The 144,179-nt window shown below is 36.7% G+C and overlaps 2 protein-coding genes, 2 long non-coding RNA genes and 3 pseudogenes across 5 annotated transcripts; 4 read left to right on the top strand and 3 right to left on the bottom strand.

The window, feature by feature from the left end:
- Nucleotides 1–38,065: 38,065 nt before the first annotated feature.
- On the top strand, nt 38,066–39,897 carry LOC147481554 (uncharacterized). 2 transcript variants are annotated; one of them, XR_015206785.1, is made up of 3 exons: nt 38,066–38,134; nt 38,279–39,128; nt 39,499–39,897. It is a non-coding gene; the product is annotated as an uncharacterized LOC147481554 (long non-coding RNA). The 2 variants fall into 2 exon arrangements; XR_015206784.1 differs by having other exon boundaries at nt 39,223–39,897.
- Nucleotides 39,898–44,616: 4,719 nt separating this feature from the next.
- Nucleotides 44,617–44,987, bottom strand: LOC147481553 (large ribosomal subunit protein eL38z/eL38y pseudogene; annotated as a pseudogene).
- A 3,958-nt stretch (nt 44,988–48,945) lies between these two features.
- On the top strand, nt 48,946–50,301 carry LOC147481552 (uncharacterized). The gene is made up of 2 exons (XR_015206230.1): nt 48,946–48,994; nt 49,977–50,301. It is a non-coding gene; the product is annotated as an uncharacterized LOC147481552 (long non-coding RNA).
- A 6,643-nt stretch (nt 50,302–56,944) lies between these two features.
- Nucleotides 56,945–66,587, bottom strand: LOC147481551 (protein FAR1-RELATED SEQUENCE 6-like). Its single transcript, XM_086578973.1, has 3 exons — nt 66,473–66,587; nt 58,246–59,320; nt 56,945–58,010 (listed from the first exon to the last, which is right to left on the bottom strand). Exons 1-3 carry the CDS (start codon nt 66,585–66,587, stop codon nt 56,945–56,947), a joined length of 2,256 nt encoding a protein of 751 aa, XP_086435099.1.
- Nucleotides 66,588–68,882: 2,295 nt separating this feature from the next.
- Nucleotides 68,883–80,137, top strand: LOC147481550 (gamma-interferon-responsive lysosomal thiol protein-like). Its single transcript, XM_086578972.1, has 7 exons — nt 68,883–69,349; nt 69,448–69,510; nt 70,028–70,094; nt 70,303–70,314; nt 70,497–70,750; nt 70,836–70,899; nt 79,202–80,137. Exons 1-7 carry the CDS (start codon nt 69,137–69,139, stop codon nt 79,315–79,317), a joined length of 789 nt encoding a protein of 262 aa, XP_086435098.1. The 5' UTR covers nt 68,883–69,136; the 3' UTR covers nt 79,318–80,137.
- A 21,070-nt stretch (nt 80,138–101,207) lies between these two features.
- On the top strand, nt 101,208–101,301 carry LOC147481549 (small nucleolar RNA R71; annotated as a pseudogene).
- Nucleotides 101,302–127,428: 26,127 nt separating this feature from the next.
- LOC147481548 (uncharacterized) lies at nt 127,429–128,426 on the bottom strand (annotated as a pseudogene).
- Between the last annotated feature and the right edge of the window lie 15,753 nt (nt 128,427–144,179).

Here is a 144,179-nt window from a genome sequence, read left to right as displayed (position 1 = left end):
TGTCTCGGGCAAGAGCGCGCCCTACGCTCAACTCACTGGACATTGTCTCAGGCAAGAGCGCTCCCCGCGCCCTTATTAGGATAATTCCAAGCGCGCCCGTTCCCTTTTCTGAATAAGCCCGATTTCACAGGTTAGTTCACACTTTTGTTTATTCACGTTATTTAGTGTTTCTATCTTCTTGAATACACTGAGATTGCGTATACATGACGCTATTCATACGCATAGAAAGGACGCATTCAGGTACTCCTTCTTACACTCTTCGCCTCTTCTGTCAGAGGAGTTTTAATACTAGTATAATCAGGCTTGTTTTTTGTAAACTCAATACCACACACCTATCTAGAATTTCACACACTACACTTGTATCAATGGCTAAAGAACAAGAGACTCCTCTCTCTGATTTTTATAAAGCACTAAACGATGGCCCTAAGTTGTGCATCATTCTTGCAGACCTAGTGGGGGATTTTCGAATTCCCCCGAATATATTTAACTTGTTACCGATTTTCCATGGTTTAGACCACAAGAAGCTTTATCAACACATGCGTAGGATAGAACAAGTTCTCACTACATTCCATCATCCTAGCGTAAGTCCGGATCAAGTTAAACTTAGGGTGTTTCCATTCACCCTAGCTGATAAGGTGGCGTCTTGGTTAACTACCCAAACGCCAAACTCTGTAGACTCATGGACTAATCTTGTTCAATTGTTCATGGAACAGTTTTACCCACCTCTGAAGACAGATGAAATGTTTCAAAAGATTCATTTCTTCCGCTAGAATCCTTATGAATCCTTTTCAGAGGCCTGGAATCATTTCACTGATCTTCTCATTGAATGCCCGCATCATAATCTTGCAAAAGACACGCTTGTTCGTGCCTTCTTCAAGGGGCTTTTACATCGTCATAAGGAGGTTCTAGATATCATTACTGGGGGTAGTTTTCTTAGTATAGGAGCATTAGAGGCTTATAAATTCTTAGAAGATCAATCTAAGAGGAACAACAATTGGAGAGGTAACGACTCTTCCCGCTCCACTCCTACTTTTGAGGTTAAACATGATCCTGAGCTTAAAACTCTTATCGATGCCCTCACTAAAAAGGTAGATGTCCTCTCTGTTCAACAACAACCCATTCCAGTCATGAACATTAACTCTACTCGTTGTAATGTCTGTTTTAGTCTTGAGCATTCCGACTTCTATTGTCCTCTTGTTTATGCACAACTACCACCACAACCATCAAACTTCAACCAGTTAACTCAACCTCAAGGACAAGGAAAGTTAATTAAGTGACCAGAATAGAGGTTTAGTGCCCATGACCCAGAACTATTAACATCAAGACATGAACGCTCAACAAGCCTTCATTCCAGTTCAACCATCTACAAACAAAGTACTAGTGACCTTGTTGGAAAAACAAAATCAAATTATGCAACAAAACTGATAAGAGCCCAAAATTGTAGTTTTAACCCTGTAACAGTCATACTTTTAGACCAATTATGTGAGTAATAATTAAGAGTTAATACTTATTACGTGTTTTTATGCGTTTCAGGCTTCAAAGTCAATTATGTGCAGAAATATGCCACTTTGATGAGATAAATGAGCAATGGTTGGTTGCTAAGGAGTTCGGTGATTAAAGGCCAAGATTCAAGAAGATAAAGCCTCTGTAAAGCCCGGTCAAAAGATGAAAAGTCAAAGTCAACGCGGGCAGAAACAACACTCAAAATCAGCAGAACTTCCAAAGGTTGTATCTTTGGACTCAGACCTCGGAATTGGGCCTACCTTATGTCAAAACGATCGGCTCGGAAAGAACTTTCCAATGGTCTAAGCCTTGACCCAATCAGAGGAGAAGAAATGGACGAAAAGTCTGTTGAAGACAACTGCAGCTGAAGAGGCCTTTTTGGACTGAAAGAATTGGGTTTTGGGCCTGATTCTCTGGCCCAAAACATGGCTCCAAGCCCATGCACGATTTTTGGATATGAAAACATATAAAAAAAAAAAGCTTAGCTCTTTGTTAATGGTAGCTAGTTAGACCTAAAACTATATATAATTCTAGATCTAGTTTTCAGTAGATTAATTAAGTTTAAGTTCCATTTTCAATTCTTGTTTTAGATTAAGTCTTTGAATCATTGTTCTTGATTGATTAGATAAATAAAATAGTTATTTTGTCAATTTCAATTTTTGTCATTTCAATTTATAGATCTAGTTTTAATTCTTGTTGATTATCATTTCGTAGTTTAAGTAGATTGAAACATTGTTAATTAAATTAGTTAAGTTAGAATTTTAATATGATGTGTAGTTATAATTCAATGGAAAATGATGGGTTGATGACTCAAGGCTAAAACCTCCATTAGAGGGGTTGATGAAGCTTTGATGAAAACTTAGTGGTATAGTGTAGAAGCGTTGTAGAATCTATTCCACTCTAGAAGGTCGTGATTCGCCATGAGAATGGGTGGACGACCTCACATGCTAGTTAGTATTTGGTAGAAATTCCATGAACACTAGGGATTAGAACTCGAAATTCTTGTCGTAAGAACGTAAGAATTGAGATACAAGAATCTATGCTAGGTTATTAAGTTGGATTCGAGGTGGATTCAATTCCCCTCTAATCCTTTATCTAGATTAAAAAACAATCATATTTCCATAGCATTCGTAGTTTAAATTCAACATAATCAATTTCATATTGTATCGTAGTATAACACCCTTCGTAAAGCTCTCATTGGACTTAAGACCGATTAGTTAACTACGAAAGCATTCCATGCTAGAGAACTAGGAGTGGAACGAATTTGTTACTCCACTCTATTTCGATAGAATTGAGAGTAGAAAACTTGATAAATATAAAAACGTTAAAGTTTTAGTTTACTTACGTTTTGAGTTTCATCGTTCATTTCGTAGGCAAACTATCATTTTTATCATTTATCAAAAACTCCAACTTGATGATATCCCTATTTATCTGAACATAACGGAATATATTTAACTTGTCCAACAAAACTCCAAAATGATGCAACAAACGATGCAAATGATGCAGTCTTTGTGCTCAAAGGTTATTGACATGTCTCCTAACCAAACTAATAACCAAACACTCAGAATAAACAGTATTCAATGTAATGGTAATATAACCCAAGGGGACCTACAAGCAGTTACTAGCCTTCGTTTAGGGAGAGTAGTTGATAACAAAGTGACTATGCCTGCAGATTGCTCGCAAACATATGCTGAAAATGAAACCATATCGAATATTGTCATAGAAACTGAAGACCCTACAACTGTAGAAGTTCCAGTATGGACACCCAGATGGAAAACGGCTAAAGATAAAGCAAAGACTAATAATACTTTTGACCCTTATGCTAAATATAGAGATAAACCACCGTATCCCCATACACTAATTGTGTCTAAAAAGGATGAGAATTTTGATGAGATTATTGAAGTGTTTAAAAATCTGACTATAAACCTACATTTTCTAGATGCTATAAAAAGTCTACCTGGACACGCTAAGTTTCTAAAAGAGTTGTGCACCAGGAAGAGGAAAACCAACATATCCAATGAAACCTTCTTAACTGAACAATATCCCTCTTTATCTGAACATAACGGAATGACTAAGTACAAGGACCCTGGTCGTCCTACTGTACAATGCACCTTGGGAGATTACTTCATAACAACTGCTCTATTAGACCTGGGGGCGAGTGTTAACTTACTCCTTTTTATTTATATAAACAACTAGGTCTAACAAAACTTCAACCAACCAAAATGACCACTACACCAAAATGGTCAACTTGTAACAAACCAAAATTTTCATTTCTAACGGATATATTTGTTACTAATGTTGTAATGGATATAAACGTTATTAATCAAGTTTTTCGTTACTTAAATTAAATTTATTCTTTAAATTATTTTATAAAACATTTTCTGGTATCACCTAACATTAATATTCGTTAGAAAACAGTGAGAGTACATCGAATTGGTCGCATCATTATTTTACTCGTCGAATGTCCCTAGTTTGATACTGGGAAACCACACTAGTTATTTGCCTAAAAAAAACCAAAAAAATAAGAATTATATGAAAAATAAAATTGACTGGCCTTCGATCGTCCGATACTTCGATCAAAACTGCTTGTCTCTCTTAGTCTCTCACGCCTCTTTCAAACATGGGTTTCTCAATCTTTGGCCACAATTATTTCTTTTCCAAATCAAAACCTTCGCAATCTTTACCTTTTTTCGTTGCCCATGAAATTTCCCCCTTTCTATACACCTTGCGTTTTGCTTCACTTCAGCAAAGCAACCCAAAAAACTCAACTTTTCCCTTTATGCTGAAGCCGCCCAACTGAACCCTAGATTTGGGTGAATACACACTCATCCCATCTTCTTCTCACCAAAGCCTCTTCTCATGAGATCGATTTATTTTTATTTCTTTTGGTGGGGTGGTGCATTCATTCGGAGGTAGAATAAGATATGTTGTTGTGAATGCACTCTCAAAGGTAACTTTATTCTTCACTGGGTTTTCACTTAATTTTGAATGATTCATCTCATTTATTTGGTTTTATGTTTACAATTGGGTGTTTCTTCTTTGCCATATAAGAGAACTCTGTCAAGTTGGTTCAGAATCTCTTCTCAAGATGCCCAGTAGCAATTCGTTACTTGTTATCTATTTTCATTAGCTATTGTTGGATTTGAGATATAAATGTTAAGAAAAATGGTTTCTTTGGGGTTTTCAGTTCTAAGTGAATTGATGTTGATCTAGTTACTAAGAAATAGGCTCTTGGGTTTAGCCTATACATATGGAGAAAAGAAAGTAGAACAGGTAGTTCTTTCTAATTCAGGAAAATAGTTGAGTTTTGCTTCTTGGCTCACTGGGATTCTTTTGTCATAGTTAGTTATGTATACTTATATAGTGCTAGTTAGCAAGTTTGAGCTTTCTAGGTTTGTCATTTAATAACTATTTTGCGTATTCGACTATATAGAATATGCTTAAGAAATTTAATGTAAGCATGTATATCTTGCCTTGTCATTCATATGTTTCAGGTTGCACAATTACTTTGTCATAGTCTTGTACCTTGTTCTAATTGTCATCAGCTCTTAAATCTTGCTATCACAAGTATTCTTGTAGTGGGAATGTTATACTGACTATTGCAACCTAATTCTATTTCTTCTCATACTTTGTTATTAGGAACTGATTGAAGTTAGTAATGGTTGGTCTTATTTTTAGTGTTTTTAATTTTGTTATGCAGGAGAAAGTTATGTGTTTGGGGGCAGTTCTACCATCCTATCTGATGATGTTGGTTTAAGGCCGGACTGCGTAGAATTTGCAAGAACATTTGAGTTTGTCTAACTGACTTGTGTGATTTCCATGTTTTTCTTTTCTTTTAATTCCTTTTTCTTTTTGCTTGTTCACGTATTTGTGGGTGAGTTTGTATAATCACGAATGAGTGTGCATCTGTATTGCAAGCAAAGGGACTTGGAATCCATCTCGTACCAAGAAAGCTTTCATGGTGCATTTTCTTCGGCAAATGCAGCAGTGAGTCGGATAGAGCAAGAGCTTGATTGCCTTAAGGAAATGTAAGCACTGTATGTGTTATTTGAAGTATTTTTTCTATGTTTCTCTCATATGATTTGATCTTATTACACACCTAGCATTTGAAATGCGATGTGCTTTTTGGACGAAATAATGCTTGATGATCTGTGTTGGGTTCTTGTTACTAATAAGTAGATGCAGTGATGAAGTTGAGCAGCCTTGTTTTGGACTATATAAAGTTGTGTCACTACAATTTACATTTAATACTCTTAAGCTATAGATTATCACAACTACTTTGTTTGTTTATGCCAATTTTCTTAATCATTTACCTAGATCTTAGAAATTATTGGTCCATAAGACTATTGATACAACAACAACAATACTGTTTCTGAGAGTCTCTTCCGGTAGTCTCAAGTGATTAAGAGGTGATTCTACCAGCCCGTTGTTGTCTCTATTGTAGTACATAGTAGATTATGTTAATAAAGAGATGGCCTTCTCATGTAAAAGCATAATGACTGTAAAAAAAGACGTTCTTTTTTTTTTCATTGTGGTTATAGTTAGATAACGTACCTCAGTTTGACTTGTAAACGTTCAGATTGTCTGGAGTTTTGGGTATTCTTGCATTGGTTTAACTATAGAACGTAGTGATAATATTTAGGATCGTTAAATGAGAGGTTTATGTTTCTATGCACCCCTAATCTACTTCAGTGATCTTACAAAATAAAGTAAGAAAAACCCAGATCTAGTCTTAGTGTCTACCAAAGTCCAGAAACCAACCTTGTTTACCTAATTACAAAGCACCTTATTTCAAATCTTTGAGCTTGCTTTGTAAACTAACACATTGTGGATGTCACTAGATACCAGACCACTACACTATTAGAGGAAAAACTTGTCACCTCGCCCTGTCAGACCTTATATTGCATACCCATTGACACAGACTTGAAAGCTGTAAATTTGGACTTGCTTCTTAAACACCTTAAAATAGTTGTTATTGACCTTCTATGATGTTAAATGAGTTACCTATGTTACGCATTTCCAGCCATGGAAATTACCCTTAAGATCTATAGTACTATATCGAACTACTCAAGGGTGGCAAAATTTGACCCTCTTAAGCATGACTTCTTTGTCTTCTTGTTGGGGTTGTTGATATTCTGTCACTTAGTTATTCTCTATTTTCTATTCGTTTTTCCACATCTCAATCTTGTAACAATACTTCTTTCCATTATAGACTCTGAGCAGGTTGAAGTTCATTAGTAATCTGATCTTATCTAATTATTTTGGCATTTATACCTTATTTTAGGTACACCATACCTTTGCAACCTCTGGATCTGATAGTGCTTTCAATTTTTGGGATAAGGATAGTAAGCAAAAACTTAAGGTCTGCTGTCTTTCTTTTTCGCTTGCTTGATTGTTTTATTTTTCATGCTTGCTTAGCCTTATCCCTCTTCCTTGTTTTTGCATATGTTTTACTGGATTCTTTTATTTGTTTTCTAATCTTAAGAAAAACATAAAACAGATCTCTACTTAAAGTGAGGTGGATTTGTAAGTAGATTCTAGTAATACTTAAAGTGATAGAAATATTTGCTTAAAATGATTATGTTCTGGATTTGATTCACAAAAGATAGAGACATGGCTTGCATAATGAATCTATGTGATCTTTTAGGGAGGGTGAATCAAGTATAACAGATTTGGTTATGTGTAGGTTAAGCTTACTAAGAAATCAAACAAGGGGATTTATTTTTCACAATACAAGTTTACACATCCGGATTTCGGTTGTCAATTTCTTGGGTGAATGAGTTTAATTAATTGCTTGCTTGTATTCTTATTTGTTAGCAATCAACTGATTATTTTGTGATGGATAGAAACTTCTTTTGCACGTAGGAATTTGAATGCAGACATAGATGTTCTCAAAGTAATATGAGAGGTACACTTGATATTGTGACATTGTTGCATAATACACTTTGAGATTGTCAGAGAAACGGAGCTGTCCACATCCTAATGCCTTCATTGAGGTAATATGCACGTTACTTATTTTGCGGTATTAAATTGCATTTTAGGCTTCAAGTTTTTGGGGTCTCTTCTTTTATGTGGGAAGTATGAGATTAAGGTGACATTGTTTTGGTAAAAACAGGTATACACATCCAACAATGTAAGGGTGAAGATGGTGGTGCTACTTCTGACTGGTACTCGGCGTATTCTTAATGGTTGAGTTGGTAGTCGTGTCAACTTGTTAGTGTTTGTCAATTTTTGTTATGTTGTCTTACAATTATTGTTGTAACTTTAGATGGATACGATCAGGTCAATTCATTTTTACAAGTGTTTGGTCTGTAAATTGGGATTTGGATTAGTGGCTTTAATTCTATAATGTTAACTGAGTTTTTTTTTTTTTTTTTTTATTCACTTGTTGCTTGAATTGTAATGGAATATAATATTTTTGTATGTAGGGTGGAAACCTTTTGGCGCCATAAATTTTTTTTTTGTACTGGACTATTTTTTAGTAACGGTTATATCCGTTACGCTAAATGTTAGTAATGAAAGGGCCCCAAGCTTCACTAACACTTGTATCCGTTAGAAATGAAATATTTGTGTGGACAATCAACAATTGACTATCTGTTACAAAATAAATACCAACGCATATATCCGTTAATAAATTAATATAAGTAACAAATATATCCGTTACTAAATTTTGCCTAAATTACTGTAACACCCCAAAGGTAACGGATATAAACGTTAGTAAAAATATAAGTTCAGTTAGCCGATCATTCTATTAAGTATCCTAAGGGTGTAGTTGAAAATGTTCTCGTTAAAGTTCAGGATTTTTACTATTCAGCCAACTTTGTTATTCTCAACACAAAAGTTGCTCATGATTCCATTCCCATCATCTTAGGGCGTCCTTTCTTGGCAACCGCCAACCGGCAATGCCCATATCAATTGTCGGGATGGCTCAATGACTCTTTCTTTTGGAAATCTTTCTGTGGAAGTTAACATGTTTAGAGAAAAGCAGGGACAACTAGGTTTTCCTGTAGAAGGAGAAGTGAAGTCCATTGAGAGTTTTGTATCTCACATTAGTGCGGCTAACGCTTTCATCCCCACACTAGTAGATACCCCTCTTATGGAAGAAGACAAATATCACAATTTATACTCCCTAGACGTAGATAACATTGAGGAAGATTTTCTTCGCCTCTTTTGCAACCCTTCTTTGCTACCTCGCGAGTCCCCTCCTATTGATATCCATTCATCCCTTGACGCCATGACGGAAGAAGAATTTTCCACCCTCTATCCCAGTGATTCTTCTGACCCACCTATTAAGGAATGTCTTACATATCTCAAGGCCTCTGATGATATAGAACTATGAACACTAGTTGAGCACCATTCACCCACCTTACATCCTCATATCACTCATTTACCTTTCATCACCAATATTCCCCACCTTCCACCTTTTCAAAGGAACCTTGAGTTTGCACTAAACCTTCTTGTTTCTCCTGTGCTTCATGACTTTCGAAGCCCATCTGGTGAAGAAGTAATACCCAAGGACAAGCCACCTGACACTTTTTCATTTTTTCCATTCCTTCCTTCTCAGACTTACCCACATCCCACGTATCTTCCACAACCATCCATTTTCTCACGTTCATTCACTTGGCATCCCTTTCGTAGGAGGAAAAAAAAGAAACTGTCTGCTCGATTAGGTTCTAGATCCATCAAAATTCACTCCCATTCCACTAAGCCACGTCATAGAAAATCTAGGTGCTTAATTCTGTTTGATGGGGCATTCCGTGTTAAATATTTATGGAAAGATCCCCAATTATTTAGATTATTGATATATAGTAAACTGTATGTATATATATAGTAAACTGTAAGTCTAGGGAATCTGACTTTAAAAGACCCATATAATTTTTGTAACATACCACCTTTCTGGAGTATAGGCTAAACAAAAATTTTCAAACATAAAAAGAGTTTTCCAATTTTGTTTGGGGGTGGCATATTTTGGTATTTCATTTCAAAACGTTTTGCCACCATTTGTCTGTCATGTTTACTCCAATTTAGTTAGTACGTAACAGTTTAATTGTGCTTTATGTTATCATATCATCTTTACAATATTTCTGTTACAGGTACTGCCAATTTTTGCCACGTTTCTATGGGAAATTATTTTCTTATCTCTTTACACTTTGAGGACAAAGCGTTCGATTGTTTGAGGGTGAGATAGAAATATTTGCAAAAATTAGGCACTTTTAGGATGTAAATTATGCACTTTTCTTTATAAAATATTTTAAAAATCATAAATATTGTGTATACTAGACTGATAAGAGCCCAAAACTGTAGTTTTAACCCTTTAACAGTTATACTTTTGGACCAATTATGTGAGTAATAATTAAGAGTTAACACTGATTATGTGTTTTTATGCATTTCAGGCTTCAAAGTCCATTATGTGCAGAAATGTGCCACTTTAGTGAGATAAAGGAGAAAAGGTCGGTTACTAAGGAGTTCTATGATTAAAGGCCAAGATTCAAGAAGATAAAGTCTTCCTAAAGCCCGGTCAAAAGCTGAAAAGTCGGCACGGGCTGAAATAGCACACAAGTCAGCAGAACTTCCGAAAGCCGTATCTTTGGACTCAGACCTCGGAATTGGGCCTACCTTATGTCAAAACGACTGGCTCGGAAAGAGCTTTCCAATGGTCTAAGCCTTGACCCAATCAGAAGAGCAGAAGTGGACAAAAATTCTGTGGAAGCCAACTGCAGCTGAAGAGGCCTTTTGAATTTGAAAGATTGGGTTTGGGCCCGATTCTGCGGCCCAAAACATGGCTCCAAGCCCATGCACGATTTTTGGATCTGAAAGTATAAAAACAAAAGTTTAGCTCTTTGTTAATGGTAGCTAGTTAGACCTAAAATATTATAGATAATTCTAGATCTGTTTTCATTAATTAAATTAAGCTTTAGTTCCATTTTCAATTCTTGTTTTAGATTAAGTCTTTGAATCATTGTTCTTGATTGATTAGATAAATAAAATAGTTGCTTTCTCAATTTCAAATTGTGTTATTTCAATTTATAGATCTGATTTTAATTCTTGTTGATTATCATTCCGTAGTTTAAATAGATTGAACCATTGTTAGTTAATTTAGTTAAGTTAGAATTTTAATATGATGTGTAGTTATAATGAAATGGGAAATGATAGTTTGATGACTCAAGGCTAAAACCTCCATTAGAGGGGTTGATGAATCCTTGATGAAAACTTAGTGGTATAGTGTAGAAACATTGTAGAATCTATTCCAATCTAGAAGGTCGTGATTCGCCATGAGAATGAGTGGACGACCTCACATGCTAGTTAGTACTCGGTAGAAATGCCATGAACACTAGGGATTAGAACTCGAATTTCTTGCCGTAAGAACGTAAGAATCGAGATACAAGAATCTATGTTAGGCTATTAAGTTGGATTCGAGGTGGATTCAATTCCCCTCTAATCCTTTATCTAGATTCAAGCACAATCATATTTCCATAGCATTCGTAGTTAAATTCAAGTAATCAAATTCAGTAAGTATCGTAGTATATCACCTTCGTAAAGCTCTCATTGACTTAAGACCGACTAATTAGATTAGAAAACATTCCATGCTAGAGCACTAGGAGTGGAACGAACTTCCTACTCCACTATATCTCATAAACTTGAGAGTAGAGAAACTTTGATAAATATAAGCATCATAAGATTAGTTTAGTTTACTTACATTTTGAGTTCATGGTTCATTTCGTGAATAGACTAACAATTTTACTTTTATCAAATGGCGCCGCTGCCATCTTAGTTGCACTTTAGCATTGTTTTCATAGTAGAATTAGTCATTGTTAAGTCCCATTAAACCCACCCACCCTTGTTTGATTCATACTGTGGTTATTCGTTTCAGCGTTGAAAAAATTCCGGAAAAAATTACATGGAGCGATGATCGCTTATAAAGAGCGCTGCGCCTCTATAGTCTGGACTTTGAGCGTGACCCGCCCCCTTACCAAGCGCGACCAGCGCGCGTCTTGGACTAGGAGCGACCGCGTCTCTCCGAAGCGCACTGCATACTCTAAGCAAAATTTTTGCGGATTTCTACAGGTTTGTTTGAACCCGATTTTTAAGTTTTTTAGGTGTTCTAACTTGTTATTTACACCGAACACGCCGTAAACAAGATGCTATTCATAAGCAAAGCAAGGACGCTTTCAGGTATTCCTTTCTTCCATACCTCGCATCTCCAGTTAGAGGTTCATACTAATATATCAAGATTGTTTGGGTTGTTTTCGTGTTTAGACTTAGACTTGCATGAGATTAAGGTCTGGTCGGAGAAAAACACCGAACGTAAATAACCATCAACAAACAAACATATCAAGTATACCAATCATAATACCTCTAACTACTATTCCACCAACCATACCTGACATAATGGTTGAAGAAAGAGAGACTCCTCTCTCCGACTTCTACAAAGCTTTGAGCGATAGCCCTAAATCTTGCATCATTCTAGTAGGACCGAGGGGGGGATTTTGAATCCCCCCAAACATATTTAATTTGTTACCCGTTTTCCATGGTTTAGGCCATGAAAAACCTTACCAACACATGCGCAGGATTGAACAAGTCCTTACAACATTCCATCATCCTACGGTTGGTGCGGAACAAATTAAACCGAGGGTATTTCCCTTCACCTTAGCCGATAAAGGCGGCGTCTTGGTTAGCTGCCCAAAGCCTAACTCTGTGGACTTCGTGGGCTAAACTTGTTGACTATTTATGGAACATTTTTACCCCCCCTAAAGACGGATGAAATGCTTTCCAAGATTCATTTCTTCCCACGGAACCCTCATGAATCATTTTTCGAGGCTTGGAATCGTTTCACCGACCGCTAATAGAGTGTCCACACCATAACCTAGCAAAGACACGTTAGTTTCGTGCCTTTTTCAAAGGACTTCAACATCACCATAAAGAAGTCCTTGACATAATGAATGGGGGTAGTTTCCTAAGTAAAGGAGCCTCGAGGAGGCTTATAAATTTTTAGAAGAACAAACTAATAACAATAACAATTGGGGAGTGATGATATCCCCCTTTCCGCTAGTTCTTCTTCAACAGTTAAGGCCGCCGGTATGTTTGAGATGAAACCCGACCCAGAACTTAAAAATTTAATCGAATCTCTAACTAAAAAAGTAGAGGCTATTTCTATTCAACAAAAGCCTATTCCCATCATGAATGTCAACTCCAACCCATGTAATTTCTATTTGAGTCCTGAGCACCCTGACTCCTATTGTCCTCTCGCCTATGAACAACAACAATTAGAGCAAGATAATGTTTGCTCCATTAATAACTATCCTATTCCTAATGCCCCATGGAGACAACATCCCAACTTTAGTTGGCTTAAACAATCAACAAGTTACAACTCCGTGGTTTAATAACCAAAATGTTAGGCAAACAAACAACTATAATCAAGCTCCACCTAGGCAAGGGCGGGGACAAGGTCGGGGAAATTATAATAATTATAACAACCAAAGCTAAACCACGACAAGGTGTAGCACAAGGTCGAATAATTATAATAATTATAATACCAATAGAGGTATCATTCGGTTAACAATAGTAACTATCAAAACCCACCCATAAATAATCAACGTGAGATAGTTCCGTCGCACCACCGTGACTACTACTACACCTACACAACCGACCGTATCGACGCCTTTATACAGGTTACCCAACAACTTTTCCAATCAATGACTCAATCAAACCAACAGATATTACAATCCATAAATCGGGGGCATACAACTGCGGTTAGCCCAAGAGAAAGCCCAACCAAAAGGCGTGTTTCGGGACAAAGCGATACCAAACCCTAAAACAACACAACACGACCTTTGAGGTAAACGGTAATACTAGTACGGAAACGACAATAGTAGGTGACCTAAATGCCATCACCACTCTCCGCCTCGGAAAAGTGGTTGATAACAAAGTAACTATGCCTATAGTTACCCCGTGATCCTCCTACACCGGATATCGAACTAGATCTTGAAATAGAAACCGAAGAACCTACCACCGTAGAGGTACCGTTTAAACCACAACCTAAGAAGCGAGAAAGCCAAGGTTACACATCAAAGTCGAGCCATACGCTAAATATAGAGCGAAACCACCATTCCCTCAAAAATTAGCCATGCTAACGGGGATACCAACTTCGAGGAGATTAGGAACGTTTTCAAAAATCTAACGATAAACCTTCTTTTCTCGAAGCTATAAAAAGCTACCTAATCACGCTTAAGTTTCTTAAAGAGTTGTGCACTACTAGGCGTAAGACCAACATACCTAAAGACGCTTTTTAACGAACAATTCCCAACTTTATCCGAAAATAATGAAATTGTTAAGTACAAGGACCCCGGTCGCCCTATCTTTGAAAATACACCTTAGGAGATTCCCACACGACGACCGCTTTATTAGACACGGGGAAAGTGTTAACTTACTCCCGTGATTACTTGTATAAACAAATAGGTCTATGAGGAAATGCAACCTACAAAAAATAACGTTTGCAATTAGCGGACAGTTTATTAAGTATCCTAAAGGGTGTAGTGGAAAACATGCTTGTTAAGGTTCAGATTTCTACTATCCCGCGGATTTTGTTATCCTCGATACTGAAGTCCCTAATGACTCAGACCGATCATCTTAGGGCCCCTTTTTTTAGCAACCGCCAACGACTTATTAATTGCCGCGATGGTAAGATGTCCTTATCTTTTGGCCATCTCACGGTTGAGGTAAATGTTTTAAAATGATGAAACAGTTACCAGATTCGTCTATAGATGGGGAGGTTAGCATGATCGAGAGCTTAGCTCAAGATTATTTTAACAACACGTTTCCTGAAAACAATATGTACAAATTCCTTTCTTTTGGAAAGTCAGATTTTGTAAATGACTCCTATTTAGAGGAAGTCAACACCATCCTTGAGTCCACACCAATTGTAGACACTTCGGTTGCTCCACATATTGAGTATGAAGACTTGCTACCTAAGCAAGTATTCATTATGCAAAATGAGGACCCCGACGAAACATCTATTGATTTTCCTCCCACCCCAGTGCTTAAACCCCTTCCCCCAGAGTTAAAATATATACAACTTGATCCGGATGGTAATCATCCGGTAATTATATCTTCTCTGTTATCTAAGGATGAAGAGACACGTTTAATCCGGGTGATTAGGGAACATCGGTTTGCGATTGGTTGGTCCCTAGCTGACATTAAGGGAATTGACCCTAATGTTTGCACTCATCGTATCCATTTGGAGGATAATGCGAAGACTTCTCGCGAACCTCAGCGTCGCTTGAACCCTGCCATGAAGGAGGTGGTTAGGGAAGAAGTCTTACGATTACTCGATGCGGGTATCATATACCCCATCTCTGATAGCGAATGGGTAAGCCCCATTCATGTAGTTCCTAAAAAATCAGGAGTTACCATGGTTCGTAACGGAAAAGGTGACTATGTTGTCACACAAGGTCCTATGAAATGGAGGATCTGTATTGATTACAGACGTTTAAATGCTATGACACGAAAGGATCACTTTCCTTTACCCTTTATAGATCAAATGCTCGAACGCCTAGCTGGTCATACTTTTTATTATTTTCTGGATGGCTACTCAGGCTATTTTCAGATTATTATTGATATTGATGACCAAGAAAAGACTACCTTTACATGTCCCTTTGGAACGTATGCCTATAAACGAATGCCTTTTGGCCTTTGTAATGCTCTGGAACCTTCGGTGCGGTGTATGCTTCATATATTTAGTGACATGGTAGAGCTTTATGGAAGTTTTCATGGATGATTTTTCTATCTATGGAGACTCCTTCACGATTGTTTGTCTAACCTGTCTAAGGTTTTGACAAGGTGTGAAAAAAGAGCCTCGTTTTAAACTGGGGAAAAGTGTCATTTCATGGTGAAAAAGGGCATAGTACTAGGTCACATTGTATCTAGTGATGGCATCGAAGTAGATAAGGCCAAACTAGATAAGATAGCGAATTCTACCTAAAACCACGGTTGTCCGTGATATTAGAGCCTTTCTAGGCCATGCAGGTTTTATAGGCGATTTATTAAAAACTTCTCGAAAATAGCTAGGCCTTTAACTAATCTGCTTTTGAAAGATGCAATCTTTGATTTTAATTTTAATCGTAAGCGGGCTTTTAAAACTTTAAAAGCAGCCTAACCTCTGCACCAATTATCTGACCTCCGATTGGTCTAAACCTTCGAACTCATGTGTGATGCTAGTGATTATGCGGTTAGTGCGATCTTGGGACAAAACTAGATAATAAGTCCACTGCCATTTATTATGCTAGTAAAACATTAAACGATGCTCAACGAAATTATTCAACTACAGAAAAAGAATTCTTAGCCGTCATTTATGCTTTAGATAAGTTTAGGTCCTTATTTGGTTGGTTCTAAAACTTTAGTTTACACGGACCATGCAGACTTTAAGTACCTTCTTGCAAAGAAGGATGCTAAGCGGAGATTAATCCGATGGAACCTTCTCCTGCAAGAGTTCACATTAGAAATAAATGACAAAAGAGGGGTTGAAAACGTAGTTGCCGACCACTTATCTAGACTCACAAACGACGATCAGACTGATTCTGAGTCCATACCGGACTCTTTTCGATGAGCATCGTATGCCATTTTTTTTCAGCACCATGGTATCTTTGACATTGTAAATTATCTAGCGGCTGATGTTATGCCTTATAATTGGTCAAGAAATGAGCGTAAGAAGTTTTTGGCGAGTTAAGTTATACTCTTTGGGATGAGCCCTACCTTTTTAAGTATTGTGCGGATTAGATTATTCGTCGTTGTATTCCCCAGTGGGAATACAATGAAGTTCTATCGTTCTGCCATGACAAAGAGTGTGGTGGCCATTTTAGTGGGATGAAAACAGCCGCTAAAGTTCTTCAATGTGGATTTTATTGGCCTACCCTTTTTAAGGATGCCCAAGTGCATTGCAAGACGTGTATTCGTTGCCAACAACTTGGGCGAATCACGAAGCGTAATATGATGCCATTAAATCCAATCTTGATAGTTGAAATTTTTGATGTTTGGGGCATTGATTTCATGGGTCCTTTCTCGGTTTCCCACGGTTTCATTTATATTCTAGTTGCCGTGGACTACGTGTCAAAATAGATAGAGGCCTTAGCTTGCCGTAGCAATGACCATAAGACCGTTGTATTTTTTATTAAAGAATATATTTTCTGTCGGTTTGGCATTCCTAAAGCCATCATTAGTGATGGTGGAACACATTTTGCAAAATGAGTTGTTACATCCCTAGTGAAAAAGTATGGAGTTACACACAAAGTAGCAACTCCTTATCATCCACAAACTAGCGGACAAGTAGAAGTTTCTAATAGGAAATCAAAAAGATTTTAGAAACAACTGTAAAACCCCGATAGGGAAAGATCGGTCAAAGCGTCTATGGGATGCCTTATGGGCGATAGAACTGCTTTCAAAACTCCTATAGGTATGTCTCCCTTTAGACTTGTATTTGGGAAACCATGTCATTTGCCCGTTGAATTAGAGTACCGTGCTCGTGGGCTATAAAAGCTTTAACTTCAATATTGATGAGGCGGTGTCAAACGCGAAGTTGCAATTGAATGAGCTTGAAGAAATCCGTGAGCGATTAAATGCGATCTCGCGAAGGATTATAAAGCTAACATGAAAGCGTGTTCATGATAAGCATATCTTGGCGCAAAGAGTTTGTGGTTGGTCAAAAGGTTTTGCTTTACAACTCCCATCTACATGTTTTCCCAGGCAAACTAAAAACCCGTTGGTCTGGCCCTTTTCTAGTTACTGAAGTCACCCCTTACGGGGCAATCACCTTGGTAAATCCAAATGACAACAGTACCTTTCAAGTTAATGGTCAACGGTTAAAATATTTTCACGAACTTCTGTCCCCTGATGTAGAGGAAGTCCTTTTATATACTGATAAATCCAAATGTCTATGAGGACTGACCATTGTCATTTGGTGTACTTACTTTCATTTCCATATACTGATAAGTACACCATTCAGGTAACCGGGCCCTCCCTATGGAGTGTGTGGCTGTAAGTACGGATCCTAAGTCCCAGTTCACATAATTCACGTTTTCCACTTTTGCATGTTTTCTCGGTTTTTGAGTCATGTTCCTCTATGGAGTGAATTATGTATTTATTATTTTTCTTGTTTCTTATAATAAACAAATAAAATTAAAATTAAAATTCTTAAAATCATAGAAATAGCAATCCAACAAGTCTTGGGAATCTGACTTTAAACGACCCACGTTGTAAACAAATTTTGTGTTTAAAAATTTGTTTGGGGGTGGGCAGTCGATCTTTCCATCAAGATTGCTCGAACTTTCCATTGGTTTTGTTTAGGCCCATTAGTTCAATTGGGTTGACGTAATCTAAACTTAGATTTCTTTCGTTCGCATAACTTACGTCATACACGCACTTCGAGGCGTTCTTCCACCCTCTTATACGTCACCCATGGTTGGAATTGAGTGTTTTATGGATCATTGTATTGGAAATTCTCTACTGATCATTTCCATAACTCATTCGCCAAAATCGGGCCAGTAACGAAGCGGCAAATTGAGTTTGAAATTGCGCAAAAAATCGGAAAATTTCGCAATTCAAACTGGGCTTGGGCGCAAACCGCACGCACGTTGCGCGTCTCCTTCCTTCCCAACCCACACGCACAGTGTTTCCACTTCAACCCCAAACCGCCGGTTACAAGTTTGGAAACAAAAAAAAATAATAATAATAATTATAGAGAGAGGGAAGAAAACCTAACTACACCTACAACAAGGAAATCAAATCCACCTTAAATCTTCTCTAAACAATCATCACCACCAACCCAACTTGAAAAACACCCACCAATTACGGTTTCCACCACCACCACCACCACCAACGCCCGTTTTAGTAGTTTTCTTCAAACTCGCCTCCCCACGGTCTACAAACCATTAGTAGTCTAAGAAATTTCAATGGCGCTACGACGTAGAATTTTGCGGGAAAAGCGTTTGCTTCCGAAGCGATTTAAGCGCCATTTTATGGCGGAGATGTTCAAGAGACATTGAACAATTTGTGGTACTCACCGAGGAGTTCTATCACTATGATTTGGTAGAACAGTTTTATAAAAAGCGAGAATTGGAAGGGGATAGGATTTTCATAAAGTTAGGAGGGCGGAGAGAAGAAGTAACGCGGCGGTTGTTAGGCTGTTAGGAATTACGGCTTGAAAGCAACCTAGTAGCGACAATTCGGGAACCCCAGTATACTGGAGTTCCTGCTTTGATGAAGGATACTGTCGTGGAGGGTGAATACAATCCGACATCCCATTGCGTCCGCCAGACCACCCTGAGAACCAATCAACTGGCTGTAGCTCGGTGGATTGGTAGGAACATCCTTGGGAAAGACAAAGTCAGTGATATCGGCCTGCAATGTCTGCATGTTCTCTGGATTTTGCAAACAAAGAAGTATAATTTCTGCATCCTTGATTTAATGTTTAATGTGATTCGAGGAGTGGGGAAGAGTTTAGCTCCTCTTCCCGTATTGATCACTAAGATCATGCTCTCTCTTTTAGAGCATGTCAAGATCTGCTCCTATTAAGATCAAATTGCATTCTAATGCAAGTATCTATCTGGATTGTATCTAAGAGACTTGGCGTTGTCGAAGAAAAAATGGATGAGTCGGAGGATGAAAGGGAAGATATGACATGGATAGATGAAGATGCATTAGAGAAGTGTAATTCTAATGTAGAACGATGCAAGTGTTGCAAACCGCCTTGCGGTGCGTTTATGGTATTTGTGGAGATATCCGAAATAGATAGATAGTAGTTCAAAAGAAGCAAGGGAACCTTGAGGAGGAGATTTGAAATGCTTTCGAAGGGGTTACGGACGATATCTTGTATAACATGGAGACTATCCACCAAAGAACAACAAAACCCAAGATGCGATTTTTCGATGCGAGATGGAAGCCCCAATGCTTGTTCGAATAGAGATGCTACGACGATGCCACCCGTGGAGGACTCTGTTTCAGCCGAGTCCGACAGAGGGCATGAGCGTCGTCGCCGAAGGACAGATGGTTCAAGCCATTCTCCATCCCAGAGCCAATCTCCATCTCAAGGTCCATCATCATCACAAAACTAGGTGTTCATCCCAGTTGGAGTTCGCTGTTATTTCATATTTCGTTTTATTAGAAGGATTTTAATTCAGTAGTTAAATTTAAATAGTAATGTGTTTATTTAATGTTGTTTGGATTTATATTTTATTTTGTTTTTAATATAATTGGTTATTTTCGAGTACTACTTGTTTTATCATTTATCCCACCTTCCCGACTTGTTTGGGGGTGGAAATATTTAGACCGAGCATAAGTCGTTATATGATCATATATATGTTACGTTGTCTTGGAGGAAAGGTTGATAATTTGGCCGATATCGGCATATCTATGACTTGTGTGGTGGTAGCATGAAATCTAGGAGAGTTTAGAAGTTACTATTCTAAATCCAAGTATGAAAGATACCGGGATTTTTAGGAAATCATGAAAATGGCTTGTTTCGTTTTCGGTTTTGGGAATTTTCCTATTTCCGGAAATTGCCTTCAAACAAATAGGGAACTTCCCGATTCGTTTTGGAAGCTCATAACCTATTTAAACTCCCTTCTTTCTACACTAACAAACCACAATACATTCCACCATTATCGCATCATCCACTCCAAGTTTTACTTTCTTTTTTCATCTAAACTCCGGTTGGGGTTTACGAAGCGCTGCATTTGTCGAGGCCGCTGCGCTTTTTGAACTTTTTTTGAAGAATTTTTGTGTCGAGCGACCCCCCTCCTCAGCTACTGGACCTAGAAGCGACCGCCCCATACCAAAAGCGACCACCGCCGTAATCTGCTATGTCGCATTTACACAAAAGCGTGGTATTGGCTCGTTTTCGTGAATCGCGGAAATTTCCAATTTTCAGAAGGTCATTCCAGGATTTTTGTGGAACTGTTCAAAGAGTTATTGTGATGACATCTCCTATAGTCATACCTGAACAGTCTTTCGAAGATGTGTTGGGCAACGAGACCTATGGACACCGGTTCCGACCACGGGATCCTGCCCGATTAGGATGGCGTCATCTCATCGGTAAGTGATGGCGAGTCATATTCACCACAACTTACTCGCTTATTTCTATGACCACGTTAAATTCTATTGTAATCGGGATGGAGATCAAGAATTCTCCGTCGTGAGTCGATGACACGACACATGAATTCAATAAAAATTTGGTCGCTTTAGTTTTAGGAATACCAATACGATCCCTGTTCACACATGGGCATATATGGTGATAATGCATATCTTTATGATTATACATATTTCCATGATTATTATGGGGAGGGGGTATTTGAGTAATGGACCGGGCGATATAGCATTGCCCTTGGTAGCTTTTTCCTTAAACGTAGGCACCACCATGTTATTTATCCCGATGAATATTTTGGGGAATGGCGGTTCACTACGAAAAGCGATGCTTGCTGGTGACATTTTCCTCGCTTTAGCTGAGGGACGTCGCCACTATGACATTCCCCGAGTTTTGGTCACTAGTCTTAAGAGAGCCCAAACCATGAGGCATAAGTATCTTCTTATGCCTGTGTTGGTAAGCATCATCATCGTAGTTGTTTTACGTATTACGTGCACAATTCACAGATTGGAAAAGGGTTGAAGTCATGAGACCCACCAATAGGGTGGTTCGCTCATTGCGAATAATGACTTGGATGGGATGGCAGGTGCAGCCTCATTTGGTCGCCCCGTACATTCTATCAGACATAATAACACTTAACAGGTTAGCATTAGTAGATGATAAATGGCGGCAAGCTTGGCAAGTTATAATGGATGGCAGGATCGCGAAGGAACCTCATATCTTTAATGAGGAGGAGGATGCTTAAGCGGGAGATAAGGTAAGTTTTTAGTTTTTTTTAGTGTCTGCTTATGTCCCAAGCAATTTCATTTTTGTTAACCCCATAATGGGTGGAACTCGTATAGAGTTGCTTCAGTTTATTTCCTATAGTAGTACGTTCTAACTTTGTTTTGCAGATGTTCCTGAATTTCACACGTTTCAATGGTATTTTTCCTACCCTCTTTATTTACAATACTTTGAGGACAAAGCATGATTCTTGTTTGGGGGCATAGAAACACGTGTAATTGAGGCATCTGTTAGGATATAAATATGTATAATATGCATTTGTTTTCTAGTTAAAACATTTAAATATATATATATATATATATATATATATATATATATATATATATATATATATATATATATATATATATATATATAATAAATAAGTTATGCTATACACTTAGGAATATTGGTATTGTTTTCTTTCTCCATGCTCTTAACAATCTAGAAGTCTCACGTAGCTTTTGCATCAGAATAATTGCTAGAACTTAGGTTAATATATAGGTAATAATCTTTGCATCTATCTATAAATATATTACATAAGTATCTATGATTGTTAGCAGTAAGTTTCTGAAATCTAGGCTAGAGTACTTATTCTACAAATCCTGTGAGAATATAGCCTAAAAGCCTTATATGAGTGAAACATTTGAGAAATGACACAAGGAAGAAGTAAAATCCGGATAGAGATATCACACGTCCACTTGCTTGATCACTATGCCATATCCTAAGCGAGAATTTAGGCCCTCTTTGGATCGATATAGCCAGAAATTCAAACCTATGAATTATTTTCCGCTAGTCGCCCCTCTGAGCCTTTCTTTAGCCTTCCATAAACCACAATTCCTTTACCCTGTTACAAAAACAAAAACAAAATAGAAAAAATAAATCAACCTACCCAATTTAGAATAAGTCTGAGAATAGAATGAGTGAAGAAAGAAGAAGAGAAAAACCTGTGTAAACAAAAATTAGTTAGTTGCTTCAGAAAAGAAGTTTCCATCCAAGGAAAAGAAAAAAATATATATATATAGAAATAAATAAAAACTCCAAAAATAGAATAAAAGGGAGTCAAAAGCCAAAGAAAAGAAAAAGAAAAATATGGCTAAGGATGAAAACAAAGTATAGAAGCAAAATAAAATAACAAGGTTTTCTCTAAGTTACATAATATGAAGACTCTATTATCTCAGACTTGTCCTTTTGAATATCCATTTCCTTTCTTCTTAAACCATCTCCTAATCCCATGACACCTAATAAAGACCTCTAGCTCAATTAGGAATAGGTTAGTGTGATAGTAAGTGGCAGATGTGTTTGATCGACCGGCTTCCTTGTTGTCATTGAGATTGTAAGGTAAAGTGTGTGTCCACTTGCACAATGGAGTAAGCTTAAACTTGAGTGGAAAAATCAGAGTGGTTTTATCTTGACATTTATGTGAGGACCTACTTAAGGGCTTATTCGAAGTTTTCAAAACTTAACACCGCTAGGCATTTCATAGTATTACTCATAGTATATATATTTGTATCATAGATGATTGATTATTATGCATATATTAGCTTAGGTTTTTGACTTGGTTATTCTTATTCATTTGCTAGTGAGATGTATAGATAGTTGGGACATGAATGAGGAAACAATAGTTTTATTTCTTAGTCGTTGTAGTATAGTTGAAGTTTGTGAGTACCTTCTCTGGAAAACTCTCACGAGGCTATAACTCATCCACTAGGGAATTCCTAGTGGTTTAAGGCCTTATTGCATAAGGTCAATGCAATCGCACTCAGCGAAACGAGAGTAGATAGAACTCCATTTTTGGTCACTTTTTTTAATTTCTCATCTTTGCTTGAGGACAAGCAAAATGCTGTTTGAGGGTGGTTTGATAAGAGCCCAAAACTGTAGTTTTAACCCTTTAACAGTTATACTTTTGGACCAATTATGTGAGTAATAATTAAGAGTTAACACTGATTACGTGTTTTTATGCATTTCAGGCTTCAAAGTCCATTATGTGCAGAAATGTGGCACTTTAGTGAGATGAAGGAGAAAAGGTCGATTACTAAGGAGTTCCGTGATTAAAGGCCAATATTCAAGAAGATAAAGCCTTCCTAAAGCCCGGTCAAAAGCTGAAAAGTCGACCGCGAGGTGAAACAAAGACACAAGTCGTGAGAACTTCCGAAAAGTCGTATCTTTGGACTCGGACCTCGAATTGGGCCTACCTTATGTCAAAACGACCGCTCGGAAAAAGAGCTTTCCAATGGTCTAAGCTTTGACCCAATCAGAGGAGCAGAAGTGGACGAAAAGTCTGTGGAAGCCAACTGCAGCTGAAGAGGCCTTTTGATTTGAAAAGAATTGGGTTTTGGGCACGATTCTCGGCCCAAAACATGGCTCCAAGCCCATGCACGATTTTTGGATCTGAAAGTATAAAACAAAAGTTTAGCTCTTTGTTAATGGTAGCTAGTTAGACCTAAAATATTATAGATAATTCTAGATCTGTTTTCATTAATTAAATTAAGCTTTAGTTCCATTTTCAATTCTTGTTTTTAGATTAAGTCTTTGAATCATTGTTCTTGATTGATTAGATAAATAAAATAGTTGCTTTCTCAATTTGAATTGTGTTATTTCAATTTATAGATATGATTTTAATTCTTGTTGATTATCATTCCGTAGTTTAGTTTAATTGAACCATTGAAGTTAATTTAGTTTGTTAGAATTTTAATATGATTTAGTTTAATGAAATGGGAAATGATGGTTGAATAGGCTAAAACCTCCATTGGGGTTATGAAAACCTTGATGAAAACTTAGTGGTATAGTGTAGAAACAAATAGAATCTATTGAAGTTTGATTGACTCAATGGGTGGAAAACCTCACATTAGTTAGGGGAAATGCCATGAACATAGGGAAACTCGAATTTCTTGAAAACTAAGTGGATACAAGAATCTATGTTAGGCTATTAAGTTGGAAACTTTATCTATATTCAAGAATCATATTTCCATAGCATTAGAAGGTTAAATTCAAGTAATCAAATTCAGTAAGTATCGTGAGTATATCACCTTGTTAAAAGCTCTCATTGACTTAAGACCGACTAATTAGATTAGAAAACATTCCATGCTAGAGCACTAGGAGTTGGTTAACTTCCTACTCCACTATATCTCATAGACTTGAGAGTAGAAACTTTGATAATGGATTAGTTTAGTTTACTTACGTTTTGAGTTCATCGTTCATCCATGACTATTCAATTTTATATTAGTCTAGTGATAAATTGTTCCCTTCTCCATGATAATATTAGTCTTGAAATTAGGATTTAATTTTTGAAACTTAGATTAATATATAGGTAATAGTCATTGCATTTTTTCACGAACATCTTGCATGCATGAGCATCTTTGATTGTACTTGGCAGTATTTTTATGAGACCTAGGTTAGAGTACTAAATACATATCCTATGAGCATCTAGCCTAAAAGCTTCATAAGAGTGAAATATCTGAGTGATGACACAAGGGAGAAGTAAATTCGAGTAGAGAAATCACACATCCACTTGCTTGATCACCATACCATATCCTAAGCGAGAATTTAGGCCCTCTTTGGATCGATATAGCCATAAATTCACACATATATGAAATTTATTAATTATCCGCTAGTCGCCCTACTGAGCCTTTTATTAGCCTTTTCACAAACCAAAAAAATTTACCCAATAAAACAAAATAAAAAATAAAATAAAATCAGCCTACCTATCTAGATAAGTCTGAGAAATAAGATGAGTGAAGAAAAGAGAAGAGAAAAACCTGTGTAAACAAAATTAGTTAGTTGCTTCAGAAAAGAAAAAGAAAAGAAGTTTTCATCCAAAGAAAAGAAAAAAAAAAGAAAAGAAAAATAAAAATAAAAAAATAAAAACTCCAAAAATAGAATAAAATGAGCCAAAAAGCCAAAATAAAAAGGCTAATAATGGAAACAAAGTGTAGAAGCAAAATAACAAGGTTGTCTCTAGTTACATAATATGAAAACCCTATTTTCTTAGACTTATCTTTTTAAAAATCCATTTTCTTCCTTCTTTAACCAACACCTATGCCCTATATCACCTAATAAAGACCTCTAGCTCAATTAGGAAAAGGTTGGTGTGATAGTAAGTGGTAGATGTGTTTGATCGACCTCGACTTCACTACAAGAAAAATGACTTTTGGCCACAGGTACAAATGAGCGTTAGCCACGGTCATAGGTTGTTGCATAATGCCCACTGGCTTTAGCCGTGGCTAAAACTTTTGACAGGTGTGGCCAAAATTCTGTGCGGTTTAAGTTTAATTGGGTTTTTGGCCACGGTCATGTTTCTATCTCTATTAACCGTTGATGAAGACCTGTGTTTTTCTTATCCGTTGATCTAATGCAAAATTAGATGGAGCATGAAATGAAACGGCCCAAAAATTCTCCCTAATGTAAACCGCTACAAATACTCTCTGGTTTATCGAAAAATAAAAAAACAAAAACAAAACAAATACTCTCTCTGTCTTTGTTTTCTTCCCCTCTCCTCTCTCACGGCAGTGACGCAAACACGCCACTCCCCTCCCTCTCAGGTAACCCTTTCTCTATTTTTTTTTTCTTCTTCTGCTAATCTCACTTCGAACATCCCTAAATCATTATCTTTTCGAGAAAAACTTCATCTTTAATCACTAGGTAATTGTTCTTCGTTTTTCCCCTCATGTCTCTCTATCCCCTCACAATTCTTGCTTTTTAAGAGTTAGTGTTTTCCAATTTCGATGAGAAAGTAGTGTTTGCAAGGTTTGTTTTGTTAAAATTTAGTTTAAATGAAAAAATATCACTCATGGTTTATGATATTTGTTGTGAACAGGTCCGGATTATTGTTTTTTTTCATTTACATCAGGTGAGTTTTTCTCCCATCTCTGGTTTGGTGTTAACTTGAAATGGGTTTTTTCTAGAAAAGTTGAAATTTGTTTTGTTTTACTTCTCTTGGTTATAGATACTGTTAGTACTGTTTCTATCACCAAATGAGGTTGTGTTATTGTTATATGTTAGTCCTGATTCTAAGTTAAAATGGGTTTGTGTTGGTCGTTTGAGTTTTTTAGGTATAACTAAGTTCAATAAAATCACATTTGTTTGGTATATGACTTACTAGATGATAGATATTTGCTACTTGTTGACGTGATGTACTTGCATTATGTTCTCTATTTATTATATTTGTCTGCCGAAGGTGCAGTTCAGAATGTTAATTGCAGTAAGTTGTAGTGTTGATTAGCTAAGTATTGGGCATTTTTATGGAATTCAAATCAATGTTTTGTAAGGTCAAATATACCCATTTGTTATTTATTTTAGAAGAAATAATTTAATATATTTAATAATTTATTATATTGTAAGTGAGAGTGTCTCACATACAAATTCATCATGATTCTAAGCACCTTAAGAATCCATTTGTCGATACCAAGATTAGTAACTTGGATGCTATTATTGTTATTGATACTTCTTCTAAACCAAAGCCTAATGTTCGTGGTAGTCTCAAGAAGTAATTGTTTTAATATTGAGTCTGTTGTTGAAGTGTGTGGTAGTTGGTAGAAGTGAGTAGGAGAACCCTTCCTTGCTTCTTTTTATTTTTATGCTCCTACTCTATATTATACTGAATGCAAGTTAAGATATTGCTACTGGGTTAACTAAAATACGCTGCTAATATGGGCGGTAATTATATTTCTTCTAGATAACATCCTACTTGGTTGCATATGATATCATCTTTGTTGTTGTTGTTCTTTATCTAGTTTCAATTTATTTTTTTAACTGAGAATGTAGTTTGTTTTTTTCGTGTGCATGCCTCAATCAATCCATTTTTTTGTGTGCTTCCAATTTATTTGAATTTATGGGTGCAACTAGGATAGATTGATTGATGGATGTAGTACTTGTGCTATTTTAGTCTCTACCAACGTGGAGTTCGTTATTTACTTATGTGGTGGTCTATTATGTGTATGGTTTACTTGCCATCGTATTTTCAGCTCTAACTATTTTTTATTTATTCGTATTGCAAGAACTACAGTATGGAGGGGTTTAGGGTGATAGATAAAAGTTGGATTGATCTACCAAAAGAGGACGATCGTTTTATTCATAGTGTTAATCAATTTGTACAATTTGCAAGGGATAAATGTCACCACAAGGATGTGATCCCATGTCCATGTGATAACTGTAGAAATAGGGGTCGAGCACTAACCCATGAGGTGGTCACATTGCATTGTTACCAAAAGGGCTTCTACAAACAGTATACATTTTGGAAAATGCATGGAGAAATAAGTCAGCCACCAAGTGTGGCATTTGAAAGGGGTGGAAGGTCAAATTCCACTAATTTTGAGGTGGGAGGGGACTTCCCCTTTTTTGAGGAGAATGTTGCATTCAGTACCGTTGTAGAAGAACTTGACGGTGATAACTTGGATGCTGTTATTGAACAATGTTCAACAGATGGTGCTCAAGGAATAGTTGAGGAAGATCCTATAGTTGAGGAAGAGCCTGACACAATTGAGTTCGATAATTTTCGTGAGGCTTTGAGTCCCTTATATCCTGATTGTGAGGACTTCACAGTTTTGAAATTTGTTGTCAAGTTGTTTCGGTTAAAGGTTACACATGGGTAGACAGACAAGAGTTTTACGGTACTTCTCGAATTACTTCGTGTGGCTTTTCCACGTGACAACAAGACTCCAGAGAATACTTATAGGGCAGAAAAATTAATAAAAGAGTTGGGCCTTAAATGTGAGAAAATTGATGCTTGCCCGAATGATTGCATGCTATTTTAGAGAGATGATGATTGGAGGGATACTTGTACTACGTGTGGAGCGTCGAGGTACAAATATGCTGATATCGAACAAAGGAAGAAACATATTAGGATTCCAGCAAAGATACTCCGATACTTTCCAATTACGGCGAGGTTAAAGAGGTTGTATACTGTACCATGGGTGGCAAAGGAGATGTGTTGGCACTTGGAAAATCGATTGAAAGGTGGAGAAATGGGGCATCCAGTTGACTCATCTAATTGGAAATTAATTGATCGAAAGTATAAAGACTTTTCAGCTGAAGCTCGTAATGTTCGATTAGGACTAGCGACAGATGGTTTCAATCCTTTTGGAACTTGTGGCACATTATACAGCTCTTGGCCTGTAATGTGTGTTGCCTATAACCTTCCTCCGTGGCTTTGCATGAAACCCAAATTTACCATGCTCTCTTTACTCATCGAAGGGCCACGACAACCAGGAAAGGATATTGACATATATTTGACCTCTTGTTTCGTGAATTGCAATCTTTGTGGAATACCGGGTGATCGTGGAAGGACGCAATGCAAATAGAGGCAAGATGTTCAATATGCGTTCATTTTTGTTATGGACTATCCATGACTTTCCTGCGTTAGGTAACATATCTGGTTGTAGAACCCATGGCAAATATGCTTGTCCCATTTGTGGTCCAAATACCTCCTCATTGAGACTCCAACATAGCCAAAAATTTGCTTACATGGATAGTAGACGATTCTTGCCCTCGACGGATGCTAGTAGGATGGACACTAGACCAAGCACCTTTAACAAGACTGAAGAGCTTAGAGAACAGCCTTTGAGATTGACCGGACTGCAAGTTGAACAAATGACACAGAATCTAAAAGTGCAATGGGGTAAGGGCAAAGAGAAGGAAAAGGGGAATGGAAAAAGGAAAAAAAAAAAGGGAAGGGCAGTAGAAAACAAAAAGAGGACAACGGGGATGGGACATGTTTTTTCAAACAGTCGATATTATTTAGGCTTCCATATTGGGCAGAGCTTCTTATCAACTTGGACGTTATGCACATTGAAAAAAATGTTTGTGAACTCCTGATTGCTATGATGTTGAACACTAAAGGAAAAACAAAAGATAACGCCAATGCACGCAAAGATTTGCAACTTCTTGGGATTAAAAGGATGTATTGGTTGAGTGATCAAAATGGTAAGAAGGTTATGAAGCCTGGGGTGTTTTGGCTTCGAGCGGAGGAGAAAAAGTTGTTCCTTACGAGCTTAAGAGATCTCAAAGTACTGTTGGGTTTAGTAGTAACTGGAAGAATATTGTCAAATTAATGCGAAAAGATTTGAGTGGAATGAAGTCTCATGATTATCACATTTTGATGCAACATTTGCTTCCAATGCTGATCCAACATGCATATCGAGATAGGAAGGAAGTCCGACATGTGATCTTGAGTATTTGCACATTTTTTTCATGCGTTATGTTCGAGGAGACTTGATGTTGACACTTTACATGCACTTGAGAGGGGTATGGTCAGGACTTTATGTGAGCTTGAAAAAATTTGTCCTCCATCGGTATTTGTAATAATGATGCATCTACCTATTCACTTAGCGTATGAGGCTCGTATGTGTGGACCAGTATTCTATCGTTGGATGTATTTGTTTGAGAGGTAATTCTAACTAATAAGATTGTTTACTTAGCTTCATGGTTGGTTTGTGTTAAGTTATTCTGTTATAAAATTCTTAATTTTGTGAAGGATGATGAAGGTCTACAAGGATTATGTTACAAACAAGGCATGTCCTGAAGGTTGTATCGCAGAGCGATACTTGAAAGAGGAAACCATGAACTATTGCACTGGTTACAAAGGAGGGAATAGTCTTCTCCAGAAGCTTGAGCGAAAGTCTAGTGGTGAAGAAGTAATACCATCAGATGTGTTTGATAGTGAATTTGATGGGGCTGATGAAGTTGGCCCAGTTGGTTTGGGTCATACTTATCATTTGGTAGGTGTTGAATATGAGCAAGCACGCAATTGGGTACTAAAAAGCCATCCAAGATATGATTGGTGGTACACGTATGTATTTCTAAATTTTAAAAGTTGAAATTATAACATCTATATACTTAAACAGACTATTGCTTTAACTAATACATATATTTTTAAACGTAATATCTTATTTAGGGAGTACACCGCAGATTTGGAAGCTCGTAGGCAGTGTGCAGGGAGGAAGGCAGGCCAATATAGGGTGTCCATGGACGACGAGTTCATTCCTTGGTTGAGAAGACAACATGAGTTTGAAGACATAGAGGAAGATTCTTTCAAAAATATATAGTGGCGGGATTGAGATGCGCTGCCATGGCATAAGAAGTATTGTGTCAATGGTTTCCTCTTTATTACAAAAGACTATCCGGACAATAAGAGGAACCAAAATAGTGGTGTTTGTTTGAGTGTCCAACTACATTCGGGCTATACGCGAAGGATAAGAACCCAAGTAGAAGATGTTGCAGAATATTACGGTGTTCTTAATAATATCATTCAGATTGAAGTATCGAGATGGGTACCAACTGTTTTGTTCAAGTGTGAATGGGTTAAACTTAGACATGGTGTGAAGCTAGATGTGGAAGCGAACCTTAAATTGGTAAATTTGTCAAATCAAATTAGTTCGGATAATATGAGTGACGAACCATTCATTCTTGCAGATAAAGCTTCTCAGGTTTTCTACTCTAAAGATCCAAAAGATCCCGACTGGCATGTGGTTTTGGAAGTCCCAAGAAAGGTGTATTGTGATCAAGATGAAACATGTTTTCTATCTGATGACCCAATTGAAGTTGATCCTTCTTATGCGGAGCTTAGTAACCTTGAACCATCCACAGATGATCTGATTTTTAACGATCCAAACGATATGTTTGTGGTTATTGAAGACACTAGGAGGAAGAAAAGACAAAAAAGGAATTAGTTCACTTTAACTAAATGCTTATCTGCATTAACTATGTTTGAATTTTGAATCTATGTTTAAAATTTGAATACCTGTGTTTGAATTTTGAATACCTGTGTTTGATTTTTCAGGTTACATAATTATAAATGGATATCATGTTTTCTGATTTGTTTTGGTAGATTAAATGTTATGCAATATCTATGTTTTGATACATCATGTTTTAGATACTTGAAAAATGCATGTTTTGAATATTAAGAGTTTATGGGACTTGTTACAATATGTACAGTAGCCTTCATGGGAACTCCATCTCAAAACAACTTGAACTTGTCCGAAAGTGACTCAGAGGACGACATGGAGCAGACTAATTATGGTAAGAATTTTGAATTTTGTCTAGTTATGTGTTTTACTGGTTACCCCGCACCACCCTTGCTCCAGCTATCCTAGCCTCTGCATTGCATCATTTATTGCTGCAGGAGATAAAACTTTAGGTGGTTATACCTAGGTCGCTACTTAGGTCTCTACTTATGCCCGTACGTACTACCCAGGTGGTTATACCTATAGCGACTAACTGCCTTACACAACAGATACAGCTGATCCACGTTAGAGCGAGTGGCAGATCGAACAGACCCTTATTATTTCTAGTCATAGCCCCCCAACAGTGAGTTGTCATTGATCCACCAGTAGCACAACGAGCAGTTCCAGGAGCTGCAGTCGGTTCAAACATAAGAAGATGAAGCGGCAATTTGAGATCCTTTATATCTTCATCCGCTTTTTTCTCCATAGTCTTTCATTCCTCTTACCCAACTATGAACCGGGCTTTTCTTTGCATCAGCTAGCCCCTTTCACTAGCACCACAAATGGCGGGGAAGTTTCTTCGATTTATTAGCCATTTATCAAAAGAGAAGAAGCGAAATGTCTTCCACGAATAAAAGGAAGTCGCTTCGGGTGATATAGATATATAGAAATAGATTGGCAGATCCGGCCGGATCGATTCTGTGTCTCATTATCGTTTAGACATTTCAGAAAGGCTATGTGGCTTCACACTCATTTAGTTATTGCTTTTTGAAGGATTTCTTGTTTACCGTATATGAATGCATGTGGAATTAGATTACTGTACTGGTTCTTAGATTGTAATTCATTTTTTCTTTGATCTTAATATTTTCTTTAGTTATTATAGGAATTGCATCTGAACTTTAATGTATACTAATTGACAAGTTTACTATGTACTTACAGATAGGACTCCATCTACTCCAGAATCATCCAATGCTCCTAAGGAGACTAGAGGTAAGGCAAAAGGAATGTCAGATACGCCAAATACGAAGAAAAAAGTTTGGTTAACATTGAACCATCTTGAACAACCATGTCACCCTTTAGCAGAGGTAAGTAGGTTTTCCTCTGAATGTGGTGTACTTGTACGGCGTGACATCCGGATATGTTATGATACTTTTCCAACCGCATTGAAACATACATTAGTAGATGTCTTTGAAACATTGGAAACCAGCTTTTGGTTTGTGGGACGTCCTAGCATCAATACGATATACACTAAAAAAGTCATGGGTGAGGCATGGAGGCGTCATAAGAGCACCTTGTATAAAAACTTAGTCAAGGGAAAATCTCCTGCTGTTGTTAAACAAGGTCCAGCTCCAGAAGGTGTCAATCTTGAAAATTGGCGGGTTTTTGTTGATATCTGCAACACTGAAAAATTCTAGGTTATCTACTCATTAGTTTATTAGTTGTGAATCTTATATGTATACTATCTTATATATTGTTTTGTATATAGGCTGCTAGTGAAAGGAACACTATAAACCGGTCAAAACAAACAACTCCTGCTTGTGTTGGGACGACACCCACCCAAATTATTCGACAGCAGATTGCTAAGGAAGAGAACAAGCCAGTCCATATGGTTGCTAGGCCTGAATCTTATATCCGGATACACAAGAGGAAAGCTCCATGCATAGAACCAGTTGAGTGGGAGGTAAGTGTCATTTTCCTGGTGGGAGGGATTGTTGGTAGTAAGTTATTTAAGTTGTATCAAGGTTTGATTGCAGTCTTGAGCTTTAGTGTAATACTTTACTTGGTAAGACTGTATTATGGTTTCACTCCTGTTGTGTTGAATAGGAGAAGATTAATAAGGACATGTCTACAAATTCAGGGTCTCCAATGACAATCATCGACGATGCCGTGACAAGGGTATACAAATTAGGATGTCAGTAATGTATTAAATGTTTGTGCTATATTGTAGGTAAAATGAAATGTGTTTGGATACAGGTGGTTGGCAAAGATAGCAGGGGCCGATGTCGAGCTTTGGGTCCAGGGGTTAACAAAACAGCAATGAAGAGCATGGAGCCTATTTTGGATCAAAACTATCACTTGGCAGAAGAAAACTCCAAGCTATGGAAGGAGACTCAAACAAACCAAATGAATTTTGCTATGCAATTAGAAGAGATTAGGTCAACGATGTTGAGGCAACAAGAACCATCCACGACCAACTCTTTTGGAACTCCAATAGTATACCTCGCTCCAGTAATGCAACCTCGGTATGCGATTGTCTCTTTTAATGCTTTACTTAAGCCTTTGTAAGTTGTTTGATCTTTTTATATCCAACACCTTTGTTTTTCAGCCAGAAACCTCAAAGATTGGCAAAGAAGTTAACTTATTTGGTGGTTGGCCTCTTGACATTGTGGCAACTGGATGTGTTAAAGAAGTTAACCCCACCTACAAGTTCCATGAAAGGTGCTTGGGAGAGAGATCTTACTTAGTTTACGTTGATGAAGTACATGCACAAGATGCTGCTCTACCATACCTTCATGATGCATGGTGTAAGAATCTAGGAGAGAGTTGCCCAGGAAATGTTATATGGCCCAAGTAATGTGTTGAGTTTCTGTCATCTACATCGCGGTCTTGAATAAGTTTACTATCCTTTTTTAGTTTATGATACATGCCTATGGGCATGTTTGACTATGTTATCTCTTTTGCTATTTTGAAACACGTTTCTATGTTTATGTCCAAGCTACTACCAAACTGGTATCATTTTTTTTTTATTCAATGTAATACTTGTCTTATTTTGCTAATATCAATGTATTGAATGTTTGCTTTCTCTGTTTTTGCTAACCCATTTTTAACTCCGCCAATGCAAGTAAACTTTACGTTTGCATTTGCATTGCTGGTCCCAAGCCCGGAAAAAGGAAGAGGGAGAAGTGGTGTATAATATGTTTCTCTTTGTATTTAATTTTGTTTATTTTTCTCTGGGCTGCAGGGAAGAGCTACCAAGAGGTACAAGGGCAACCAATATCACTGTTATCCCTTCGCTAATGGCAGGTCCATTTATCACTCCTAATGTCCCTAGTAGCATCTGCCTAGACATGTCATTGATCACAGGTCTGCATTCCAATCCAGTAGACTTGTGTGCTCATATATGATTTCCTTTTTGCAGTTTAACTCTATCAAATGCACAAATACAAATATCTAACAAATGATATACTTGGGAATCTTTTTCTTATTATTGTATATGGTTACTTGATGTTTCTTGCTGCTAGTTATCTATCAACTGGAAGTGAACTTTTTCTTGAGATTCTTGGTCCTGGTATTGTTGGTGGTCTTTATCTTCCTATGCTTTGTGCTCTTCCTGATGCTCTGCTTATTCTTGGTCAGTGTCTCACTTTTCATTTTGACTTGCTCATTTTTTTAAATTGTAGTAGGTAAGAATGAAAGTACTAGTGTGATTTTACATTGTAGCAGAAATTTGAAAACTTGGATTAGTCTGATGGTTGGTTGTTTAAGGTGGGGATTTGATCGATTTCACAACGATTTATTGATGTCAATTGAGAAATATCATTGATCTCTGTTATTGATGCAAAAGGGATAATGTTTTAAGCAATGGAAAGTGTAGTTCTTTAGAGTCGATTGGTGAATTGTTGTGTCTCGGGCTCTCGACTAGGTTGGATTAAAGTATTAGAAAATCACTATACTATAATATATATGATGATGTTGACTCTCTTTGTGTTTTGTCCCATGTTTTCATCCCATCCTTGATTATATGAAAATTTTCAATCTTGAATAAGCGGTCGTTTCCTTTCACATCAAGTAACATTATTGCTAATATGCAATCTGTTGCTTGCAAGCTTTGAGCAGTTTTAGACAAACATATTGTGATGAGGTGGGCTCTTCTAAAAGCCCAAAGCAAACACATTCAAGCTAACTATACTCTATCTTCCCATTGAGGTCCTTAGCTTATCAAGTATCTCATATTTCTTATCTTATTATGTGAGGGACTTACATACATATTGCTAAAAATATTTCTCCTAATGTTCTTGTTCTTTTGTCTAGTATCCGAATTTGTCTGGGAGTAAAGAAACTACTCAAAGTCAGGTCTTGGTTGAAATGGGATTGCTATTTGGATCTCTTGTCATGCTTTTGACATTATTATGGGGATCGTGTGTTCTTAATTGGGAAGACCGATATCGAAAATTCAAGAGTAATAGATTCACAAGATACTAAAAACTTCGGTTTAACAGGGTAACCTTCTTTGTATTATTATCTTCAGTTGTATGCTCCGACATGATATCATCAACAGAACATTCTATTGCTATCGCATTCAAGGTCAATAATGAGGAGTTTACATTGTTGTAAAGCTTAGAAAACATTACACTCATAACTTCAACACCTTTATATAGATGGCATTAACAATATGCTTTAAAACTTGAGAGTCAACCAAAAGAGTACTAGTTTCTCACATTTTTCAATCTAGGAGAGACCTTAGTTCAAACATTCTTTGTACAGGCACTTCATTTTTTAATCTGTAAATGCATGGATCTACTAATGTATATTTGAAGATTTGCTCATTAATGCTATAGTTGTGATTGGTATATAAATTGTTGAATGGTGAATTCGAAAGGACCATCATGTGTAAAGGTGTCCGTTTATAGTATTTTAGATTTATATCCAATTACCCAATGACTGAATTATTTTAAACACCCTTTATTATCAGACCTTTATAAGAACTTCGGCATAGGCTTTGAAAATTTTGACAACGGCTAATTCAAATATGCTTCAATACACACAGGATCTGGTATTGGTGTTGGTATACGAACCAGTTATGCTGCAAGAATCATGGTTATATCTGTGATTCCATTTATTATCGTTCAGTTACCACAAATTCTTCATACCTCCTTTGGAAGATGCTTAGCAGTCTTGATTGCCCTCATTGTTTCTGTTGCTTTACTTGTCTCTTACTGTCTTTATCAGGTACTGATTTCATTAGATATTATTCAAACTGTATGTGTTGTTCTTCCTTTATTCTAGATTGTGATATTATAAAATTATAGCTATCTTAGAAAAGAAAAGAAAAATGTTCATTGGCAAATTGTATGGGCTAGCTTTTTGGGGAATTGTAGTCAGCTAATGATAATTTAACTACAGAGAAGATGAGACAGTGTTTGTCAGTGTCTTAGTTCTGGCAATTTCTTTTTTCTATTATTTCTTTAATTAAATTAGAGTTACAATACATTCTTTTTGCATTTAGATTGTAGAGCTAGAATACCTCATTCGAATTTTTGCGGTTTAGTCCTATTTCTTAAAGCATTTCTCCCAAATTACTATTTGGGACAGTGCATTTCCTTTGCATTCTTTTAGTACTCTGGCATCTTTGCCAAGGAGCATAACCTCAGAGCTTATGGAACACACTAACAATATATTGACACAATGTTTTGCAAGACATTTAGATAGTAAAGAATGTAATAACTTTCTAAAAGCACTATATTTTAATCATCTATTTTCTTTGTTATAAAGAAAGGTTCAAGCAGAGTTCTGATAATTAATGTTCATAGGATTATTGATTATGTATCGTAGTTTGCCCTTGCGAGATTCTTGAATCTCACCGCTTACTTCTGAGCCCATTTTTTCATTAACTTTTATTTTTAACAGCTATACTTATTTAACTCCCCAATCTACTTGTTTTATCCGGGCATTATCTGTTGGACCTAATGAGGGCAACTCGATGCCAACTATCTTGGACCACAGTCTCGGTTTTTGTGTTTTAAGACTGAACTTGTTAAAGCCTTTTGTGAGGTAGGTCTCATGTTTTGTTATGAAATTAAGTAATGTTCTACTAGTGAATATTTTATTCATTTACTAATTTTAGCGTGCTTTGATGTGCACAAGGCTGAAGCAATAGAGAGGTCAAATGGTAAATCTAAACTGGGTGAATCACCTCCAACCACCGATTCTTCTAGTAATGTTGATCGTATGAGTCTTTGAGGCAACTGGTGTAGCTTTGAATTCTAAGGTAAAAGGAAGATGATATCTTTCACTTTCACATTGAATTGTGTAGATGGTGGCGATAGTGTGTTATGTCAAAGATATTTATAGTGTACATCCGGTGTTTAACATCATAGCCCGGAATAGAGAAATCCTTGTTGACTATAAGTTGCAAATAGTTTTTTCACATATGCTTATCCTTTCTTGTTTTGTGGGCTACAGTCTCTACAACTTTTACGGTGGTATGTTCTCGAGAATATTCTAAATTCACCAAGGGTAACATAAAATATGTAGGATAGGAAGACCTTAATTTTCCATAAACTGGAGGGAGGGGTTGTTCTTATTAGCTTTTTTCATTAATTTCTCAGTGTGAGACAAAGACTTAAATGTATTTCAAGTGCAAGTTTCTAGGTTCTTGTATTTTAGCATAAAATTTTGTTCTATTTCAATATTTAGTCAAGCTATGAACAAATAGATTCAGACTTGGAAGGTGGAGTTGTTCTAGTCAATTCTTGCACCCTCTATGACATGCATGCATATTTCATCTATTTATTTATGTATTTATTTTCCTACCCTTTGCATGCTTTGTGTTTCGTGGAGTATTACGTGAGTGGAGTGCATTTCAGTTGCAAATCAGATGGTAACATAGAATTTCAAGAATTTTGATTCCAAATTGGAGATCCAAAACTAGATCCCATCCATATTTCCCTTGCGTTTTATCTTTCAACTAAAGCTATTATGGGTACTTGATGCAGATGGCCCGCTAGGATCAGTATGTAACAAAGCGCTGCATGATTTTCAGCATGTGAAGTCAACATTTACAAACACTCCGCCACATAAAGTGAGTTACTACTAAAGTACAAGATAGTCCATTTGTGCTTATCCCTTGAAAGGGATGAACTATATTTGATTTTTATTTTGATTTTTGACTTTTTGAATGGCTCCCATTATCTGTTTTGCCCTAATTTTTCAACGTGGAATGTAGAGAGAGGTCAGTCGGCTGCACCCTTCTACCTTAGGGGATCTTAAAGGGGTAAGTTTACATTTTCTCAGGTTGAAATTTACCTTTGTTGGGTCCAACTTATGGAGATTTATAGCTGCTGATATTGGCGACTATTGTCGTTCAGGGTTAATGGCCTGCTCGCTTTCTCACATTACTCTTATATGCAGCTTCAAGATTTCATATCATACTTAAAGCAGAGGGTCCATGTGGGCAAGACTATTGTTTATTCTTCCCTATTCTCATGATACTTGCTCTATGCTGGCCATTACTCCTCATCCATTAGAGTGCCTTATTGCTTTAGTTTTGCCGAAGGAAACAAGTTTCAAATGGGTATAAAAGTCTTAACATATGGTAGTTTATCATCAGTTCTTACTAGAGAATGCTTAATCTTTGTAGAACTTAGCTTGGTTACAAAAATGACCTATTTGTGGCACTAAAATACGAAAACTGTACTTTGGAAAATGAAGGTCAAAACTTCACCCCAAGTGTATAGCGAAATCCTATTAGTAACCTGCAATGTAAAGTAGTGTTTTATTGTATCAAATGACTTGTTATTACTTGATTACAAAAATACAACAATGGCCCTTTTCCAGTCTGTAAATGTGTTGTTAACTGTTAGTTTCGGTTTTTATGTGATAATTATTTAAAATACTAGCATTGTTGAGCTGATTTTGTTGCTTGCATAATATGTACATTTGTTCACTGAGAATACTTTCCATTGTAGGCTTTGTTTTCTTTTTTGTTAAGCACAAAGCAACATTGTGTTCATTAACATGGAATGTCGAGAGAGGTCTGTCTGCTGCTCCCTTCTACCTCAGGGTATCTTAAAAGGGTAAGTTTTCATTTTCTCAGGTTGAAATTTAACTTTGTTGGGTCCAACTTATTGAGATTTATAGCTACTGATATTGGCAACTATTGTCGTTCAGGGGACCCTTCACTGGTTTTCACTTAGGTGTCTGCTCAGCACAGATATGTTTGACCTCAAGTTCATCCAATATAAGCACTTGATGCTCTTTTACCATTTTTTGTCCAATGCACTTGGAATTACATAAGTTAGTTTCGTGTCGGGGACTTCACTCTTAATTCACGTGACATCCTAATATTTATGTTATGGCATGAAGCTGCCTTAGTACACTAATGAGATATCCATCGTCAGGATTCTCTTTTGATCTCATTGTTATTTTGTTTGCCTCTCTTACCAGGTTCTTGTTGGTAGCTACTTCTCGGTGGCAAGAGCTCTTGTGGGTCTATTGAAACTTGGTACGATGAGCATGTTTGGGACACTTCTTGTCATATGGGGCCTTGTCAAGGAAGGGCTTCTTGGGAAACATGTGAATACAGATCCTACAAAAGCATGTTGATTGCGCTAGTATGTGCTTTCACTTGTATAAAGTATGATGTCAATAAAATTGTTAAAAGTAGTCCGGCTCGACTCTTGGCGAAACCCCTGCAAAGATTCTTGTGGGTTTGATTGAAATGATAGAATTTTGTATGACCTGCAGGTGTGATGCGAATTGCATGAATTTAGTATGGCATCAGAATCAATTTTTTTTATCCAATTCAATACATTTGCCACGGCCATAAACCGTGGCTAACCATAAGATACAGTCCAATAAAAGACATTTGCCACGGCCTAGACCTGTGGCCAAATTATAGATTCATTCCATAAAAGGCAGGGGCACGGGGGTCGTGTGAGCATTAGCCATGGTTTAATGCTGTGGCAAAAGGGAAAATTCACCACGGCCCATGTAACGGATTATAACCGTGGCATAAAATGAAGCTTTACCCACGGTCTTTAGCTGTGGCAAAAGGTCTTTAGCCACGGTCTATGACTGTGGCAAATGCTCAGTATTCTTGTAGTGCTTTCTTAGATTGTCATTGAGATTATAAGAAAACGTGTGCCCACTATACACTGGAGTTAACAAACTTGAGTGGAAAAATCAGAGTGTTATGTGTTTTGACACATTTCTTGTGAGAACCTAATTAGGCACCCTACCCAAAAGTTTTAGAAACGGACTTGCCATTGCATTTCATATCATAGTTCATTGTATAGTTATTTATCTTAAGTTGATTTGATTATTATGTATGTATTAGTTTAAGTTTTTGAATGATCATTCTTGTTTAAATACTAAGTGAGATGTATAGATTCTAAGATAAAACTAGGGAACAATTACTTTTATTTCTTAGTCGTTGTAATATAAATGAAGTTTGTGAGTACCTTCTCTAGAAAACTCTCACGAGGCTATAACTCGTCCACTAGAGAATTCTTAGTGGTTTAAGGCCTTATTGAATATGGTCAATGCAGTCGCACTCAGCAAAATGAGACTAGTTAAAAATACATTTTTAGCCCCTTATTTTAATTTCACATATTTGCTTGAGGACAAGCAAAATGCTATTTGGGGATGGTTTGATAAGAGCCCAAAACTGTAGTTTAAACCCTTTAATAGTATTTATATCTAGCCAATTATGTTATTAATAATATAGGTTTATCACTAATTATGTGCTTTTGAGTATTTCAGGCTTCGGAGTTGAATAAATGTAAATTCGTTACTAATTAGGTGCTAAAAGGAGCTAAAGTGATTGCTATGAAAGTTCTATGAAGAAAGCCCAAGTTTCATAGAGAAAAAGCCCTTAAAAAGCCCAAGTCAAAGCTGTTAAGTGAAGTGAAAGTCAAACCGGATTAGAAAGCGGAAGAAAAGTCAACGGAACTTCAAAAGGTCATATCTTTGGGCTCAGACCTCGGATTTGGACCCATTTTATATCAAAATGATCGGCTCAGAAAGCTCTTTCTAATGGTCTAGATGTTGACTCGATTAAAGTAGTATAATTTGGTGAAAACTCTTACTACAGTAACACAACCAGAATTGGAAGTCTTGGATTCAACAAATTGGGTTTTGGACTTGATTTATGGGTCCATAATCTAGCCTAAAAGCCCATGCACAAAATTGTAAACCTAACCCTCTCCTATATAAAGAGGGTTAAGGCAAAACAAAACTTGGCTACCCCTCTTCCATTAGTTTAGTTTTAAATTAGGGTTCTCTCTCTCTCCCTTGTTAGTTTTAGTTTATGAGTTTAGTTTGTAGCCTCCATTAGAATCTTTTAATAAAAGCCTTAATATTCAATTCAATAATTACTTCTTCTTTATATTATGTCTTCCTTTCATTATTTTAGTTTAATTAATCTAATGATATTAGGCGAATCCCCCCATTAGATGGAGTGACTATGAAACCTAGGGGTGGTAATGGATCGTGTTGGGTCAGTTTCGTGTCGTGTCATACTCAGGTCACGTGTTAGGAGAGCAAACCCAAACCCGACCCAATTACTAATCGTGTCAAGTTTGTCAAACCTAAACCCAACCCGTATATGTAACGGGTTATCCAACGGGTGACTCGCTAAGCCAACGGGTCAATTTTGGATCAATTTCGGATCGGATTAACAGATAACCCGTTATTTTTTTTTTTTTTTTTTGGATAAAGAATATTTATTAGTATAAATAATAAAATAACTTGCAAAAGTGCGCAAGGTTGTTGAAACATATCTGCTGAACGCCTGAACCAAACAAGTAAATCAAGGTAAGGGATTTGAGGAATAAACTAAGTAAACAGAAAAAGAAAAGATGAATTACAAGTAAATCAAAGTAAGGGGTTTGAGGAATTTAGATAGTAGCTTAAGGAGAATTTGGGTTGAATTCTTGAATGTGACTTTGATAGCTTCATTGTTCTCTTTTTAGAATTGAGACTAGGGTAAGGGTTTAATGTTAATGTGATCATATTTTTATTGAATGAATCTATAATATTCTATATGCTGGATTGCCAGCTGATCCCACTCAATCCAGCTGATCCTTCTCTTTTTAGTATTTTCTTTTAGGTAATTGGGATGATGAGATTTAATAAAATACGAAAACATATATGTTTAAGGACTTAAAACAGGTCATACGGGTCACGGGTTGATGACCCGACCTATTGGACCCGGAAACTAATCGGGTATACTAATGGGTTACCCGGGTTAACATGTGTGACCCTAACCCAACCCATTTATTTGACGGGTTTGGCGGGTCAACCCTTAAATGACCCAAAAACTTTTTTTCCCAACCTAAACACTACAAGAAAAAAAGCTTTATATCATTATTAAAAATAGTGACAAAAAGTCTTTTGTCACTATTTTTTTTTTCCAAAATCGTGACAGAGTGAGAGTCATTTATTTTTTTCTCAAAACCGTCACAAATATTTGTTATAGACTAGCATCTCTCAGCCATTAAAAAAGGTAACAACTGCTCAAAAACCGTCACAAAAAAACATATCTTTTGTGACAGTTTTGGCAAAACCGTGATAAATGTTATAATTTTTTTCAAAAAAAAAATTGTATATATTTGAAAACGGACATTTCACATTGAATTGGACCTGCAACAAATATACACCTGAAATATAATCCATTAAAATTCAAATAACATTCATAAATGCTAACTCCATTGAACATTCCAATAGCAAAAATAAACATAAGACTTAGGTAATAAATAAATAAGTACTTAATAATATACAAATGAATGGATTAGGAAAGAATTGTGACTAAGTCACATTCACGTCAAATACTCGTGATTAGTCTTCATCATAGTTCGAAAGACATTCTTAGAGGCACCGAACAAACTAAGAGCTTTGACATCTATCCGAGGTAGAAGACTTCTTGTTGGCCAGATAGTTTCTTGATATGTAAAAGTTAAAACTATAAGAAATAAAAAATAAAAACTAATGAACTAAAGGATCAAAACAAGGCTTGGGCAGCTACCACACTACAATACTAGGTCATCTTCATTGAATACCTAGCGACCATTGTTGATCCCACCAAATCTTAAAGATACTAAAGATAAAGTGAATGACAAAAAAATTCATTTACCTGACTTTAATGATTATTCAAGTAAAGATAATTGCAAAACAAATAAAATCCATATAACAATTGCTTCTAATCTTTAGTGAATAAGAAAATCGGGTTGTACAAAGTAAGATATCAACATTTGTAAAAGTTGGACAAAGGGGGATCCTAAATTAACCATAGAACAAAGATGAAACCTTGTCAAGGACCAAACACGGTGTGCAACAATAGCCCACAGTGTACCATCACAACTACCATCTACAAAAGGTGTTTCTAGAAGTCACATTCCAATTTAAATTAGATACAAGATTGGGCACTTTTTTGTGAGCGGCGGAGTTTTTGAATTATCTACACAGTCTTTACCCAAATCTAAAGTCAATCAAGAGATGTTGTAACTTTTGTTAACATTTCTAAAAAAATAGTGTTTGATTAACTTTTGATTGCTAATTCTGTGTTGTGGCAAACACAAATATATTTTGGAGAGGGAAGATAGAGCCACTCCCTTATTTACAGTCCTATAGAGTGACTCGACTCCACAAATAAGCTTCTTCGATGGTTAAATTTCGATCCGCAGTTCTCCAACTCTTTTGAAAAGGTTAGAAATATTCAAATGGGCTGATTATTGTTGAATGATCTTCATGGTAAGGAGATCATCTCAACCGAAAATCAGCCCCTCATTCAAGTTATAGGAGAGGCTCTATCCCTCCCCATATACTATAGAAACATTTTTATTTTATGTTGCGACATCCGCTTTAATCCTTGACTCTCCTCTACTAAAATATTAGTCGCTTTCTAGGGACACTAATTTAACTGCATAGATACCCAGTCAGAAGATGTTTCTAGAAGTCACATCCCTATTCAAGTCAGATACAAGAATGAGCTCTTAGTCGTGAGTGCGAGTTCCTGAATCAACTCCAAAGATGAGGAGTATGGTAATGGTCAAAAAATTCTTATGAGGATTCCGTAGATGTTGTGCAAATGAAGCTAAGATAGGCAGCATGTAATAGTTTGATTAAATGCATGTCTTAAAAGTTAAGACAATTACAATATGCACTACTTTCTAATACTCATATGTCAGGATTAGCACCAAATACGTTCATTAGCCATGTCATAAGTCCACTAGAGAGGAAAAAAAAGGCAAATATAAACTAGCACTAACAGAAATAGAGAAGAGTGCAAAAAAATTACCAGTCCTTGCAAGCTTCAATTCATACTGAATCATGAGATCATTAGGCATCTCGCATTTGCAATACCTTCAAATTAAATAAAAAAGAACATAAACTACAATCCAGTAAAAGCACAAACACCAAAATCTATTCATAGCATAAGAATTCTAAACTCACATTGCAACTCGATCAGGAGTAAATCATGACTGGTTTATAGGATTTAGCCTTCTTTGATAATTTAACTAACTTTTTTTTAACCAGTCAACATAATATCCATATATCTGAGAATTTAAAGAAATTAGCCCAACGGTGTTTTCCATTCCGATCTCTGCTGTCTAGAATTCAAAATTAAAACTTAAGTCATAACTCATTAACAATTCAACAAAGTGAACACAGGTGCAACATAACGATCCCGTCACGGCATCCATCTCCTTCCACTCCTTCAAAGGTCTTGCACACTCAAACCTGGTGGGAGAGACTGCTTCAGCTTATCGGCCTTCTCAGAATCAAACACACAAAGTGTGTACAGATACTTGGAGCAACGAACCTTAAACTTGATGACATCCTTGCTCTTCTTTATCTTAGCAAAACGAGCATCCTTCCTTCTTGCAGTGAGAAGGAAATCCTTAATCTCGTGAATTTGCTTCGGCATTTCTCTTGTTGATCTAATCCGGTCCATTCCTTGTCTCCAAGCTTGCATAATGCTAACCTACTAAATTGACCATAAACTGCCATAGCAACAAAATCCCGATTAGATGATGGGTTTGCTGACAAAGCAACCCTTTCCAGGCAATGGACACCAAAAATCTCATCTTCCTCAGCTTCAAGTGTTTTCAAAGAAGGAAGATGGATCTTATTATCCACAGACAAGAATGGGTTAAAAAGACAAACATCATAATTCTGAGAAACTGTTACCAACCATCCATATGTAGAACCAGCGCAATATTTGTTGTTAGGCAGTTGTATTTGGAAATTGCAAACTCTTTTATCACTGAGGCTGTACAAACTGCGAGTCCTGGCATCACGGTTGAGTTGAGTAGTAAGCATGAGAAAGGGAACTTGGCATCGATAGGTAACGTCCAGTTTCTTCAATATAAATCGATCGCCATAGCTTAGAAGATGTAACTAACTATTATAAGATAATTGTGAATTTCCTAACAAAATTAGATGAGAACCCATGCCTTGGTCGATTAAAGGGGATATTGTCGTCTGAGAGGTAGAATAGGTGTGAACACGTAAAAATCATACGCAAAATTCGTCTGTTCCCGAAAGAAAAATTGAATATAACTCAAAATACGAAAACTTTTTAGTTCAAAATCGAAGAGAGAGATGAGAAGGAAGAACCAATGAACATTGATTAAGGACTTTGACACAGTTATTGGAAATCTAACAACCGAAGTTAAGAGAGAGAAAGAAAGTCGTGGGAGATCGAGCGTTTTTTTTTTGGTAAAGGCATGTACTTGGAAGTGTTTCTAGAGGTGTTGGAAGGATGGGGAAACCGAGCCCTAGGTTTCTAACTACTTTTACTTAGTGGGCTCTTGTAGTTTTTTTTTTTTGGGTAACTTGGGCTCTTGCAGTTGGGGGAGCGAAAAATACTTGGGTATTCAGGACTGTCACATAAAGTCTGGGAATATATAACTGTTTTTGAAGACCAGTCACAAATTATACTCCACAACCTAGAAAAAACCATTTGTCACACTTCTGGATATGATAATCACAAATAGTTCTCCACACATATACACTTTTTTTAAAAAAAAAAACCATTTGTGATCGTTTAAAAAATGCACATCACTAAAAACTTCTTAAAACAGTCACAAAAACCCTTTTCTGCCATTTGTGACCGTTTTGAATAGAACAATCACAAATAATATTTTAAAACAGTCACAAAAAGCCTTTTTTATACTAGTGAAACCAGCTAATTTCGTGTCGGATTTGTATCGGGTTAGCGGGTCGTGTACAAAAGTGCCACCCTTAATGAAACCTAATGAGGAATAGATTTCTTAGTATAATTATTTCATTGTGTATGTATTTCAATGAGGTTAGTTTATTGTATGACTTCCAAAATAAGCATATAATAAATTAAATTAGGGATTGTTGTAATTAAGTCGAGAGACTTGGTTGTAATAATCCTATATGCTAGTTATAATGACTATAGAGATGTAGGTTGTTGCTACACTAGTACAAAAAAGGATTTTTGTAACTGTTTTAAAATGTTATTTGTGACAGTCACAAATAGTATAAAAAGGTTTAAGTGACGTTTCTAAAAGAGTTTTAGTCACTCCTGTATTCTAAACTGTAACAAGTATTCTTTTTCCACTTGTTGTATATGCGAACAACTTATATGTGATGTGACGTTTTGAAGGGAAACAGTTACATAAGCCTTGATTTTTATGTTACTGTTTAAGAAGCCTTCACTAACTACCCGATCTTTTACCAAAAAAAAAACTAACTACCCAATATATCTTTTTTGGTGCCGCCACGACTCCACTTCTTTTAAACAAGAGAAAAAAGAAAAAAAGAAAAAAGAAAACAGGAAAAAAAGAAAAGAACCCCACGTTTATTGTTCTCCCACTTCAAAAATTGGATATCATCTCTCTCTCCGGCCTCTATCTCACGGCTATCTTACGGTTGGGTCTTTGAAATTGTTTTGGTGAATCATACTTAAATTGGTTTTAAATGCCACTGTTGGTTCTCGTCAGGGCTTCAAGTTTCAGTTGTAATTGAATTCCATTCTGGTTGGGTAAATGGGGCGACTCCCAGTGTTGATTAATTTGTATTATTGTGGTTGGGGATTTGAAAATCCGAGTTGATGAACTCGATTGTGGTTGGGGTGGTTTCTGTGTTAAATGAACTTGATTTTGCTCACGCGGCAACCCATCTCTTCCCTTTCCCTTAATTGTGGTTGGGCAAGCAAATTTCAGCTTTAGGTTGTGGCGGCTTCTTAGTTGTTAACAAATTTCATTTTCCTATGCATATTTTCTCGCCCCTTAATTTCCTATTTTATTTTATTTTTATATTTAAGGTAACCTTGAACGTGTCAAAAGAAAAGTTGATGATTTTTTAGTTATATGTTTATTTTTCTTCGGGTTTTTTTTACTCTACAGAACGAATCTGGAAGGAGGGATCAAACCAGATACATGCACACTCTACTTAACTCGAGCAAGGTAGATGATATGGTTTTCAAATAGTTTGTTTCCTTCTACTCTGAAGTTCTGTTTTTTTTTTAAGTTGTAACTGAAATATATGCTTTATTCCTGGTATTATCTGGTTTGTGCTTAAATGATAAAAGTCTGAAGTTTGTACTGATTTAGGAGGTTCCCCAGCAACCCAAAACTGGCATAGCAACTTCATGGTTTTTTTTCTTTTAAACTTTTATGTACACGTACTTAATCAATGTGATTATGTGAAAATGCACAACCATCAGAGTTGCACTTTGATAGCCTTTGTGAACCTAAACTTACTTGTAGTCCATTTGCATAACAACCTTTCATAGGGACACTTCCATGACCAGATGTTATAAATCTTCACATGAATTAATCCAAGGTATGGGTTTGCCTTGATTTCTATTTCTATAAAAGGGCAAAATATTCAGAACTCTTAATTCAAATTCAATCTCTTGCAGTCTTTTGACATTGAACTATCATTGTTCCAAATATGGATGTTGAGACGAAAAAAAGTTTGGTGCCTAGAGCCTACCCATCCCTGTTGAAGGGAATTCATACATCTCTTTAATAGCAGGTATCCATTCATTTCCTTGATCCTTTATGTATGTAAGATATACTACATCTTCCTACTTGCTTATATGTAGGTCAATCCGTCAATCTATTGGACTATATACTCATTAAATATTAGGAATGTTTACATGTAAACTGCCTATTATGAGGTTTTCTTGATTAGAGAGTTTCTTGTTATTTAGCACTAGTAAGCTATTTGGAATGGATGTGAAGCTCATGACGGAACTTTATGGATGTAGAAAGAATCAGACCTCATGCGGGTTACTTTGTAATATATCCTTTGATCCTAGGTCACTTTGCAATCCTTTGATCTTGGCTTGAGAAGTAATGATTGTTAATCTTGGGGTGCAGAGTAGCATAGAGATGATGTTCTTGAATATATAGTATTGATGTCGATATCTCCATAGATTTGTCTAGTTAGCTTTTTCAGTTTTTTGGAACTACAGACATACACGATTACACACACAAACAGCCACACACACACACACACACACACACATACATGACACACACACACACACACACACAAACAACCACACATACATGAACACGACAAACAATGCCCTTTAAAGCTACAACAGTCCTTATATGTTTATTGGAAGAACTAATGCCTTTACTTCAGTTGAACACTTTAATTAGTAGATGTTTTATTTGGACCGTCACTCACCTGAATAGGTGCATCGGACTTCCTGTGTTGTTTGCAGTCTCTATATTAAGAGCATTGTTACATTCTCAACTGCATTTGTTTAATGTCATATTCAATATGCCACATAACACAAAAGAAGTTATGATTGTATAGTGTAGTAGCTGTATTATTGCGTTGGTTTAATTTGCTTAAGGAAATTAGTTATCAAAGTAAATGATTATGTTTTTTTTTTAAGAAGAAGAAGAAGAACAACAATTATTATTGTACTTTTAGTGACTATCTGAAGGTATATTTTCCTTAAACTTCTCTTAGTCGTTTAAATTACTTTTTGTTTAGTCTATAAGTTGAAACTTGCACTTGTTATATTTTTAAGCTTGCAGTTTCTTCAAACCTTGATGGAATTTGCATCTGTTATATGACTTGTATCAAATACCGGGGCTTCTAAGTTTAACCAAGTACTCAACTGGTCACCTCACATTACATTTAATATAACTTGAGTTTTAAATGATCTATATAAAACTATACTTCCAATTCTGTGATCAGGACAGAATGTGTGTCATGTAAGACAATGCTATATGTTCTGCTTTGAATGCATTTAGAGGCATATTATAAATTTGAGAATGCATTCTTGCTTTGGAAATTGTAAATTGTTACATATCTATTTAAATTTGTACTACTGGTCCTTAGTCGTTTCTTAATTCAGGGAACACCTTCAATTCCAGTGTTAGATATATCCTAGTTCCTATTCTATTATATTCGTTTTTCCTACTGCAAGGTGCTGAAGTCTTGTTTGCTATATCCACATTGGCATAACAATTTTTTTGCTGGGTAACATATTGGTATTCTTACAACCTCTTCAAGAGCTTATAATTTCTTTAGATTCTTCTACCACGATTCAAGGTACTGCCATGTACTTTCCACAAATGGAAGCTTATCCAAATTAAACATGTTGTAACTTCGCAATTATATTTATTTGAATCTCCGTGACTTTAATCATGTTTCTTGGCTGGTGGTGAATTAAAGAAGTCATGAGTAATAGGCTTCTCTTAGTTGTGGGGCTTTTGACTAAGTTGCAATGCGTCTTTCTGTTGAAGACTCGTGATTATTTTTTGAAGTAGAAGCATAAGATGATCCTTTGATTACTAGCAGGGTGCTCAACGTTCCAGATTTGTATGTGTTCATTTGGTGAAGTAGAGCCCAAGCCTTGTTTTATTATTATATATTATATTGTTTTAAACATTAACGATCTTGTTTTATCTCTCTTTTAGATCGTTCTGATTGGGCATGAAAGTACTTGAAGCGAAGACAACCAGTATGTGAAAACCTTTCTTACTTACAAAAAAGTGGTTTGACTTAGGATCAACAAGTCTGAGTTTGACAGAGTGACTAGGCACCATAAAGCAAGCGTGACGGGATCTTAACAGATAAGAGCTGCCCAAGAATCTTTTTCGCAAGAAGACGTACACATCCTCTAGTGTAGATTAAGTTTGAATTGAGTTCAGTTTAGTAGAACTGTCTTTCAGGCTACATTCAAGACTATTCACAAGTGTCTATGTGAATGTAAATCTATGTATGTATATTTATTAGCTTAAATCTTGTATATGTTTTTGCTTGTGGATTCAGATATTTGTATGGAATTATTTATTGGAATAAATTTGTTTGGAATGGAATGTGTTCTCTTACTTGGAGTATGTGAAGTTACACTAGGTGAAGCTACCTGGATGTTTGTTTGGAATATATTCACTATTTTTTTATTGTTTTTTTTAAAATTATTTATCACCGTTTTAATCAAAATGGCATGATTAGTTGTCTTTTTTGTGACGGTTACAAGATGATTACATTACTATTTCGTCAAAACCGTCACAAATGATATAATTTTTTGTGACGCTTTTTAAGTATTTGTTACTATTTTATATGGTGGATATAGACTTGTCTAGAGGAAATATTTGTGACGGTTTTGGAAAAAAAAATGACCCCACTCCGTTACGGTTTTGGAAAAAAAAACAGTGACAAAAGACTTTTTATCACTATTTTTAACAGTGATATAAAGCCTTTTTTCTTGTAGTGCTAGGGATGATAAAGGTTGAGGCTTTAGGTTGAATCGTTGCGTGAAAACCTAAATATGATCTCTTTTCAATGAATAATTCGATTCTTACATGAAACTAGTTATTAGGTGGATTGATTACTTTTCTTTATAACTTTCTCTTCCATCAAAACCCTATTTTTATTAGTTTAGTTAATTTAGATTTATTTGAATCTATAGTATAATCGTAGAATAGAAATCTCTCAACATAATATTACTCTCACCATTGTTTCTTTGTGTTTGATTAGTTGAAATCCACAAGTCTTGGTAGTTTAGGAATGGAACGAATCCTGACTCTTTATATTACTTCATTATTATTTGAGAGTAGGAATATTAATCTAAGCACTTGTTTATGTGATTGATTATTTGTGTTTACGCATAGATAGTTAATTTACACATAAATTTGTAAATATCACTCATCTAGCTCCAAAGACATATGGATTGCCATTAGTGAAAAATGCTGAGATATGTTAGGATATTTTGAGAAATATCACGAAATTTACTAGTTTTATAAAATAGCTTTTAAGAAAAAATCTCAACCAAACATGTTTATTTAAAAATTGTTTTTAGAATAAATATTTTTTTAGAAAAATACTTTTTGAGAAAAACCAACTTTTTGAAAAAATGAGATCCAAACACCCACTTAAGTTTTCATATTTAGGGTTTAATCTCCCTCACCAAAAAATCGTTACATAAAACCTCCCCGTATGCGAACAAACTAACAAAACACCTCTCTTTTCTAAAACAAAATAAACTGACAAAAATACCCCCAAAAAACTATCCCAACACCATCATAAACAACCCTAGCATCTCTTTCCTCTTTTTCACATTTGAATTTTTTCCCCACACCATAAACCCTTGTCTCTCTTTACTCCTCTCTCTATTTCTTGTAAAACAAAATTGATAAAATGGTCGAAAGTAGAAAAAGGAAGCAATGTTCAACTTCTAACAAAGAAAGAAAGAAGAAGAAGGTTGGTAGTGAAGCAAAGTCGATAAAAGTCACAGATCTAATAAATTTTCATAGTACTTTTACTCTGCATTCTTAAAATTTTCTATGTATTCTTAAATTTTCATAGTACTTTTACTCTATAATCTTAACGTTTCATAGTATTTCTACTCTGCATTCTTAAATTTGCGTAGTAATATATTTATGCATTTTTAAATTTGCATAGATGATTTTCGTTATTAATTGATTTTCTTTCATTATAACATAATGTAAACAAGAAGAAGTTGTACAAGACATTTAGATCTTCTGCAGTAGCTCTGCTAGGTCTTGTGCAAGATTTTAAGGAAACTCTTAGAGATGACCATATTGCGAAGCTGAAAAAAACACCATTTGAAAAGTTGTTTATGGTGTTTCACGATGGTACAATAACGAAGACAATGTTAGAGAAGCACAGCCACTGCATAATCAAAGTCTTACAGGCCTACTCGAAGAAAAGGCGAAAATTCAAATTCGGAAAAAATAAGTGGGTGGAGCAGACTCCATAAGATGTAGCGGTTACTTTTGGCCTTCCAGTGCAGGGAAAGATAGTGGCATTCCAGTCGAGAACACTTAGGCAGAATGCTATTGAAGCCTCACCGTTTATGCATAGATACTGGAAAAAGGAAGCCAAAATAACAACTGTGGTTATATTAGCTACATTGAAAAAAATTGTCAACAAAGAAGCTAATGAATCTGTTGAAGACGTTGCTAGACTAATAGTTATATACATGGTTATGACCATGTTTGTCAATAGCGGAGCAAGTGGAATTGGATGGTCATTTCCAACACATGTGGAGTCTTTTGATGTGATGTGGAGGGTTGCATGGGCCACATCTATCCACAAAGAGTTGATGACCAAAGTTCATAAATGGGATAGTAAATCTCCATTTGCTATATCAGGATGTGTTATTCAGCTCTAAGTAAGTTATTTCACTTTCGGTATAAATGATTGGCCATCCCGATTATTAAAGATTGTTTGATCCATAGCAGTTTTACTCTAAAATCTTAGATTTTCATAGTCGTTTTACTCAACAATTAAAATCTTAAATTTTACTCTGCAATCTTAAATTTTCATAGTAAGTTTATTCTGCAATCTTAGATTTGCATAGCAGTTTTACTCTACAATATTAGATTTGCATAGTAGTTATACTCTGCAATATTAAATTTTACTCTGCAATCTTACATTTTCATAGTAGTTTTACTCTGCAATCTTAGATTTGCATAGCAGTTTTACTGTGCAATCTTACATTTTCATTATAGTTTTACTTTGTAATCTTCAATTTTACTCTGCAATCTTAAATTTTCATAGTAGTTTTACTATGCAATCTTAAATTTGCATGTGATGTGCAATATTTTCTATGTGAGCATGTTGCTATATATGAGCCTGTAAATGCGCACTCCTTCCCAAGAATAGCAAGGTGGTCCATGGAAAAACTGAATGAGAAGATGACTAAGGATTTTGAGCTGGAAAATGTTGAAACGGGGAGCATGATGATAAATTTGAAACTAAGCGAGGAAGAAACAAGATTAATAAGCCATGTTTTCTGCTCCAAGTGAACTGGATTGCTTGAGAAAAGAGAATGAAGACTGGAAAAAAGAGAATGGTCAGTTGAAGGCTGAAAACACTCACTTGAAAAAACTGCTAAAGATCAAGCAGTTGGATGTGGAGAAGGACATAGGTGAGGCTGAAAATAAAGAACAAGCAAAGTTAGACGGAGAGGAGGAAAGTGGAGATTCTGAGTCAAATGAAGAGGAGGAAAGTAGAGAGGCATATAAGGAGGAGGAGAAAGGAGAGACAAGTGAAGTGAATGAGAAAGGATAGGCAGGTGAAGAGGGAGAGTTCAAGTTAGATGAAGTGGATTAGAAAGGAGAGGCAAATGAAGAGGAAGAGTCCAAGTCAGATGGAGCGGAGGAGGAGGAGAAGAAAGAGTCCGATGGAGAGGAGGAGGAAAAAAAAGAATCAGATGGAGAGGAGGAGAAAGGAGATGCAGACGGAGAGGAAGAGAACAAGTTGGATGGAGAGGAGGAAAGCGAAGAGACAAAATTAGATGGAGAGGAGGAAAGCGGAGACACAAAATCAGATGAAAAGGAGGAGGAAAAAGGTGAGGGAGAACCTAACTCGATGTTTAAGAAAGTTAAGGAAAGGGAGAGGATGAAGAAAACATCAACGATATATGAGTTCGGAGATATTAAGAAGCAAAAAAGGAAGACTCAAGTTACTGAACCGGTGATTGATGCAGATGATTTCGAGACTCCACCACCACGTGCGGGAAAACCTATGTCAAAACCACATTCAAACAAGTTGTGGAGGCTACTTGATAAAGAGAAGATGTCGTTGGTGGAAAGATTCTTCAAAAAAGCAAACCAGAAGTAAAATTTATTTTTCCACAGTATATGTAAGTTTTTCTATTTTTTTATCATCTATGTAGTTGCACTAAAATTTTTGATCGTGTATGTTGCAGTACAATTGCGTGGATGGACATCCAAACACATTTGAAAATACAGGGGGAACAATTGAACCACATGATATTGAACTTCTTCATCAGTGATAAGGTAAATCTTTTGATTACTCAAATCTTTTGAAATGAAAAAACTTGCAATTTACTTATTTTTCTTACTGTTTATGGTAGATTATTGATTGGTACGTGTTCTTCCACCTCCCCAAGGAAGTGGTGAAGCTAATTGGATGTTCCCCACCAAAGTGTCTATATTTCTCATCATTTGCAGGGGTAAGCATCTTCCATATAATTTAATTACTGAAGTTGAATGTGTAGTCTGTGGTTAGTCTGCATTCTTATATTTGCATAGTAGTTTTAGTCTTGAAGTTGAATATGTAGTTTGTGGTTAGTTTGCATTCTTATATTTGCAGACTAAATTCACAAAATCTCTAAAGATGTAGTCTGTGGTTACTTTGCATTCTTATATTTGCATAGTAGTTTTAGTCTTGAAATTGAATGTGTAGTCTGTGGTTAGTCTGCATTCTTATATTTGCAGACTAAATTCACAAAATCTCTGAAGATGTAGTTTGTGGTTACTCTGCATTCTTATATTTGTATAGTAGTTTTAGTCTTGAAGTTGAATGTGTAGTTTGTGGTTATTCTACATTCTTATATTTGCAGACTAAATTCACAAAATCTCTGAAGATGTAGTCTATGGTTACTCTGCATTCTTATATTTGCATAGTAGTTTTAGTCTGCATTTTTAAGTTCGCATAGTAATACAACTTTTTGGCAAACACTTGAGTTTTTATATTGAAGTCAGTTACAATTATAACACATAATACTCTTACTATGCAAATTTCAGAGTGCATAGTAAAAAGTGTAAAGTGTTAAAACATTATTGTTTAGTGATGGATTCTTATTTATTGTATGGCTTTAAGAGATCAACAGAAACAAGGCATGAGGGTCTATGTCAGAGATGTCCTAAAACAGTTGGACAGCAAGGTCGCCCATATGTTTTTCATCATAAATAGTCCCAAGTTGAGAAAGTACAAAAACGGTCATCACTGGACTTTGCTTCATGTTGATACTCTGAATTGGGAATGGACGCACTATGACTCTTTAAGGCAAAAAAACTACAATAATAGGAAATACATTCCGTTAGAAGATGCTGAAGTTTTGGTAAGTGCTATGTAAATTTAAGTTTACATAGGTCAGTTACTATGTAAATATAGATTTGCATATATATTTACATTTACATAGTTTTGGTAATTTTTTGTTCAATTTAATGCAACAAGAGAGGGTGGTGGAATTTATTAGATGTAGGCATCAGGAGCTAATGTTGCCAGATGTGGATTTGATGAAAGATATCAAAGTTGGAGCATGCCCACAACAAGGAGCATCGTAAGAACTTAACTTCCTGAACTTAAATGTCTTTTTAATCTCTTATCTCTTATTTGAAACTTCTTTTTTGCCATTTTCAGTTCAGATTGTGGATTATTCGCCATTCTGTTCGTGAATGCTATAATATATGGAAAAGCTATGCAAGATATAACAGTAGAAGACGCGAGACAATTGAGGGTTGACCTGACATATAAGATTGTATCAAGCCAACAAGAAAAATGGGGTCCAAAAGAAGAATGCAAGAAATGAAGAGCTGATTTTCCGTATTTCTAGTTGATTATCTTGTGTTTATTTGTGGTAAAACATTGGAACCATTCTAACTCGAGAGTGTTCGATTATGATGTACTATCACTGCTAATGTGTTGGAGTTGTTTAGTATTCATGTTCTGCATATTCAGTCTTTGCTGGATTATACTTTTTTGTATGGTTACTTTGCTAAAATATTTTATTATGATGGATGAAATGTTTATAGCTTTTTTGGAAATATTATGTGTGCAGAGTCCCTTTCTCTGTCAGGTTAAGCACCAATATAATTATCTATATTTGTGAATCCAAAGTTACTTGAAAAATGAAAATCACTCTTTGTCCTAATAACATACTTCATTATGGTAGTTATTAAGAAGCTATTTATTGTCATCACAAACACATAATCTCTAAACACTTGATCACCATTTCATCCTCTATCCCTAAATTGGATAGCAAAGCTAGCTCAAGCATCTACTAAATTAGATAGCAAAGCTTTAGTGACTATGTAAATATAGATTTACATGTATAATGACTATGTAAAAATACATTTACAGATATTCTGTCAAGTGTCAGGCTAATTTCATTTCCAAAAGGTACTATGTAAATTTAAGTTTTCATAGCTTTAGTGACTATGCAAATATAGTTTTACATATATATGACTATGTAAAAATACATTTACATATATTTGGTCAGGTGTCCGGAACTTTTCAATCCCAAAAGTTACTATATATATTTAAGTTTGCATAGGTCAAGTTACTATGTAAATATATATTTACATATATAATGACTATGTAAAAATACATTTACATATATTCTGTCAGGTGTCAGGCTAATTTCATTCCCAAAAGTTACTATGTAAAACTATCTTTACACAGTAATATAAAACCTCTTTTGAAAATCTCCAACTAAAAAACGTAACATATAAAATCCAACATCAAACTATAAAATCCAACATCAGAAAAAAAAAAAAAAAAAAAAACCAAGTTCATCGACATCTTGTTTTTCATATACGAGCAACATCAAAGAATAGATGAAAAAATGCAAATTCATTGACATCTTGCTTTTATATAAGAGCGACCATCAAAGAATAGATAATTGAACCGGTGCAGAGCATGTTGTATGAGTGGAGCCCACTCTTGGGTTGTGGTGGCCATAGCAAGGGCCCTTGTTCTTCTTCCTACCACTTGTAGCACCCGTGCTGTGCTTCCGTTTCTTGTTTGGTCTCCCCATCTTCTTTTTCAGATCCGGAGGTAGTAAATCAGGCACACTTGCTATCTTAGCAGGCATTTTATTGTTCTCCACAGGTACTATAGCTCTTGAATAACTATCGCGGAATATCTGAGAATAGAAGAAGTTATCACAGTAGGTATACACATTCAATCCATCAGCCAAAATGGAGCGCATTGCGTGCGCACAAGGGAATCCTTCGATTCTCCACCAATTACAATAGCAGTGACTTCTATTCAAGTCATCCAAGTGAGTATGAGTAGCACGCACCTCAAAAATACCCTCCCTTAACTTGAGAACCACCCAACTTCTCCCCACCTCGATCCTCTCAGCCAATAAAGTTTCCATAGATGGACATAAGACAGTAGTCCAACTCCTAGCTAACTCCCGCCGATCAGACATCATTTTCATAATTTTCCCACGGAACTTGTCCACCATTGCAGTGATAGGCAAGTGGCGTTCTAGTAGGATCCAAGAGTTGAAGCTTTCTGCAATATTGGAGCACATATCGCCATATTTATTTCCTTGAAAATAAGCATTACACCAATGCTCATAACCTATGGTGGACAAAAATGTTTTCACTTGATTGCCACAAACATCTCGAAAATCAGCCATCACTTTCGCAAACTCATGGTGCGTCCCAACATAGGCAAGGTCTGAAAAGAGATCTAGGGTATGCAAGCGGAAGCAATGGTTGATGGGCATAGCTAAATTAATGTTATTTTTAAGGTGCCACAAACAATAACCATGATGGGAATCAGGAAAAACGCGAGAGACACCCACGAGTAGACCATGGTTTCTATCAGATATAAAAGTTAGCCTACGATCTTTGGAGACCACCAACTTAAGTTGCTCCAAGAACCAATCCCAATTGTCATCAGTTTCAGAAAGTACAACTGCTATAGCTACTGGAAAAATACTTGGAACACAAATAAACATCAATTACTGATTTGATTTTGCGTACCATACTCATTATGAAAACTTAACTCTTATATGTAAAAATAAATTTTCATAGGCTAAATTAGTATGTAAATATTAAAATGCATAGGCTAAACTACTATGTGAACGTAAATTTTCATAGTTTATGTTAGTTCACACGCTTGTTCAGTTTTACAAACTACTATGTGAAAAGTCACAAACTTAAAAAGACATACCCCCCATTTGCATTTTTGGCAGTAGCTGACAAGACACACCCCTTGTATTTTGTTTTCACGAAAGTTCCATCCAAACAAAGCATAGGACGACATACATTAAAGCCGTGAATACAAGCACCAAATGCAACAAATAATCTCTTGAACTTTCCTGTTGTTGATTCCTTTTCTAAAACAACATGACTCCCTGGATTGGTTTCTTTCAACTTTCCAACATACCAATGTAATTGATGATAAGATAAAGCATGCTCCCCATGTATCTCCTTCAATGCAAGATCTATGCCGGTATGCGCAAAGTAATAATTCAAGTTCACATCATATACCCTTAGAAAATGGTCAATGATTTCACCTGGCTTAATCAAAGGCTTGTCTCTCACCATATCTAAAACAATACTCTTTACAAGTTTACTATTCACTGGGGGATTGTTAACGTCAGTGAATCCAGCTCCACATGTGTGTTTTGCTTCCATTGTCTTTATTTCAAAGAACTTCGGCATCTTGTATTTCTTGGATGTGTGAACTCTCCATAGACACCCAATTTTAGTCTTCAAATAACACTCAACCGTGACTCTATCAGGATCATTCTTCTTAATAAGAACTCTGTAATGATTAACAAGACAACGACGTAAAAGCTCAACACGAAAATTAGCAGCACCACCAGGAAATCTTTGTCCCACACCAGTCAAAATAGGCAAAGAACCGACATTAACATATTTTTCATCATATATAGCAGAAGACATAGAAGAACTAGAAGTACAAGAAGAAGCCTGAATAGAGACTTTGGAACTAGAACCAACGTCACATAAAGCAAAAAATCCTCTTGACGATGTTGTTATCAAGAATGTATCAAAACCTTTAACCAAATTGAGGAAAACAAGGGATTGAAGCTCCGAGTCAGTATCTATCACAGTATGCTTTGAATCCCTCACAAAAAACAATTCTATAGACAATGGAGTAAGGTCTGGCCACTTTTCAGAAATCGTACGCTTCAAATCAGCAATTATACCGTTAGTCCCGACACAGACACTCATAATTTGCGTCTCGTACATAATAGCAAAAAGAGCAGTCCCATCCATGTCTGCATTTGCAAAAAAAAAAAAAAAAAGTAATAAATCATAATCATTGTTCTAGCAAACAAATTGATGAACATATGCAAATGTATTTTTACATAGTCAATATCACCAACGAAACAATATTTTCAGCAATTTAACTTTTAAAATTTCATGGTCAAAATCAAAATTGCAAGGAAGATTGAAAAGAGGTGAATCTCTTTAGCATCGAACCTTCTTTCATCAATTGAGAAACAAAGGAGGTCAAATTGTGTTATCCAAGCAGATGGATCCGCGTTCTTCTTGGTCGAAATTACGATGAATCTGTAAAAAGGGTAATAAAATAAAATAGGAAATAAAAATCGAATTGGATTTGCCCTGTTATTGGAAAACAGAGAGGTTATGTGGTATGGGCCGATAAATAGGGATGTTATGTGGTATGGGCCGATAGGAAGGGATTTATACTCAACCGGATTAAAACCAAGGGGTTGAGCCCCATTTCTTGGTTGTACTTGGCTCATTCAAATGGGAAAATGTCCAAAACATATGTGTTGTCTCATTCTTCATTCAAAAAACTCTACCATGAGGTTAACTTCATAAGCAATATCAAAAGGCAGTTATAGGGTGACGCCTTCTAACCAATAGTGTGCATTTTCAATCAAGTAAAAAGGTGAAGGTTGCTATTATTTTCTTTTCGGATTATGAAAGATTGAACTTCTCAAACTGATAGAACCCATACAACTTATTAACTGTAGTTTGTTAAATCAAACTTGAAATGAGTCCCGTACGTAGCATTCACAATGCATAAAATACCACAATGTCGGTTCAAAAATATTATACGATCTTATTTACTGAGATCAACAAGTATGCAATTAAAGATAAAATTATTTGGACCCCTATTCCAAATGGAGTGTTTACCTCAAAGTCCGCTTAAAATGCCTTGAGAGTCCCTAGAAAAACAGTTAGAAGGATCATTCTAGAGTGGGGAAAGTATGTTGTTCCTAAGCACTCATTTAATTTACAACATGGAAGCTATTGTTAGGCAACCATCCCACTCAGGATAGCTTGATCCAAAGAAAGGTATTGCTCTTGTTGCCTGTGTAATAATTCCGGAGAAAATTAATTCAAAGCACCTATTCTTTGAATCCCAGTACAGGAAATCTATTTGGGTAAGTGCCAAACAAAAAAGTAGGTGTCACTGTACAAGACAAACATAGAATGGATGAAACTGATGAGCATGAGTAGTAAGAATAGCACTGAAGTCATAGTACAAAATTTCATGTCAAAGCAATTTATCGGGAAGATAGATTTCCGATATTTATGGTAAATATCATGTGTCAAAGGTCGGCATAATGAGGTGTAGAAAAACCGGAATCATGGTAAATATACATAAATATCGCAATATACCAGAAAATATCATTGGTAAAGAGAGGTCGACTAATTAGTGGCAAAGTATGCTATGATTATTCGACAAATTCACATAGTTTCGTTCCGCATACCTATAGGATTCAAATAGGTTTCTCTGTGTGTGGAAGAAAGAATCCATTATGCTTATTTATTTTTCAAGACTATTACTGAAAACCACACTACACATTCACATTGGCAAGCTGTCACACCCCAAATTTCCAGAAAATTAAAAATAGGGAATTATCCACACCCTATTCCATCTTATGAAAATCCAGGATTAAACAAAACCCTAATAACCCATTATCAACCACGATATTAAAATATGAGATCAAATTAAAACCAAACGAACAACTCTTAATGTACAAATTCAAGAATTTACTAAACCACTCTATTACATCTATTTCAAATCAAGACTTTATACTTCATAAAACTTATACCAGTAAGACTCCAAGAGCGAATCCCAATCAAGCATCTTCATCTGCTGCATTCCACAATCTATGTTCCTAAGAACACACCCACGTTGCAAAACAAAGCAAACATGGGTCAGCAAATTGAATTTGCTGGTATGAGTAAGACTAAAAATATAAAATAGTTTCATACTTTAATTATTCAAACAACACTTTATATGTACCCATAACTTAACCATTCTCAGTTTGGAAGACAGGTAGTTCCGTCATTTCAACCGGCATAGTTTCTTCCTAAGCAAGTCATCCATTATATTAACTCATTATAATAACTTAGTAATTGAATTAAATCTTACCAATATCTACTGCTGTCTAAGGGTAGGACAGCGTCCCTGCACAAAATATCATTAAGTCCTACCTTCCTGCAAAACAAAGTTAGGTTTCACAAACCTAAACATTTAATTCGTACATCTACTCCTCTCACCATAACCATGAGAATATACAATCTGACATAATATATCACCCCACCGTATCAATTATATCACGTTAACAATATTTACATCCCTTCGTAAGAAATCCTATGTATCATATCATAATACATAACCAATCATATCCAATAACTCGCTTATACATAAAGCCAATATTTTTCTTTAAAACCACTCGTCTATTTATGAGAAAGAGAAGAATCACAACCAGAGAGTACATTCATCCCTCGTGAGTATCAACTCACACAAACCACATAAACATTTCTCATAAGAAATCATATACATCATAATATATAAATATTTATATGCAATAACTCCATCACACGTAAAATCAATATTTTACTTTGCTTATTAATTATCTCGTTGACTCCTTTATTAAAAGACACAGCTCAACCTTTAGTTCCTACTCCACGATTTGCACTACACACATTTGCCAAATTACACATATCCGTGTGCCTTACTCACACCGAGTACTACTACAAGACATATGTCCCAAGTGGGGATATCGCCTCCAGAAAATATATTTTCATCTTGTAAACTCGTAACTTGTGAGTCACAGCCATCTCTGGGCTTCCCATACACACAATCACAAAGCCTCTTTTGGGCATAACAAAATATCAGGTCATTCATGGCACATTCAATGAATATCTTGGGTCATTCCCGCCACATTCAAGAAATACCCATCATAACACTAACATGTCATTCATGGCACATTCAATGAATACCTTGGGTCATTCCCGCCACATTCATGGAATACCCACCTACATTCCCGTACATTCAAGGAATACAGCCAACCCGCAAGGCGAATACCTTAGTTCCTCTCTAAGGCGGCTTTTCACATGACATCATTAGTCATAAACATTTCATTTCTTTTCATTAAAGAGGCGTGGAGAGATCTAAAGATGTGGGCGACACATTAAATTTTCACCAGACACTTTTACACCGGATTTTAACACTCAAGAGTTCTCAGTTATTATAATATTTTCATTACAAAACAAACATCGTCTCAAACAATAATTCATTACTAAAGATTTCAAACACAAAACTAATCAACTCACCTCATTATCAATTATATAAATCTTAGATATCAAAAAGTTCAATCAGAAATAACGCATTAGTTAAATGTCTCGGGAATACATTTTAAATAACCACAATCACGTACACAATTAAATACTAACATTGTACACATATAATTATCATAATAACTAATATATAATATAGTATAGTGTAATGGCTGCACTTTTGCTCAAAGCTGCCTACGTATCCAAATCTTTCAAGATTGGAATCAATCCTTCGTAGTTCTTATCAGCCACATTGTCAAAGCTATAACTTTTCCTATATTCATCCAAATGACATGTAACTTAATTATTTAGAAACTAGGGTATGTAGACATACTTTTTTATGTAGAACTCGAAGTCCCACCCTCAGGCTATCTAGAAGAAAACTTAGGTCAAAAACGGTAAAAATCCTAATTTCAGCAAATTGGATTTCTGATGGACCATCTTCCGAATGGAACAACTCTTTCCACAGGTATCCAAATACATCGAGGCTTTTTGTGTTGAAAAGCTGACACATAGAACTTACTTTTTTATGTTTTACAAAAATATTTAATCTCATTCTAAGTATACGAAAACTAGGTTAGAATACAGTGCACAGAAACTGATTTCTGACGCACTATTTTCTGCCAGTAAACTTCCAAACATCATATCTACCTCCACAGACCTCGGAATATGACGAGGCCAATTGAGATAGAAAGAAGACTTATAAAACTCACCTTTTCATATTTTACAAAAACTCTAACTCTCCCCCTAGCTCTATGCAATTTGTGATCAAACCCTATGTAGAAAACTGTTTTCTGACGAATAGAATTTCTGACGCATATAATTGTCAAGGTCATATCTTTTCCGTCACTCATCCAAATTAAGTGAGGCTCACTGCGTCGAATAAATGACTATCTAAGGTTTCATTAGGTTTTTCTTTCGTACAAATCTACAAAGTATAGTGTCCTATATACTTCCTACAATGCAACACATCCAGAATATGTGCACAAACAGTTATCATATATTGAAGTCAGTTTTCATAATCTTAAATACGAGTATGAACTCGGGTCAAAGTATGAGGTTTTACCTCTATAAGTCTAGATTCTAATGGTTTTGGAATCAACACAAAAGAGTAAATATTTTATTTTATATGATTTTATTACTGCAGACTGCTCAGTTTCAGTTCCATTTTCTGCGTCAGACTTCAACTTAAATTTCAGTATGCAAAACGACTAGATATGAAATTTTACAAAACACGAAAGTTGTAGATATGAGTGTCTAGAGTAGACAGGCGTTGGATTCATATCAAAAAGATCAAAAACGAATTTTCTATGCTTAAAGTACTAAGAACAGTTCTGAAATTCTGAAAATCAAAACCCTATAATATGAATCCAATGACTTCACATCATTCAAAACAGTTGCAGGCCTATATAATAATACCAATCAATCAATAAACACATGGTTTACTCACTACCATATACAAGTACTCCTGAACACAACAACACCTATATATCAAAGATAAACTTTTGGTGCCAGTAACTCAATATATCGAAAGTCTCTGATTAAACAAATAATTTCGATCTCAAAGTTCTATCATTATAGAGAATTAAATACGCAACTAATCTAAATCATAGTAATAAATCAATTATATGAAAAATAAGGTTTAGACTACTCACCCGAAATTGAATTTGCAAAATAATACCCATATATGCTTTCTTTTCTCCAATCCCTTTTCTTCTTCTTCCCTTTCTCTTTATTTCTTTCATTCAAAAATATTATTTTTAATGGAGACTAGGGTTTTATTTTTGAATAATGAGATTTTTACAGAAGAAATTTGCATGTATTGTTTATTCAATGTTTTAAGTCTGTTTAAGTTAACCTATGGGCCTCAAATGGGTCTAAAAACACCCAAGGTCCATACCTATATGAATAGGTACATTTTAACAATGTATTGAAGCCCAAAAATGATTCTAAAATACCTACACAAGTTCTAACGAACAATTCATGTCAAAACAATTTTGAAAAATCAACAACAACCAAACAAATTCTAGAACAATCTAGACTTCATAATATAATAGTTATTTTCAATTCAAATAATGTAATTTATGTTGTTTAAAAAGTTAGGGTTGTTATACAAACTTTATGAATTCTGATCGCACATACATCTAATCATTTTTACTTTGCAAATACAGGATTGCAGAGAACGGGAAGAGAGAAATGCACAAGAATCTCAGCTACACACAAAACCAAACTATTATGGTAGATACTCTCTGTGTTCCTCCCTTGACATTCCACTAGAAGAAGCTCCCAACTTCCTTCTTTTTTCAGTGGTTGAATAGCCCAACTCACAAGACAATCTGGATTGCATTAAATCTAGCAGCCGTGATCGCAAGTGCTTGTTCATGTCTGTCATGTCCTTAGCCATGCCTGTAGCCCAAACTCGCTTTTCCACACTTGTATCCACCTTCATTTGTAATGCCTCAGGTGTGGGTTCTTGCTGTCCAATAGTTGCAGAAAACCAAAGTACATGTTACTTACTATTTTACCAGCTTTTGGATGGTAAATTAATGTACCTCAAAAGAAACAATATATACCAATTTATTTCCTGATAACTTTATCATGTTACTAAACATTCAAAAATAATGTGTATTTATGTACTTTTGCACTGAGAAATTTGTTTAAAGAACTAAAAAGTTTATATGGTGCCTTGTGCATATAGGTAGAATATACGTAAGCAACAAAGTAGGAACTAAAGATGGGAAGAGACAGAGGACCTCTAAATCCATAATTTGCTTATTCATTGTGTTATGGCTTCGAAACCCACTCTTGATGTGATCATCTTCAATTGAACAATATGTTGGTAGACGTGCAATAAATCCCCCAGAGGAACTTTCTGGCTGGGGATACTTGTTTAGCGTAGAAAAACGGGGATGATAAGAACCCTTTTTATGCTTCTCCATTATTGGAAGGAGCAGTGACTGCGGGATTACCAGTATATTTGTTATGCACTTTGCCATGTGTAAGTTAAAACCACATTGCTATTATGTTATTTGATTAAAACATTTAAAGAAAAGAAATTGCTTCATTTTAAACAAGAAGTTAAGCAATCTAGGATCCAGATTACCTTTGCTATGGTTGAAAGTTCGAATAGCCACCCAACTCTTCACATCCCAAAGGCAAGCAATGCCGTCTTCCGAAGCAGAAATGAGAAACAGTCCACTTATGTCGACAGATAAAGCCTATTCTGTAACACCTATAAAGCCAAATGAGTTTTTTTAATTGCAATGTTCACCTGCATAGTTTGCTGATAAAACCTAAAAACAATTTCGTGTTAAACTAGTAACATAAAGTTTTTAGCAATGTCTTAATCATTAAATTAAGTAGCTGCTACTTAGAGTCTTAGACTACATACTATAAGAGGCCATAAGTCTGAGATGTAGAACCTTTTAACTGAACTACAGCAGATTTTAAGATGGAGGCACTTCAAATAGAAAATTTTGTCAAGAAACCATACTATCTGCCAATCTATCAAGCCTGTGTCATTGAAACCTCGTTACAATTTCTAATTCATATATTGTGATTCCTAGCAAAAGACCTATGAATTCCTCTTATAGTAAAAAAGTAAAAGACCTAGCAAAAGACCTATGAAACCTCGTTACCACCACCTTAGCTTTTTTAATTAATTTCAAAACCGATGCTCTCTTACAGAAGTCTTTCAATATTAGATCAATCGAATGGTTAGCACATCCTGACCAAAACAAGTTGTACCTTGTATCTTACTAAGATTAACATTTATTCGCAAAAGAAAATGAAGAAAATATAAATCATAATTGTAATTAACATACCAGGAAGCTTAGCTAACTGTTCTCCTACTTTCTTGTAGTTAGGTCCATTGTCCATAACAATTTGGACAACATTTTCTTTGCCGACCCAATTTACAACAGACTTCGTGTGATCCATGATCGATATGTGGTATTTATAGTCTTTTAAAACATTCACGGAACGTACATAACAGCACTGGCCATCACAATACACAAGAAAGTTCATGAGAGACTTCCTTGTTGCACCCGTCCACCCATCACACATGACAATCACCCCATACGTCGCCCATTTTCATCTCAAGGCCTCAATGTATTTCTCAACTTCCAGATAGATAATATCTAGTTCCTTATGAAATAAGTCATAAATGGAGGGAGGCTTTACTCCTAGGCCCGCTCTACAAGCTGCGTCAATCATAGGCTGAGTGTATGGGTTGGCAATAGCTTGGTGCGGGTTTATTGCAGTATAATGGATTAATTTTCCAAAAAATGTTCTGAACTGATCACCCAATGCCCTCGACTCATCTTTAAACGATTGTTTAATAGACGGTTGCTTTGTATCTTCTCTTCGAATGAGGTCAACATTGATGGTTGCAATATCTGGCTGCTTACCAACACGCATGCTACTGGATCTTCTAAAGAGAGACCCCATTTTCCCCATTTTCCCTTTCCCTTTCTTTTTAGAACATGACCCTTCACCTACCTCCATTCGTAAACTCCCACCTCGGTGCAACTGGTTTTCATTGTGGTGGCTTGCAAGTGACTCTCTCCTAGCTTGCTCAAGATAATCTAGATCATAACCCTGATGTTGGGTCTCAGACTCATCATCAGAATCACTTAGGGGTGGCAGTTTTGTACACAACCCGCTAACCCAACATGAATCCGACACGAAATTAGCGGGTTTGGGTTGGGCAAAAAAAGCTTTTGGGTCATTTAAGGGTTGACCCGCTGAACCCGTCAAATAAATGGGTTGGGTTAGGGTCACATATGTTAACCCAAATAACCCGTTGGTAGACCCGATTAGTTATCAGGTCTAATGGGTCGGGTCATCAACCCGTGACATGTTAACCTGTTTTAAGATAAGTGAATTATTTTTTAAAATCTCACTATCCCAACAACCTAAAATAAATGACTAAAAAGAGAAGGATTAGCCGTCATATTGATTCATTCGATAAATGCATGTTTCGCTATTCAATTTTTATTGATATGTAATTGAATTATGAATGGTTTTTGAGAATTAATATATCCGAATATATTATATATGTTTTTTTTATAAATAAAATCGTAAAATACTAAATATTTTGCATACAGGTTGTCTGTACGTGAATCCGATCCGAAACTGATCTAAAATCTCATCTATCATCCCAACTATCTAAAATAAACGACTAAAAGAAAAAATATTAGCTGTCATATTGATTCATTTGATACGTTATGAAAGGGTAAGACTGTCATTTAACTGGTAAAATTTAGACGCTTCTCTCTTGATTTAGCACATTGTCCCTAATGTTATCAACAAATTATGAAACTGCCATCTAACTATTTTAATTTACAAAACAGCTCCTATACTTTACTTAAATTACAGAATAGTACATTCCTATATTTTACGATAAATTATATCCCTATATTTTGTCTAAATTACAAATAAACCCCTATACTATAAACTTATTATTTTTTTATTTTTACAATGAATACCAAATAAAGATGTAACGGCGCATCGGCCGTTGTGCCGGAATGCTAGTAGTCTCTTAATGGGCATGATATGTTGTCATTATGTAGGTTTTGTGTTGTCTTGATGTAGAAGGTCAAGGACCCACTCTTATAGTTTCTTGTTTCTGTAAAGCACGCATTGTGCATCAATTGTGACATTGAAGTATTGAACAATTGTCCGGAAAAAAAAATGTGACATTGAAGTTTTGAACTGATCTATATGTTAAAGTGCCTTCACACGCAATTTCAAATTATTGATCGTGACCTGTCCTGGACGGGCACCATGACAATTTTTTGAAAACTAAATAGCTAGAAATGATAAACAGTGTATATGATTTCTAATATAATGTACAATAGATACAGATGTACTTATATACTAAATAACTTAGATAATACATAGTAGTAACTAATTTAATTTAATTTAGCATTACCTACAAGAAATGGATGTCAACATAAAAAATCTCCATTTACTTGATCGTTTGATGTCAAAAAAAAAACATATATTAACTTTTTGTACCACTTTGGCAGATAACCACATAGGCAATAACAATTTTCTTACGAATTCATATTTACCAATCGGATTTCTAAAAAGTTAAGTAGGGAAAGAAAAGCCCATCCGTATTCAGTTAAATTGATGGCAATATATCAACAATATATCAATCGGATTTTTAAAAAGCTTCTCATAGAAAAATTGATGGCAATATATCAACATTAAAACATATGATGAGACAACTAAACGCTAGTAGTTTTCTACATCTTTTTAAAAACAGAAAAAAATAAAAATAAAATAAAATTGTTGATTTCCAATTTGCAAAGCACCACTGTCAGATGGGATCACTAGGCAGTTACAAGTCTATATAAACGGAACTGCACCACAAACAAACGAAACAAGTAAAAGCATCCACTCCCAAATGGCTTCTCCTTCATTTATGTTTTTCTTGGTGATTACCCTAGGTACTATAGGGTCTATAGTCTGTGACATTGATGCTGCTCCTACAGTTGTTGCTCGATCCTAAGGCTAGTGAGGTTCCTAATGTTAAACTTTCAGTCTATTATGAAACACTATCTCCCTCTTCCTCCTGGTTTATCTACTTCCAACCATCGTTTATCTTTGAAAACGGTCTCATTGATATAATTGATCTCCACCTTGTCCCTTCCGGCAATGCCACTACCCGAAACGACGCCATCGTCTGCGAGGTACCGCCATTTCTCTTTTGCTGTTGTTTAATTTCCCCCCAAAACATATTGCTAATCTAGCATGCATTCTCTAATTTCTTTTTTACTTTTATTTGTAGCATGGCGAGGACGACTGTTTCTTGAACACTGTTGAAGCATGTGCCATCTATCTACTGCCTTTGGTAAAAAATTCGACTTTGCTTATAATTTATAAATTTGTCCTGCATCCCCATGAATTCTTATTTTGGTGCTAGCTGTTAAAAGGCCGGCCTCAAGCATTGGTAACTGGTTTCTGGATAGCCACCTCAACTCCTCAAGTAATTCCAAAATCTAAAGCAAGCCAAGTGGATTGTTAGGAAATCAAGGATGACACTTGGTCTTGATAAAAAAAAAGGATGACACCTGGTGAAATATACCCACGTTCCTGATCTTTATGGCCTCCACACCCTATATTATTCATATTTCGTATAATATTTTCGCATGTGTATTTTAAAACTCTTAATTCTGTTGTCCAATTGGTTTGGGGCACAATCAGAAGCTACAAAATTAGATTTGTTCGTTGCAAACTGTATTTTGGTGGCAACGTGGCTTTTTATTTAGTATACTTGCTGGGAACGTTGGGATTGGGAGCAAACTTTAAAAAAAAAATTATAACGCATAACTCATAAATGATCATGTAATCTACTTGTTATTATGCAGGATAAGCACTATCCATTTCTTTCTTGTGTTGGGGAATATGTAAAGCATGGAAGCTACAATAATGAGTAGATTGTTTGTTTTGAGAAAACTGGTATGGATGAAACATTGATTGCAGACTGCGTCAAGAGTGGAGTGGGACATCGGGTTAATACTTGATAGTTGATACATCACTCTTCTATTAAAAACCAATTAACTAATTTTGTTTCTTCACTCAGCAGCTCTCAGCAGCTCTCTGTTTGACATATAAACTGTTTTTTTTTTCTTAATAATTACAGCTATTAAAAAAGGTAATCGTTGGCACTTTCCATTTTGTGTTGGCGGATCCAAATTTTTTTTTTTTTCCATTTTGTGTTGGGTGAACTCCAAAAAAAAAAATTTATTACAAATTTACTATTGATCTAAAAAATATATTTTCCAGTCATTGCGGTCAGAGAAGATGAGTTGTTTTCGGTCCAAGAGTTTTAACTAGTTGATGGAGAAGAAGATGGTTTTTCCAGTTTAACTTGTTTTTTTAGTTTTGTTAAGAAATCGGTTTTGGGTGTAGGCTGTATTGGATTCTTGGTAGTGCCCAACACAATTGCAGACTCCAAATTGAGCCAGGGTCTGCCCAACACAAATGGGTCCGTCAATAACAGGACCCATAAAAAAACACGCAGAGAAACAGCAGAGCTTACACCACCTCTTCAGTTTGTTCCGTGGGTACTAGTCGATGGCAAACCCTTGGTCAGGTTAGTTTTTGTTCTTCCGATTCTTTTCTAAATCTTTCATTTCTGATTCTTCTGATTCATATAATTTTTATTTTTTGTAGCATTACACTGATTATGGTGCGTACGTTTGCAAAGCTTACAAAGGCTCGGACGTGCCTTCTGAGTGTATGAAATGAATATTGCTAAGAAAAGTGTTTTAGTTTGGAATCCCTATCGTTTTTATTTCGCGTTGGAGATAGAAAACAAAATATTCAAATGTCAAAACATTACAGTAGATATGTTTCATGATAGATTTGAATCATAATAATCACAATTCGTCTTACATTACAGTAGATATGTTTTTCATATATTTGAATCAAAATAGTCACAATTCATCGTCTTACTTAAACCAATTGTTTGTAACCACTGCATCTTATAATTTGTCCTTTTTTTTTGGCTTAAAATGTAGTTACGAATTACTTCGCCAAATGCCTAAATTTCTAATTTATTTTCGGAAACTAAGATTTAGTCCACACTCCATAGTTAAGTTGGACTTTATGACACTGTTGAGAAAATGTTATGTGGTGTCTTTACCCATTTGACACTTCGATTATAGAGTTTAATCATATGCTATGCTGGGATTAATTAATCCAATCCACCTAACTAAGTGAGCAATTTCATGAAATTTACAATTAACCAAACAAGTTTTCATGAGAAAAAAAAATAGTTTAATGTTGGATGCACTCAAGATTAAGACCTATGTGCAATGTGTAATTTTTGTCGCTATCTATAATACAAAAAGCAGCTCAATTTTTAAGCAAAGTTATAAGAGATTAATACAAAACAGCTCAGTTTTTAAGCTCATATTTCTATAATACAAAACAGCTCGGTTTTTAAGCAAAATTATAAGAGCTTAAGTGTTGGTCCTAATTTCATCGGGATTTGTGCTAAAAATACTTTAAGAGTCCTATTTAGTACTACATACTAAAAACAACCAAAGCAGTCCTTCCACAGTCATTCCAGATTGAAACTCTTCCTACCCAGAAAGGAAAGCTAAATTAAATCCAAACCAAAGCAGTCCTTCCGGATTGAAACTCTTCCTACCCAAAAAGAAAAGCTAAATTAAACCCAACAAAAAAAAAACTTTTACGAGTAAACATTTTATTTCCTTCTCTAAATATTCGACTAGCTTACAAAGAAATTTGATTCGATCGATTTCTTATGAAAAAAAAAAACCTTGATATCCTTTGGACCTTGGCTTCCGCAAATAAACACATGTAATTTGATATATTAACAAAAATGTTTGATCTTGGCCTGAGCTAGGAGTGTAAAAAAAAAAACCGTTGACCCATCATCCGGTAGGGTACTCGGTCTTCACCCGCCACCCAAACCCGCACCGACCCGAAAACAGACCTGCCCCACCCCGTTACCGTTTCTACGTGGTCAGACTATGGGTGTAGGTTCTATACTCAAACCCGACCAATCAAGCCACCCGACCCGCACCGTGTCAAAAGCCGTTGACCCAACCCTGTTGACCCGCACAATTTTAAGACTCTAACTCTAATATTTTTGTATTTTGTTTATATTTTCTTTTAACTTTTGTAGAAATTTGGGAGATATGATTACAAACTTATGAGTTCAACATCAATTTCAAATATTCAAGTTTGAACATTGGGCAAATATCAAAAGTTCAAATTCAACTTTCGAATTTTTTAAAAGACGAATCATTCATCTTTGTATTAATTTCGAATTTTTTTAGTTTATATTTTATTATTTTATACTATAGATTCTTGCTCCCATCTTCATTTTATCATACTATGAAAAATAATCAATTTACAAATGGTAAATCACGAGAAAGAAGTTTCAAATTTACAGATATGGTTTTGGGTTCAAGTTCAAGTTTTTTTTATTTTTGTTTATTTTTTATTGATTGATTCAATTTTTTTTCTCTATGTTGTGAATTGGAAATATATTACTTGCATAATTAGAAAGTTTTTTTTGGATGAAATTGGGTTAAAATGATAATTTCTACCCGACCCAGATGACCCGCCCAAAACCCACCGTGTAAGCTGACCCAACAGGCCGGGTGATGGTACTAAGACATGACACTTCAACCCGCCCCGCCCCGCCCTGTCGGGGACCACTGGATTTGTATTCCCTAGACCCGCCCCGACCCGACCCATCACTATTTGACCTGCGGTTGACCCGATCCGCCCCGTATTACACCCCTAACCTAAGCCCATGGTAGCTTTTCCCATAACATGTTTTCCCATCAATTCAAATACCATGATAGCTCCCAATATTAGGGAGACTATTCCAATGATTTCTAATAGGGTAAGAACTGTTTCGCTTATTTGCATGTTTAAGGCTATATTGCCACAAACAACAGGTTTTATTGGAGATACCCTTTCAACCAATTGACTGATTTCAGTATCGTGGTATGTTTGTGACTGATTTTTAATTATCAATGTTAGATAATTATTTGGGTTTTATATTTTTTTAGGTACTAATTCGATGAGACTATAGATGTGTGTGATCAATAGCTACCGAAGCTATCTTAGCTTCGGTTATGCTCTGGTTGAAAGGTTTTAACCATAAAAATTTGGGATTATTCAAGCTGAATAATCCAACACACAGACAATTAGGCCACTGCCTATAACTTGATCCAATAGTCCAGCACTGTACTTTATATCATTATATGGATGGATTCCATAGCTATAAGGTGAAACTACCACTTCCATGACAACTTCCTCTCCCCTCTTAATTTGCAATTTTTATTCATATATTTTAAACTCTTCCTCTTTCCCCCCTTAATTTTCACCATATCTTAAGAGAAATTGGGTGCTTCAAAAAATACACTTGGTGAATTTAGTCAGCTCATTGTGACATGCAGTACTTGGTTAGCTTAATGTTGGGTGCTTTAGTACTAGATTATTGAATATATAATGAGCGATATATAGTGGCGTACGTTGGTCCTTTATACCATTGGTGCATCATACTAGATCACCCTTTAACCGTTATCATCTGCTCTACTCCAAGGACTCTTTGCATGTATATATGTTTGTTCATTTCCTTTTCAACCGTAGAAACGACTACTAAAATCATTCTATTAGATGATCTATACCTCATAATTAAGATTAGTATACTTTATTGTACTTTAAACAATTTACTTATCTTTTTAAGTAAAGTAGGAATGCAATAACATGTTTTTTGCTATTTTAATTCAAAAAAATGGTAGGATTGATAGACACTTAGAAAATTTCTATGGTACATTACAAATGTACATCCATCAGAATTGTGGGACAAAATTTTTAAAAGTAAAAATTTGGCTTTAGTTACTAGAAGCATTTGTAGCAGATTGCTTGACCATATGGCTAGAGTAGCATAGCCACGGGTTAAATTCTAGCTAGTATATCTAATAAGATAGGGGTTTTTTGGGCACTACAAGACAAAATAACAAACAAAGGACGGTCCAGATCATTTTGAGCACCATCCAAAGGTTTGATGTGTGCCGATCATCATCGAGATACATGTTGACTGCCAATTTGTCATCCAATTTTCAACTTTAAAACACGAGCCGCCAAACCGGTAATAAACGACAGTTTCACAAATAGTTAACAGTTCGAATCTCTACAACATCGTTTTATACATTTTTTTTTTCTTTATTTGCAAAGCTGCTGATAAAAACAAACAAACAAATATTGCAGTTATGGTGATTGGAACCAGGGTGTCAAAAGCCAGCTGATTGACTAGTGCATTAGGGTGCTAATAGCTGGCAGTACACAAACCATATTTATTTAGTCTTCGAATTGTTGAGGAATGCATGACCACGCATGAGCGTAACTCTGCAACCAGCCACAACTATTTTCTCTCATTTTAATGTGTATAATCGTAAGCGCCTATGCCATAGTACCTTTAATACATGGGTAACAATTGTTTCTTTCCATGATCATGCATCTTCGATGAGATGCGTGCATTGAGTAAATAATTTCATTGTTAAATTGCTGCACCGACGGAATTGGATCCCACTTTCTACCATTTCTTCCATAATATCGGTCAAAACATGCACATATGTGCTATTTAATAGAAACAATATATATCATTGATGTAAACAAATAAATAAATTTTATGCATAGGAGGCGTTTTGGATTGCATAGCATTTCAAGTTAAACGCCTTCACACTCCCGCTTCATGTTTTGGTGGCCACGGTTTTTACCCATTGGTTGAAAATCTTACACATTAGTCCATATATCATGCAACTCCAATCTAAAGATGGGCTTAATTTGCAATAAGACACGATTTATCACTTACGGTGCTTCATTGTGTGACTAAAGTCGTTCAAGCACTTTGATTAAAGAGAAAGCTCGAAATCTAGTACTCATCTAAAGAATATCTTTGGCTCCTCAAATACGGAGTTGCCTCTCAAACTATCACGACGACAATTCCCCATTTGACTAGTTTATGTCATGACAATTAATAAGTCGCTGGGCTAGTCAGTGAAGTATGTTGGCATTAATTTCATAATACCGATTTTTAGTCATAGATAATTAACTCTATATGGCAATGTCAAGATGTATTTCTTCAAAAATAATATCTGCAAAATATTCTACCACAAATATCGTATACACAAAAGTTCCTGTTAGGAATATACAACTTAATTGTACTTACTCTTTACCAATTACCAAACTATACAAACTTTTTGTCTTGTACGTGCCTTGTACTTCTTAGTTGAATTCGAGCCTAGTGTAGATACACTATATCCTTAAGACAAATTTTCCCCCTCACGGTACTTGAAGGTTGATGGGAAACTGTCTTCCAAGATAGAACGGATTTCCTTCTATAGAAAGCTAGCACTTCAATTCTATAGAATCAGCGAACACAACATAGTATTTGACTAAGAACAGGGGGAGAAGAGAAAGATCGAACTAAATGCGATCGGTGTATCTTTCTCTCCAAATTCATCCACTATTTATAGGTGAGTGGTGCCTCTTCGAAACAACACAGTGACTCTTGGAAAAAAGTAAGCAACTCTTTGAAAAGTCACATGTTTCGAAAAGACACACCATTTCGACATAAATCACTGTTTCGAACCAGTGCCTATTTCGAAAGGTCACACCTTTTCGACATGATGCACTGTTTCGAACCAGTGCACCATTTCGAAAAGGTTTTTCTCACTTTACGTACTGTTTCAAGATAAACCCATTTCATCTCAAGTGGCGTAACTTGGGAGACAAATTACTCATTCATATCTCAATGAATTTGTGCAAATCCATTTTCTAACAGTTCCATCCGCTCTAAGGACATCAATCAATACCAATGAGAAAAAATGAGTGAGACATTAATCACGATGATTTATAGTAAAATTATTAAAACTAAGAGTAGTCTTATTAACGCCCCGTACGTAATCTTTCTTTGTTCTTAAGGCGGCGACACAATAAATGTTTCCTATAACAAACAAAACATTCATGGATAATGTGTTGGATTCGTATGTGTTTTCCTTTATTTCAAATGTCCCTAGCTATTTCAAAACTTGAGTCTATTTCTTGATGGTTGTTTAACTCCATCTTCTCTTCAATATATTTGTCTACAATAGTGTTTGGGCTGTTGAGTTTATGCTCTTAATTCAAGGCTCTCTCCCCTTATTTGTTCCTCATTTTAATATGTGTTGAGTTAATCAAGTTGTAAGTGGTATGTGTAATGAGTTGGTTTGTCAATGCGTAGGATTGTCAAGCCCACTTGAGTGTGCGATGGCATGGTTATGAACTATAAAACTAATGGAAATGAGTAGTGCATGTAGCATACCCCTATCCTAAAAGCGTAAAACATTGATCCATTGCTACCATGGAGATGGTCGCCAGGGGTGGTGTTTATTAAATGCACTGTGTCTTGAGTGCCATCTGGCACGAGCATTAACTAGTACCTTAACACTACATAGACCAAAAGGCTATTAGGAGAGTTTGCGTCTCAACTCAAGAAAACAAAACCATAGGCGCTCTTACCAATTTGAGTACCAACTAATCCAAATATTGTTATATTCGATTTTTTTTTTAAGTGGGAATTTTATTGATACTGATAACTAATTTTACAAAAAAATATAGGACAAGTGTGCAATAAGCTGCGTCGCAAATTCTTTCTGAATAGCAAATCCTATAATTTTAAAAACAAACTCATTAGAACCAGCTGTCATGTTCATAACTTTATGAAGTCTTTGAACTTTTTTTTTTCATAATCCAAATATTGTTGTCTTCGAACTTTTTTTTTTTTTTTTTTTTTCCGATAGGAAACTTTTATTAATACTTAAACTTTGACTAGTAGTTCTACATTGTCATGCACCCAACGAGGTGGAGGGCAAATCCTAGCATACTTGTTGGCCCATTTAGCTACCTGATTTGCATCTTTATTACAATCTCTACACTACACCATAACAGAATATTTGCAACACACACCTATTTTGCTTTGTAACGGTTATTTACCATTAGTAAGTTGTCTACACTATATTAGCGTTGAGAATGTTGTAAAGTGTTACTGTAATTCGGGTGAATTTCATGAATTAATTTATAATACCTAAAAATTTGACCAAACCGTGTAAGAAGTGTTACAAATGAAAATTTGACGAAAGAGGAAAACCAAAAGAAATCACACTTTATTATTTCGGTCGAAATATAAAACATATCCTTACTTTCTCTCATCTCTCTCTCACTGCTGCTACACTCTCCAATTTCCTCTCTCTCTCTCTCTTTCACTGCTGGTACTCTCTTCTCTCGCTCTCTCATTGTTTTTTGGACTACGGTTTTTTTTTTTTTTTTTTATTATTTTTTTCTTTTCTAAACTAGGGGTTTTTTCTCTTGTCTCTCACTGTCGCTCTCACTGTTATTGTGCTATTTTTTTAAACTAGGGTAAGTACCTCACTCCACTCTGAATTAATTGTTTTCCATCTCTCTCAATTAATTGTTTTTATTTTTCATGAACTTCTTAGTTGGGTTGATACTACTTCAATTTTGCTTGGCTTGGTACCACTTCAAATTTTCTTACTTCAAAGGTACAAATTTTATTTTTTTGGTGCTGTAAGACTTCATTTTAGTGTTCAGTTTGTGCTTACTTGAATGTTATCTTGTCACTATTTTGCTTTTTGGTTGGTTCAAAGGTGTGTTTTGAGTTTTTTGTATGGAGTCGAAGAGTCGATAGATGTAATTGGGGATTGCTGCTAGTCTAGTTTCTTGTTAGAATATTGACACTTTTTTTCTTTTTGTTTATTTTTTTCTTTAGTGTTAATTAGATTGATTCTCATTGTCTAATTGCTTGATTAATATGAATGCATTACTTGGAGTTCAATCTTGGAAGAAAATTGACATTGAAAATTCCATTGTTGAAAGATATGCTCATATCTTTGGCTTATACATTTAGCTTATGTAGCGCCCCAATTTTCTAGACAATTGAATATTCCGATAAAAAAGCTCGATTTAAATATTCAACCATCTAATAAACCAAGACGTGAGCGGGGTTGACTTCCATGAGTCCAAACTCAAACTAAAACATAACACAACCTCTCAACATCGCATTCTAAAAAAAAATCGGCAGAATATTCTCTGTATTACCAACCTTTCATAAATTTAAAACCTGTCATAACCTGAAAATCAAATAATATACTTCCATGTGATATATTAAAACCTCAACCGTAAACCCAACTACGAAAAGATATATTGATTCGTGGCACTGGCTACTTAACCATCTCGACAAATGGCAGTTAAATCAAGTAGTTGCAGTGTCCCGAAACTGATATTTTACCCAAGATTGGTACTTCACACCTGGACGCTAATCCACGTCATAATTTCTAACTAAGGGATGCATTCTAATATGTATTTATTATTAAATACAATAAAAAATACTAAATTATTACAAAACAACTTAAAGGGAATAAATTTAGAAATACGAAACAGCTAACATCACCGCCTTAACCAATCAGAGTACGTTTCACGTTAAATTTTTCTTAGTGAGGGCATACGCCTTTTCTTATCTTTTGGTAGCCTATTTTCCCTATCATTTAACACTTTATAACACGCAACGTTAGATGGTTAGTCAATATAAAATAATCAATGTGAATTAAATTTATTAACAGTTGACAAGATTTACGTAACGACTTACCTTTCAGCTACATCGCCCTGCTTGGCTTATCGTTTTTCTTATAAAATCCCCCGTGTGCTTAATTAATTGAACAAATATTTAAGAAAACACTTAAACGATCACCGTTAATAACTATTGTTAGATATTACGTACTACGAGATTAAAATCATGCTTAACACGTAAAATCATATGTTAAAACCAAATTAAACAGTAATAACGTAAATAGAATAACCGGTTTTCTTGTTACAAGGGGTAAGGGTTTTCCTATGGAAGCGGCTGAGCCGTGGTGTGGCCTATGTACCCATTTAAAGATCAAGCCAATCGTAGTTCTCCTATTGATAGGGTGTTTCTATAGGAATGGATTAAGCTATTCCGATGAGGAAGGCGACATGGGCTCCTCACTCCTGTTCTAATCCTGTAACGTCCACTAACCGATTCTCAACCTTGAATCGGTATTCTACACGTACGTCATTTCACTTCTAATCTTTTGAGGTTTCCCCGAATACTCAATCAAACAACTAACTCTCGACACCAATAAAAGAATATTAACTTATTTATATTTGAACTAGCCACAATATAATTACGCGAGAAAAATAAACAATAAATTATGCATGGCCTAGTGTTGTCCCTAACAAATGACATATGAGTGACTTGGATGCGGCCTGCAACGGCTTGGAGACCACCTGAAGCGACCTGTAGAATGGCCTAGTGCGGCCTGGCTAGCATGTGCTTAAATACTAGGTTCGGTTAACACATGTGAACTGTTTTTCCAGCCAAACCAACTCCAACTCCTTCATAAAATTTATTTCAGTAACAATAATCAATAATCTCCTAAGTACCCACCAAAACAAAACCTACTGTATAATATGAACCCATGAATAACACCCAAACAAATCTGCTGAAACAATTATAAAAGGGCAAGAGAAAATCACAATCAAAGCATAACCAACATGATATTTGAAAGTGGAGAGAAAACACACAAAACAATAGCTCTCCCGTGAATCATTAATGGATGATTCTCGCTAATCCAACCCCCTTGTATATACCTTACTCGTGTGTTCCGCAAGCCCAGCAACAACTTAGTAAGATTGAATTCATCTATGGGTGATTAGTCAACCAGCTTATATAAACCCACTCCATAGCTTCATCCGATAAAGTGATGACCATATAATCTGAAATTTAGAACTAAGAATGAGAGAGATCGATCCGTGAGTTTTTTCTCGACCTCCCCACGCAAAGGTGCGCTCCCCCCTTATCTTCTTCCTGCTTGTCTTTTTTCTAACCGCTAGCTCCTCCTAAAGTCAAAGGAGGAGGTGTACTCCCCAAATTAATGTCTATCCTATTCGTTAAGAAATCTTGTTCCCTGGACCAGCTCATGGTTCATCTCAACCCATGAGGTGTCTCCACCCTTAACTTCTCACAAAATCATGCGAAAGTCCAAAATATTGGAACAGGCCCAATATACTATACAATAGGCCCAGTGCAAAATAACATGCACCCTAAAAAAAACAGGTCTAATGTAATATAGCAGTATAATAATTTAACCGGCCTAATTTAATAGAATATACACAAATATTTCTATCCAAGCCCACACAAATCCCAATTCAAACAACTATCCAAATTCATATCAAACCCAGCCAAATATATAAATGTTAAACCTCCCCCAACCAGATTTCAATTAATGGTATAAATAATAAATTCCCCTAAATAATAACTACACATCACTTTACCAAAAAAAAAAAAAAAAAAAACTACACATCAACTAATTGTGTAAACCACTTGACAATTTATTCGTGTCAAATATAACTACGCCAGTCCACATCAAAATCAATTATAACAAGATAAGTCGAACGAGTAATTTCTTATATAAATATTGAAATAGAATGAAAAATGACCAAAATACCCGTTACTAAAATCCGGGTCATTACAACTTATAATGGATTAATATTTTTAGTTTACTTTTTCAAACTTTTTCAGTGTGGGTCCAGTGTTTTAGATGTACAATACGTATTTTGGACATTTTTTTTTTGTATGGATTGTTGGATTTGTCCAAAATGTAACTAAAATTAGCTAGGTGTTAGAGCTGATTTTGATCGCGCATCCAATCACATGGCTAATATGAACCCATCAATCTAGTAGAAAATGTGTGTTTTTAATGATTCATCTAGGGTATTAACTACATTGTTTTGTGAGGTTGACGATTGTCGTTCGAAAGGAACCACCAAGAAGTTTGTTAAGAAATTAGAATATTTGCCTATTTGCGTATTTGTTTATGTTTTTTTGTTTGTTTGTTTGTTTAATGTTAAATATTGATTGTTGGATATGTGATTGAATTATGGAGATTAATTCTCATCATATAATTACATGTATCAAATCGATAGATTATACAATGTGCTTGTTCAACCCCCCACGTCTAATTTTGCAGAATGTCTCGGCCAATTCAGAAAGAGTGGATGAATGAATTAGATAGATTTGGAGATGTTTACAAATAGGGGGTGGCTGATTTCATTCAATTTGCGACTGTGAACTGTTGGATTACTTTAATCCTACATCTTTAACATGCTAATCTAGTATTGATGAAAAAAATAATTAAAAGAAAAATACCTTCAAAGCCGCCGAAATTGGAGATTGACAGTAAATAAAAACTTTCCAAAGCTGAATCCAAATCACATAGTCTTCAGCCTTCTAGTAATATTCACCACACAACACACCACAAAACACTTTTGCTTTTCTCCTACTTTTAGTTGTACTTTTTCTGGAAAGACTAATGGTCCCTTTCTCTAAAATGTCATTCTCTTATATAGAGAAACTTTGAGAATACGTAGATGTGTGTGTAGTGGGATCCACTTAGGATTCCAAGTCTTATCTTAAGAAGACAAGTCTTGTCATACAAGATTTCTTGATATATTAAAACCCTTTTAATATATATATCTCTTAATATGGAAAGTGCCCATTAACAAATCCATATTTTACAATAAGGCCCTTGGAACTTTCAAGAAAGTCCTTTCCTACCATTAATTATATCTAAGTCCCCTCCACCTATCTTGTATTCACAATTAGACCATTGGGAATTTGTTCTTCATCACACACCCATGTCTAATTGACCCAATTTGACATTTAACATCAATTGAGCATTAAGAAACTATTTCTTTATACCAAAGGGTTTGAGCTCAATTAGTTAAGTCACAATTTCCTAATACATAACTCCGTAGAGTGGTGGATCCTTTATTAGAATTCGTGATTCAAGACGTACTACATTTATTACCCAAAACGTTAAGTCTAGTCTATGAATAGACATTACTTTTTAACGTCTCAAAGTAATAAATTTGAGACACAATGAATTTTCACAATTCCCCAAGTCTAGGGATTAATTGGTAGAGTGAGATTTGCACACTAACCTTAATAGTGAATTTATAGTGTGTTCTCACTTTGATCCCCTCAGTGTCAGTCATGTGACTACACCAATATACAAACTTAGAGTCATACTCAAATGATTGAGATATCATTATCCTATCATATAGTAGTTATGTATATTACAGTCTTATAAGTGAAGCGTCCGACTTCACCCCTAACTGTGAGTATTCTAGGTAAATAGATACAATCAAATCTCCCGCACATGACTTTTCATATGCTTGATTGTTCTAATTCTATTACCTATGGAACTTATGGTTTCATCATATGATATTAGTTTACCCATATACATAATAATAAGATTCATGTATTTAATTAAACATCATCATGTATAATCAATAAACGTTCATTGGCTTTGTAAAGGCCAAATATCCTAACATGAACAACCACGACTCGACCACGTGTCCTTGTCCTCGTAGATAATGTCAAAATGGAAAAAGCTTTGTGCTTGGTACAGTCTCTAAACATTTGATCAGGTTCGGGCCAGGATGGATTAGAATTATTGTGTATGGGTTTTACATGGTGAGAACCCATGTACGGATCTGGTGGTGGAGCCAGTGATTGAAGAAGAAAACACCGAGGCTGAAGGGCTTGGGATGGGGAATTTTGTTGATGCTTCTTATGGAGTGCATGAAGTAGTTGCAAGTGATTTGAATGAGGATGAAGAAAATCATATGGGGGATTTTGAACCACCACCTATTCTTGAACCTGATTTGGGGAAGGGGTACAACATATACAAGAAAATAGCAGAACGAAAGCTATACCCTTCATGTAAGGCTCCTGTTACTACACTTTCGGCAATTGTTGACCTTCATAACTTGAAGAAGAGATATAGTTGGTCGGGAACTAGTGTGTCCACACTTTTTTCCCTCTTGAGGATATGGTTCCCAGAAGGAATCACTTTGCCATCAAAAGTACCCTGTAATGAAAGCAATGCTGAAAGATCTAGGAATGAAAGCCATGAGTATCGATGCATGTGAGAACAATTGTATGTTATACTGGAAATATGATGCTAAATTAATAGAATGTCATCAGTGTAAATTAAAGCACCCAGATACAAAGTGAAAGAATGAAAGATGGGTAAGAAAGAAACAAAAGAGCCGAATAAAGTTTTGAGACATTTTCCCCTGATTCCAATGCTCAAGAGGTTGTACACTATCCCATGGATAGTGAACAAAATGACATGGCACGACCGAGCTACACCTTCTTGGGATCATATACGACATCCTATCGACTCAGTCCAGTGGAAAACATGTAAAAAGAGTTGGCCTGATTTTGCTAAGGAATGGCATAATGTTTGGCTTGGAATTGCAAATGATGGTTTCAATCCTCATGGAATACAATCCACTAGCTACAGTTGTTGGCATGTTTACTTGGTACCTTATAATCTCCCCCCTTATTTATGATGAAACCAGAGTTCCAAATTAAATGATGTGTTTTGCTAATATATGGGCGGAAGGCACGCAGGTCAAGATATCGATGTTTTTCTTAAGCCACTCTATGAGGAGTTGGAATAGTTGTGGAAGAAAGGGGTACCGACTTATGACTTACATAAAAAGCAACATTTTATCTTGAGAGCTATGCTACTATGGGGTATTCATGATTTTCTTGCTTTGGAAAACTTAGCGGGCTTCATAACACATGGTTATAAAGCATGTCTGATTTGTTCAGATAACACTCAATCAATATATCTTGAGCATGCAAAGAAGATTGTTTACACAAACTGCCACCCCTTTCTTCCATTGGGTCACCCGTTTTGGTCAGGCAAATACTTGGGACTTAAGACTGAAGATTTGAACATGGCTCCACTAAGGTTAAGTGGAGAACAAGTTATGAAACAGGTGAGTTATATCAAGTATAAGCCGGGTAAAATCCCAAAAGGTAGCAAAAGAAGCACATCTGATGTGAATTTAGAAGATAGTGGAGAAGATGAAGATGTTCAAGTTACAGAGGCTTGGTATAAAAAGTCTATTTTTTGGGATATGCCCTATTGGCCCACTCATAAATCCTGATATGTTGTTGATGTGATGCATACTAAGAAAAAATATAATAAAATATAATGGTGATCCAAGCTAGAACTCTATTTTTTTAGTATGACAGTCACTCAAAGTTAAAAAAATATAATAAAATGAGAAGAAAGCTATTTTGTATGGAAATCTTCCTTTAAAGTATTGATTGTACTGTACATAATGTGAGTTTTTTATCTTTTCACTTTCCTTGAAAGCTAGTCTAAGCACATGCAAGACCATTTTGAAATATGAAATCCTGGCAAATCATCACAAATACTCGGGAAACTTTAGAGGTTGATTAGAGTACATACTTAGAAAATACTCGGGAAATACAGACTTAGGAGAGAGATTAATACAGAAAAATAACCATTTTACACCAAATATATATGTGTGAATGCTAATCTTTTTTCATTATGTATTATAGAGGTGTGGAAACTCCCTTGTTTTAGAGAACAAGTCATTCCTTCAAGCTGCCTGGATACGTTGGCAGAAACTTTATGTGCAATACAGAGCTGAAATGACAAGTACGTGTCATGAAAATCGTAGACAAGGACGCAAGAGATATCGCTGGCGAGGACGTTATACAAAAATATAAATAGGTAAAGGGGATGTGTGATGGTTCTTCATCCAGGAGATGCTTCTTACAGTCTTTTTTCCCAATTTTCTACCTAACTATCCATGTTTTGTGTATTGATTTAGAAGTTGAGGCCTTTGGGAACAATTACTGCATCAGGTATAGCTATTGATTGGTTTTATGCATAAATATGCAAATATTATATGGCACAACGGAGTTTGATGATAGTACAAGGGAGAAAGAAGTCATCTATAATGAGGCTCTTGCAATTTTCCACGTAACTTATGATTATGTAGAAACCAATGGAGTGGGCAAGTGCAACTTATGATTATGCAGAAACACAAGCTGTTATCTCTTGTTTAGGACGATGGTACGAAAGCTTCTTTTATGGTGATAGTCTAACAATAAATTTGCGAGGTTTAGAAAATCGCTCAAAGTTGTGAATTTATATGGTTGGATTAGTTTTGTACTTTCTCATGTATACTGTTGTTTCCTTGTAAAATATGGTATAAAAGTGCACCGCTTTCTTTTTACTATGTGTACTATTGTTTCATAGTGAACGATTTTTTGTATTTAGCACAAGAGGGGCATCATTTTGCAGGTTCAGCTGGTCGCCACAAAATATAATAATTTTTTTTTTATAACTGCAACCCATCAGCAATGGTTCATAATCGTTACAAACAAATAGGCGGGAACAAATTGAAATTTTATTTAAAAAACAAGCTAACAATTTTGCAATGGTTATAAAACGTAGCTAATATTATCAACGAATTACTAAAGTTCAAAAAGCGTTTGTAAAAATGAGAATCGTTGCAAATGTTTTAAAATTGTGTACAAAATAGGCATAGAAAAGCGTTACAAATACTATGTGCAACGGTTAATAACCGTTAGTAAATTTTTCTTGCAATGCTTGTTAGCCGTTGCAAATATTTCTAACACTTTACCCACGCCTTATTTGTAATGCGTTTTAGGCGTTGCAAAAAACATTAGTAACGGTTTTTAGCCGTTAGTAAAAGCCTGTTATGGTGTAGTGCTAGCTATCCAAATTATGCATCTAGCATATACAATGTCTCTTGTATATATGAACTCTTTTCACTTGGGTCTATGACTGTACCAGATCAGTCATCGAATCCTCACATGGAATTGTAGAGGTTGTGGGAATCTTAACACAACTCGGATCCTATCCAAACTAATAGATGTACAGAATCCAGATATAGTTTTCCTCTCTGAAACTAAACCTTCTACGCACCACATGACTTACCTTAAACACCTTCTTAAATACAATCATTTTCATGAGGTCCACCTATCAACACAGCTGGAGGCCTCTACGTACCTTATGTGGAAAAGTGTTATTATGATTCAAATCCTAAACTCCTAAACTCATCACATAACCACCTCAATTAATAATGGATATCATGTTTTTTCTATGGCAGTCCCTATAAACCTTGTAGAGATAAGAGCGGGGAACATGTTAGACAGCTGAAAACACTACCAAATCCCACTCTCCTTATTGGTGACCAGGATATTATTCTTAATGTAGAGGATAAAATAGGTGGGAAAGAATTTGAAATCCAAGACACTTATCCTGCATCTGACATCATGAGATAACTGTAACATAAGCGTAGGAGCGCCTTGGTCTTAGGCCAATTTGAGCGCGCGCGCTCAGGCTTCTTCACGCAAAAATTACTTCGAATTTTCTCTTTCTTCCTCATGTGAGGGATAACTCCAACAATCTCCCCCTCCTGAACAGTGAAGGGGGGATACCTCCATGCAATTTCCAAATCAACAGGAGGAGTGTGCTACCATTCCGGCGGTAGCACAACAAATATCAAACTTACCTTTCGGCAAAACTTTGGTCATCATATCCGACCCGTTCTTGTCGGTATGGATCTTCTCAATGCACAAATGCTTGTCTTTGAGTACTTCTCTAATCCAATCATAACACACATGTATGTACTTTGATCTAGAATGAAAACTTGGATTCTTGCTCAAATGGATGGCACTCTGACTATCATATAAAACTCTACAAACTGTTTCTGCTTTAGCCCTAGTTCATCGAAGAACCTCTTCATCTATAACATCTTTTTGCAACACTCTGTGGCTGCAATATATTCGGCTTCTGTAGTGGAGAGGGTAACACACTTTTGCAACTTAGATTGCCAAGAAACTGCTCCCCCTGCAAAAGTAAACAGATAATCGGAGGTGGACTTCATAGAGTTAACATCACCTGCCATGTCTGCATCAGTGTAGCCTTCAAGTAAGGACTTACTTCCACCAAAACACAAACATGCTTTGGAAGTGCCCTTAAGATATCTCAATATCCATTTAACACCTTCCCAATGTTCCTTACCTATATTTGACAGAAATCGACTTACTACACCAACGGCGAAAGCAATATCCGGTCTTGTGCACACCATTACATACATCAAGGTGCCCACTGTGGATGCATAAGGAATCTTTTCCATTTCATTCTACTGATGCTCACCCTTTGGACACGTATCTTTGGTCATGCGAAACTAGCCACTAAGCGGACAACTGACTGGCTTCGCTTGATCCATGTTAAATCTCTTCAACACCTTCTACATCTTGAGAAAGCCACAACTTTCCACTTGATAAGAGCCCAAAACTGTAGTTTTAACCCTGTAACAGTCATAATTTTAGACCAATTATGTGAGTAATAATTAAGAGTTAATACTTATTACGTGTTTTTATGCGTTTCAGGCTTCAAAGTCAATTATGTGCAGAAATATGCCACTTTGATGAGATAAAGGAGCAATGGTTGGTTGCTAAGGAGTTCGGTGATTAAAGGCCAAGATTCAAGAAGACAAAGCCTTTCTAAAGCCTGGTCAAAGATGAAAAGTCAAAGTCAACACGGGCAGAAACAACACTCAAAATCAGCAGAACTTCCGAAGGCCGTATCTTTGGACTCAGTCCTCGGAATTGAGCCTACCTTATGTCAAAACGACCGGCTCCGAAAGAGCTTTCCAATGGTTTAAGACTTGACCCAATATGAGGAGGAGAAGTGGACGAAAAGTCTATTGAAGCCAACTGCAGCTGAAGAGGCATTTTTGGACTGAAAGAATTGGGTTTTGGGCCTGATTTTCTGGCCCAAAACATGGCTCCAAGCCCATGCACGATTTTTGGATCTGAAAATATATAAAAACAAAAGCTTAGCTCTTTGTTAATGGTAGCTAATTAGACCTAAAAATATAAATAATTCTAGATCTAGATTTAATTGTTTTTAATTTAGTTTATCTTTAATTAAATTCTTGTTTTAGATTAAACTCTTAGAATCATTGTTCTTAAATAGTTTGATAAATAAAATAGCTATTTTGTCAATTTCAATTTTGTCATTTCAAATTATAGATCTAGTTTTAATTCTTGTTGATTATCATTTCTGAGTTGTTAAATTAGATTGAAGTATTGTTAGTTAAATTAGTCAAGTTAGAATTTTGATATGATGTTTAATTATAATAATATGGGAAATGATGGTTTGATGAATCAAGGCTAAACCTCCATTAGAGGGGTTGATGAAGCCTTGATGAAAGCTTAGTTGTATAAGTGTAGAATCATTGTAGAGTCTATTCCATTCTAGAAGGTCGTGTTTTGCCATGAGAATGGGTGGACGACCTCACATGCTAGTTATAATTGGTAGAAATGCTATGTTAATTAGGGATTAGAACGAGCAATTCTTATGGTAAGAACATAAGAATTGGATTACAACAGTCTATGCTAGGTGATTAAGTTGGATTCGAGGTGGAATCAATTCCCCTCTAATTCTTTATCTAAATTCTCATTCAGAATTCCGTAGCATTTCATTATTCGTAACTTGTTAATTTAATTCACCTCGTAGTATAGAATTCCCCTCGTAAACCTCTCATTAGACTTAAGACCGATTAGTTAACTATGAAATCATTCCATGCTAGAGAACTAGGAGTGGAACGAATTTGTTACTCCACTATATTTCGATAGAATTGAGAGTAGAAAACTTGATAAATATAGACTCGTAATAAGTTTTAGTTTACTTGCGTTTTGAGTTCATCGTTCATTTCGTAGGTAAACTAGCAATTTTATGTTTTATCAAATGGCGCCGCTGCCATCTTAGTTTCACTTTAGCGTTGTTTTCATAGTATAATTAGTCATTTTTAAGTCCCATTAAACCCACCCCACCGTTGTTTGATTCATACTGTGGTTGTCCGTTTCAACATTAAAAGTTCGCGAAAAAATATACCTGAGCGATCGGCGCGCAAAAGCGAAGCGCAAACTTCAAACGCTTAGAACCATCTCGAGCGACCGCCCTAAAACACTGTAACTTGGAGTTACACGGAGCGACCGCGCCCTAAGCGAGCGCACCCGTGCCCTAAGCTAAATTTTTCGGTTTTCTACTGGGTTTGTTTCAAACCCGATTTTTAAGTTTTTCGGTGTTCTAACTTGTTATTTTTAATCGAACACGCGTAAACAAGGCGCTATTCATACGCGAAGCAAGGACATTTATCAGGTATTCCTTTCTTCCATACGCGCATCTCCAGTTAGAGGTTTATACTAAAATATCAAGATCGTTTGGAGTGTTGTCGTGTTTAGATTTAGACTTGCATGAGATTAAGGTCTGGTCGGAGAAAAACACCGAATGTAATAAACCGTCAACATCAACAAACAAATCTATCGAGTATACCAATCACTACACCTCTAGCTACTATCCCACCAACCACACCTGACATAATGGCTGAAGAAAGAGAGACTCCTCTCTCCGACTTTTATATAGCCTTGAGCGATAGCCCTAAATCTTGCATCGTTCTAGCAGACCCAGTGGGGGATTTTTGAATTCCCCCAAACATATTTAATTTGTTACCCGTTTTCCATGGTTTAGACCATGAAAAACCTTACCAACACATGCGTAGGATTGAACAAGTCCTTACAACATTCCATCATCCTATGGTTGGTGCGGAACAAATTAAACTGAGGGTATTTTCTTTCACCTTAGCCGATAAGGCAGCGTCTTGGTTAACTGCCCAAACGCCTAATTCTGTGGACTCGTGGGCTAAACTTGTTCAGCTGTTTATGGAACATTTTTACCCACCCCTAAAGACGGATGAGATGCTTTCCAAGATTCATTTCTTTCGACAAAATCCTCATGAATCAATTTCTGAGGCTTGGAATCGTTTCACCGATCTGCTTATAGAGTGTCCACACCATAACCTAGCAAAAGACACGTTAGTTTGTGCCTTTTTCAAAAGACTTCAACATCACCATAAAGAAGTCCTTGACATAATGAATGGGGGTAGTTTCCTAAGTAAAGGAGCCTCGGAGGCTTACAAATTTTTAGAAGAGCAAACTAAACGCAATAACAATTGGGGGTAGTGATGATATCCCCGCTCTGCTAGTTCTTCTTCTTCAACGATTAAGGCGCCCGGTATGTTTGAGATGAAACCCGATCCAGAACTTAAAAATTTAATCGAATCTCTAACTAAAAAGGTTGAAGCTATTTCTGTTCAACAAAAGCCTATCCTCGTCATGAATGTAAACTCCAACCCATGTAATTTCTGTTTGAGTCCTGAGCACCCTGACTCCTATTGTCCTCTCGCCTATGAACAACAACAATTAGAGCAAGATAATGTTTGCTCCATTAATAGCTATCCTATTCCTAATGCCCCATGGAGACAACATCCCAACTTTAGTTGGCGAAACAATCAACAAGTTACACCTCCAGGGTTTAATAACCAAAATGTTAGGCAAGCAAACAACTATAACCAAGCTCCACCTAGGCAAGGACAAGGACAAGGTCAGGAAAATTATAATAATTATAACAACCAAGCACAACCACGACAAGGTCTAGCACAGGGTCAAGGTAATTATAATAGTTATAATACCAATAGAGGTATCGTTCCGGTTAACAATACTAACTATCACAACCCACCCATAAATAATCAACGTGAGATAGTTCCAGTCGCACCACCTATGACTACTACACCTACCCAACCAGATCATATCGACGCCTTTATACAGGTTACCCAATAACTTTTCCAAACAATGACTCAATCAAACCAACAGATCTTACAATCCATAAATCAGGGCATACAACAATTAGCCCAAGAGAAAACCCAACCAAAAGGCGTGTTTCGGGACAAGCGATAACAAACCCTAAAAACGGCAAACCACGGTCTTTGAGGTAAGCGGTAATACTAGTGCGGAAACTACAATCGTAGGTGACCTTAATGCCATCACCACTCTCGCTGCGGAAGAGTGGTTGATAACAAAGTAACTATGCCTATAGTTATCTCTCATCGATACTACCTACTTTGGATATCGAACTAGATACCGAAATAGAAACCGAAGAGCCCTACCGTAAAAGGTACCGGTTAAACAACAAACTAAGAAACGAGAAAGCCAAGATTACACATCAAGTCGAGCCATACGCGAAATATAGAGCGAAACCACCGTTCCCTCAAAAATTAGCCATGCTAACCAGGGATACAAACTTTGAGGAGATTAGGAACATTTTCAAGAATCTAACGATAAACCTTCTTTTTCTCGAAGCTATTAAAAAGCTACCTAACCACGCTAAGTTTCTTAAGGAGTTGTGCACTACTAGGCGTAAGACAAACATACCTAAAGACGCCTTTCTAACTAAACAGTTCCCAACTTTATCCGAAAATAATGTAATTGTTAAGTACAAGGACCCTGGTCGTCCTACAATAAAATGCACCTTAGGAGATTCCCACACGATAACCACTTTATTAGACTTGGGGGCGAGTGTTAACTTACTCCCGTATTATTTGTATAAACAAATAGGTCTACAGGAAATGCAACCTACAAAAATAACGTTGCAATTAGCGGACATGTCAATTAAGTATCCTAAGGGTATAGTGGAAAACGTGCTTGTTAAGGTTCAGAATTTCTACTATCCTGCTGATTTTGTTATCCTCGATACAGAAGTCGCTAACGACTCTGTACCGATCATCTTAGGGCGCCCCTTCTTAGCAACTGCCAACGCGCTTATAAATTGCCGCGATGGTAAGATGTCCTTATCTTTTGGCCATCTTACTGTTGAGGTAAATGTTTTTAAAATGATGAAACAGTTACTAGATTCGTCTATAGATGGGGAGGTTAGCATGATCGAGAGCTTAGCTCAAGATTATTTTAACAACACGTTTCCCGAAAACAATATGTACAGATTCCTTTCTTTGGGAACTTCAGATTTTGTAAATGACTCCTACTTAGAGGAAGTCAACACCATCCTTGAGTCCACACCAATTGTAGACCCTTCGGTTGCTCCATATACTAAGTATGAAGACTTGCTACCTAAGCAAGTATTCATTATGCAAAATGAGGACCCTGACGAAACATCTATTGATTTTCCTTCCACCCCAGTGCTTAAACCTCTTCCCCCGGAGTTAAAATATATTCAACTTGATCCGGATGGTAGTCATCCGATAATTATATCTTCTCTGTTATCTAAAAATGAAGAGACAAGTTTAATTCGGGTGATTAGGGAACATCGGTCTGCGATTGGTTGGTCCCTAGCCGACATTAAGGGAATTGACCCTAATGTTTGCACTCATCGTATCCATTTGGAGGATAACGATAAGAAGACTTCGCTAACCTCGTCGCTTGAACCCTGCCATGAAAGAGGTGGTTAGGGAAGAAGTCTTACGATTACTGAGATTCGCCGGGTATCATATACCCAATCTCGATAGTGAATGGGTAAGCCCCATTCATGTAGTTCCTAAGAAATCGGGGAGTTACCCATGGCGCGTAACGGAAAGGGTGACTATGTTGTCACACAAGGTCCTATGAAATGGATAATCTGTATTGATTACAGACGTTTAAATGCTATGACAAGGAAGGATCACTTTCCGTTACCTTTTATAGATCAAAAGCTCGAACGCCTCGCTGGTCATGCTTTTTATTGTTTTTTGGATGGCTACTCAGGCTATTTTCAGATTATTATTGATATTGATGACCAAGAAAAGACTACCTTCACATGTCCCTTTGGAACGTATGCTTATAAACGAATGCCTTTTGGCCTTTGTAAGTCTCCTGGTACCTTCCAACGGTGTATGCTTCATATATTTAGTGACATGGTAGAGTGCTTTATGGAAATTTTCATGAATGATTTTTCTATCTATGGAGATTCCTTCACAGACTGTTTGTCTAACCTGTCTAAAGTTTTGACACGGTGTGAAGAAAAGAGCCTCGTTTTAAACTGGGAAAAGTGTCATTTCATGGTGAAAAAGGGCATAGTACTAGGTCACATTGTATCTAGTGATGACATCGAAGTAGATAAGGCCAAATTAGATAAGATAGCGACTCTACCTAAACCACGGATTGTCCGTGATATTAGAGCCTTTCTAGGCCATGCAGATTTTTATAGGCGATTTATTAAAGATTTCTCGAAAATAGCTAGGCCTTTAACTAATATGCTTTTAAAAGATGCAATCTTTGATTTTAATTTTAACTGTAAGCAGGCTTTTGAAACTTTAAAAGCCGCCCTAACTTCTGCACCAATTATCTGACCTCGATTGGTCTAAACCTTTCGAACTCATGTGTGATGCTAGTGACTATGCGGTTAGTGCGATCTTGGGACAAAAACTAGATAATAAGTTCATTTGTTATTTATTATGCTAGTAAAACCTTAAACGATGCTCAACGGAATTATTCAACTACGAAAAAGAATTCTTAGCCGTCATTTATGCTTTAGATAAGTTTCGTCCTTATTTGGTTGGTTTTAAAACTTTAGTTTACACGGACCATGCAGACCCTTAAGTACCTTCTTGCAAAGAAGGATGCTAGCAGAGATTAATCCGATAGATCCTTCTCCGCAATAGTTCACATTAGAAATAAAAGGACAAAGAGGGTCGAAAAGCGTAGTTTCGACCACTTATCTAGACTTACAAATGGCGATAATAGTGATTTTGAGTCCATGGGGACTTTTTCCGATGAGCATCGTATGCTATTTTTTCAAACACCATGGTATCTTTGACATTGTAAATTATTTAGCGGTTGATGTTATGCCTTATAATTGGTCAAGAAATGAACGTAAGAAGTTCTTGGCCAGAGTTAAGTTATACTACTGGGATGAGCCCTACATTTTTAAGTATTGTGCAGATAAGATTATTCGTCGTTGTATTCCCCAGTGGGAATACAATGAAGTCCTATCGTTCTGCCATGACAAAGAGTGTGGTGGCCATTTTAGTGGGATGAAAACAGCCGCTAAAGTTCTTCAATGTGGATTTTATTGGCCTACCCTTTTAAGGATGCCCAAGTGCATTGCAAGGCGTGTATTCGTTGCCAACAACTTGGGCGAATCCTGGCGTAATATGATGCCATTAAATCCAATCTTGATAGTAGAAATTTTTTGACGTTTGGGGCATTGATTTCATGGGTCCCTTCCCTGTTTCCCACGGTTTCATTTATATTCTAGTTGCCGTGGACTACGTGTCTAAATGGATTGAGGCCCTAGCTTGCCGTAGCAATGACCATAAAACCGTTGTATTTTTTATTAAAGATATTTTCTGTCGGTTTGTCATTCCTAAAGCCATCATTAGTGATGGTGGAACACATTTTTGCAACAGAGTTGTTGCATCCCTAGTGAAAAAGTATGGAGTTACACACAAAGTAGTAACTCCTTATCATCCACAAACTAGCGGACAAGTAGAAGTTTCTAATAGGGAAATCAAAATGATTTTAGAAACAACTGTAAACCCTGATAGGAAAGATTGGTCGAAGCGTCTATCGGATGCCTTATGGGCGTATAGAACTGCTTTCAAAACTCTTATAGGTATGTCTCCCTTTAGACTTGTATTTGGGAAACCATGTCATTTGCCCATTAAATTAGAGCACCGTGCTCTGTGGGCTATAAAAAGCCTTAACTTCAATATTGATGAGGCAGGTGTCAAACGCAAGTTGCAATTGAATGAGCTTGAAGAAATCCGTAGCGATTCTTACGATCTCGCGAAGGATTATAAAGCTAACATGAAACGTGTTCATGATAAGCGAATCTTGCACAAAGAGTTTGTGGTCGATCAAAAGGTCTTGCTTTACAACTCCCATCTACATATTTTCCCAGGGAAACTAAAAACCCGTTGGTCTAGTCCTTTTAAGTTCTTGAAGTCACTTACTACGGGGCAATCACCTTGGTAAATCCCACGGACAACAATACCTTTCAAGTTAATGGTCAACGGTTAAAACATTTTCACGAACTTCTGTCCCCTGATGTAGAGGAAGTCCTTTTACAGGACCCTGTCTATGAGGATTGACCTTTGTCATTTGGTGTACTTTCTTTCACTTCCATATAGTGGTAAGTGCACCATTCAGTAACCGGGCCCTCCTATAGAGTGTATGGCTGTAAAGTCTTTGGATCCTAAGTCCACAGTTAACATAATTCACGTTTTCCACTTTTGCATGTTTTCTCGATTTTTGAGTCATGTTCCTCTATGGGGTGAATTATGTATTTATTGTTTTTCGTTTTTCTTATAATAAACTAATAAAAAAATAAAAAATTCTAAATCATAGAAATAGCAATCCAACAAGTCTTGGGAATCTGACTTTAAACGACCCACGTTAGAACAAATTTTGTGTTTAAAAATTTGTTTGGGGGTGGGCAGTCGGTCTTTCCATCCGGATTGCTCGAACTTTTCATTTGTGTTGCTTAGGCCCATTACTTGTAGTTCAAATGGGTTGACGTTATCTAAAACTTAGATTTCCTTCGTTCGCATAACTTACGTCACACACGCACTTCGAGACGTTTTTCCACCTTCTTATATGTCACCCATGGTTAGAATTGAGTGTTTTATGGATCATTGGATTGGAAATTCTCTACTGATCATTTCCATAACTCATTCGCCAAAATCGGACCAGTAACGAAGCGGCAAATTGAATTTGAAATTGCGCGAAAAATCAAAAAATTTCAGAATTCAAATTGAGCTTGGGCCCAAACTCGCGCACACTAGCAACGCACCTGCGCCCCCTTCCTTCCCAAAAATGCACAGTTTCTTTCCTTTTCCAATCCCGCCGGTTACCAAAGTTTAAAACAAACCTTGAACAAAAAAAAAAAAAAAAAAAAGAAGAAAACCTAACTACACCCACGCCAAACATTTAAATCAAATTGAAATCTTCTCCAAACCATCACTACCACCAACCCCAACAATTTTAAAACTCCAAAACTGCCACCAATTCAAGTTCCAACCGCCACCACCGACACCTCCGTTGTTTTAAGTTGTTTTTCATCAAACTCGCCTCCCCTACAGTCTACAAAACCATTGGTTGTTTCAAAAACTTCAATGGTGCTACGACGAAGAATTTTGCCGGAGCACCCGTTTTGTCGCCGACAAACTTTGCGCCATTTTTACTGACGGAGATGATTAGGAGGGATTGGAACGGATTTGTGGTACTTTCGATTGAGGAGTTCTATCACTATGATTTGGTAGAACAGTTTTATAAGAAGCGAGAATTGGAGGGGATAAGATTTTCATTAAGGTAGCGAGGAAGCGAGGAGGAAGTAACGACGAGGCGGTTGTTGGGCATTTGTTAGGAATTACGCTGAAAGCAACCTAGAAGCGACCATTCGGGAATCGATTATCTTTGGAGTTCCTGCTTTGATGAAAGATACCGTGGAGGGTGAATACAATCGAAATCTCATTCGTCCGTAATCAACTACCGAGAACCAATCAAGCTGGTGGATTGGTAGGAACGCCCCGGGAAAGACAAAGTCGGGCCGATATCGATTCCGCAATGTCCGCGTTCTCGGATTTTGCAAACCAATAAGTATAATTTTTGCATCCTCAATTTAATTTTTAATGTGATTAGAGGTGGGGAAAGAGCTTGGCGCCTCTTCCCGTATTGATCACTAAGATCATGCTCTCCTTTAGAGTCATGTCGCCAAAATCTGCTCCTATTAAGATCAAATTGCATTCTAATGCAAGTATCTATACGGATTGCATCCAAGAGACTTGGCCGTTGTTCGAAGAAAAGGTGGTTGAGTCGGAAGATGAAAGGGAGGATATGACATGTCTGGATGACGATGCATTAGATAGTTGTAGTTCTAATTTAGAACGATGCAAGTGTTACCAAAACCGGCTTGCATTGCGTTTATGGTATTTGTGAAGATATCCGAGATAGACAGATTGTAGTTGAAATAAGCAAACGAACCTTGGACGAGACTTGAAATGCTCGAAAGGGTTCGGGGCGATATCTTGTCTAACATGGAGACTATCCACCGGCATCACCAAGCCGAAAGTATCGCGATACTTTCGGATGAGATGGAAGCACAGCACTTGTTCCGAATAGAGATGCTACGACGCATGCCACCCGTGGAGGATTCTATTTCAGCCGAGTCTGAGAGGCATGAGCGTCGTCGCCGAAGGACAGATGGCTCAAGCCATTCTCCATCCCAGGACCAATCTCCATCTCAGGGTCCATCTTCATCACATAACTAGGTGTTCACCATCAGTTGTGTTCGCTGTTATTTCATGGTTTTTTATTAGTTGAATTTTAATTCAGTTGTTAAATTTAGATATTAATGTGTTTGTTTTATGTTGTTTGGATTTAAATTTAAATTTTAATATAATTGGTTATTTTCGAGTTCTGCTTGTTTTTATCATTAATCCCACCTTCCCGACTTGTTTGGGGGTGGTAATATTTATACCGAGCATAATTCGTTATATGATCATCTGCTGTAAAGTTGTCTTGGAGGAAAGGTTGAGAATTTGGCCGATATCGGCATATCTATGATTATGTGTGGTGGTTGCATGAAATCTATGGGAGTTTAGAAATTACTATTCTAAATCCAGTATAAAAGATACTAGGATTTTTAGAACATCAAGAAGATGGGTTGTTTCCGTTTTCGGGTTTGGAATTTTTCTATTTCCGGAAATTGCCTTAAAATAATTTGGCAACTTGCTGATTCATTTTGGAAGCTCAGAACCTATTTAAACTCCCTTCATTCTACACTAACAAACCACACTACACCCCACCATCATCCCTCACCTTTCACTCCAAGGTTTTCCTTCTTTTTCCCTAAACTTCTACTTCAAAGACTTACGAAGCACTGCTGCTTCCAAAGAAGTGCACTGCGCCCTATACACTTTCAGAAAGTTTACTCAGAGCACAACCCGCGCCCTCCTTGAGCGCGACTTGCGCCCAAACACTGTAATTCCAAAAACCAACGAGCGAGACCGTGCCCTGCCCTCTGTTAACACGGAAAATTCCAATTTTCTGAGGGTCATTCCAGGATTTTTGGAACTGTTCAAAGAGTCGTTGAGATGACATCTCCTATAGTCATACCTGAATAGTCTTTCGAAGACATGTTAGGAACCGAGACCTATGGACATTGGTTCCGGCCACGGGATCCCGCTTGATTAGGATGGCGTCATCATCCGGTAAGTGATGGCGATTCATATTCACCACAACTTACTGCTTATTTCTACGACCACGTTAAATTCTATTGTAATCATGATGGAGAACAAGAATTCTCCGTCGTAGTCGATGACACGACACTAGAATTCAATAAAAATGTGGTCGATTTAGTTTCAGGATTACCAATACGATCCTGTTCACACATGGGCATATATGACCGATAATGCATACCTTTATGATTATACATATTTCCATGAGTATTATGGGGAGGGTATTTGAGTAATGGACCGAGGCGATATAGCATTGCCCTTGGTAGCCTTTCCCTAAGCGTAGGCACCACCATGTTATTCATCCCGATGAATATTTTGGGGAATGGCGAGTTCATTTTGCAAAAGCGATCTGCTGGTGACATTTTCCTCGCTTTAGGCGAGGGGCGTCGCCGATATGACATTCCCCGAAGTTTTAGTCGCTAGTCTTAAGAGAGCCCAAAGCATGAGGCGTAAGTATCTTCTTATGCCTGTTTTGGTCAGCCGCATCATGCGTAGTTGGTTACCTGTATTCTGTGCATAATTCACAGATTGGAAAAAGGGTTGAAGTCATGAGACCCACCAATTGGGTGGTTTGCTCATTGCGAATAATGACTTGGCCGGGATGGCAGGTGCAGCCTCATTTGGTCTCCCCGTACATCCCATCAGACATAATAACACTTAACAGGTTAGCATTAGTAGATGATAAATGGCGGCAAGCTTGACAAGTTATAATGAATTTGGCGGGATCGAAGGAACCTCATCTCTTTAATGAGGAGGAGGATGCTTAAGCGGGAGATAAGGTAAGTTTTTAGTTTTGTTATTGTCTGCTTATGTCCCAAGCAATTTAATTCTGTTGGGTGGAACTCTTATAGAGTTGTGTCAGTATTTTTATTTTCCCTATATTACTATGTTCTAACCTTGTTTTGCAGATGTTCCAGAATTTCACGCGTTTTCATGGTATTTTTTCTACCCTCTTTATTTAAATGCTTTGAGGACAAAGCATGCTTCTTGTTTGGGGGCATAGAAACACGTGTAATTAAGGCATCTGCTAGGATATAGATATGTATAACATGCATTTGTTTTCAAGTTAAAATTTTTAAGAAATATAAATAAATAAGTTTATGCTATACACTTAGGAATATTGGTATTGTTTTCTTTCTCTATGCTCTTAACAATCTAGAAGTCTCCGTAGCTTTTGCATCGAGGAATAATTGTTAGAAACTTAGGTTAATATGTAGGTAATAATCTTTGCATCTATCTATAAATATATTACATGAGTATCTATGATTGTTAGCAATAAGTTTCTGGAAATCTAGGTTAGAGTACTTATTCTACAAATCCTGTGAGAATATAGCCTAAAGCCTTATATGAGCGAAACATTTGAGAAATGACACAAGGGAGAAGTAAAATCCGGATAGAGAAATCACACGTCCACTTGCTTGATCACTATGCCATATCCTAAGCGAGAATTTAGGCCCTCTTTGGATCGATATAGCCAAAAATTCAAACCTATGAATTATTTTCTGCTAGTCCGCCCCTCTGAGCCTTTCTTTAGCCTTCCATAAACCAAAAAGGGAATTGGGAATTGTTCAGATAGAGTTGGGAATTGTTCTGTTAAAAAGGCGTCTTTTGGTATATTGGTCTTACGCCTAGTAGTACACAACTCCTTAAGAAACTTAGCATGGTGTGGTAGCTTTTTAATAGCTTTGAGGAAAGGAAGGTTTATAGTTAGATTCTTGAAAACGTCCCTAATCTCCTCATAATTAGTATCCCTAGTTAACACGGCTAATTTTTGTGGAAACGGTGGTTTCTTTCTATATTTAGCAATAGTATCACCTGGATGTTTAACCGTGGCTTTCTGTTTCTTAGGTTGTGTTATGGCTGGTACCTCTACAATGGTAGGCTCTTGGTTTCTATTTGTTATCTAGTAAAATAGCGGGGTGTAGGGACTCTTGGTGGGGTACCTATAGGCATAGTTACTTTGTTATCAACCACTCTGCCAGAACGGAGAGTGGTGATGGCCTTTAGCTCACCTACATTTTCATATTCATTACTAGTATTATCGGTTACCTCAAAGGCTGTACTTGTTGTTTTAGGATTAGGTATTTCGTGACCTGGAAACACACCTTTGGGTTGGGCTTTATCTTGAGCCAACTGTTGGGTTAAATTATTAACGGATTGTAGAAGTTGTTGGTTAGATTGAGCCATGGTTTGGAAAAGTTTTTGGCTCACTTGTATGAAGGTGTCAAGACGATCCGGTTGTGTGGGCGTAGTAGTCACGGGTGGTGTGACTGGAACTATTTCACGTGAATTATTTATGGGTGGATTTTGATAGTTATTATTTACCGGAACGATACCTCTATTAGCATTATAATTATTATAACTACCTTGACTTTGTGCTTGACCTTGTCGAGGTTGCACTTGGTTGTTATAATTATTAAAATTACCCTGACCCTGTCCGTGTCGTGGTGGAGCTTGGTTAAAACTTTGTGTTGGCCTAACATATTGATTATTGTACCCTGGAGGTGTGACGTGTTGGTTATTTCTCCAACCGAAGTTGGGATTTTGTCTCCAAGGGGCGTTAGGTTCACTATTAATGGAACAAGCCTGTTCATAGGCTATAGGACAGTGGAAGTCGGGATGCTCAGGGCTCTAACAGAAACTACATGGATTTGAATTTACATTCATGACGGGGATAGGCTTTTGTTGAACCGAAATGGCCTCTACGTTTTTAGTGAGTGATTCAATTAGAGTTTTAAGCTCGGGATCGTGTTTAATTTCAAACATACCGCGGCCTTTAGCTGTATTAGAAGAACTAGCGAGGCCGGTGGATATCGTCACTACCCCCGGTTGTTATTTCTCTTAGTTTGATCCTCTAAAATTTATAAGCCTCCGAGGCTCCTTTGCTTAAGAAACTACCCCATTCATTATGTCTAGGACTTCTTTATGGTGGTGTAGAAGTCCTTTGAAAAGGCACGAACTAACGTGTCTTTCGCTAAGTTATGATGTGGACACTCTATAAGGAGATCGGTGAAACGATTCCAAGCTTCTAAAAATGATTCATGAGGATTTTGTCGAAAGAAATGAATCTTGGAAAGCATCTCATCCGTCTTTAGGGGTGGGTAAAATGTTCCATAAACAATTTGAACAAGTTTAGCCCACGAGTTCTGAGAATTAGGCGGGGATTAACCAAGACGCCTTTATCGGCTAAGGTGAAAGGGAATACCCTTAGTTTAATTTGTTCCGCACCAACCGTAGGATGGTGGAATGTTGTTAGGACTTGTTCAATCCTACGCGATGTAGCTGATAAGGTTTTTCATGGTCTAATCCATGAAAAGCGGGTAACAAATTAAAATATTTGGGGGATTCGAAATCCCCAGGGTCCGCTAGAACGATGCAAGATTTGGGGCTATCGCTCAAGGCTTTGTAGAAGTCGAGAGAGGAGTCTTTTCTTCGTCGGGCATTGTGTCGTGATGTGTGTGTGAAATAGTAGCTAGAGGTGTAGTGGGTGGTATACTAGATATACTTGTTTGTTGGCGTTGTTGTGTAATTACGTTCGGTGTTTTGTTCGGCCGGGACCTTAATCTCATACAAGGCTAAAACCAAACTTAGCTAAACACATCAACACTCCAAACAATTCGATATACTAGTATAAACCTCTAACGGGGAGATGCGAGGTGTGGAAGAAAGGAATACCTGATTGCGTCCTTGCTTTCGCTTATGAATAGCGTCTTGTTCTGGCGTGTTAGGTGTATATAACAAGTTAGAACACTGAAAAACTTGAAAAATCAAAGTTGAATCAAAACTGTAGAAATCCGGAAAAATCTAGCTTAGGGTGCGGGTGCCGCGATAGAAGCGGTGATCGCCTCGTGTAACTTCAAGTTACAGTGATTTAGGTGGTCAAAGCTCCACATGGGGTGGTATTTCGATGTTCGAGCTTATGGGCAGGTGCGCTCGATCTCGGCCGAGTGCGCTTCGGTGTAATTTCTCGCGGGACTTTTCAACGATGAAACGGAAACCCACAGTATGAATCAAACAAGGGTGGGTGGGTGAAATAGGACTTTAAGAAAAGTACTTACACTACAAAAACAATGCGAAAGTGAAACTAAGATGGCAGCGGCGCCATTTGATAAAACATAAAATTAAATAGTTTACCTACGAAATGAACGATGAACTCAAAACGTAAGTAAACTAAAACTTTCTTATGAGCCTATATTTTATCAAAGATTTCTACTCTCAATCCTATGAGATATAGTGGAGTAGAATGATTCGTTCCACTCCTAGTCCTTCCGCATGCTGTGTTCTCTACGTATAAGTATTCTTAACTCTAAAGTCTAATGAGAGATTTACGAAGTGGCAACTAGACTACGATGCAACTACCCACAAGATGCAACTAGTCGATTATCAGAACAACTATGGGAATGCTACGTTGATTCAATGATAAGGAGTTAGAGGGGGGATTGATTCCACCTTAAGTCGACTTAATCCTATTAACGATGAATCGTCGTAATCCGAATTTGAACTGCTTCGCAGAACAATATGGTTTCTCCTAATCCCTAATTACACATGGCATTTCTACCAATTCATAACTAGTATGTGAACGATTAAACCCATTCTCATAGTGAACTAATCGTTTCTAGATTGGAAAGGAAATTACGACGACTCTACGATAATCGGAGTCAAGCTTTCATCAAGGCTTCTCAACCCCCTCAATGGAGGTTTAGCCGAGAATCATTACGCAATCATTTTCGATTAAATTAAAACTAAACATAATACAAAGAATTGAAATTTACTAATCTAAATTAAACAATAATTAAAATCTAATTAATAACTAAGAATTGAATAACAAGTAATAAATGAAATCAGGTCTAACACAATGTAAATGACAAGAATCGAAATTGACAAATAACTATTTTATTTATCAAACTAATTAAGAACAATTGATTCTAAGAGTTTAATCTAAAACAAGAACTGAATTGAAGCTAAACTAAATTAAAAACACTTAAATCTAGATCTAGAATTATCTATAGGTTTAGGTCTAACTAGCTACCTTAACTATCTACCTTAACTGCTTGGCTTTGTCATCAAGCTTGGATCTCTCATCCTTGGGAATATGAACAAATGCCCTACCCGAATACTCTCAAGTATCCATAATCAACATCTCTGCCTGACCATACTCTCTCTGGATAATCACTATTCAGAGGCTTTGACGGTGATAGGTTGATCACATGTATGGCTGTGCGCATTGCTTCTACCCAGTAACCTCTCGGTAATTTAGAGTGAGATAGCATGCATCTCATTCTCTCTACAATGGTACGATTCATCCTCTCGACTATACCATTTTGTTGCGGTGTCTTGGGAACGGTCTGCTCATGACGAATCCCATGACTCTTGCAATACTCTTCAAACGGCCCAATGTACTCACCCCCATTATCTGAGCGAATACACTTTAATAGCTTCCCTATCTCTCTTTCCACCATGCTATGGAATGTCTTGAACACGCCAAGTACTTCATCCTTAGTCTTCAGACTATATGCCTATATCTTTCTTGATGCATTATCAATGAAAGTCAAGAAGTACAAAGCTCCCCTGTGGGACTTTACTTTCATAGGACCACATAAGTCAGTGTGAACTAGCTCAAGGACATTGTCCTTTCTGTAAGACTAGAATCTTTGGAAAAACACCTTGTGTTGCTTTCTTACCAAATAGTGAGTACATCTATTTAAATGCGTACCTTTAATGTTTGCCAAGGCCTTTTTCTTGGGGCAAGAACTTCCATGCATTTTTCTCCCATATGACACAGTCTCTTATGCCATAGTTCGGAAGAAGCTTTTTCTTCTGCCGCATTTACTTATGTTTTACAGAAACTAGCATGTGTCTTGTAAAGAGAGCAAGTTTTCTTCCCTTTGGCTGCTACAATGGAACCTCTGCTTCAGTTTCCATACCCCGTTACCAAACGAGTTTAGAAAGCCATCATCATCTAACTTTCCAGCGGAAATTAGGCTTAGTCGAATGTCAGGAACATGTCTTACATCCTTGAGTGTCAAGGTGTATCCGACATTGGTTTCTACATGAACATCACCAATGCCTACAATCTTTGAGACTTCATTGTTGCCCATCTTTACCTCACCAAAATCACCAGATTTGTAGGTAGTGAAGAAACTCTTCTGGGGTGTGACGTGGTAAGAAGCACTTGTACCTACCACCAACTCTGTACCCTGGTATGAAGTGCTCAAGCATAACTCGTCACCATCTGACACAATTCTTACTTCACCTTCTGAAGCTATGACTGTGGCGTCTCTACCAGTGGTGCTTTCTTTCAACTCTAACTTGTCTTCATGTACGATACTAGTCTTCTCATCCCTCTTCAATTCTATGCATTCATACTTGAAGTGGTAATGGATACTGCAATGATTGCATGACAAGTCTTTCTTAGGAGTTTTGCTCGCGCTCCTAGATTTTCTTTTGTCCTCCTCTATAATGAGATGGTTTTCTGCTTTTGCCTCTCTCTTGCTTTTCTGTAGCAAGGATCTCTGAGTGACAGGAGCTATTATGTGCGTCCTTTCTTGTCTTCTCGTAGAGGTCTTCTAAAGTCTTCCATAGGCTGAAAGCTGTGGTCTTTTGGGATACAAGGCGGATTACTTTGTAGTCAATCCATTGTCTAATGCACCCAATCACTTTTTTGTCAAGCGTTTTCCACTCATCCGCGACAATTGCATCTGATTTTACTCCATTCTCAATGGGTTGTGCCAAGTCTTTGCAATAGAGCAAGTCTTCCACCCTGGCTTTCTAAATAGTGTAGTTACCTCTATTCAGACTAGTCATGTGAGTGTTTACGGAATGGTCCATCTCTACAAGCTATTTCAACTCAAACCTCCTCTCAGGAATTTTGTCAAATACCTTTTGAGCAAAATTTGGATAACAACCTAGGTTAATCTAACCATGACTCTGATACCACTTGTTGGGGAATAACGATAACAATTGATCCCCACTACTAAGATAACTTGTACTTGAACCAACAACAATCTCCAGACAAAAATTTAAACTTTCACTACAACTAAAACTAGTATGCCCAACTCTCTAAATAACTATCAATAACAAATAATAATGAAAAGAAAAGTATAGCATACCACAACACAAAGATATACCATGGTTTGGCCAATGATGCCTACTTCCACAAGAGCTAATCCTTTTATAACGCGGGAAGGAAGATTATAATCACTCCTCTCAAGTCTCTCCACCTTACTAGATCATTCCTCTCTCTCTTTACATGCTTTTCTCTCTACAAAGGTTTTCTCTCAATCTTGATTGCTTTCAAAATTGGGTTTCTCTCTGTCAGACTTAGGTTTTCCAAAACCTTACTTCTGTTTTTATAGTAACCCATAATTTCGCAGTTACTGTAGCAAAATAGAAGTCTGCGAAAATAGCCATGGGCGCGGGCGCACCCTCGGCAAGGCAAAATCGAGAGCGCGCGTGCCCTCTGATTTTCCTCAAACCAAAAGTCCAGTAACATGAGCGCGGGCGCGCCTTGGTCTTAGGCCAATCTGAGCGCGAGCGCACTCAGGCTTCTTCATGCAAAAATTACTTCCGAATTTTCTCCTTCTTCCTCATGTGAGGGATAACTCCAACAATAACAAGGATTTATTCATATGGATTTCAAAGGCTACCCCTTCATATGGTCAAACAAAAGACAACACCCTGATAATATCAAAAAAAGGTTAGATAGAGCAATCACAAACCCATATTGGAACATCTTATTCCCTAAATCCATTCTATATCACCTTCCATCCATTAGTTCTAATCATAGCCAAATCCTTCTTAACACAAACTCACCCACCCAAAACTCACCAAAACCTTTCAAATTCCAACACATGTGGATTGCTCATTCAAACTACTAAAATCTCATCTCTCTTGCCTGGACTAGAGCATTCTCCCCATATCAACCAAGTTCAATCATTCACCACCTTTCGAGTTTTATCTACCAAAAAAGCTCTAAAAATGTGGAACAAAACAATTTTTAGTAACATTTTTCAGAAAATCTTTCTTATGAAAACTCATCTTGCAGATATCCAAAGTAGACAACCAACAAAAGAAAATATAAATATAGACCATAAGGTTCTCTCTAATCTTGATTTCATTTTGGAATGTGAAGAAAAAATCTGGAAACAAAAATCTAGGGACAACGACATTATTGAAGGAGATAGAAACACTCACTATTTCCACATTAAGACACTTAGATAGGAAATATAATAAGATAAAATTGTTAAAAACTTCTGATGACAGTCTAATTTCCACTCATAAGGAGATAGGTAATACTCTTATAAATCATTTTCAAGAACTCCTCAATGCACCTTTTCTCCCATCTCTACACCTCATTAATCCCCTCTTCACCAACATCATTTCTGATAATGAGAATAGTGATATTTTAAGAGATGTACGTTACTCCTGAAGAAGTAAAATCCGTGGTTTATAGTATTGGAGGACTCAAGTCTCCAGGTTCCGATGGTTTCCCCTCTATTTTCTACCAAAAATCATGGGATATTATAGGGAAAGATGTGTCTAACATGGTTAAAAAAATTTCTTAGAAGGACACACTTTTGAAAACATAAATCACACAAACATTGTTTTAATCCCAAAATGTTCAAACCCTGCCTATTGCAAGGATTTCAGACCTATTAGTTTGTGCAACATTTTCTACAAGATTATTTCAAAACTCCTTGCATTTAGACTAAAAGGAGCTCTTGCAAATTGTATATCCCCCTTCTAATGTGCTTTTGTCCCTAAAAGACAAATCACATACAATATCATTTTGGCTCATGAGATTATGCATTCCCTCAAAATGAAACAAGATAACACTGGTTTAATGGCTATTAAACTAGATATGTCCAAAGCTTTTGATAAAGTTAATTGGTCTCTTCTCTTCTTACCATCCTCTCATCTGTAGGTTTTGATAACAAAATAATTCACCTTGTTACTCAATGCATCTCTTCCCTTCAATTCTCTATCATTGTAAATGGTTCACTTGTTGGATACTTAAAATCTTCTAAAGGGTTAAGACAAGGTGACCCCCTATCACCAATCCTTTTTCTTCTTTGCATGGAGGTCCTCTCCAACATTCTTAACAAAAAAGTGGAGGACAATAAGATACATGGCATTACGATTTCACAGCAGAGCACACCTATATCACAATTGCATGCCTTCATCTTCTGCAAAGCAAATCTTAATGAAGCTAGAGAGCTTCTTGATACCCTTAACACTTTCTGCCAAATCAATGGCCAAGAGATAAACTACACAAAATTTGGTGTCCATTTTAGTAAAAATATGCCACAATATCAAGTTTCATTGATAAAAAAAATCTCTTGACATGAGGTCTATTGCAATAGGAGAAAAATATCTTGGGACCCCTCTTTTCTTAGGGCAACCTAAGTCTGAGATCTTTAATGGTCTTATTTCTAAGGTTAATAATAAGATTGTTGGATGGAAAAGCAAGTTGCTCTCCCAGGCAGCAAGAATTATGATGATTAAATCCATCTCATCTGCTATCCCTTTGTTTCACATGAACATTTTCCTCTTACCACATCATGTCACACAGTCCATCAATGCTCCTCAAAGAGATTCCTAGTGCGGTACTCCACAAGGTAAGAATCATCCTGTATATCTGAAAAGCCGGAATTTAATTTTCCAGCCAAAGCTCAATGGGAGTTTTGGAATTAGAGATATGAGTCTAAGTAATGATGCTCATCTATGCAAAATTATTTGGAATATTGTCACTAATCCTAATTCTTTTCTATCTCAACAGCTTAAAGGTAAGTATTTCCCCATATGTAATGTCTTACACTCTAAGAGTAATCAAGGGATTTTTTGGTTTTAGTTTGGCATGCTACACGTGATACAAAACATTAAAGATAACTCTACATGGCAAACTGGAACATGTATATATGAACATAAATGTGTGGGAAGACCCTTGGATCACTAGTCTTCTTAACTATAAAATACCACCCCACCTAGCTGTAAATCGAATCCCTCTCATGGTATCTGACCTAATTGATCAACACACTAGGACATGGAATATAAATATTTTAAATAGCTTGTTTGACAACAATACTAGCTAGATATCCAAAAAATATTTTTGCTTAGAAGTAATCCTATAGATTGTCTGAAATGGAATCTTGAAAAAATAGGACAATTCAGTATTAAATCTATATACATTAAGCTTAGTGAAGTTACCCCTACTATAAATAACAATAAAACTAATCTAGCTTTTTGGAAAAATAATCATAACTCAAGGGCCTCTTTAGTTGCTTGGAAATGTTATTATGATAATATTCCTACTAGAGATCATCTTAGTCAATTCGATCATGTACATACCTGATAAATCATGCCTGCTGTGTGGCTTACATATAGAATCTATTCATCATATCCTTCTGAAATGCAACTTTACAAGAGCCCTATGGTATGGCATTCCTTGGCTGGTCCATATATCAAATTTTGATAATCTACAAGTAAAAGAGTGGATAGATATGTGGTTTGCACCATGATAACTAAGTTTTAATAGATGTGAAAATAGTGTTTCTACAATACTAAATCATGCTAATAAAGTTATAATTATACTCTCTAAACATGTGTTGAAGAGGAGAGTAATCGTGTTCTCCACTCTTGCTTGCACGTACTTGACACGAATTTAGACTAAACTAACTATTGCACTAATGAGAGAGTAATATTTTAGACTATAAAAATAGTAAATAAATATGCGAAAACAGTGATTTATAAGATGATAAAAGATATAGAGAAGGTTAATCCACCACGCGATTCGATTGGCTATTAGGTTAGTCATCGAATCGATTTCTTGATCCCTAGTGAATACCAAGTCATCTTTGATCATGGATTCATTAGTATGAGAGTTTAGCTCCCCCACAAATCTCTTTGATGGTGGCTCTAAACTCTAGTTCAACTCTTATGATTTTTATCTTTAAACAACCATGAGAATCAAACTTGAAACGTTATTCTAAACAACAACCAATTAACTAGTTATCATTTTTTACGTGGCTTCATTAACCCCCTCTAATTGAGGTTTTAGCCTTGTGTCATTGGATTAATTAAACTAAAACAATAATAAGAATACATTAATAATAAAGAACTTAAATTGAATTGAGGTTTGGAGGCTACAATTATAAAACCTAATTCTAAACTACACTAAACTATACTAAAGAAACGGGGGGAGAGAGAGAACCTTAAATTACAACTAAACTAAAGAGGGGAGTAGCCAAGTTTTGTTTAGCCTTAACCTTCTTTATATAGGAGAGGGTTAGGGTTACATTTTTGTACATGGGCCAAAAAGGGGGACTTTGGGCCTCTAATGTGAGCCCAAAGTCCATTAGGTTAAGTCTAAAGAGGCCACAACTGCTAGAAATTACTTCAATGCCATTTTCATCCACTTTTACAGCTCTGATTTGGGCAAGGCTGGATCCATTGGAAATCTTATTTTGAGCCGGTCGTTTTGATGTAAAGTAGGCCCAATTCTGAGGCCCAAGTCCAAAGATATGGCCTGTTGAAGTTCTGTTGACTTTTATATTTTTTTTCGACCCGAATTGACTTTGATTTCCCAACTTTGACTAGGCTTGAAAATGGTTTTTCTTTATGATTCTTGGGCTTTAAACATATAACTCTTCTAGCAATCATCTTGACTCGTTTTCCATTCAAAATGGCGTCTTTAAGCACATAAATAGCTTTAAAATCTGAAATACACAAAACGACGTAAACATTACTAACTCTTATTTATTATAAACATAATTGACATAAACATAATACTATTAAGGGGTTTAAACTACACTTTTAGGTGTTTATCACACCACTTGTAAGGTGGTCCATTGATAATGAAACATGGACAAAATTTTGCTTGATGCTATTCTGGAACATCTAGCTAGAAAGATGTTCAATCTTCCACAATAAACATCTACCAAATATGTATAAACTACATAGTTTAGTTCAAAAAAATTTCTTTGCTACTAATCATTCTCATGTGACCATTTTTTTTTGAAGGAAGAGAACAAGGATGGGACAAATGCTCTAAAGAGGTAGTATGCGAGCCTTACTCAAAGGAATCAGCTAGTGTAGGAAGTTCACTTCTAACAATATAGATGTGGAGACAAGTTTTAGGCAGCAAAACATTTTTTGGAGCGGAAGAATACGAACCTATAATGGACATCATAGCTCATTCTCAATGATGCACTAGCATTTTTTGGTTATTTTGATAACTTCGGTACAAACTGGGTAGGACGTACTGGAAACAAAGTTGCACATATCCTAGCATCCTATGACAGTTAGTATATAAATAATATCCAACTTCCTTGTGAATGGGTCCAGCTACCACCTATATGGCTGATGAACTCCTTGGATGAGGATGGACTTAATGTAAATTCTACTTTTTAATATATAAATAATATATGTTGATTACCAAAAAATTTAAAAAAATCCTAGCTTTCTAAGAAACTTCGTGTGGTCCTGTCCACCTTTGTGAGACGTTTCCTATATGTTGGCTGTTGCCCATCATTTTCATCGTACCGGTAATAAACATCTTTTATTTGACTGTAACTAAACCAAAAAGAAGAATGCAACAATGTACATTAATAAAACCTTAGCTAATAAGTAATAACACTGCTGGAGTAACTACTAGTCGTTTCCTTTGATATTCCTGAATTCCTTAGGAAACATGTGTTTGTCGCCCGGTCCATAAATCCTAACAACTCAACAGAATGAAGACATGTACGTAGGTTTCCACTTTCATAGATTCACACTTTCACAAATCTACTATTTCATTTCACAGTCTTAAATGAATGTGCTGATCTTACACTGTTACATTGTTATTTAACATGAAGATTTTTGTTGAACTGAGACACACTGTTATATTTTCTTGTTTGAGAAACGAACCTAATGTTAGGTTTACATGACATTTAAATGGAAATAAAGTACATTGAAGTAAATAGTGAACTGATCGATGAAGTGCTTCGGTGATTTGACACTAATGAGTGTACCTCTGGGCACCATGAGTTCATGACTTTGTTCTAAGAGTTAAATATATAGCCAGAGTTAATGAATTAAGCTGTGTGTATATTATTTTCATCGCATTGTATATATTGCAATGAGAAAATCAATGCATACATAAATACTGAATCATGGTAAGTTTTCTATTGATAATTAAACATAACCCAATAAGCCTGATATATTAGGTTTTTTTGCTATTGATCCTCGGAGCAATCATAACTTTAGTCAATTACCAAAAAAAAAATCATAATTTTAGTCCCCAATCACATGGAATTTGACCTGGGTTTTGGATAATCATCATGTTTCTATTTGCCAAACATCCTCATTGGTTATAAACTTTAAAGAAATATCAACTAGATAGCAGTGTAGGACTTAAGGCCCGCTGATGAATGAGATGAAGTGTCGTACAGTCCATGGACGGGCAATTCAAAAGGTAAATTTGCCTACTTTGGACTTTGGAAGGATTCAATCACGGCCCACGGGACACTTTGGGGCTCCCTGTGAAATCAGAAATTGAGGCTCAAACACATAAATTGACCAATAATTTTGGTTTTAGGCTTGGTTGACCAATAATTACGGTTTTAGGACAAAAACGGGCTGACATCAACATCTATCATTAATAATTTCGCTCGCTATAAGAACATTTTCGGGCTGACGTCAGCAAGTTAATTTTTATTAATACTAATTATAACCTTCTCTGATATACATGCAAATACCACTATGCATGTATGATATGCACTGCATGTGTATATCAACATGCACACACCATTATGCATGTGTATAACACACATGCAAACACTACTATACATGTGCATAACACACATGAAAACACTACTATGCATGTGTATACCACACATGCACACCATTATGCATGTATGCAACAAATATGCAAACACCACTATGCATGTATGATATACACTACATGTGTATATCAACATGCACACACCATTATGCATGTGTATAACACACATGCAAGTACTAGCTACTATATATACATGTGTAACAACCCGCCCCATCCTACCACGTTAATACTATCCCCACTTATCCATTGCGGACCTCTGACAGTGTGGGGTTTTGTCAAGGTGGGAGGTTTTGTCCAGACGGGACTTCCCAGGAGGTCACCCATCCTGAAAACTACTCCCGCCCGAGCACGTTTAACTGTGGAGTTCTCACCAACCCCACAACCAATTGTGCTTGAAAATGCCTCAACGTTAAGATTTGGTGGATCAATTACTCATAGCCAAGATCTTTGGACAACCACTTAAGTGAAGTGGGATCACACCATGGTGTAACCGTCACCCATACCTGGGCTAGACGTCTTTCCATCATACCCCCTCGCTTAAGTGGTTGAAAAGGCCTCGACGTTAGGATTTGGTGGATCAATTATTCATAGCCAAGATCTTTGGACAACCACTTAAGCGAAGTGGGATCACACCATGGTGCAACCGTCACCCATACCCGGGCTAGGCGTCTTTCCATCATACCCTCTCCTCATCGGGCCTCGCTCAGGAGTATCACATTCCCACCACCTTAATTAAGATCGAGCCATCCTCGGCTCTCACTACACCATAATAGCCATTTTGTAACAGTGCAAATTTTCAATAGGTAACGGATATAACTGTTACTGATGCAGTAACAGTTATATCCGTTACTTACTACAACAAGTGTTACTTAAAATCTTGAATTAATATTTAATAATGTTTTTATGGTTATTTTGGGATATGCTAACATTTATATCCGTTAGAAAAGGAAACAAATATGCATAATAAATTGAAAAAAAAAAAAATATCACAAGTGGCAAATTTGGTACGCGGTCACATTTCCCCTTCTTTTTTTTTTTTTTTTTTAGGCTAACAATTAGAAACTTCGCCTCTTTTTTTAGAGACGGCAGGAACAAAAAAACCACACTCTCTCTCTCTCTCAAGAACCCTAGTTTCTATTAAGATCTTCTACGATTTCTCATTCTCATTTTAACCAAGTCAATCTCTTCATAGATTCTTGATTTAAAAGGTTAGTTTTTTTTGACTCTCTCTCTCTCTCTACTCTTGGTTGTTTGTATAACTTATGGATGTAGTCCCAATTTCTAGTGATTATAGGATTTGTCTCTGTAAACACATAATGCTCCGCTTTGCCACATACGAACGGACTTCATTAGGATCTGTTTTTCGTGAGGGTCGTGGTCGAGGCTATCTGAGAGGGCATTCTCTGTCATCGTTATTTCATTCTTGGTGATGAAAAAATAGTTGTAGAGATTAAGATTTATATAGTTCGGCTTTTTTGCAAATAATGCGATAGTGATCGATGATTTCGAGCATCGCAACTCCGGTGTCTTGTTTTATTGATGGTCTCCTTGTTCTCCTGTGTTTGGTTATGGTTTGCTTCCCCCTTTACTTGGAGACCCGAGAGTTTTGAGTTAGGGCCTTAGCTGGTATCTTTGATATTGTTCAGACGATTTAAACTTAATGCAAGCTTAAGTCAGAATTTATAAAAGCAATATGTTTGTTTGCAAATTGCAAACGTGGCATACTTTATTTGGTTAAATAGGAAATCAATCATTTACTCTCTAAGGAAGCCCATATGCATCCACACTCATTACAAACTGAAGCCTTAAAATCAATTATCCACCCCCTTCTTCCTCTACCTAACAATTGGGAGATCAGATCTGTTTGCTTTTCATTGATGACTCTTTCTCTTACTTAAGATTCACCCGGTTGTGAAGGCACTATAATCTGGAAATGGCTTTGATAAATCTGGAAATGGCTTTGATAAATTCTTTGAAGAGTATTATTCCTTAGTTCTATAATAAACATGTCTGTATTTAGGATTGAATGGACTTATTTACTTGTTTTTATTGAGTTTTTTATTTTACATGTAAAGTGTATATTATTTATATTTATGATGCGCTTCTTTCTTGTTTTTGTTTATACATAGTTGGAAAACTAGCTAATTGGTATTTATGTTGACTATTATTTTCCCCTGGTTTCTAAATATAGTATAGAATGTCAGAACCAATAGACAAAGAATGGATGAGTGAAAACGAAAGAGGTGTGAGTCTATTCATTGGGAGTTGAGGTTTTTCTTAAATTTGCATTGTGGAAGTTGGGCGGGAAGAAGTGTCCTTGTCCGTGCAAGAAGTGTCGGAATAGGTATTGGTTGACTTATAAAGAGGTTGGATACCATTTAATCTCAAAAGGTATAGAGAAGTCCTATCGTGTATGGACTTTACACGGTGAGGACTTATCTAACGCTGCTATTCATCCTCCATTGGTTGCAAATATTGGGGAAAAAACCTCGGTTGATGATGGGTTTGAGATGGGGGACACCGAGGAAGAAACCATTGGGGATGTCGGGATTGGGATGGGAAATTTTGTTGACTCGCTTTTAGATTAACGGTGATCGCGGTGTGGTGATGGCAGTTTGGGAATTGAATTTGATGAACCTTATGTTCCTGAACCAGACTTAGGAAAGAGGTATTACGATTATAAGAAAAAAGCAACTGAAAAATTGTATCCTACATGTGAGGGTCCTGAGACAACTCTCTCAGCACTTGTAGAACTTCATAATGTAAAGAAGGAATTTGGTTGGTGCGAACTGGTATGACAATTACTCTTATCCTTGTTGAGGCGATGGTTGCCTAAAGGTAACACCTCCCGAGAAATATCCGGTAATGAAGGAGATGTTGAAAGACTTAGGGATGAAGACTACGTGCATTCATGCGTGTGAGAACAATTGTATCTTATATTGGAAGACGAACAAAGATTTGACAGAATGTCCCGAGTGCCAAGCACCAAGGTTTAAAGTTAAGGAGGGGAGTAAAGGGAAGAAGAATTCCAAGGAGCCTAACAAGGTACTAAGACATTTTCCTTTAATTCCAAGACTCGGCGGTTGTATACTATACCGTGGATAGCGATGAGATGACATGGCATGCACGAGCGAGAGACTTCACGGCTTATATCGTCATCCAATTGATTCAGTCAGTGGAAAATTTGTAAAGAAAAGTGGCCAAACTTTGCTAATGAGCAGTAAGAATGTTTGGCTTGCAATTGCAACCGATGGGTTTAATCCGCGTGGCATTCAGTCTACTAGTTATAGTTGTTGGCTCATTATCATCGTGCCTTACAATCTCCCCTTCTATGTGCATGAAAGCAGAGTTTCAGATGTTGTCTTTACTTATACCGGTCCAAAGGCACCAAAAAGGAGACATCGATGTTTTCTTGAACCATTATGCGATGAGTTGAAAGAGTTGTGGGAAGGAGTGCCGGCTTATGACATGAACAAAAAGAAAACTTCAATTTGAAGGCTATGCTAATGTGGGGTATCCATGATTTGCTGCATATGGAAACTTAGGTCGGCTGCGTAACACATGGTTACAAAGCTTGTCCTGTTTGTGGTGACAATACTTCTTCCATATATTTGAAGTCTAGTAGGAAAAATGTATACTTAGATTACCGTATATTCCTTAAAGGTAATCACCCGATTCAGAACGGCAAAGTACTTGGGACTAATGGGTAGCAAGAAAGAAGAGCGTAGAACTCCTCCTCAACGATTAAATGGCGATGTACTTTTGCAAACATTGAGTTATGTGAAGTATAAACCGGGTGAGGAAGCGGAAGAGAGGTGGTCAAATTGTGGTTGACGACAATGAAGGTAATGAAGTTACATCGGCATGGTATAGAAAGTCCATATTATTTTTTCTTGTTTCTTGGATCTATCACAAAGTTCGTCATGTTATTGATGTGATGCACATTGAAAAGAATGTTGCAGAGCACATACTAGAACACAATCCTTAATAAGAAAGACAAATCGAAAGATCTGATCCGAACGAGAGGATATGAGGGAACTTGGCATACACCGGGATCGATGGATGCAAACCGACCGCGCAAGTGGGAAACAAGTTAAACCTACAAAGACCGTTCTTCCTAGATAAAGGCAGAGAAGATGGATTTCCTTAAAACTTTGAAAACTTTGAGGCTCCTTCGGGTTTTTCATCTAATCTGAGTAACATTGTCGGTCTTGATCCTACCTGGTTTTGCTTATAATGAAGTCACACGACTATCATGTGATTATGCAATATCTTTTGCCTGTGCTACTTCAACATGCTTTTCCAACTCATCCCCGATTTGCGAAAGCTCTTCATCGAGATAAGCTTATTTTTTAACCTTTTGTGTTCGAAAGTTGTAATTGGAAAGAAATCCAAGATGCCAAGTACATGGTTGCAGAGGTTGCGTTGTCGTCTTTGGAAAAGTACTTTCCACCATCATTTTTGATATTAGCATTCACCTTGTTGTGCATCTAGCTGATGAGGCATTGATGTGTGGACCAGCTCGAGGTCGTTGGATGTATCCGTTTGAGCGGTAAATAATTTTTCTTTCAATCCCAATTTTTTTTCCTTGCTTTTAAATAAAATTAATAAATGCATTCATGGGTTTATTACTTAATTAGGTCAATGAAGGAGTGCAAAGATATACCCAGTAACAAACGATTTGTTGAAGGATCGATTGCAGAGTCGTATCTTGTCTCAGAGTCTGTTAGGTATGCAATGGAGTACATTCCAAATTCACAGCCCAAGAATCACAAAACCACTGGTCAAGTGTTTCTAGATGAAAATGATGAATATAGCGATGAGGGTTCTGTGCTTGAAGGTAAAGATGTAATTTTGTCGAAGGAGCAATTTGTACAAATCCGTAGATGGCTACTTTTCCGTTTGGAAGTCGATGGACTTGATGATCACTACAGGTGTTAGTTTTTGGCATGAATGTTTACTTCCCTATTAATAAATTCACACATATATACTAACTTCTTTGAATAAATTGTAGTGAGTATCGTGAGTCTTTGCAATCTAGTTCCCGAGGTAGCAGAAAAGGAATAGCAAAGACAGAAGTAGAGATACAAACAGATTTTATCGACTGGTTATATAATAAGGTCTTTGTTAATTAGGATAGTAAGTTATGCTTTTATGTTATTTTCACTTTTTGAATTGTGGTATGTTCTCTCTGTAGTTGTTGGAGAATGGCGACACTTCATCTGAATTGTGGTTCTTTGCTAGAGGGCCATTGTTCAAAGCTAAAACTTTTCGAAAGTATCGCATCAATGGTTATGTATTTTCTACTAAGTCTCACGATGAAACCGTTCTTACCACGAAGACTGTGGTGTTTGCATGAGTGCAATTACTACATTTACATCAAGTAGGAAAGATAAAAATCCTATCGATCGTCCCCGCTAGGTGGTATGGAGTCATCAAACGGATACTAGAGGTGAATTACACAAATTTCAAGGAAGTGGTGTTTTATTGTGGTGGGTTAGGGTGGAAGATAAGACCAATGGATGTAAGCTATGCCCAGACTCTAACTTGGTGGTGGTAAATTTTAATCGGCTCAAGAGTTCCGACAAAATGTTAGATGAGCCGGCCATTTGTGCTAAAGAAGCCCATCAAGTGTTCTATTCAAGGGATTTGAAATATCCTGATTGGTGGGTGGTCATACATTCACCAAGGCGAATGACTAGCGAAGTGGACAAGCTAGAAGCACCAGAACCAGAAGACTTCCAATCTACTCTTGCAGAGCAACCTCATTTGAGATCACTGTTAGAACCACGTCGTTGATTGTAGTGTGCAATAATTTTGAAAATATGTTCAAATGCCTGCCTTCCTTTTTTTGATGATCATCTTAAGATTTTCTAGTAGTTTGGAAAATTAATTTTGGATATTATGGTTACTTTGATAGTGCATATTCTTTTATTTCTTTTCGTTCTTTTTGAATAATTGATTATGTCATATTTTAAGTGTTATGAAATCCTTAATAATTTATTTTCAAATGTTGTTGGAAATTGTTAGGCTATTTTAAATAATGGAATCGGTGGTACAACTGCACACCCTAGTGCATCGGATGCCTCTTCTCCCAGGTCAATGTACTTCTCGGTCATCAAGAAGACACAATTAATGGGTCCCTAGGAAGGAAAGTGCTTGTTGAGTTATGGCCTAATGGCCAAATTGTTGGACAAAATGCAAGCAAGTTCAAAACTGCAATAGGGGAGCGAAGTGAGGCTTAATATCCCTATCAACACCAAGGATTGGAGACTAGTGGATGATGGCTTTAAGGATGCAATTTGGAAAGCCTTGACGGTAATTATTTTTTATTTATTTATTTAATGTGTTAATTAAATAATCAACTTTACCATTTAGCTATCTTAATATATTGTTTCTTATGTTGTACTCATGATAGGAGGAATTGAATTTAATGTCGAAAACTTTGAAGCTCGTCCGTTGGTCGAGACAAATTATTCTCAAAACTTAGGACCACGTAGAAAGCGACATATAGGTCAAAGTTTTTTGGAGAAATTTGAAAACATTAGGCGGACTAAGGCAACCGCCCACTGCTATTAATCCGACTCTTTGGGTAGATTTTGTCGACTATGAGCTTCAAACTAAAGTAAAAGAAAGGAATGCACGAAAAATCGGCAAATAGGGCCATGAATACTATTGGTAGTACTAATGGTAGGAGAACCTTCTCCCAAAGGCATAATGATCCAGTGCATTATCATTTTCTAAATTATTAAGCCTTTTGATTATGTATATAGATATGAATACTATTGTTGTCCTTTTTGAACCACTATTACTAAGCAATGATTATTTGCTTGTAGCAACAACAAAACCCTCAAGCAAAAATAACTTCGAGTTGATGATTGGCTTAAGGGCGGTGAGCTTGATGATGGAACGATTTTGGAAAGTGCTTTCGGGAAAAATATGTGAGTAGAAGTTTTACTGCTATCTATTTGATAACTTCAGTTTTGATTGCTACGGGTATATTTTGGGCTATTTGATTGCCCTTTTAAAAAAAACAAATAAATGCGGGGATCAAGTGAAAGAAAGGAGTTAAAGAAAGAAGACTAGCATCTGGAGAGACTGACACGGGAGACATTGACTCCGATGCATTGGCTGAAGTACTTGGCAAGGATAAGAAGAACCGTGTTCGTGGAGTTGGTTCTAATATCACTAGGAAGCAGCTACAACATGCTGCTGTCGCAAGCGCTTTACTCAACCAAATGGCTACTACATCAGTTGCAAAGGTTGAGGCCGATGTGGCTACATTTAAATCGAAGGTCGAGACAGACATGTCTGAGGTCAAATCAATGCTCAAGGTCAGTTTTTTCTTGGCAATTACGGTTAATGGTTAGAGTTAGTAATATGTAATCCACACTTTAAAATTATCATGTCATCATCTATACCCACACAGGTTCTCGTTCAACAACAACTAGGCAATACTACAGCAGGTAATAATGTGACAGCCAATGCCGAACCACATATGGATGTGGCTACACCCAGAACTGAAATTGGTTCTAGTTCCGCTCAACGCCATTCTCCAAAGAACCCCCGAACTTGACTCCTGCTTTGGGTGGCTTGAAGCGCCCTAGAGTCACATTACTAGATAAGTTTGGTACGAAGTTGCTAAAGGGTCTATTGATGTAAGTGCAAAAATTTGTCATGGCGCAGAATTCTGGTTGGTGGAGAGAGAAGAGTGTATATTGATGAAGTAATGGTTCCGATCTTTGCTGCTGTTTATGATGGTCCACAAGATGGTAATGAAACTTTGAATGCTTGGCTTGAAGGAGGGTATATAGCTTGGCTTGATGGGCGATTGAAGTATGATTGATATTTGTAGGATTGATGTTTGTAGGTTTTAGACCTTTTGTGGATTTCTCTACTTTTTGCTCTTCCTGCTTTAGTTTAAGCTCAAGACATATTTTTATGTAGTTGTGGTTGCCATGACTTGGAACTTTTGGGTGCGTTGTCATGCCTTGAAATTTTATGTGGTTAGTCTTGGGTAGTTGTAATAATATAACAAACTCTTTTAGTTTGTCAAATCTTTTTATTGGTTTTATGTAAGTGACTTGCCTTGTTGTAAACAAACCAAGGCCTTTTGTGTATTTAAGTTTCGGTGCGGATGGCGGATGTCGAGATACTTGGAGCAATTAGTAGTCGGTAGGGGGATCGTAAACCCATGGTTAGTTTTTGTTTATTTTCTTCTTCTTCTTTCTATTAGCTATTTTAATATGAAGTTCTTATTTTCATTTATATCACTAATAAATGTGTAATTTTTTGATGCATGCGAGGTTCATAATGTTGGAGAAATGCTGTTGAGTGTAAAGAGTAGGAACCGGGTTGCGTTTGCTTGGACTTTGGTTGCTTTGTGTTGTGGTTCTCATGGTTCACATATTTTGCATTCTCTTGGTATTCATATTGCCCACGGTATGAATTTCTTACTTTTTATCTGTTTATAGTGTAGTACTTGAAATGAAACAATGCCTAAGAATTTAATCTAATGCACATCGAGCTCAAAATGTTAAATGTTGAAAAAGATGCATCTTGAAGAAAAAATTGTTGAAGTACTTGATATGTAATAACATCATGTTTATCACAAGTTATGGAACTAATTGGAAAGAACACGACTTTTATCTTTAATTACTTCGGGTTAGTTATCAATCTTTGATATGGAAGAATTGCAGGTTTTGTAAATGTGTTACGATGTACGCTTATTTGATTTGTTGGTGTAGGATCATTTTTGATATATTGCATAACTCTTATGTGAAAGGTGGTCTTGCTTTGGGAGCTCTGTTGGGCCCGGGCCGAGGTTAGTTTTGGTGTGCTAATTAATTTACTAGTTCTGTTTTTCAACAAGACTGGATTTAGGTGCTGAAATTTGAAAGTAAGCGTGCTTAGATTGAGTCATTGATAGTTTTGGTGGTTTCATTTGCTGCAGACTTGCTTTTTGATGGTCTGTTAGCATTTGGCAAGGGGGGTTCACCAAATATGAACTCTCTTGTGGGATTTGGATCTATTGCTGCATTTCTTATAAGTCGCGGTAAGGTTCTTTGAAAAGTAGATTTGTTTCTTATATAAATAGTTTTTTTGAGTGATTTGGTTTATCCGTTCCTTATAAGTTGTCTCTCCTAGTAGGTGTCATTGCTAAACCACGGGCTTGGATGGGATGCATCATTCTTCGATGAACCGGTGACTTTTATAATCTTAATCTTTTAAACTCATTTGGTTTCTTAATGTACTCATGTACTTGTTTGCATGCCCAATCTTAGTTAATCAACAAGAGTAACCTTAGAAGTATGAAAGTATTAGAGGCATGTTTTTTTTTTCCTTAGTTTCCATGGTCCACTCTTTGTGATATAAAACACCTATAGAAATCTAGATATAAGAAGCTTTCTTGATCAGAAATTGTAGATGATTAATTTTTTGTTCTTGGTATATGCTATAGGGAAGAGTGCATTACTAATATGCATCATATTATTAATCGATTGAACTTCGTTCATCGCTAATTTCACTACATTGTAATCACGTTCTCCTTGCTAATCCTTGCCAATCGTATACTTAACTTGTAGGTCCGATCTCGATTGCGACTTAGATTTGAAGTAGTTACACTAAAATATATTGATAGGAAAAGGTTTTGTTGAATATCACGAACAATATCAAAATATGTTCAAAACAATGAGACCGGAAAAACTTTTTGCAGCTCCCAAATGGACAAATTGTCAACTACTCATGGCAATATTATGTATGAAAAAAGATGAGCGGTGTATCCCTTGAATATAGTTCTCAAGATAAGCTGTGGTTTTTAGTATGCAGGTCATGCTTCTTGGTTTTGTTCTTCTTGGGCTCTCTTGAAGAAAAAGCGAGACTTAGTGCTTCTAGTGACATGAATGAACTCTTAGTAAGTGCAACTATTTTTGGACTTTAATTAATAGCATTCTAATAAAAATATAGATTTCTCTATGTCCGAAGTTTGAGAACTAACTCTGAATTTTCTGCAGTCACTAGTATCTTCTCAATCACGATTAGTGATTACCTCGATTGAAGGTGACCTATCTGGCGATCGCGTACTTTCGGTTCGATTCAATCTGCATAGAAGTTCCTCTCGATGATGTGCGTCCGGAGATTCAGTCTTAGTTTTACGGGAAACCATTCACGTAGATGTGAGCCATTTAAGCAAGCTTTTACATTTCCTATGAGCTCGACCATTTCTTAGTTATTGGTGACTTGCTTATGTGTACTATAAGCTGTCTTTTGACTACCCACTTCGGGGAAAGGTTATGGCGGCGAGGTGTTGTTGATGAGTCTATGCTTACAGGAGAATCTCTTCACGCGGTATAAAGAAAAGGCTTTTGCGGTTTTCAAATTTGGAGCGAGAAATTGGGTATGCTTGCGTAAGCTTAGAGCTATCGACTTATTAAAGGTTCAAAGCGTTAGTCAAGTATAAAGTGGAATCTGGGTTTAAAATGATGTTTTTCGTAGGATCTTTGGGTGAAATATACCATGGTGCTCGATTATCTAACTCTAGGTTCTAAACTTCGACATATTGCTTAAGGTGATGCTAAGTCGACTCACGTGGAAAGAGTGCTAGAGTTAAGTGCAAATTTTGAAAGTCATTATCTGTTCTTACACATATTCACTGCCATATTAATGGTGGCCGGGTGCAATCGCAATTGAGAACTTAAGAGAGGAGTTGGGGAGCAGCGTGTGTGGGTACTTAGCTTTTCTCTTTTTGTTTTTTCGTTTCATATTATCATTCTAATGTAGTTGGGCTGTGCTATTGTCATGAGTACCATTTTTATCGTAGGGTACTACGTGATGTTAAAGAAGGGAAGGATGTGAAGGCACTAGTTGCTTTTACACACGACAAGCTCAAACATATCGATATATGGGTATGTTAGTTAGAACTGTTTTCTCCTGAGTCTATCTTCTTGATGATATTAGTATAAAATGAATCTTGTTTTCTACTACGTTACCTGACTATTAGTTATAAAGCTGCGACCATAGTGAACTGATATGTTTGTTTGTTTGTTTCTTTGTCCGGTTAGTTTGGGGTGGGGAGAGTGGGAGGGGTCACCGAGGGGATTAATAGAAGATGAAAATTGTGCCTCGGTTAGAATTTGTCAAATCAGCTCTGGTAGTCGATTATAGAATGAAGCCTCAAACAAAGACATCGGGGAACTTGACTCTTTGTGAATGTTTTGCAGCCAACTAGTGAAGACTCAAAGTCATCGACCCGATTTGAAATTTCACTAAAATTGGGCGCATCACACTTAAGTCATTATGTGGTTAGATAAAACAAGCTTAAGTCGATTACAAGGCGGTTTATGGTTGAAATTATCTTGTGGATATAGGTCTCATCTGGTTGTCTTTTGGGTATTGTAGTCTTGCGCACCATACTTATTATAGTCATTTGGTTATGTCCTATTTAAATCTTTGCAAGTTAAAACTTTTTTTCAGCCCGACAATTAAGTTGTCTATTCAACTTATATCGTTCTTTCATATTGGGGCTCGGTGTTTTGTGATCTCAACTTTTTGCCTCACTTCCATTTTTCACTGCACTTTGGGAAAGGATGCGGATCAATAACGAGGATCAAATGCATCTGACTCTGAGGCCATTGGCGAAACTTCCGGATGAAGATCTTATGTGAGTTTCTGTGGAGAATTTTCCAGGATGTATTTCTTTTCGAAGTTATTGGTCTTCTTTTCGTGATGCTCAAAACCTCAAAGTAACTGTATCATCATATGTGATGTCTAACCAATAAATTATTGGAACATGACATGGAATATGACAGTGTAGTAAAAAGTTAAAACCATTGGAAATATTTATCTCTTGATTCACCCTCTTCAATCATTTATTGTTTTACGAAGTAATTTTCTTGTGTAGTGAAGTTGTTACCACGAATACCCTTGGCTTGATGATATGTTGTCGCGAGGTGAATATATATGCGGTTATCGTCGTTTAGTGAATTTGTAAGTTCCACCAAAGTCCGGACCTGGTTTATGGGTGATAATGATCTGCAGGCAATAAATATGATGTTGAACCGGCATCGAGGTGGTCATGTTTTCAACATGGATGGAGTGGTTCGGATGGAAGACCGACTCCCTAGGTATCATGTGTTTTACGCCTTTTATATTCTTCCTTTGCATATTGTAATCTTTAAAACTTTTGGTGATGAGACTAGCATCAAGATTATTTAGCTCACGTAGGTGTCCTAAATGTTTTACGATTTTTATGATTTTAAGAGGTAAAATCAGGTTCGTTTTTGCCTTATTTTGTTTTCGGGTTATTTGCTTATGGAGGCGACAAAGCTTGATGTGGTGCATCTAACAAAGTCATTACAAGTCGTATTATTAAGTCTTAGTAGGGGTTTCTCCTCTCCTCTTTCGAGCTCTAGTAAAGTTTGATGGAACAATTTGTCTAATTATTCCCCGTGCTGAATTAAAGATGCGGGGATGTGAAAAAGTTGTCGTTCACAAATGCGTAAGTTCTTTTCTTTGTGACTTTTTCATATCTTTTAGCACGAAATTATTACTTCATAATTTGCTGGAAAAATTAAGTATTGCTTGTTAACATCTTGGAAATATTCAACTATGGGTAATGTTATCGGTAATTTTCTTTTTAGTTATTGAATAAGAGAAGAAGAAAGTTTGGAGAAGAGAGAAAAGAATATATGGCTTTAATAGGTTTTAACCTTCTCTCACACATCTATATATAAGAAACTAGTAAGGGTTTACATAATAAAAAAAATCCTAAAAAATCCGGTTAAATGTAAAGTCATATTTAGTTATTGAATAAGAGAAGGAGAGAGAAAAGACTACATGGCTTTAATTGGTTTTGGCCTTCTCCCACACGTCTATATATAAGAAAGTAGGAGGGTTTACTAACATCCTAAAAAGTTCAGGTAAGGGCCTCTGAAGTCAGAACCCCCAATGGACCGTCCACAAGCAACGTAACTGCCCGACCCTTAGATGCCCTCCGCAAATGTGCCCTAGGATTCTAACACTATGAAACAAACTCTAATGTTGGTTCATTTCTCTAACCACTGACTATAGCAACTTTGAACCATGGTGATCCTGTATGGTTGTTTTTCTCCTTACCGTTTTGTGTCCCTTGTATTTATTAATTGGGCATCCTGACTGCCTGATATTTAATAAAGTTTTTACTCAGGAGGGTTAATAATTAGATTGGTTTCTGCTTATCCCATTGTGGTTTAATCACTCTTGGAGCAAATTGGTTCCTCACCATGCCTACTTTTATTTATTTATTTTATTATTTTTTCTGGATACTTGATTTTCTATTAAACACTTTTTCTTTTGTTCACAGCCAGGAATGGTTACAACGGATCTTCTCATGTCTGGGGCTACCACTAAGCAGGTTAGTCAAGGAGTTGTTGGTTATGTGTTTCATTCATCTGCAGGTGTTGTGTTGGCAACTAATGTATTGCTGCAATTGCAGGCCAAATTTTCATTAATGTATTAGCGTAACCTGGCGGCGTGGTAAGATCTCGATATCCTAACAAACCCAAGTTGAATAAGCTAATTGGGTCATTTGGGTGTATGGGGTTTTATTTGTTAAGCAATACCGTTCTTGGGGTTACGCTCACTTAAGAAGCAAAGTATCTGAGACTTTTGATTTAAATGTCGAATGGGAATTCTAAAACCTATAACTTCTCAAAGTACAAAACTTTATACTAAGTTATCTTAGGATTTGCTCTTAAGCCCAGGATAAATGCCTCAAAGATAAATACTATATGCATTTGTTAATTGCCTATCTTGATAAAAAAAGAGTTACTCAATTGGCTTAGATCAGTCTTACCTACAGTTCCTTTATGTTTCTCTTGTCCCATCAAGTTAGTGAAGTCTCAGATTTATTTGTTAGTCAGAAACATTTGAAATAAGAAATTTTTGTGAAGTTGCCTGTCTTGTGACAAGATTATCTCAATCAGCTTAGATGGTCTGACCTATGGTTGCATTGAACACGTTTACTTGATCCAACCAAGCTAGTGACGCCTTATAGAGTTATAGTTGAACATTCCGATAATTTGAATACTAAATTCTTGGAAATTCCCTAATTTGAGAAAAAAGTTTCTCGGTCGATTTGGTTGATATACAAATAATCTCTCGGATATGATGCAAAATTGTAGATCTACAATCTGAAGCTTTTGGTATGCAGTGTAACCTTCATGTAATGTATCGTATCTAGGCAAGTTCTCACTTCCCTTTCTAATTGTTCTTATTTAGGGTTCTTTGAACATCTTATTCCCAACATTAGATCCATCCTAAGCAATGGGTCAATGAAACCAACTTACCTTCGTTTCATTTGGATTGAAAGCCAACTCCCGGATATTCTCGGTCGGTAATGTTATATTCTATTTGTTTTGCTTGAAATTACATTCTCCTAAATGATCTCCATAACATCTTATATCAGATCGTGAAGATGAATTCCTTCTTTTCCTTGTTCTCGCGTAGATTTGCTTTTGGTGCGGAAGAAAGCAGAATCAGTCGTGCTTGAAGATTGAAAGACATTGTGAGTAGTATAAATACATGTAAGATTTTGTATCTTGTCTCTGTATAAATCTTCATTATTCTTTAATATCATTGGGCGATTTCCCAATAAAATGGACAGAATGTTATAAAGAGGCACACCGACCATTTCCCCTATACTTCAATCAAAACAATTAACAAGTATCTTAGTTGGTAACCTTTCTGACTCGTTGTTTGAAAATGGACAGGATGGATTTTGACGTTGTTTGAAAGAAATGCAATTGTTTCTTCGTCGGGATGGTCCTCTACGGATTGAAGCCCCTACTAACCGGTTCAATGTCAACAATTTGAAAATTATGCGCATGGTAAAATGCGCTTCTCAATCATTGATGTCGAAGTTTGAACTACCTGTTTTACTAAGTACTAGAGCATGCTATTCTGTTAACTCATGGTTATGGATTCGTCAAGTTCAGAATGCTTAAATGTTTTGCGTATCAGATTTATAATATCATGGTAAACCACATGATATGCTATACTTTGTTTCAGCACTTTCCCGACTTGAAGACGCATGGGATAATTATTAAATATTTATCTACAAAATGGAAACCTCCAGAGGGGAAGCGGGGGGTGGGGGCAGATGATAGTGGGTCTCTCCCCTGCAGTAAAATTATTAAATTAAGGGTTTAGAGAACAACATGCTAGATCTTAGACTTTGTGAATTATGAACATAAGAGGTGTAGAGGGAATTTTAGGACGATAGCATTCAATTTGAACTTTCATGCGCATAACAAGATTGGTTTTATGCATTTGGTTTAATTTGTATTTAAGCTTGAGCACACTTGATAGTGAGCTTCCATTCCTTTGCTTTCAGGTTGAAGATGCTCAAGGTCATGAAGCACCTATACAAAGGCTTGCCGATTCAATCGCTGGGCCATTTGTGTACACCATAATGACTTTATCAGCAGCATTTCTTTCTGGAACGTCAGGGACCTCCCAAAGTATTTCTGAATTTCTGAATCTCCTTTACAATTACCCTCGGTTGAAGCCGTTACGTTCATTGGGTTCCACTTGGTTATCATTTTCAACTGGTCGATTTTCATTCTCTCCCTGATTCTCATCTCCAGGTTGTCCCTCAGCTTGAGCAGCGTTTTCACCATCGGCCTAGCCGCACCAAGAGCATTCCTCAGCCCTAACAGGAGGTTGTGGTTGTGGAGGTGCCGCTGCCCTATGCATGCCTTGTGAAAGCCACTATATCAAAGGAGTGAGAGCTCCAGTCTGATAGAAATAAACCAGTGCTGCGAAAACCAGAAGCAGGGCAAGTCTCTGTTTTGATCCATCTTGGTTGAACACAAAAATGGCGGTGACCAACCGATTATCGTGACAAGTCAAGTTGGAATCGAAGTGAAATCTCCTTACAACAACTTGTCTTTGTGGTGCATGTTGTTGCCGCCCTCTCTTATCCATGCTTTCGGTCATCGCTCCACCCTCGCCAGTAGTTCTCCTTGTTGGTACCAAATTGTAGTTAAGAGGAATTAGTGTGTTGGAAGGAATTCCGGACATCGGAGGCATAAATGGGAAAGTGGGCGCGACATAAAGACCCGACACCAAAGGTTAGTCCGTTGTTCTTGATTTTGCATAGGAATTAAACTGGCACAAATGCACGGGGGCACATGATTGGAAACATTATTTTGATATCACCATTAGGAGATGTCGGAAACCGGTGCTTTTGAGGCGCGCCGTTGATTTGGGTATTGAGGCCGAAGAATTTGCTTCCGTCGTCGCCATTATTATGTCAATTTTAGCATATTTACACCCCCCACCAACACATGCACACACTGAAAAGCAAGGACGAGATAGATTAGATTCTGATGCATTGTAATTTGATGATGGCAGCTCTCACCTGCTTGGTCTTTGCCCTAATAGATCTGATTCTTTAATGAAGCCAAAATCGATATGGAATGTTGATGATACACTATGCTCAATGTTGGAACATTTTCTGCGGTTAGAGCCAATAGATAGTTTTTTCGCAGAATTCTTAATGCCGTATCTCTAAAATGTTCTGCGATTTGCGGGCCTTGGTATGACATCAAAGACTGTTGATTGCCTTAAGTTTGTCCATAGTTTGCGTGAGTCGTTTTCTTCTTCTTTGGGGATCTTAAAGGTGAGTGCATTTTCTATGTCTTAGATTAAATAGTCACGGGGGCCGTCACCAGCCGGTGAGATAGCATCAGTAGCTGTTTATGATGGACCGTAGTATCTTATTGCTTTCCTGAGCCACGTTTTATAAGCAAAAATGACCTCATCAGCGTCGTCTTTTTCAAGATATTGCTTTCAGCACTATTATTGGAGCTACCAGTGCACCATTCAAATCAGAGTACGTGCTTTCAGTGACAATAATGAGATTATAGGTCATAATCCCAGTGCAAAAAAATTGGTCGGCATAAGTAGGTGTCTACTTGTAACCCTTGTGTGGTTCATGAATAAACCTTTATTAATTTGTATCCTTAACATAATCTTGACTTATTTCTTTTCCTTGCAGTCAAAATTGGACTGACCTTGGCTACGGGTAACTAAGCAATTTGATCGGAGACAAAGAAAGTGATCTCTTCTCTTCCGGTGTTTATCTTTGTCTAATACTATCCGTTTAGTTAACTTCTATGACATTTTTTACCAGTATTCTATCCTAATGCCTTTGTCAAAAAACATTTTACTAGAGCTAGTAAAGTCACAAAACCATTGTGGGTCATCTTGAAGTGATTTGTATGGGCTTAAAGTATGCCTTCGTCCATAGAAATTAGTTGTTCTTATCCATAAGCTTTATTCAAATAGTGGTCTAATATGAGGAAGTGCTCTTTGCAAGAGTGACATTAGCCCACCACACTAACCTACTCATAGTTTCTTGAGTTCTCACAACCCGATGAAAAGTTTCTTAAGAAATTTTGTAATGTTTCTCTCACTTTTTCAGTTCTTGCCGGGCTTTGTCAAATAAGTGGTGATATCGTGGGAGAAGTTATGGGAATTACAAATGTGCACCACCTAAACCGATGGGGAACACTTGAGAGAGCAATAAGAAGTGGCGGTGGCGACCAATACAATGGGATATTCTATGACGACATCCCAAAATTAGGTTAGGTGAAGTCATTTCTATATAAGTTTGATTTGGATTGGTGTCTATATTTTTATACTAATTAATGTTTAATTGATTAGTGGTTTTGTTTTTGTTATTATATGTTGATTAAGTTTGTGGAATGTGATATCTCTATAAGATGGAATATTCATATGTGCTAGAGTTAGATGTGCGGGGTGAATTTTTTTTTAGACATTTTGATCGCAAAATATAATAAATATATTTTTTTTACTAACAAAACTTTAGTATGGATATATTCGTTACAAACATCGATATAAATAGCAAGTGGCACATATATTACTAGCGGATATATCCGTTACAAATATCGATATAAATAGTAAGTTGCACATTTATTACTAACGGATATATCCGTTACACTAATCGATATTAATAGCAAGTGGCACATCTATTACTAACGGATATATCCGTGACATATAAAAATTGATTTCCGCTAAAAAGTAACTAAAGAAGCGTAAGCGTTACTAACACTTACATCCGTTAGAAATGAATAGATTTAACAATTGGCTATCCGTTACAAAGAATTATAGTAACGGATATAAGTGTTACTAAGATTACTTTAAGTAGCGGTTATATCCGTTACTAAATTTAGCCTAAGGATTGTAACACCCGAGCTAGGCTAGGATATAAGCGTTAGTAAAAATATAAGTAACGGATATAGCTGTTACAAAATGGCTATTATGGTGTAGTGTCTGATATGACTTTGTAACGACTCACCCCATCCTACCACGTCGATACTGTCCCCACTTAGCCACTGCAGACCTTCGACAGTGTGCCCGAGCATGCTTAACTGTGGAGTTCTCACCACCCCCACAACCAATTGTGCTTGAAAAAGCCTCGACGTTAGGATTTGGTAGATCAATTACTCATAGCCAAGATATTTCGACAGCCACTTAAGTGAAATGCGATCACACCATAGCGCAACCGTCACCCATACCCAGGCTAGGCGTCTTTCCATCATTCCCCCTCCTCGGGCCTTGCCCAGGGGTATCACAACATGTGTATACACGTGCATAACACACATGCAAACAGTACTATGCATGTGTATATATACCACACATGCACACACCATTATTCAAATGTGCAACAAACATGCAAACACTACTACCACATATGCACACACTAGTATGCATGTGTCCAACAAACATGCAAATACCACTATGCATGTGTACAACATGAAATAAATGAAAATTCTCATGTTAGTCATAACATAAAATGTGAGTGTGCTGAGGTGGTCAAAAACAAAATTGAAAAGTCACGTGGGATTTTGATTTAAATGATAAAAACTTAAATGAGGGTAATATCATCTTTCAGCAGTGGTCAACCCGATTTGTCCTTAAGCCATAATTATCTGCTGACCCAAACTAGAAGCGAAATTAATCCCCAATTCTGTCCTATGGGCCTGTTCTCAGCTGTGAAATTAGGCTGGGTCAAGAAAATGTATTCACCTCATGCTTACTTGTAGTGTTCTAAAAATCGGTCTAGGCAGTCTCTCTAGGCACTAGGTGGTGCCCAACCGACTCGCCTAGGCCTAAGTCGGTTAAAAAAATGATGGACCGATTAAGCGGGTGTAGGTGTTCTGATTTTTTTTTTTTTAAAAATGTCCAAAAATAGAATACCCATTTAGGCTTAAGATTTGAATGAGCTTAAAAGCCCAATGTAAATTATAAGCCACTATAAGAAAGAGAATATGTTTTTTATGAAGTCGATTTTTGATCTCCCTGTTCGAGCAGATCACTTCCCATCTTCTTCAACTATTATGTCTTTTTGTAATAAGTATTTTTATTTGTGTTTACTTTTGAAGTTACAGTAATTGTTTTTCTTCTTTTCTTGCAGTATGGGTGTGTACGACTATATATTATTTCCTCCATTTACTTAATTCCTCATCAGTTGTCAACATAAAACAGAACCACGTATGCATATACGATTTTCATACAACTTCAGAAATATAAATCCTAGTTTTAAAATTTGTAGTTGGAAAAGAAAAACCCGCCCTAGTATTCTAACATTTAGAGATATGAGCATAATAAAAAATATCACAATAAGGGGATATATCGACTTCTGATTTTTTGATATGTATCATAGATATATCACTCTCTTTGGCGATATTTTACATTGGGGCATCTGCAAATATCATAAATATATTTATGATATTGCTTGATATATCACAATAGACGATCACCTATATTTATTTTAAGTAATGGTAAATGAAATTGTTACCATCAACCAAATTAAAAGCAATTGATGTTACTGATACATCGCTATATATCTCCAATATCGCCGATATATCAACAAATATTAGTGATATTTATAGGAGAATATATCAAGTAGCATATCATGATATTTATATATATCGTTTGCTGATTTCTAAATAAATATCATGATATATCACGATATTTTGTACTATGGATATTAGACAACTAAGATCAGCAACAAACAATTTTGTCTGAATTCTTATTAGCTCTTCAAAGGGAGTTACACCTACATCCCCAAAATTTGCAACAAATAGAACATGTTGCACTAATGTGAGCGATGTAATGACTTGGTAAAAGAACTACCAAATCAAGTTATTATCATGGTTAGTTGTGGCAAAGAGGTGGTGGAGTATAATGGACAGATAGAGCACAAGATAAAATGTCTCCCACACTGTTGTCCTTGTTGGGTTACTTTAGTATTAAATATGTATGCCCTTATATATAGGGATAGGGAGGGATCAGTATAGCATGCCTCACAACTTTACCTAAAAGATGAACTAAAATATAGTTTTTTGTGGATATATCCAACATTCCATGAAGATCACCTTTCGTAATTTTTAGCTCATTTGATAGTGTTTAACAATGCCAAAAGATAATTGCAAAATCAAAGTTTCTGGGTGGTTTTAAAAAAAGTCAATGTTATCAACAAGTTTTAACTATGTTATGTTAGAGGATTCCAAATGAGCTGAATTATTGTAGAGTAGCTCTCCATGGTTAGTACTTAGTAGATCATACCGACAAAATAGTAGCTTTTAAAACATACTGTAAAAGAGCATGGTATAAAAAAACCATGGTATATTGATCCTTAAAAGAAAAAATAAAATAAAATATATGCTTATCTAAAAGAAAATATGTCTGGATTGGATACCTTGAGCAACACATAATCAAGCCAAGGCATGAGATGAGATGAGACTATATTCCGGTGGCGTTGCCTTTAAGGTGCACAACTATTGAACTTCTTACAGTGTGAATGCCATCATACCAAACCAGTGACCCGGATATAACATAATTGTTTTTAGAAGCCCTTGCATCTGTCTCCACAACAAAAGATTGCTTCTCATGTAAAAAACTAAACGAGAGAGTTTCTGGTGTAACACTAATTCTCAAGTTTGAAGGAGAGGTGATGATTGCTTTGTATGTCAAATTCGCTATGCCAACATTGGTAACTGTCCTCGCAAAATTAGCCCTTCCCGCACTTGTTATCATTGAAGGGTAATTGAGATCCTTTGGAAGTGTTTTGGAATTGAGGTTTTCCAAACAATTATTGTCGTGTCCTGATATGGTTTTAATCTGCTCGGGGGTATATCCTGTGCCGCACAACATGTTTAACTAGTCACTTTCAAGTGCATCATACACTAAGCCTGGATTTATAGCCTTTACAGGATCGATGTGGCCAGAACCATAAGCAAATTCGGCATCGGGGTTCTTAGTAGCATTTGAAGGGGAGGCTGTGACAACAACGAGAAAATAGATGGTTGATTGAAAACAATTACAACAAACGTTCTATCACAAGAAAAAGTATGCATGTTAACAAATCATGATCGGTTTACTGGTGGTCATTAGAGCGGATTTGATTGCCGAAGGAGACCAATCAGGGTGGAAAATCTTTACATAAGTCGCTGCACCAGTAGCATGCATATGGACATGACATAGATGTCCCAGACAAGATGTTATATTTTACAGTCCTCTTATCTCCTGGGGAACTTGTAGGCCTTCTATTTGGCCATGCTGCTAAGATAGTGACTCCAGGAGCAGTTATATCTGGCTGCAGCACATTTTGAATCAGACAAACATATTGATATATTGACGTAATTAATGAAGCGCAAAACTGATTAGAGTAGAATATCTACATTGGAGCAAACAAACATATTGAATTAAGCCACGAAATAAGATTTTGTATACGCCGTAGACAAGGTTCAATTCCTTTGTATGTGCTTTATTGTACACCAGTACCTACGTATGCTTATGGTGTCAAGCACAAGGAATTGGACACAGAAATTCCAGCCAAACGAACACATGCATAAAAGAAGTATGTGTTGGGAGATATCACTAGAAAGTCACACCTCAATCTAGCTACTTTCTATCCCAAATGATTTAAACTTGGAGCTCACACCAAGAAAATCACTAACCCAAGAATTTGGTAGTTATCACAACAAACTCAACATAGAAAAACCACTAGTTTATCATCACAATTTATAGCAACAATAAATATGGAAGTAAATAATGCAAAGAGACACAAAGATTTAAGGTGGTTCGGTAAATGTTACTTACATCCACACAAGAGTCGAGTTTCCTTTATAGTAAAGATTGGAGAGTTTACAAGAGGTAGTAAGAATTAAGAACAAGAGGCCTCACTCAAACCCTAGCTCAATAGAACTCCCACAATACCCAAGAAATGAATATCTCAAAAGTTGTCTCAAAACCCTATTCTATTTCCTTTATATAAGTGCACATAGAAAAATGTGAGAAAATGGGCTTTGGGCTGAAATTTCGAAATCTGTCAAAATTCCAAAAAGTTTGAGCACAAGGTGCACCCTGATCAAGGGATGGGCGAGCACGGGTCGCGCTCGACTTCTAGTATTGTCAGCGCATGGCGCGCCTTGTCCAAAGCATGGTTGAGCGCGGGTCGCGCCCCCTTCTCCAAACTGAAAATTGAAAGTAATAAGGTCGGACACCGGAGTAGAGCTCGACGGTTCCACAAATCCAACAATCTCCCACTTGGAACCTTCGAGATTCTACATGCACATCACATCTCAATTGTAACAACTCAATCCAAATCCAATTTACTAATGAAACACTCGGGTCATCTATCATGGTCTTCAAGCAAGAAGACCCACCGAAGTTGAACACAACTTCAGTTTCTTAGTAGGCACGGTCTTGGTCAACATATCTGCCGGATTCTCACTCTCTTGGATCTTCTCAAGTTCCAAAACCTCATCCTCCAACAGAGATCGGATAAAATGATACCGGAGACCAATGTGCTTGGTCCTAGAATGAAAGGCAGAATTCTTAGCAAGATGTATAACACTCTGACTGTCACCGTGTAACACATTCCTCTCTTGCTTCATCCCAAGCTCTTCCATCAATTCCTATAACCAAATCATCTCTTTGCTTGCCTCTGTAATGGCCACATACTTTGCTTCTGTGGTAGACAAAGTAATGATCTTCTGTAACTGAGAAATCCAATTCACTGCAGTAGCACCTACTGTAAAGACATAACCAGTAGTGCTTCTTCTGTGATCTACTTCACCTGCAAAGTCGGCATCCACATACCCTTGCAAGTTCACAACACCCCTTCCATAACATAAGCATTTCTCAGTAGTATCTCTCAGATATCTCAATATCCACTTCACGGCTTCCCAATGTTGCTTGCCAGGATTAGACATAAATTGACTGACAGCTCCCACTGCTTGGGCTATATCTAGACGCGTGCAAACCATGACATACATAAGACTTCCAATGGCAGAGGCGTATGGTGCCTTAGCCATGAAGTTTCTTTCCTCAACATTCTTGGGAGAGTGTTCTTTGGACAACTTGAAGTGGATTGCCAAAGGTGTGCAAACTGGTTTCGCACCACCCATGTTGAACCTCTTCAATACCTTCTCAACATATTCAGCCTGAGACAACTCCAGAATACCTTTCTGCCTATCTTTTCTGATCCTCATCCCTAGAATATGTTTCGTTGCACCCAAGTCCTTCATAGAGAACTCACTTGCCAACTTCTCTTTCAATCTCCCAATTTCTAACATATCAGAACTCGCTACTAGTATATCATCAACATATAGCAATAGGATGACGTAGCTGGAGTCGAACCTCTTGAAGTAGCAGCAATGGTCAGCGTTGCACTTATAGTAGCCATTTTTTTTGCATGAAGTTATCCAACTTCCTGTACCACTACCTAGGGGCTTGTTTCAAACCATACAAGCTCTTTCTGAGCCTGCATACCATATTCTCTTTACTCTTCTTGATAAAACCCTTCAGTTGCTGCATGTAAATTTCCTCAACTAGGTCACCATGGAGGAAGGCAGTTTTAATATCCAACTGCTCAAGATACAAATCTTCCGCTGCAACAATACTCAACACTGACCGAATAGTATTCAGTTTCACCACTAGGGAGAATATCTCTGTGAAGTCAACGCCTGCTTTATGCTGAAAACCCTTGACTACTAGCCTCTCTTTGTATCTCTTGGAACCATCATGTTTCTTTTTAACTCTAAACACCCATTTGTTCTGTAGAGCCTTCTTGTCCATGGGTAGTTTGGCTAACTCCCACGTGCCATTAGAGATGAGGGACTTCATCTCATCTTGCATAGCAAGCTCCCACTTGCTTGCATCACTTGCTTCCAATGCTTCATCATAGCATTGAGGCTTGCCACCATCAGTAAGTAGCAAGTAATTCACATAGGTGGAGGGTGGATATCTCGTACTCGATACATGTGGCTGGATGTGTTCCTTGGGGCACAAGGTGGAGATGGACTCTGTGGTTTTGTATCCTCATTGTTATCTGAGCCACTACTACTGTCATCCTCTGACTGTGGGGCTCCCACTATACCACGACTTACATCATAGTCTTCCAACTCAACATACTCTGTGCCGCTCTTTGTACCCGATTCCTTGGTTTGTGCTTCATCTCTGTCCTTGTACATCACCTTCTCATTAAACACAACATCTCTACTATGAATGATTTTCCAATTTTGATCATCCCAAAAGCGATACCCAAAATCATCACCGCCATAGCCGATGAAGGTGCACTTTAGTGACTTAGCATCAAGCTTGCTTCTAGCTTGGTCACTAATGTGGACATAGGACACACAACCAAACACCTTCAAATGGGAAAGGTTCACATCTTTCCCGCTCCACACTTCCTCTGGAATCTTAAAATCTAAAGGTATTGACGGTCCTTTATTGATCAGGTAAGCTGCTGTGCTAACACATTCTGCCCAAAACTGCTTGGGCAAGCCTGTTAGTGTACGCATACACCTAGCTTTCTCTGTCAGTGTTCTATTCATCTGCTCTGACCCCCATTCTGCTGAGGTGTCTCTGGCAAAGTCTTTTCTATCTTGATGCCATTGTCAGCATAGTACTTTTTAAAACCTGAATCCTCATACCTCCACCATTGTCGGATCTCAGCTTCTTTACTTTCAAGCTTGTCTCATTCTCAACCATGACCTTCCAAGTCCTGAACACTTCAAATACTTCTAACTTGTGTCTCAAGAAATAGACCTACACCTTCCTAGTATGGTCATCAATGAAAGTCACAAAATATAACTTTCCGCCAAGTGAAGAGACATTAGTTAGCCGCCAGACATCTGTATGAATCAACTCAAGCTTTCTAGCTTTTGGAGTCTGACCCATTCTCTGAAAACTCACCAGCTTCTGCTTTCCAAATACGCAGTTCTCACAGAAGTCAATTTCAGTCGACTGTAACTTTGGGAGTTTACCAGAAGAGTGAAGGATTTTCATTCCTTTCTCACTCATGTGACCAAGTTTGCGGTGCCAAACATTCGGATCCTCTTTGCCATGTGCCACGGCAATCGACTCACACCCATATGTAGTCATGTAGAGAGTACTATCTTTCTTAGCATTTGCAACAACCAATGAACCTTTCAAGACCTTTCAAGTGTTACCGGTGAAGACTGTAACAAATCCTTCACTCGCCAATTGCCCCACAGAAATCAAATTCTTTCTCAAATCCGGAACGTGTCTGACGTCCCTTAATAACCATGACGAGCCATTCATCTTGACATGCACATCACCCTTGCCGACAATGTCACAAGGTTGGTCATCACCGAGAAAGATCATTCCAAGGTCAGCTTCAGTGTAGTTCTTAAAGAACTCTCGATGTGAGGTAGCATGGAAAGATGCGCTGGAATCAAGTACCCAAAACTCCTTCTTTTGCTCCATCGAACATATTAAGGCATCATCTACCATCTCAACAACATTAACTTCTTGATTCTTTTTCTTGTTCTTATTAATGTTGTTGTTATTTCTTGGTGCCGGGCAATTGGGACTATAGTGGCCAGGCCTACCACAGTTATAGAATACAACTTCACTTATGTCTCGAGGTTTGTGTTCAACACTTTGCAATCGGGGGGCTTGAGATTTCGATCTCCCCCTCCACTTTTTCTTACTACGACTCCTGTTTGAATTTCTTCCCCTACTTTCAGTGCTCAATGCCGACCTTGAAGTTGACCCTAAAGATGAAGGACAATTCTGTCTCCGGATTTCCTCGGTTAGTACCATACTAACAACATACTCAAACTTCAACTTGGTCATTCCCCCAGAGCCACTAATAGCCGCCATAGTTGCCTTCCAACTTGGAGGCAATTGCCTAAGTATCGCCAAAGCTAGCACCTCATCACTAAATGTAATCTCAACCGACTCCAATTGGTCCTTAGTTTGGTTGAATTCATTTAGGTGATCCTTGAAGGCGGTTCCCTCCGACATTCTTATACTAAATAGCTTGGTGATCAAATAGACTTTGTTCGCGGCCGAGGGTTGTTCATACATCGTAGTAAGTGCCTCCATGAGAGACTTCGCCGTCTTCTCGGTTTTAATATTAAAGGCTACCGACTTCAAGAGACTCAATCGGATTGTGGCCAATACCTTTCTATCTTGCAAATCCCATATGCCTTGTGGAATCTCATCGGGCTTCTCACTTATCAACGTTTCCATTAAATCCTTTTGATAGAGTACGTCCTCAATTTGTATCTTCCAATAGCCGGAGTTTGTTCCGTCAAACTTCTTTATCTTGTAGCTTTCTTTGTCGGTCGTCATGACTCCCACTGAACCAAAACAACGGTGGAGAACTTCTCAGAGGAATTTCTACAAACACCTAACCTCTCTGCTAAAGGTGGAGTCTTTCCTCACACACCTTGTTCCAATGATTCAAACGTGGCTCCGATACCACTTGTTGGGAGATTTCACTAGAAAGTCACACCTCAATCTAACTACTTTCTATCCCAAATGATTTCAACTTGGAGCTCACACCAAGGAAATCACTCACCCAAGACTTTGGTATTTATCACAACAAACTCAACATAGCAAAACCACTAATTTATCATCACAATTCATAGCAACAATAAATATGGAAGTAAATAATGCAAAGAGACACAAAGATTTAAGGTGGTTCGGTAAATGCTACCTACATCCACACAAGAGCCGAGTTTCCTTTATAGTAAAGATTGGAGAGTTTACAAGAGGTAGTAAGAATCAAGAACAAGAGGCCTCACTCAAACCCTAGCTCAATAGAGCTCCCACAATACCCAAGAAATGAATCTCTCAAAAGTTGTCTCAAAACCCTATTCTATTTCCTTTATATAGGTACACATAGAAAAAGGTGAGAAAATGGGCTTTGGGCCGAAATTTTGAAATCTGTCAAAATTCCAAAAACATGGAAGCGAGGTGCCTCGATCAAGGCATGGGCGTAGCGCAGTCGTCCGACTTCAATAGTGTGTCAAGATGGCGCGCCTTGTCCAAAGCATGGTTGAGCGCGGGTCACGCCCCCTTCTCCAAACTGAAAACTGAAAGTAACAAGGTCGAACACCAGAGCAAAGCTCGACTGTTCCACAAACCCAACAGTATGTGCATTTTTCTGGTAACGACCATAGTAATGGCAACAGGAGTACATGACCCAAAAACCAATTATATAGAACTTGCCTTGAGAATGTCTTCTGTAATATTATTAGGTCCGCGGGATGAACATGAAACCACCACAGGAGCACTGGCGTCTTTCAAGACCTCGCTCTTCAAAATGGTTGCCACAGGGTTTTTGTTGATTGAAGTCGCTCTAGTGAAAATAGTTTTAAAGTAAATTGTAGCTGAAATTACTGGTTAATAATTAGATGTGCAACTGTTCGTACGGTTACGTTGTTAGTGCTACTTGATTGCGTCAACTACGTTTGCATATAGTATGCTTACTTAGTTTTGTTCAAGTAAAACGCAACGCTTTCCGCGTCCTGAAGGTTTAACAGAGAAGCAGGCAAAGGATAAGAATCTACAAATCCTCGGTCTCCTTCCTTTAGCATAATCACTCCAGATGCATTTCTTGCTGCACCATCATTCCCACCATCATCAAAATTTTGGTACCAAATCTTGCCTTCTACTGAATCACTTTCTATGTGGCTTTTGCCATAACATTAAACCCAAAAAAAATTTACTTGATTATTTTAACTTTTTTTTTTGAAAAGATACAGTGATTTTACATATCATTGTTACATCTTCCTCTATAATAGAGTTCAAAACATTACATAAGGTGTAAAAACATACTGAATATTAGATTGATTATCATTAATTTCAACCGTATCTTAATCTTGGGTTATATAGATTTTGGTTCCACATTTTTAGACTGATATTAGGAAATACTACCACTTTTCAAATAAATTAGGAAATAGTATATCATTGTAACTAACCCGACGTTACTTTTGTAGGAAACTTATTCCAAAAATATACTTATTGTTAAGTAAACAAGAAAATCAAATTGATATAACAAATATATCATGAACAAATTTTTAGTTCAACAAACAAACAAACATTTTAGTTCAACTAATTAACTTAATTTACCAATGATTAAATCAGAGCCTAGTGAAGATTCACTATGTCCTTAAGATAGATTTTCCTTTTCACAGTGCTTGAAGGTTGATGGGAAACTATCTCCAAAGATAGAACGGATTTCCTTCTATAGAAAGCTAGCACTTCAATTTTATAGACTCAGTGAACACAACATAGTATTTGACTAAGAACAGAGGGAGAAGAGAAAAATTAGAACTCTGTGTGATCTAGTGTGTCTTTCTCTCCAAATTCATCCACTATTTAAAGGTGAGTGGTGCCTCTTCAAAACAAGACAATGACTCTTGGGAAAAAGTAAGCAACTCTTTGAAAAGTCACATGTTTCGAAAAGACACCATTTCGGCATAAAGCACTGTTTCGAACCAGTGCCTATTTCGAAAGGTCACACATTTTTGGCATGATGCATTGTTTCGAACCAGTGCACATTTCGAAAGGTCGCACATTTTCAGCATAATGCACTGTTTCGAACCAGTGCACCATTTCGAAAAGGTTTTTCTCACTTTACGTACTGTTTCAAGATAAACTCATTTCATCTCAATGTGGGATAACTTAGGAGACAAATTACTCATTCATATCTCAATGGATTTGTGCAAATCCATTTTTCTAACAATCCTCCACATGAATGAAAATTTGGCTTCTTCTATCATAAACATCAGATTTCTGTTCTTTGACAAATGAAAAGATACCGCATCAGGTCAAGTAGCATGGGAGGCCTTGAACTTGCCTTAGTGAAAGACGATCGGATTTAATTGGACTATCAGTAGTGTAACGCCCGTATTTAAAATATATATTTATTTTATTTATTTATTAATTAATTAAATTATTTATTTAAAAATCGGTTGGATTGGATTTGGATACGTGGGCCTGGTTTCTGGGCCCGAGTCTGTGTTGGGCTTGGTTTTCAGACCCAAGTATATAAACACATTGTTCTAGAGAATAGGGTTCTGGGAGAATAAAAAATATTAAAAATGGAGGCAGAGCTAAAAACCCGTTTGCTGGAGCGTTGGAGTGCGACGACTCGGACTAGGAGGATTTTGTCGAGCTGTTCATTATTGTGAGTAGATATTTTATAGATTTTTATTTTTATAAAATCTTAAATTATGTCGATTTCTTTTACATTAAAAATCATTGCGTTATTTATTAAATGGGTTAATTATTCGTATATTGTTTTGGGTTAGTATTGAACTGTTAAACTGTTAAACTGTTGAACTGTTGAACTGTTGGAAATGAGGTCGTTACTGGCGGCCATAGAAAAATCGTCGGTGCATGTTTTGAACTGTTGGGTGGTTTTGTTATAAGTTGTTGGCTGATGAGGGCATGTAGACGGTGGTTGGGGGTGGCTTTGTTGGAGTTCGTTGGAGTTTGGACGAGACGTTAATGGCCCCCCGTTTATGGCTGTTTGAACTCGTTTTTTATGTTGTTGGTTATGGGTTGTTGAGGGTTGAGTAGGGGCTTGATAGTAGTGCTGTCGAAGCTTATGGAAGTCGTCAATGGCGGTGGCCGAATCGGTGGTTGGGCTGTTTTTTGGTTTAATTGGTTGTGTTGTTTTGCTTTGTTGGGTTGAGGTTAGGTTGTGATGTCGGATTAAATGTTGGATTTGTGTGAGGGCTGTCGGAGGTGGTTGAAGCCATCAATGGCGGCGCGATTTGGCTTGAAGTCGCGCTGGTGTGCTGGTGAGAGGGAGAGGAACTCGACTTTTCCATGTATTAAAGATGTGGGGTTTTTCATTTGGAGTCAAACCGCTAGGTTGGAATGGGTAGGCGATTGTGGTAGCCAGGGAAATTAGGTAAGACATAGATACGACGTGAATTTTAGGGACACGCAAGGAAAGCCTTAAATAATCTAATTATGGTAATATGTTTGGTTGGTTATTTGTTTAGTTAGAACCTAAGGCGCCTCGATGGAGGAGCTACATGCCTTATTTATGATGTGTATAGTATGTTGTATTAGTTGTTGGAAGTTAAGGCGCCTCAGTGGAGGAACTACCTGCTGAGATTATTGTACTTAAGGATGTTGTATTAGTTGTTGAAAGATAAGGCGCCTCGGTGGAGGAACTAACTGCCGTATGGTTTGTGTATATATTGGTATAAGTATATGTTGTATTTTTGGGCTACTCACACCAGCATTTTTATAATGCTGACCCGATTTGCATGTTTGCTTATCGGGTGTGTTCATTAAATGAACACAGTTGATAAGTCTTGACAGGTTTAGTGTGGAAGAAGATTGGTTGCTGTTCGTGGTTTGCGTTAGCGTCGCATTTCAAGATAGGTTTTGTTTTTCTTTGAGGTGATATAGATTTTCAGTTGAGATAAATTTATTTGCATTTTTCATTTGTTAATTTTTGTAATGAAGATGACATTTGTTTAATTGAAATTTTTATTGGTTTTTAAATTATCCGCATATTTAAACTGTTTATGGGTTTTTTGGAAGTGGAGAGTGCGTCACACCTCGGAGATCGAAGAGTCGGGAACAAATAATATTTTTCCATTCAAGAAAATTGGGTGTGAATGATTTTGGTATCAGAGCATTTGGTTAGCTTAGACTTAGGTGAGTTTAAGTGATTCTCGGAATGTGGTTTATGGGTAGTGTTTAAGAAGTTTTATTTTCAAAAACTATTTCCGCTAGTTGTTTTATTTTTACAAAGAAAAGAAAAGAGATATAGAAATAAAGAGAGTCAATATTTTTCTTGATTGGTTTGTATGTGTAATGTGTATATTTATACTAGTTACTCTGGTGGAGTGCATAGGAAATGATTTTATTTTTCCTTATCATAGGAGGAGTGGTTATATGTGTAATATATTAATTATTAACGGATTTGATCAAAATGATGTGTACTGCTATAGTGTGGTTTTTTTGTTGGTGATTATTTTCACGTGGAATATGGATTAAGTATGACAACCTGTCTGTAAACTTTGTATTTGAGTGTTATGTTATTGTTCAAGAAGCAATAAGATATTTTGATCTATATTGAATGAGCTGCATTTATTGATGACTTGGTGACATACTGCGTAAGGAACTAATTGCCTCGGTGTTGGAGGAACTATCTCGCCTCACTCGTACACTTTAATGGATGAATAATATTTTGAAGTATAAGAGATTAATTTGTTAGATGTGATTAATTATAAATAGAAAAAATAATAATAATAAAATATACGTGTATTCTTTTTGAGATGTGTATACCTGCGTATACACGTGTATTCTTTTTGAGATGTGTATACCTGCGTATACACGTGTATTCTGTTTGAGATGTGTATACTTGCGTGTACACGTTTTTATATTATTGTATATAGAGGAACTATTACCGTGCGTATATGATGATAATAGCGTTTCACCAACATGGCATGATAGATTAATATTGTTAAATTAGTTTCACATTGATTTTTGCATATTCGAGTATTTTTAAATATATACCTTGATTTATGGTTCATAAATATTACCGTGAGAATATAACTTGTTATGGGTGATATATTAGAAGTGAGTTTATATTATCCTAAAATTTTTAAAATTCGTGTTATATGGTAACAAGTCTTATGTTAATTGTCATTGTATATGGAGATTAATTTTTTTAATCTTTTCACCGGTTAAAATAATTAGTAATAATAATAATATCAATGAGCGTCGAGTATTTATTCTTAATTGTTTTGTTTCAGTCTATATGA

This window comes from Coptis chinensis, chromosome 8, assembly GCF_015680905.1.
Source record: "Coptis chinensis isolate HL-2020 chromosome 8, ASM1568090v1, whole genome shotgun sequence".
NCBI lineage: Eukaryota > Viridiplantae > Streptophyta > Magnoliopsida > Ranunculales > Ranunculaceae > Coptis > Coptis chinensis.
The sequence above is the reverse complement of the archived record's forward strand: the minus strand, read 5'-3'. Positions and strand labels throughout refer to the sequence as shown.

Coding starts and splice junctions, on each gene's coding strand:
- LOC147481551 (XM_086578973.1), bottom strand. CDS start 66,587: ATGGATCACACGAAGTCTGTTGTAAATTGGGTCGGCAAAGAAAATGTT. Junction 59,321..66,472: donor ACAGTTAGCTAAGCTTCCTG/GTATGTTAATTA, acceptor TTGCAAATGCAG/ACATGGATGGGACTGCTCTT. Junction 58,011..58,245: donor GCCAAAAATGCAAATGGGGG/GTATGTCTTTTT, acceptor TTGTGTTCCAAG/TATTTTTCCAGTAGCTATAG.
- LOC147481550 (XM_086578972.1), top strand. CDS start 69,137: ATGCTGCTCCTACAGTTGTTGCTCGATCCTAAGGCTAGTGAGGTTCCT. Junction 69,511..70,027: donor CCATCTATCTACTGCCTTTG/GTAAAAAATTCG, acceptor GTTATTATGCAG/GATAAGCACTATCCATTTCT. Junction 70,900..79,201: donor CTCGGACGTGCCTTCTGAGT/GTATGAAATGAA, acceptor GAATGGATTAAG/CTATTCCGATGAGGAAGGCG.